Genomic DNA, 144179 nt, shown 5'->3' on the forward strand with positions numbered 1-144179 from the left:
GGAGGGTCTTCCAAAACTGTATCTGTGTCTTAATAGATGAGATGGCGCGCACTAGGTTGCCATCCAGTATATCCGCAGGGGACCTATATATGTAGACGCCTAGATACCGGAACGTAGTCGGATACCAAGTGAGTGTGGTTCCGTTAATGATTACATCAGACTCCGCCACGTCGTGCTGGAAAGAGTAAACGCCTGACTTAGCCCAATTTACTCTGAGTCCCGATACCGCTTCAAACCTACGGAACAATGTGGATATTGCTGGAGGTACAGCGCGCAGGTCTTTGATATATAGCAGCAGGTCATCTGCGTATAAGGACACTGCGTGAAGTCCATCACCTAGAGGGATACCCCAGTCCATACCACTCTCCCGGAGCAGAACTGCCAGTGGCTCCATAGCAAGGGAAAATAGCAGCGGGGACAGTGGGCATCCCTGTCTGGTGCCCCTCCAAACGCGTAGTGCGTCAGAGATAAGCTTACCCGTGCGGACTCGCACCATGGGGCGCTGGTACAGTAGTTGCACAAGTTGTAAATATCCATCCCCAAGCTCATACTTTTGTAGAACCGCTGCAAGAGAAGGCCACTCCAAGGAGTCAAAGGCCTTTTCCAAGTCTAGCACCAGACAGCCTGAGTGCGGCCAGCGCTCCGATGCGTATGTCTGGACCCTGAATAGTCTAAGTATGTTAAAAGAGGTCCTTTTTGGTTATGGTGAATTAGAGTCTTTACAAACGGGGCTAGTCTCTTAGCTAGGATAGGATAGAGGCGAAGATCTTATAGTCTGTGTTCAACAGAGCCAGAGGGCTGTAGGAACCCAGGAGGTCGGGATCTCTGCCCAGTTTCAGAAGGGAGACCAGCAACGCCTCATTTTGCGTAGGAGTGAGTGTCGAATCCTCTAATGCTCTTGTGTACACCCGCTGCAATTCCGGTATCAATATGCCTGAGTAAACTTTATAAAACTCAGCCGGTAGTCCATCCGGACACGGAGACTTGCCGTTTGAAAGGGAAAAGATGCTATCCTTGATTTCCTCCGGTGGCAGAGGAGCGTCTAGTTCCTCTTGCTGGCTCGGTGCCAGTTGCGGCAGTGCGAGGGCAGAGAGAAAGTTCCTAATGTCCGCTTTTGTACCTTGCAGGTAAGTCTTGTAAAATTCAGAGTAGTGTTCCACAAAAGCACTATGTATGTCATGTTGTGTATGCACGGTGACACCCTGCGCAGTCCTGATAGACGTCACTGTCGTGGCAACCGCATCTTGTCGGATCAGCCACGACAGCAGTTTGCCTGGTTTGTCCCCCATATGGTGAGTCCGTGCCGAGTGCGCCGCATAGTTCAAAAGACGGAGTCGTTCCATCAGTCTGGAGTGTTCCTTCCTATCCTGCGCCAGCATTGCCGTGCGGCCCCTCACCGCCTCACCCTCTCCATGGAGTAATTTATTTTCAAGTTGCGTGAGCTCACCCTCCAATTGCCTCCACATACCCGCCTGCGCGCCCAGGCATTCTCCCCTGACCACCACCTTAAATGCGTCCCATTCTACCAGCGGGGATATGGCCTTATCTGCATTGTTTTCAAAATATTGAGTAATATTGGTGGCCATCAGGTTACGGAAAGGCGCATCCAGCAGGACATCCGGCTGCAGCGGCCTAGTGGGGATCGGCGCCCGGGGGCATTTCCAGACCACCTCCAGCACATGCGGATTGTGATCTGAGTGTGTCATACCTAGATAGTAGGCTCCTGTGACGTGCGGAAGCTATTCTGAGAGCATGCAATGGTCTAACCATACATGCAACCCATGAGCACCCAAAAAATAAGAGTACACTTTATCATGGGGATTACGGTGCCACCAGACGTCCCGCAGGTGCCACTGTGCTGTCCAGCTAGTTAACGCCTTCATGGCCCTATAGGTGATTGTGCCCGGGAGGGGCAGAAAAGAGCGGTCCAGAGAGACATCCAGCACACTATTATAATCTCCCCCCAAGAACATAGGGATATCATGTCACGGTGCCAGGACTCGTGAGAGATTATCAAGAAATGCAGCCTGCTCAGTATTAGGGGCATAAAGTGATGCTATGACAACCTGACGGCCATCTAGTGTACCCTTAACCACAACATATCTACCCTCCGTGTCTATCAATGAATCTGTAATTTGAAATGGTACCCCTGGTCGCACCCACAGAAGCGCACCTCGGGCAAATTCCGAGTACCCTGTAGCGCATAATTGACCATGCCAGCGGCGATGTAGGTGTTGAATTTCTATCTTAGCTAAATTGGTCTCTTGGAGAAGAGCTATCTGTATGTGATGTCGCTTGAGGAAAGAATATATCTGATACCTGCGGGATGGTGAATGCAGGCCTCTCACATTCCATGTACCGATTCTAAATGTATCTGATACCTGAGGGATGGTGAATGGAGGCCTCTCCCATTCCATGTACCGATTCTAAGTGTAGCCATGACATGTGTGATCTGATAGGAAATGTGTTTGCGGCAGCCCAGCAACCATAAGCGGTGCAAATGATCTGGCAATGGACGAGTCACCCAGCTTTCTAAATCATGGTGTGATATGTTGTGTGATCCGGCATGTAATAGGTGACATCTCAATAAAAACTCTCAATAACAACAAAAGCATGAATAATACCAAATGGGCGGAAATGCAACTAGCAATCGTCCAAACTCTCAATAGAGACAACAGTTAAAACATTCGGGGGGTACGCTGCGCGTTATTGTGTGATAGCTGGCAATGTATATATTCCATTTCGCAGAGGCTCCCTGTCTTCAGGCAAAGTTCAATGGAATAGGAGGACCATTCGCAGCAGCGCATTGTCTCTCGCCAGTTTAGAGGTGTGTGGAGGAACATAAGTGGCAGAAGCAGAGTATATAAGTAAGCCCACCCGCCTGGCCTGGATCAAATAGACACAACCTGTCCCTCGTCAGAGCTGAGAGGTCCATCAGCAACCATCATTTATACTTGTTCAGCAGACAGCCACGCCCCCCCTTGCAGACCACAGTACCTCTGATTGCAGTGCAAGTAACAACGGAATCCCGCTATGCCTATACTATGGTATCAGCTGTCTGTGGTTTGACATCCGGTTGTCCATTTGAGTCTTGTGAAGGCTGGAGGCCGTATTCGTGGTCGTCATAGCTTGTCTGTTCGTGTTGGCTGGAGTTGGAAGCACCCTCGTCTATCAAGGAGCCGCTGATGTCCGCTACCGCCCGCTGCCCGCTGAGGATCAAATCCGAGTGCGGCCCCATAGCTGTCCTAAGCTCTTGATGTATCCCACGCCGATCAGGATAATGTACCCCCAAGGAGATACGTTCAATCTATCCTGTCCAATGTTCAAACAGTGCACAAATCTCACATCACTCTATACTAATTCCGTTGGCACTTTAGCAAAATACACCCTAATTTACACATTCCATCCCTAACTAATCTGACTTCTCCTTTGGTGCACTATTCCGCAGATTGCACCTGGTGACTCCAGGCAAAGAGGGTTTAATGAAAAGTGGCTCCTGGATAGCTCGTATCTGAAATGAAATGAAAAAAATATTTAATAAAGCGCACTGCGGCCAAGCGGCTTCCTGGCGCTGAGGACCTGATCAGAGCTCACAAAGAACACCCCGGGAGACTAGGAAGGGAATGCCTGAGAGAAAAGAAAGGTTTTGAGGGCCTTACGGAAGTGAGTGTAAATGGGAATAGAGCAAATGGAAAGTGGAAGACTGTTCCAGAGCTGAGGGGCCAGGACTGAAAACCGGGTACCCCCGTTCTGGATTTACGGAAGCGGGGGATGTGCAAAAGAGACAGGGAAGAAGAGCGAAGAGTGCGACTGGGGGCGTGAGAAGAGATAAGAGAAGTGATGAAAAGGGGAGCAGAGCGGGAATGAGCCCGAAAGGCTAAACAAGCCAGTTTAAAAAAAGATCTAAAACGAACAGGAAGCCAGTGAAGGGACTTGAGTGCAGGTGTGATATGAGAGGATTTAGGGAGGGAGAGGATGAGGCGGGCCGCTTGATTTTGAATGGCCTGAAGTCGGCGGGATTCAAAGGCGGGTATGCCCACATACAGGCCATTCCCATAGTCGAGGCGGGAGGTGACAAGGGCCATGACTATGGTTTTAAGTGCGTCGGTGGAAAAAAAACGCGAAATCTTCCGGATAAGACGGAGGGACAAGAAGCAGGAAGACACAACGGAACTAATCTGACTGTGCATAGATAAGTCATGGCTGACTTTGATGCCAAGGGTGCGTACAGAGGGGACGGGCAAAGGGGGGGGGGACCAAAAGAAAGGGGCCAATGTGCAGGAGACCAAGGGTTGGAGGGGCCACCAGTGAGGACAAGTTCCGTCTTGTCCGGGTTAAGCTTTAAGTGGTTGGCACTCATCCACTCAGAAATAAAAACTAAAGTGGAAAAAAACTTAGGGAGAGAATCAGGGGAAGAAGACAGGTCAAAGACAAGCTGGAGGTCATCTGCGTAGTTGTACACAGAGACCCCCAGCTCAAGAAGGGAAGTGATAAGGGGATGGATATAAAGATTGAAAAGAAGGGGGCAAAGGGAGGAACCTTGGGGGACACCACAAGTGACCGGGCGGGAAGGGGCAGAAAAGCCAGAAAGATGAACCGCCTGGGACCTCTCCAGAAGAAAGGACGCGAGCCAGGAAAAGGCCGCGCCCCGAATGCCAGCTGAGCTGACACGGTCGAGAAGGATGGAGTGGTCGACCGTGTCAAACGCAGCGGACAAATCGAGAAGGACCAGGGCTTGGGGGAGGTTAGAGTCGGCTTTCCCCTTGAGTTCATCCAAGACCGCGAGGACCACCGCCTCCGTGGAGTGGCCCGGGCGGAAGCCCGCCTGATGGGATGCCAAAAGGCCATTCTCCTCGACATAAGTGGAGAGGCAGGAGGTGACATGGGCTTCAAGGATCTTGCCAAGATAGGGAAGAAGAGAAATGGGTCGAAAGTTAGAAAGGAGAGAGGGATCCAGACCGTTTTTTTTTAAGATAGGAAGGACTATAGCAGATTTAAAAGAGGAGGGGACAGAACCAAGAGCCAGAGAGGAATTGAGAAGGGCAAGAGGAGGGGCAGGACAGTTGGTGAAAAGAGTTTTGAGAATACGAGCCGGCACACAGTCCGCGGGAGAGCCAGACTTGACTTTGACCAGGAGTTTAAAAAATAATTCAAGGGAAATGGGAGGGAAAAGGGCGAACGAAGAAAGGGGAGGAGGAAGGAAGCAAGTGGAACTAGGTTGAAGCACAATAGGGATATTGGCTTTAATCTTCGAAATCTTGTCGATGAAGAAATCATTAAGTGAGGAACAGAGGGACTGTGAAGGGACATGACTGGGGGTAGAGCGGTCAGAGGTGGCAAGATTGTGAACCAAGGAAAAAATTTCACGAGATTTATTAGCGGCGAGAGCCACTCTCTCGGTGAACTATGAGGTTTTAGCCACTAGGATCGCTTTTTTATATTCGGTGAGGAGTAGTTTGTATTTGACGTGCAAGGAGGAACAGTAGTTCCGTCTCCAGTGGCGTTCCGACCGCCTAAGATCGAGTTTAAGCGCTTTTAGCTCTGGAGAGAACCATTTGTGCGCGTCGTAGGGGCGAACCGCTTTGATCTTTCTTAGCGGGGCAACTAGGTCACATGAGGAAGAAAGCCAAGTACTGACGGCGTCGGCCTGGGATTCGAGAGGAAGATCATTAAGGTCCGGGGCAGAGGAGGCCAAAGTGAGCGAGAGGGAATTGAGGTCGGTCTGATTCCAATTACGGGCTAGAAGGTTTTTCGGAAGGGGGGGCTTGTCGACCGCGCCCAAGTAAATAGAAAAATAAATAATAAAGTGATCCGACCAGACACAAAGGGATATGGAAGGAGGTGAGATGACAGGACGTGTAGACCAGATTTGGTCCAGGATGTGACCCTGTGCGTGGGTAGGGACTGTAACATGAGGTGTAAGGTTCAAGCACTGAAGGGTGGCAGAAAAGTCTTTAGAGGGAAAATCTTCCCTAGGATCACCGGGCCAAAAGTTAAAGTCACCGAGCAAAAGGACGGAAGAGTTATTAACCACCAAAGCGGCCAAAAGGTCCTGAGGGGAAGCTACAAAAGAAGGCATAGATTGAGGGGGACGGTACACAAGGACAACAGTGAGGGGGGCATAAAGATTAAGTGAGCGGGCCACCAAGTAGTCCACGTTAGGTATGGGGGGGTGAGTAAGAAGTTGGAATTTGAGAGTCGACCGGATGATCATCGCCACACCACCCCCAGCTTTGCCGACCGGACGGTCAGCTCGGAGGGCATAGTAGGTATCGGGGAGAATGGCCAGAAGATCAGGAAGGGAATCGGTGGAGAACCAGGTTTCAGTCAAGAACAAAAAGTCAGGAGAGTCCGTGGTCAAAAGATTGAAGAGTGCCATCTGGTGTTTGACTGCAGAACGGGTGTTAAGTAAGTGAGCAGAGGCTAGAGTAGGAACAGGAGAGGGACGGGGGACAGGAGGGGGATCAGAAGAAAAAGGAATGGGGCAGTGAGTGACAGGTACCGGGTAAGAAGAAGGAGATGCAAGAATGCTGAATGAATCAAGGTGATGCAATAGAGAGAGAGGAGGAAGGAAAGTAACAGAAAAGGCAGTGAGTTGGGCTGACGTGTAAACCAAAAAAGGAGCAGGGTGTGTGGCCCCTGGTCCCGGCTCGTCGCGGTCGGGCGCAGACGGGCTTAACTTAGGCGCAACTTCGGCGCGCCTTCGGCGCGCCCGCTGCGCTCATCCGCTGCGCTGCCGGGAATGAGTAACCATGATGTAGGGACACATGGGGGAGGAGGATCAGTGGGGCGTGGCAGGGGGTGGAGGAGCCAAAGAACTGCAGCGCGGCGCCCAGACCCGCCCAAGATGGTGGACCCGCCCGCCCCACTCCGAGAGCCAGGCGAGGAGGGGGCGGTCAGCGGAGGCGGTCTGGGTCACGTGCAGGAGAGGGGGCAGCCAGGGAGGATCCAAGAGCGCTATGTCCAGAGCGCTGAAAGTGCAATGCAGGTATGGCAATTTTAAAAGTCATCGAGCAAAGAAAGTCTCTAAAATGAACGTTGCTCCCGGAGACGCCTCGGGAGATCTGAAGATCTGAAGATCTGGAGAAACTGCTGCATTCAGCACTTCATCATTATCCTCATCAATTTTGGTCCAGGTCAGCCTGGCGTCACTAAAGGGTGCCACAGACGGCAAAGAAACAGAAGAAGGAGGAGGAGGAGCCAAAGCCACAGCCATTGACGTAGCAACGGTGGATGCAGGGACAGAGACAGTGGACGCAACTGTAACGGGCGGCTGTGAAGGCATCGGAAAAGTGGGATATATTCTTTGTGGGGCATATGGAGGCCGGGATCGGGCATCCAACTATTCGTTCACAAAAGTATCATCTTCCTCCTGAGCTACATATGACTTGTCAATATGTAATCAAAACCTTCTATCTTCACATTCAATACTTTTCTCTTGTTTTTCCCTGTTATATGCTTTAGTCTTCTGAGTTCCAGACCTGGCTGTATGATCAGTAGCTGCCTCCCCGGCCCCCCCCACCCTCCCTCAGCGCCTTGAGACCCTCACGGGTGAGTAGCACTCTTTATAAATGTGTGATTGATTGATTGAGTAAACGTCTGCATTCTCTCTTTCCGGTCCTCCTTCTGTGCCCTCATTCATCTCTGCTTAGCTACCTTCTGCCACATTCTAAGGGAATCAAACATAGACTGCCTAATTCGTTTCTTGAATAACTGTTCTTGTAAATATGCAATCTTTTCATCAAAAGTGTCCGTCAACGGACACTGCAACTCAGCATTGTCCCTCGTATATTTGTGCCATAATGTACTAAACATAATAGGGCTAAGACCAAGCTTCACATACATATCAAAATTGGGAGTGCCTTCTGGAGGCACCGGCTGAGCTTCTTCTAATCGAGAATCTGCAGAACAACAGCGGCAGCACAAAGAAATCAATTTGCTGACAAAAGGCATTTTCAAACATCAACTATTTTATGCCGAACGAACAAATGCAAATACTTCCTATCCCAAGACGGTCCTTAGACCGCACCAAATACAAACCAAGATGGTACCATATCCATAAAGAACCAAAACAAACTCACCTGATATATGCAGGTCAAACAAATTGATTCTCCACTGCTGACTGCTGATATATGCAGATCAAACGGTCAGATCCAAGGGTTTCGCCATTCAGGACAGCAGTCGGGATGACCACTGGGCGAGGTACCATCCAGTCAGACAGAAGGGGCAGCTGCGAGTACCAGAAACTCTTTGTGCAGGGATCCATGATCCATCAGTCCGACCCGACAATAGCTTTGAACCCCCCCGATTGTCTGCGGAAGAGGATGGGTCACTCATCTGAAGGAGTTCCTTTTTGGGCGCCAACAAGGAAGTGGCCCGATTCGGGTCACCAATGACCACCTCTCAGCCTTCCACTAAAATGAAGAGTCGCTCAGACAGTAGAGAATACAAACCAATAATAGTTTATTGAGAATACACTCAGAGCGGAGCCCAATCTGCTTAGCCACTAAGGAGTGCTGCAGAGGGACTGACATCAGCAAGTACAACGATACATTATGTACATTTTAGAGTCAATGAGAACATGTCCACCATGGAATTTTACAGAGAGACACAGCTGGACAGTAAATTACAAAAGAGTAAGTTTTGGTTCTGAAGCCGGGCACACAGTATCTACCAGTCAAGGTCACTCCCCCTGTGCCCGCCACTAGACAAGTGGGAGGAGGCTTACATCTAGAGGAAAGGTATGCGCTAATGAGAACAGTGCATTCATTAGTGTGGCAGAACTCAGCTCCGAAGAAACATAACCTAGAGAAGGCCGTTTCTCGGAAATAGCAAATAATTAGTTTCGATCATGATACAAAATGGTGCCTGTACACAAAATGGCGCAGCGAATGCTAACTTACATAAAACAATGGAGGAGCATAATTTTTATTCCTACATCGGCATGCAGCTGGAAGTGTGCAGTCCTTTTGTTTCCATTGTGGTTTGTAAAAATAGATGAAGGACTACCAGTACACTGCTTGTGTGTGTTTCTTGCCCTGAACTGCACTTTCAGGGCAGCAATGGGTGTGGTGACACTGGAAGGTCAAATTTGCTATTCTAACTCTAGTCCTAGAATATTTGTGGAAAGAGCAACTTTCCCACAAATATTCCAGACAGACTATTTACAATTCTAACTACAGTTCTGAAATATTTTGTGAGGAACATGCTGTCACCTGCACACAATGTTACTCTTCAATACAAAGATTTATAACGTGTTCAATACCTCTACACACCTATGATGCATTAGGTAAACATGCGTTTGGTAAACACTTACACCCATTAGCTGGACACAGGTTGTAAAAAATTAGGTAGAAAAGTAATATGGGTCCTGTGGTCCCTGGAGCATCCTTAGGCTCGGGGCCGCGTGACCACCCTCCCTTTTCGTTTTGATTTTGGCCCTGGTGGATGAGATCCCAGGGGCCTCCGTAAGCTCGAGCGCCCCGACCCTTAAATAATACATTGAGTCCTGGGGGATGGGGTCCCTGGGGCCAAAAACGATTAGGGGAGGGGGGCTGTATGCCCCCTTCCCTGAATTAAATATACCCAGCCTTGGGGATAGGGTCCCCAGGGCCCTAATTGGGCTAAGGGAGAGGGCCCCACTGACACCTTCCCCCCATATTATGTAATTTAAAATGGCGGGGCACATTTTGTTTTTAGGTCTTGGCTAGACAGCCCATGCGCTGTCTCGAAGAAACTGTTCTGTGTATACTTTGTGGGCTTCAGCCCGCCCATAGACTTACCATTTGCTAGCTCCATCGTCATTCTTATATTCTTTCTCCCCATTTGTCCATGGCATGCATGCGTCATGCCTCTTCCTGTGTTTAGCCCTCCCCGAGAGCATGGACCAATTACTACTACCCATCCACTGCTCCCATTTTAGGAACTGTTTTAATAACTACTTTTTTCTTTGTTTTAAGATCACTTCACATGAGCGCTCGTGTTTTCACTTGCTCCGATCTCCATTTCTGTCAACAGGCCTGTAAATCTTGTTCTTATCTTGTCACATTTGCCGTGCATTCAAAGACCAAGGTCAAATGTCAGCTGCTGTTTCAGAGGGCGCATCTTTAATTTTCTTTCTCTGACTTCAAAATGTTGTTTGCCATCCCCCAACCCCCTCCTGCTTCGCTACTTGAGCCGTCCCCCCACAACCGCCCTTTCCAGTGCGTTTGGTGTAGTCCTACAATTATGTCTATTTCCTGTCCCAGTTTTCAGAAAATGTGGTCATTCTTTTTACTATTGCTTGCTTCATAAATGGGCAGTATTTGCATCTTGTGTTTTTCAGTTAACGAGCCTGATTTCCCATTTTAATTTTCTATTATTGTATTTAGGTTCCAATGTCTCCAACAACTGTACTCTGTTATCAAACCTAATAACAGAAAGCCCTTCCGTTACAAGAATGTTCCTCCAGAAATGACAGTAACTCGGCCCTGCTGAACATGGCCACCGCTGTATAGCTCGGCAGAGGATGTAAACAAAATATATCTGTATAGGCCTGGCCTACCTCTGGTATTAAGCAAGTGGCTCCAGGGGCAGTAAGGAACCAAACAAGCAGTTGGGGCTCTCCATTCACCGCCCCAACCTGTATTGAGTAAACAGACGCTCCAGCCGTCACTGCAGTGCTGCATAGGTAGGTGCTACTAATCCTTTCATCACACAATACTGCACAACATTCTAAGTCATTTTACATACAAGGGGACTCAGCCTGCACAGGCTCCTGGCATATTTGATGAGGAAGGGGACAAGGGGACCCTACTCACTAAGGAACCAGGATTGTTAAATTATATATTTGAAGCACACTCACAGTGCAGGTATGCGCTCCCCATAAGGCTGTGGTATTAACATGTTTACCACATGACCATACTTCTTTCTTAACTCTTCCATCTTATCCTTCTCATCAGCTGTTTACTTTAGCATGCTCAACACAACCCCAGTATGCACCAGTATAGATGCGGACATCCTTTCAGATGGTTTGGAATCAGACGGAGGGCAGCGGCAATACTTCAGATCAGTACGCAACCACCGATATCCTTTGTTTGCTATGACTTACTCTTCCTTATGGGAATTTTTCACAACGTTTAGCCATGCTGAACTGCAGCTCTGGTTCTTTAGCAGGTGTCAAAAACCTTTGAGAATGGCAAAAGCTCCTGCATTGTTGAGACCATTTGGCTTTACCAATGCTTATTTTTTTTATTTTTTGCCGCAATCCCACTGTGAGATTGCGGCAGAAAACTGCAATATTGTTTTTATTTTGGCCTCGGAGGGGTCCCTCTGTCTCCCATGGAAGTGGCACAAGAGGAAAAAAGTTCCTTGGGCCAGTCAACATGCTCTATATTTTTAATTGGGTTTGAGGGATTCTTACAAGCGTCTCTCAAACCCAACCGTCCAGATATACAAATATTTTGGAGCGTAGTATCTCCAAAACTATTGAACAGAATTACACCAAATCACAAAAAGCACATTCTGTGAATCAAGATCTAGCTTCCTGCCAAATGTGGTGTAATTCTGATTTGCCGTTTTTATGGTAGCGCTTTCTAGAGAAGTCTATGGAAAATGCATGGGAAAATTAGCTTTTTTGACACCCCCCTCTTTCTTGCCACCAGTTGACGGATCAACCCAAAATTTCCAGAAAGGAGCTGAGGTGAATTTGCCAACTCTCGTCGCTCAGTTCAACAGCCTTCGTTGTAGTGGAGAGTGTCCGATGGGGATAGCGTCCCAATAAATGCCACAAGTGGAATCCCTGTACCCGGGAAAGGGACATGCCAACACTTGGTGCATTTCACAGTGTGCAATTTTAATCTTTCAACAAATGCCCGCAAACAGCCCAACACGTTTTAGAGCTCACGGCTCCTTGGTCACGGGTCACAGAGCGTTTACTTACTGGTACACAATACACCATGTGGTTCCCTTATAGAAAATATAGAGAAAAGGACTCTCTAGTCTGTCTTACAAAAAAGTGATAAAATTTCGGCCATCTTTACATATCGTTCACTGGAGCAAACAAGCATTTACAATGCAATGGTCTCGGCATTGTTAAAGTTAGAGCTGTTGGCATTGCTCATGACATTCTTGTATGTTTTTGTTTTTAAAACATTTAAAGAAACAGCATTGTTATTTACAATGTCACTAGCTTAATCACCCTCCAATGCGAGACCTATTGCATTTTCACCCACACACAGAGCCACCCACACATACAGAGCCACCTACACACACAGAGCCACCTACACACACAGAGCCACTCACATAGAGCAACCTACACACAGTTACCGCCACCACTCACATAGAGCATTCTACACACAGAGTTACCCCCACACAGAGCCTCCCACGACATCAGTCCAGTCTTAAAATTTCGGAATTGAAACCTTTTCAATGTTACATTATTTACAAACAAAATCATTCTGGTTACTCATTCATCTTAAAACAGCTAACAACCACTGACATTCAATAATTCTGGCTGGTTTTCAGAGTATATCCATTGTTGTGTTATATATCGGTATATATTAACAGCAAGCTCAGAGGAATCAAATTCCAGTCTGTTGGCACACTATGGGAATCACAAATGTAGAATACAAGTTAAAGCCACACTTTAATTAAATAGGCCACATCCCAATTAGAACCCCACGCACTATTCATTCCACTTAAATGCCATGCCTCCAAGTTATCTTACTTTATCCACCCCTGAAAATAGCTGAGCACAGACAATTCTCTGCTGCAAATGCCTGAACTCGGCAAGATATTTTAAAACGCAGCCAGTCCGTGACCAATTAAGATAGAGCAGATTTAATGTCACATTTGTCCTTGTTTGTAATTAGTTGCAGTGTCTTAACAAAATATGTTGACTGTCAGTCTACACTTGTCATTATTCAGCCGCTCGGGACTCTCCCACGATGAACTCTATTCTATAGCATTATTGAATAAATACTCCCCTCTGCCAGCACTTTTTTTTTTTTTTAACTCGGATTACCCCCAATCATACCGAAACGTATAAATCGGCTTCCTCGCAAATCTAAATGCCAGTGTCTTCGGCGAAGTGGAACAAGTCTAGAGAGACTTAAATGTTGTTTTAAAAAAAATGCTTCCCACATTTACAAGCAAAGTTAAGGTGTGATGTGAATGTGCGCGTGAGGACACTCTGCACGTGCCCTTGCAGTGGCCTGCTTGATAATTCAGTGCGCACTTGAGGTGCGTCTTCTGTGAAACCAGCGGCGCGTGACATTTTGTAATTTAAAAAATTCCAAGGCATATGTCACTCTTTTAGACAGAAGATGGAATACGTGTTTCTAGAAGTTCCTTCTTTGGTGTAAAGCCAGACTCATGGCTCAAAGGCGAATGCCTGGTCGGATGTGCATGCTGGGACATGTCTATGAATGGTATAGCAGGTGCAGTGACACCGGGGCCCGCGGGACCCCGTTTATTGTTGTATTTTACTGACTTACCAGCAATCAGTGTGCCCAAAATTGCACCCAAAGGTGTCGCAGAGCTCACACCGCTGGCGTGATATTCTGCGAACCTCTGGGCAGTCAAAAAAGTAAATAGTTTAATTATATAAAACATATATAACATGGATGACGGTAAGGGTACTGTTTAAAAAAAAGGAGAAAAGAAACAGATGCACGTTAAACAGGGGTCGGTGAAATATAAAGTTTGTATATTATAGCTGCTTAAAAAAAAGTACTCTTTTCGCCTAAAATGATATAATTCATGCCCTTCGTCATTGGATAGGAAGACATTAAGATTCAATCATTCAATCAATCAAACAGGATTTATTAAGTGCTGTTATTCACTGGCGAGGGTATCCAGGCGCTGAGATGATTGGTCAGTAACTGAGATCAGGCTCTGGTAAATCCTAAAATCCTCGACGGTTTGTCTGAGGAGCAGCTGGATGGTCAGAGCAGATACCCTCAATACACAACAAGTTACTTTCACTCCCAATCTTTCTTCTGATGCAAACAAGGGGGAACAAACGTGCAAGAGAGTGCAAACGCCCCCGCGGACTGATCACTGAGGCGTGTACATACTGTAGGTATTGCTTGAAGCCACAGATCAAGTATATATGTATATTTAAATATATGTATGATTGCAGCTCCGAGTCTAGTGTTATTTTTTTATTTGTTTTTCTGTTCTGCATGTTCCTGTTTTTGACATTGAACAGTCTGTGTGTCTGCTCGCATGACGTGCTTGTGTTCAAGAGCGGCGCCCTGAGTGTGCACAGTGTGCTCACATTGAAACACAGTCGTTGTACAAAGGAAATTAAAAATTAGACATTACTAGAGGAAGAGAATAAAAACGTTCGGAACTAACTTTTTTTGTAACCTGTCAACAGCACAAAATATTTTGTATCGTGGTTTGTACCATTTTGTACCAAAAAGGGGAAAAAAACAATAAAAAGAGTCTACAAGGCGAAACGAGGAGGACGACAGAGGAAGAGGCTATACATGTGTTCAGTGTGTTTCCTAGTGCCGCCGCCATCTTGGTTTGAAATGAAGTTACAGCTTTGTTGATTTATTGTGTGTCAAAGCTGACTGGGTGCATTGGCGCCAAGCTCCAGTGTAATGAAATAAAGCCCCCCTTTTCTTAAATAGCACGCACGCCTCCTCCTCGTCTGTTTGTGCTTTCGACGGATGCAGCCAGCAGGCCAGGAAAAGAGATGGCGTCTCCTACCTATGACAGGATGACATGCACCCAGAGGAGGTGCGCGTGCCAGTGAAACCCGGAAGTAGGGGATCGCTTCATGGAGGCTGCCTACCAGGGCCAAAGAAGATTCCACTTGTAATAGGGTGTTGTACACCGCCGCCTTTCTCCGAGGCGAAGCAGAAATGCCTCGGAGAAAGGCAGCGGCGTTTCCGGATTCGGGGGCGTGTTTTTCTGTTCTCTCCTCTTGCCATTGGCTGGAGGAAATAATTAGAAATGTAGCAAAAAACACGCCCCCGAATCCGAAAAGGATGGGGCCTGTTCGGAGAGACAAACCTCTTCTCCAATGGCTGGCCAGCATTCAAGAGGCCAGCCAATGGAGAAGAGGGGCGGGTTCAAGTCATTAAATCTCGGAGCGAGACTGCGCAAGCGCAGCCCTCGAGCCGAGACCTAAAAAGTACTGGTTTGTAACTCTTGCTTACATTCAGAACCTGTACGTACAGCAAAATCAATGTACTTGTTTTGAAAAAACTATTTATACATTTGTTCCTTACTGTTTGCGTTGTTGCTGAGGAAACAAATAAAATACAAATGCAGATACATATACCATGTTGGAACCACGGTGCACAATGATAATATGGTTACACCATTTTTAGCGATAGTTGTCCTGCCCCTGTAGGCTACATTTCCATGCAATTGTGTAACTTTAGACTGAAAAAACTCTGTGTACATTCAGAAACATATTTGGACAATTAATAGATAATAATGACACTGGCTTTTATTCTTTTAAAGCCATGGAGCAATTTTGAATAGTACCATTGCTGAAATAGAACAAACAATCAAAAGAAGGAATACCCAGTCCCATTTCTAAAGTGTCTCTTTTACCAAATGGTATTTGAAAAGAAAATTAATCTGTGATCATGGTGGTGTCCCATAAATTATAATGCATACAAATATCCATCTTGCCCCAGTGGGCTGATGCGGTGTTCTTTTATTAGTGTAATTACCCTCAGTCCTACTAGCTTTCAATTAAACAGTCATGCCACAGTGGGCAAATCATCCCATGAAGAACTGAAAAAAACATTTTTATAGGCACATACACTTCCTACCCTGATTCCTGTGGTGAAATTACCATCCGGAATGCTGCTATAAATATATATGGCTGTCTTGCGTTTCATGTCCTGGTCCATGTCAGACTGGGTGGTTTAAGATATTACACCTAAGAAAGAGAAAACCAAAAACATTAAAACCAGATAAAACCAGTAGCTAAGCTACACCAGTTAAAAGAATCCTATTGAGAGGAATAGTTGCAAACAGTGACTTAAAACAGTGGCTTACACATCGCTACAGTATTCTAAACAACCAAGTTTATAGGGACTTGGGGTACAGGACAGGCCTTTTAACCTAAACAGACCGCTAATTCCCCATCTAGTTTAGGACCCCTTGGGTGGAGAGTACCATACCCAACGATAAGCTTCGCTTCTAACCTCCTGAGTTACTGGACTCTGTTCCCCTCTCTTTCTCGTAATGGTACCAGTGGCGGCTGGTGACATTTCAAAGCGGTGTGGCGTCAGAATTGGGGATTAATGTTTGCGTAGCAAGCGAGTCCGGATGATATAATTCTCTAAATCATCCTCCCAGTAATTCATCCATGTTTCCATCATTCACTACATACATCTGTTCGTACATACATACATCCTTCTAGAGACTTTCCCATTCACTCATCCATCCATGTATCAATTCAGTAGAAAATCATCAATTCATTTGTCCATCAGGTGACGTATTCTTCCATTCATGTATACATCTACTCAGCGTTCTGGACATACTCTCCTGTAACCCTTTGCCCACTCATCCATCCATCTATGTATCCTTTCACGACTGGTGAATCCCTAGAGATCATCCAATCATCCATCCATCTTGATGAAAGTGCATTGCCTGTATTTGAATCATGTTTTCAATCATTCTGTTAGCGTAATGTTTTGGAGGTGTGAGTGACTAACAGGAATTGTCTCCATCTACATCAAAGCTGGATGGATGTGCCTTCCTTAACGTGAAGTAATGCAGGTTAACAAGTGGCATATTAAATTGTTTTTTCTTTTTATACCCAGAATAGGTTAAACTTTGTTAGCAAGAAGAAAGATTGAATACAATTGAATGCAGGCAGTATACGCAGAGCCCAACGTTGCGCTGTGATTAATTCCAATTTGTAATTAATCCACAGTTTACAATGATCAGATGACATGTGTTTCCTAATCTGCTCAAAATAAGTTTGACCATCTATTTGCTCAGAAACAAGCTAACTCCAGCATGCTTGATATTTAACATATGTAAAGATGCCCAAGTGGATTATAAGACATAAGGGCCTGGTGGGGGCACATTTCAAGTTTTCTTTTCTTCAAATGCTTAGCACCTGAATCATACAGCCCATTAAAAACCTGCTCCCTGAAGGCAGAAAGCTGAGCTGAGCTGAAATTGTTTCGTAAATTCAAACCTAATCCAAACAGAGGCCCCCAAAATACGTTTAGACCATGTCCCTCAAAATCCTTCAGATGTTGCTGTCTAATTAGTATTTGTTTTCCCAGCCCAAAAAAGTATCTTGTCTACCATTTAGAAGAAATCGTCCAAACATTCAAAATCGAACATGCATAAGAGGTCATTTATAAACTTTACAATGACAATCAACAATTTACGATATTTTTGCAGGACATCATTTACGATATCTATGCAGGACATACACCAACTGCTATGTTAGTTTCATTATTGGACACTTATGCCGTCCGTGGTTTCTTTTTTTAACCTGCATTCTTTTTATTTATTGTACATATAGGCCCCTTTCCCTCCGTATCTCAGAATGACTATACTTGCCACCTGGGATAATTGCTACTAGCCAACCTTGGACCCAATCACGTCTGCTGCTTTGCCTTGGCATGGAGGAGCGGTTAGGTGAACTTTCAGACTGTGGCTTGGTCTGTCATCTCCGTTTCAACTCCGCACCTCCGGCTTCTTGTGTCTACTCCGTGTGGGTCTGACTCCTCCCACACATTGGATTGGCTTTTGTGTGTGCCTTTCAATAATGAAAGCATGCAAATGGCTAAAGGCAGGTGCATGTCCCACCTCTTTTGTAATGTTCACTCCCATGGCGTTTTGGTCTATGGAGCGAGCAGCACACAGGGTGGCAGCTGCATTTCTCGTCGGTCAGGTTACTATTTACAGACAATGCGCTGTGCTTTCGATTTTGCTTGTTTTGTTTGTTTCCTAAACAGCCCACATTCCATTTTTTGTTTTTTAGTTTGCTAAGTTGCAGTATTCTACTCCTTTTGTAAACCCACTTGTTTATGTTCCGTGATATCCTATCCGTCCACAATTCTGGCTCTGCTCTGAAAACTGTCAGAACACATTGCCCCCATCTTGAGATTTTGTAGCGTTACTGCTGCAGATCGGCGCATATAAATTCACCCTACTTCCACGGACAGAGTAAATCCACAGTCACGCGCACATACACTCATCATACGCTAGGGCCCATCACAATAAAATTCATACTATTACTCTATCCACACTGAATATAGGAGAGAAACCTAAACCAATCTGCATCTAAAACGAGGTCAATGCGACCATAAAGACATTGTCCTGAGTCATGATTTAAAACATAGGAAATACATTTGAAACTCAATAAATGACAGAGAAATAACCACCCGACACTGGAATTCAAACAAAAGTCATATTTTATCTAAATTAGTTCAAATGAAAGTCAATCAATAGCAAAATCATTATTCTCATAGTTACCTATTCTAGCTAAATGGGTCAGGACAGGTCTCTCAGTAAAGTCTCTTGAGCTGCCGTCCTCAGCGTAGGTTCAGGAAGAAGTGGCCTTAAAAATCCCGAATGATATGACACGGACCCTCTCTGGTCTAGTATATTTATAATAAAACTAGCGAAATAAAAGTTACAAACAAATTCTGAATGTCCGTTGAGCCGCTGAGCAGAGCAAGCAGGAAAGGATGTCACTTGGTAACATTTAGAAAACCTCCGCTCAGAAAAAATCAAAAATAATAAAAACACGGAAGAAGGAAACTCGAGTTTGCAAGCGATACATTTATGAATGCTCTTCCTTGGTACCATAGCAGAGCCACCGCAGGTTTATCTTTGTCCATTGTGGCTTTATTCTTCTCCAAGGACAATTGGAAGCATGCCCGGAGCTGCTGTCCTCACGGAAACTTTTAATTCAGACAGAGGCTGTGGTCAGGTGACTTTCAACCATGTTCAGCAAGGCCTTTCGTCAAAATTCAATCACTCGAGCGCAGGCTGTAAATGGCAGCCATCTTTGTTTAGGCCAAAACGGACCATCTTAATTAAAAAAAACACAAAACAAGGTTACCACATCATAATGATTATACAGTGTTAATCCCCACTAATACCCTTATGTGTATGTAATTACCTAGCCATCTGCAACACAAGAAAGCATTATAGCACATTATTTTAACAGCATAAACACGAAACAAATAGCACTTTAGCGACACTTATTTAATCAAATTGCACACCAACTTAGTTCACGTATTATTAAGCAACATATATGCATTCCCACGTGTAATTTCTCTCATTAGTAATGTTGGTTAATCTAGACTTTTAACAAACTAATAATTAGTGATTACAAATTAGTAATTTTAATCATAACATATAAACAAAACTGGAGCTTAAAACTCAATAAATTTTCAACAGAAAACTCTGCTCCAGCAATCCCCCCTTTGGTGATATTATCACCACAAAAACCAACCCAAAAAGAAAATGTTGTCCCAATTTTAGGAGAAATTGAAAATGTCTTTTATGACACAACATTAAACACCAGACTCCCTCACATCATCCCTCTTTGACTCCAAGTAAACACTCTCCCTCAATTCTTCTAATTCTATCTCTTGTGGGTCTCTCTTTGACCTCTTTTGTTTCTTTTCAGTATTTCCTCTAATTATTCTCTTTTTCCCTCCCCTATTTTTACAACACAAGCACCCCAATCTTAGTATCAATAAAGCAACAATCACGCATGTCAAAGGAAATAATATTTTACCAATAATGGTACTACCTATCTTAGCAATAAAACTCTTAACAGCAACTATCTTTTTAGCTATTTTAGTCCAGATACTTTCAGCTTCCAGTGGTACTAATTCCTCATGCAAATCAGTAATATTTTTGATATAGTCCTTTAGATCTTTGCTTTCATCAGGAATGTAAGTGCAACAATGTTGAACCTTCAGCATTCCACAAACTCCACCCTCCTTGGCCAATAGAAAATCAAGGGCAAGTCGATTTTGCATAGACATGGCACGTACGGCAATCATCTCCGTATTTACCAAAAGAAACCCTCCAGCGGTACTTGTCGATAAGCGATCCACCACTGTTGACAATTTCCGAATCCCATATGCATTTAAAGAATTTCCCACTGCTGGAATTAAAGCTCCAAAAATATCACCCACGATTTCTGACCAAGTTTCCCTCTTAAAACGTGTTAGTAAATTAATGTGTTCTACATCTTCTATCCTATCTATATGAAAAATCTTTGGAAAGACTAGGCCCACATAACACGTGCCATACCAATGGTCAGGCAACTTGTAATAAGCCTTGTTCCCACAAACATAATACACTCCTGGGAAAACTGGATCTTCTCCACCTTTAAAACCCCATCCTGTTGCAATGAAGTATGTATCATGACACTCACTAGTCCCAACAAAATAATTATCATATTGGGATTTCTTCCTGGTAATGCATAGTTTACCCTTCTGTGGTGCATCTAAAGCCAAAGTCGGACTAGCCCCATTCCTCAATTCCTTTCCCATCTCAATATCCCAAATTGTCTCACTCACTTTATATTTCCCTGCCTTCTCATGCATGCTCACTCTCCTTTCCTCTACCATGTCTAGGAAAGCCTTCTCTTCTTCTTTCAAACTGCAAGTTAAATTGTTTCTAAAAATGTAATCTAAGGTTAATTCTTCTTTCTCAGTAAAAATCTCACCAAAAATGTTAGCTTCTTTAGCTGGATTCAGCTTTCTGTTCATAGGCAATTGCCCAAAAATATTATCTTTGTTAGACATCTCATAATCTATCTTCCCTAACAAATAAAAAACACTACTTAACACACTACATGAAATCCCATACGTAGCTGGTAAATGGTGATAAGTAACACCTTCTGAAACGGATGCAGGTAACTGCATGCAGACGTAGCAATCCCTAACTTCCATTGTCTTTACGTATTCGTACAACAACTTTGAAAAAACATTGCTAGAAAAATCATTAATTGACCTATCTTTATGTATGTAAATGTTACTAATTCTAGTTGGAACCATTTTCTGCGAACTCTTCTCTATGTTAGTCTCATTTTCAGTATGTATTCCAAAAGTACCTATTGTAACTCTAAAAGTAACTAGTAAAGCTAATACACCCCATAATAGCATTAATAATCCAGTACAGCAGCAGCACATTCTACACCATCTTTTTAAGAAGGCACATCTACTTTGATTATTCTCTGTGTTAGCCATTTTACTACTTTGGCAGTGTCTTTTGACTTAGCCTCTTCTACTCCACTACTGAAACACTAGAACACTAGATTATTTCAAACAGCTAATTTCCGATTTTCTTCTTTTCACTTTTCTCCAAGTGACTCCTTTCGTTCACTCAATTTGGATTTTCATCACTTTTCACTTCTTCTTCAGCAACATCAAATTGTATCAGATCTTCAACAACATCCTGAGCATCCGACTCTTCTCCAATGTCAGTCAAGATAACTTTCAGGATTCCTACAGTTTTCTCCTCAACCACTTCTCGTACGGTCCCCTCTGGATTTCCTTGACTCTCTGCCTCTTCACCTTCAGACAGTGCCACATACGTCCATTCCGGTGACCTATACTTCTGGTTAGGTTTTCTGATTCTCTTAATCTCCTCCGGTTCCTTTGAGACCTTTTGTTTTTCACCTTTTGCTTGATTCTGACTCGACACCTCGTTCACCTGTTCAGCTTTCGATGAACTTGCTCGTGTCAGTCTGTACCTCAGTCTCTTTATTCTGTTAGGCCAAAGGTCTCCTCTTACAACCCTCTTTGGTCTCAATTCTTTATTATTTCTTTCTCCAATCCAAGTTCTCTTTCTCAGAACTCGACCCTTTGATTTCTCATTCTCACTCTCATCCGATTCTGTCTCATTTGCCCCTTGTTCTTCAACAATTTTCTTTCGTTCCACAGTCTTTTCCACCACCGATTGAGATTTCCCTATTTCTGTCCCTCCTCGGGTCTCCGACAAGCAATCTTCTTGCTGTCTACTTGTCCCTTTACCTAGCTTATCAGGAATGTTCCCTACACCTCCTCGGGGTCTTCCGCAATCTGTCCCTCTCTATCTTCTTCTGACCCTGCTTCTTCAGGCGTAATCTCAAGTGGATTTTCAACTTCCTCATCTGATTCAGGTGTAGTCTCTGTGGAATTGCTCTTTTCTCTTCTTTCTTCTCCACTGCTTGTTGGAACTTCAGGCACTCTTACAGAATCTGATCTCTCCTCTGAGACTCTCAATGTTTCCCTTGAAGCCTCTCTTGGAAAGAAAAAAGAATCTCCTGACTCTCTTTCTCCTTCGCCCCTTTCAGGATTCTTTTTTCTTCTCACTGGTTCAGTTTCTGCATCATCACTGGAATCTGACTCTTCAAAATACTCTTTACCAGTCCCATCCTTTGGATTTGGAACTCTCAGAGTATGACTCGCATGCACCCAGTTTTTCACACCAGCACACTTTACTGCAGTCGTCGTAGTCAGAATAACTTGTCTTGGCCTTCCCCACCTTGGAACCAAGCAATTTCTTCTTCTGTGTACTTTAATCCTCACCTAGTCCCCTGGACTCAGATCATGGGCTTGCTTCTTCTCAAGTGTAGTAGCGTCTTCTCCAACCTGGTCAAACACAGAATGAACTGCGTCAGCCAGGCCTTTACAGTAATCCAAAATCATGTCATCAGTTATTGTCATCAACTTGTTGACAGGCACAAATGCATGTCTCATCGCACGTCCCATTAATATTTCGTGCGGACCCAAACCTGTGGTTCTATCTGGAGTAGACCTAATAGTCATCAGCACTAGAGGCAAGACATCAGGCCATTTCATTCCAGTGGCTAAACACATCTTACCAATTCGGTTTTTTATTGTGCCATTCATCTGTTCAACGACTCCAGAAGCCTCTGGTCTGTATGCACAATGTAGCTTCTGCTGTATGCTCAATGCTTCACAAATTAAACCCATGAGCTCATTGTAGAAGTGTCCACCTCTGTCAGACTCAATTGTCACTGGGAACCCGTACCTAGGAATCAACTCTCTTAACAGTAACTTTGCAACTGTTATTCCATCATTTCTCCTAGTTGGATAGGCCTCCACCCATCTTGAGAACAAACAGACTACCACTAGAACATACCTCAATCTGTTCACTTGGGGCATTTCAATGAAATCTATTTGCATTCTGGTAAAAGGACCTCCTTCTCTGCCTATTGTTCCTAGACTCACCACTGTCTTTTTCCCAGTATTGAACTGCTGACAAATCAAACATCTCTGACAAATGCTCTCTGCAATTAACCTGAACTTTGCATTGTACCAGGTTTGTTTAAAAGACCTAATCATTGCATCCCTCCCCAGATGTCCCTGGCCATGATACATTCTTGCCATTGTCGACAACATGGAATTGGGCATGAATGGTCTACCATCTCTATAGATCCAAACATGATCTGTCTCTCTTGGGGCACAACCTGCCTTAATCCAATCTCTCATTTCCTCATCTCCTGCCTCATCCTGCAACTGTTTCACTTCATCCCACGTTTCTAGGACATTAGTAAACATCACAGAACAAAAAGACATCTCCCTTTCTCGTGCCATATTAATCGAATGATTGTTCTTTGCACAATACTGTGCTATGTCATTGGCAAAACGATTACCAAGAGTAACAAAATCATCTCCTTGTCCATGAGCAGCACACTTCACAACTGCTAGTTCTTTAGGCAGCTGTATCGCCTCAAGCAACTTTCCAATCACTTCAGCATTCTTTATTGGAGTCCCACTCGACGTCAAGAATCCTCTCTGTAGCCAAAGCTGGCCAAAATCATGAACGACTCCAAATCCGTACTGACTATCAGTCATCACAGTCACTCTCAGATTCTTCCCAATTTTGCAAGCTTTTGTCAATGCCACCAATTCAGCCCCTTGAGCAGATCTTACTCCTTTCAAAGGCGAAGCTTCCATAACTTCTGAAACCTTGCACACTGCATATGCTGCACTCAGCACACCATCATCAGTTCTCAAACATGATCCATCCACAAACAACACATGATCACTCTCAGGCAATGGCAAATCTCTTATGTCTGGTCTGGGTTTTGTGCAGTAGTCAAGCACATCCAAACAATCATGATCAACATCATCTCCCACATTCACATTTTCAGCATCTGGTAACAACGTTGCTGGATTCACATTCACACATCTTTCAAGAGTCACATTTGATGCTCCCAGAATGATTTTCTCATATTTAGTCAGCCGACTATGTGACATATATTGAGTCCTGCTGCTTGTCAAAAGAATTGCCACATCATGAGGTACGAATACCCTTACAGGATATCCCATTATTATACCCTCACTCTGTTCCAAGCTTCTGCATGTAGCAGCTACTGCTTTCAGACAACCTGGCAAACCCACAGCTACGGGGTCAAGTGTCGATGAGAAGTACGCAATCGGCCTTCTCAGTTGTTCATGCTTCTGAATTAACACTGAAAGTGCACAACCATTTCTCTCACTGCAGTACAACTCAAACTCTTTCTCATAGTCTGGCATTCCCAAAGCAGGGGCTTCACACATTCTGCTCTTCAACTCCTCAAATGCTGCAATTTGTTCTCCATCCAATTCCAATGGGTCTCTCACCTCACTTTTAGTCAACTTAATCAGTGGCTTTGCTATCAGGGAGAAATTACTTATCCACTGACGACAATAACCCACCATCCCCAGAAACATCCTCACTTCTCTCTGGGTCATTGGGGCTCTCATTCCTCTGATAATTTTGATCCTGTCATCGGTCACCTTTCTCAGACCCTTTTCAATATTGTGTCCAAGATAATGCACCTCTTTCTTGCAAAATTGCAATTTGGCTGGAGATACCTTTAACCCTCCATCTGCCAGATGATTCAGTAAAGCTATGGTTTCTATTTCACAAGCTTCACGTGTCTTCGATGCCACAAGTAGGTCATCGATATACTGCACTAGTACTGAGCTTTCAGGCATGATCAAACTCTCCAATGATTTCTTCAATAACTGATTGAATATCGATGGACTCTCTGTATATCCCTGTGGGATACGACACCATGCTAAAATACGCTGTCAAACCGAAATGCAAAAATCGGCTGGCTGTCATGATGCAATGCAATCGAAAAGAAAGTATGACACAAATCAATCACCGTGTACCACTCAGCATCATGAGGAATCTGATACAAAATCACTGAAGGATTTGGCACAATGGGACAACATGCCACCACAATTTTGTTAACTTTTCTCAAATCTTGTACAATCCTGAACTTCCCATTAGGTTTCTTTAGCCCCATTATCGGTGAATTACACGGGCTACTCAGTAATTCTCTCAAAACACCCTGTTGAATCATCTTGTCAATTATAGGAGTTATTCCCTCAATTATCTCCGGTGTCAATCTGTACTGAGGAATATTAGGATAAACAATCCCCTCTTTCACTGAAATCTTCACTGGATCTACATTATTCATCAATCCCACATCTTCTCCAGTAAAATCCCAAACTGCCGTTTTCACTGTGTGTCTCAACTCCTGAGGCAAATCATCTGGATTAAACACTGCATATGTACCAACAATCTCACTCTCTCTATTATCTAGAGTCATCCGGTACAAAACATCCTCATCTGGTGTCTCAAAAGCTATTCCATCCGGAGTACAAAAAATTGTACAGTTCATCTTGCACAATAAGTCCCTACCTAACAAATTCACTGGACTAGTGTCACAGACTACAAACCTGTGCATGTCTGAAAATTTTCCTATTCTTACCCTTACTGGTTCAGTAAGACGAGTCTTAATATGTGTATTGGCTACACCAACTACTTGGATTGCTTCGTCCGAGAGAGGAAGATTTCTAATATCTGCTGACCTGACAGTTGATCTCGTCGCTCCTGTGTCTACCAAAAAAGTAACACTCTCCCCATTTATTTTCCCATCTACAAATGGTCCTGCCTGGTCTATTTCTAGAGTTGCACCAAGTATGCACTCTTCCTCCTCTCTTCGGCACCGTCAATAGTCCCCTTCAGACTCACTCCCCTCATTCTTTAACCAGTACTGCTGTACCGGGTTTGAACGCCTCGGTTTGTTTACCTGCTCATCATTGTAGAATCCTGAATCCTGGTTATACTTTTGGGACCCTCTATTCTGCGGAAGGACGGTTTTGGCTCTTGACCCTGCTGTCTGACAACCTTCTGCTGTTTCTGCTGATGATGACACCCCTCGTTCTGCACCTGTTGATTTAAGGTTTTATTCTCATTACTCACTAATGGTGGATTGGTACACTCGGATCTCCAATGCCCCAATTGTCCACAGTTGTGACAAGGAAACTTTTTCTTCGCTTCCTCTAAATTTCCCTTTCCTTTTCCTGCATATCTGGGTCTATTTCCTTGATTATTTGCCTGTTCCACTAACTGTGCTTCTTGTCTCTCAGCAACCTTCACCTGTGCCCACATTGCCTTTTCTTTCAGCTTTCTCTGTTTTGCCTCAATCTCATCACTAAAGTACTTCGCATGTCTCAAGATTTCATCAATCTTTTTACTCTGCCAATCAACTGTATGCTCACGTATTCTTTCACTGATTTCAGGTCTCAAGCCATATACAAATCTGTATACAAAATGACTCAAATCCTTGTCACCCAGGTGTTCATCTCCACTGAACTGTTTAAAAGCCCGTATCAGCCTTTCGTAAAAAGCATGAACTGATTCTTTCGCTTCCTGATGTGTTCGATCTATCTTAACCCAGTCTGTCTCTTTCAGGGGTACTTTATTTTTCAGGAACACAATTACCTGGTCATATTTCTTCATCACCTCTGGATCTGGTGCTCCTGTTTTCGGATCTCTTGGATACTCCTTTGCAGGCCAATCTACAACTATTTTACACTCTGCCCACAACTCTGCTGGAACAATTATATCAAACAGACTATTCAGGTCAATCCACAGCACTTTTGACAATTTCACGAACCTGTCTACCTGCCTATACCACTCGACGGGCTTTTCTCTCAGTCGAGGGAAATCATTCGTAAATGACAAAATATCCTGTCTAGTCCATGGGACATGTACATATCCTCCTCCAGGAATCTCTCTCATAGGATAAGCATCCACTGTTTTTTCGTTTTCTCTTATAGGGAAAGCTGAATAAGTCCTATCCACTGAATCTTCCCTTTTCTTGTACCATCTATCCTTCCATTTTTCCACATCACCCCATTTTCGCAATAAGGCAATCATTTCCTTAATCTGTCCTGTTCTACCAGCACCATTTAGATTTTCAATGTCTTTATCCGTGAAATCGATCCTGTAAGACTTCTGCAAAGCTTTCACCTTATCCATGTCAACCCCTTGTTCACTCGCTATTGCTCTTAACCTGTCATGTGTACTTTTAGCCCTCCAGGTGATACTCTTGCACATAAATAACAACTCTCCATCATGATGATTTTTCAGTATATCTGTAGGAATTGTTCCTGCAATAAGCTCCTCCAATTCTATGCGCAACCTGGCTACATCAATTGCCTGTGAATCTTTATCCTTCTTTTGAAGAACTTTCAACCAATCATTCAAATCTTCAGCTGTTATTTCAGTAGACTTTTTCACTGCACCCACTTGTTCTGTCAACCTCTGTGGTTCCAAAATCATTCCTCCCAAACAACCAGTATTCAATCCCGAATTAGGCTGCACATCTAATCCTCCACTACATGTGTCAGGTCTTGACTGTCTCAAATTATTTCCTCCCGTTCTCATTCCCGATTCCTCCAAAGAGCAAGTACCAACCAAACCATTTCCAACATAAGGCACTGTCAAACTATTTTCACCCATTCTTTGCTTATCGAAAATAGGCATAACCGGACCTAGGGTTACAGGCACTGTAACAGCTTCCAGATTTTTCGTCAGCTCTCTAATTTTCTCAGTCAGCTCAGATGTGGTTCTGGCTAATTCTCTTGTTTTCTCGTCACTGACTCGATTCTCTCTCTCTCTCGCTCTCTCTCTCTTTCCCTTTCCGTGAAAGAGCTACCACTTTTCAAATCAGGTGTCACAACCTCAGTTTTCACAATTCGTAAAGTATCTCTTATTGGAGTAGCAACTGGCGTGCTCTCTTCTGGTTCTGGTCTATATGGAGGTGGTCTCTTGTAAATCATGTCATCCAAGACCTCATCTTCATAATCATTAGCCCCATACCTTCTCACTTCTGTATCAGGCACCTTTTTCGTACCCTTCCTCCCTTCCGTCTCTTCAACTGTCCTCATAGGATATAATCCCTCTGACATACTCGCGTCTCGCCATCTCCTCATTCGATCATGATGAGTTTCACGATCATATTTCCTCCCAAAAAGGTACCTATATTTGCCTCCACTCCTCTGCTTTTCTCGCTCATGCACCTCATCTTCCCATTCCACCAACGCCTCGAACTGTGTCGGCCTTGGTCTAGGCTCTAGACACATCATCTTTTCCCGTAAATTTCTCAACACGGCCAAATTAAATGAACCATGTTCCGGGAATGCTAAGACACCATCTTCCTTAGTATACTTAGCCCAGTTATCTAACCATATACAGGTATGATACCCATATTTCGCAACCATGAAGGATGCAGGAATTCTCGTCGGAGGTAGCAATTCACCTTCTCTAGTTATTATATCTCTATCCTTGTCGAACCATCTTTTAATTTTACCGAACAAGGATTTCTTTTTCTTTTCCTCAGGTTGGTAATACATTTTAACGTTTACCAATAATCTCTAGTCCCTTCCACAACTGTACGATCTTTTTGTCCAATAACAGCGCGACTCACACCAACGCACCAATCCTGGAGCGTCTACGTCACCCTGTACTCCTTCCAATCCCTGCGCGGCTCACACTAACGCACCAATCCCAGCGCGAGCACTGTTCTGATCCACTACCCAATCAGAGCGCGGTCTGTATGACGTCAGCAGTCGCTGCAGTCGCTTCTGCTCTTGTCTCCTGTCACTCGTCTACCCCTCCTTTACAAAGTCTTCTCAGTAGACTCTGTTTCAAATTCCACAAAATCTATTAGTTACAACATATAAACATCTCCATTGTCTGCTTCGCTAACCACAGAATAGTAAAGAAAATTCTTTCCCACAAGAATCCCGCTTCTCTCTAGAACAGCGCTTACCTCTGCTCTACCACGGAATAATTACTTTTGTTGACACAGTAGCACATCCCTCTACTCTGCCCTTCTAACATGCATCCATTAACTGTTTCCTCAAGGACTGCTCCAAAGAGTCTCACAATCAATTAAATGCTCATACATTCACGCATTTTCACACCAGAAAATGTAGCACACCCACACAGAATCCTGCCTTTCCTGAGAACAGCGAACAATCTGTCCCACTACAGAATTATAACATACGTTAACCAAGCAGCGCTTACCTCTGCCCAGTCCTTCAAACAAGCTCAGAGAATACCTACTACTTCTCCCGCGATAAGCTTTAACGGCGAACCTTACGGATCCCTGGGACTTAAGACCAGAGTTTCACAGATAACCTTCGCTACCATACGCACTCCTTTTATACCGGAAATATGTCTCTTAATAGTAACACACGACGATGTCACTGATTCCGAACCCAGACAATGTGACGCGCAACTTCAATTGTCACACGTTTTTCCTGCATACATACAGGTAATTCCAACAATCCCGTCTTTCCCGAGAGCAGCACTCACTTCCCTCTGCCCTACTACGGAACCGTTACCAGCTCCCAAGTTCCAGAAGCACTACATAAAACTCAACACGACGACTTTAACATATAGTATTAGTACATATACCAACATCAACCAATAAATCAATGATCAAGACAAACATCTAACCATCATACTACTACCAGGAAACTGCTGCAGATCGGCGCATATAAAGTAAATCCACAGTCACGCGCACATACACTCATCATACGCTAGGGCCCATCACACTAAAATTCATACTATTACTCTATCCACACTGAATATAGGAGAGAAACCTAAACCAATCTGCATCTAAAACGAGGTCAATGCGACCATAAAGACATTGTCCTGAGTCATGATTTAAAACATAGGAAATACATTTGAAACTCAATAAATGACAAAGAAATAACCACCCCACACTGGAATTCAAACGAAAGTCATATTTTATCTAAATTAGTTCAAATGAAAGTCAATCAATAGCAAAATCATTATTCTCATAGTTACCTATTCTAGCTAAATGGGTCAGGACAGGTCTCTCAGTAAAGTCTCTTGAGCTGCCGTCCTCAGCGTAGGTTCAGGAAGAAGTGGCCTTAAAAATCCCGAATGCAATGACACGGACCCTCTCTGGTCTAGTATATTTATAATAAAACTAGCGAAATAAAAGTTACAAACAAATTCTGAATGTCCGTTGAGCCGCTGAGCAGAGCAAGCAGGAAAGGATGTCACTTGGTAACATTTAGAAAACCTCCGCTCAGAAAAAATCACAAAAATAAAATCACGGAAGAAGGAAACTCGAGTTTGCAAGCGATACATTTATGAATGCTCTTCCTTGGTACCATAGCAGAGCCACCGCAGGTTTATCTTTGTCCATTTTGGCTTTATTCTTCTCCAAGGACAATTGGAAGCATGCCCGGAGCTGCTGTCCTCACGGAAACTTTTAATTCAGACAGAGGCTGTGGTCAGGTGACTTTCAACCATGTTCAGCAAGGCCTCTCGTCAAAATTCAATCACTCGAGCGCAGGCTGTAAATGGCAGCCATCTTTGTTTAGGCCAAAACGGACCATCTTAATTAAAAGAAACACAAAACAACGTTACCACATCATAATGATTATACAGTGTTAATCCCCTTATGTGTATGTAATTACCTAGCCATCTGCAACACAAGAAAGCATTATAGCACATTATTTTAACAGCATAAACACGAAACAAATAGCACTTTAGCGACACTTATTTAATCAAATTGCACACCAACTTAGTTCACGTATTATTAAGCAACATATATGCATTCCCACGTGTAATTTCTCTCATTAGTAATGTTGGTTAATCTAGACTTTTAACAAACTAATAATTAGTGATTACAAATTAGTAATTTTAATCATAACATATAAACAAAACTGGAGCTTAAAACTCAATAAATTTTCAACAGAAAACTCTGCTCCAGCATTACCTCATCACGCTACTGCTATAAACTGAGCCTTCACATCATGAATACGATTATGATCCATGAGGTTTTTTTCACACATCAGATATGACCCCTTTACTGGCAGTTCATTGATGTGAGTGCTACACCCGCTAACCACTTTAATAACATATTCTATGTAGGAATGTTGCATAAGCTGTAAGATTCTTTTTTTCTTGATTCTGGAGTTGGTGGTTAACTTGGCAGAGTTCTCAGATACATTAAATAACTACTGGTGCTGGAAATATTTCTGTGCTAGTTTACAAAAATAAAGTTTCTATATTTATGGCCGACTGGGGGTGTCTTGTGTGAAAGACGTGCTCCATTGGCTCTGTTTCTGGCGTGTGGCACGTAGATCGATGTACCTGACTTTCTAACTGCATTGTGGTACCTCATCCATATTTCACAAAGTTCGGCAGATTACATTCTTGTGACGAGTGAATGCAATAGGGGTGTAACCTGAGTTGCAGCAACCTGTGTACACGAGTAGGCGGTTTTTTGAGAAAATTGAATAAACTACTTGTTTGCCCTCCAAGTTGACCTCTTTTAATGCCTTTAATTGATTTCTTTGAGCTCATTAGCTGCACACGTTTTTTAATGCTACTCCCCGGCAGCAGCTCATTTAAGGTTTGAGTTGAATGGAACAGTATGCACTGTACAAGAGTGCATGTGTTTTCCAGATGTGTCCCTCATGTACTGCTGTTGCTCTCTCGCCCGTGTCCCTGTTTCCCCTCCCTCACTATTGTGTGCGCTTCTCGTACAAGCTCCCCATTCCTCTTCATCGCCCATGTTGCTTCCTGCCCACCCTTCATATTGCTTCCCCCACCTGTGCCCTCTGCGTTGCTTCTGCCCCCCGCCCTCCATGATGCTTCCCCCATTATGCTTCATTCCCCACCTGCAGCCTTCGCGTTGGTTCCCCCCACATGAGTCCTCTGTGTTACTACCTCCTAAAAAATGCTGTTGTGTTACATTTTTTAATTCAGCAATCCAACTCGGATTTGTAAATAAAAAGAAAAAACAGCAAAGCCATTGCGAGACCTTTTAGCCTTTGCCAATGCTTGTTTCATGAAGAGATCACTTCCTCAGCCATTCGTGTGTGCGCCGAAAACCTTTCGCAGCTCCTCCTAGAGTAGGGTGGGGTCATGGACGCTTGTTCCCACCCTACCCTGTGACGAGTTAGGAAATAGGTGGGCAGTAGCAGTAAATAGCCTCGCTGATTGACAAACAAACTCGGAAACCCAGGGCTTATGCTTAAAGCGTCTAGGCTGTTTTCAATCAGTGAGGCTGCAGTGCGTCATCAGAGGGCAGTGCCTTACAATGCTGTAGGCTGCCGGATGCCCGGGCTGAGATCAGTAAGCCCTGTAAATTCTGCTACAGCCAGCACATGCGCTCTAGCACGTGTGCTTATTGTAAGTGCCTGCTTTTGCCTGACCCTTGCTCAGAGGGAGGGTCACAGGTTTTCAAATTATAATGATTTAAGCTTTTGTAGCGCAACAAAAATTGATGCAGAAATCGAAGTGGGGGTGGAGCCCTGTTGCCCTAATCAAGAAACCGCCACTGAATGGTACTCTGTTTAACCCCTTGGATGCTCATGACGGAGCGGTTCCGTCATGAGCATCGGTTGGGCTGTGCTCATGACGGAACCGCTCCGTCATGAGGACAGCCCCTGGGGGAAGCGCTGGCGCTCCCCCCCTGGGGCATCGATCGTGCCCCCACAGACGGGGATGGCAGCGGAAGAGTTTCCGCTGCCACCCCCGAGCCCCCCCACGCTTCCTGGTGACGTCAGCACGCACAGCGCACAGCGCACGCCGGCGTCATCAGGAAGTGCTCGGACGCCAGGAAGCCATTTGCTTCCAGGCGTCCACAGAGGCAGGGTGAGTGTTGTTTGCTCCGGTGGGGCGGCGGGGGCCTGTTGGAGTGTATTGAGGCATCGGGGGAGAGGAAAGAGTATTTCCTCTCCCCTGATGTCTCAATACAGGGCATTCCTGCTCCACGATCGCGCACAGCGTCGCGATCGTGGAGCAGGGATGCCCCACTAGACACCAGGGATGTGTGTTTTTTTTATTTTGGAAGCGACCCCTTGGGTAAGGGTCGCTTCCTGGGGCCATAAATTATTTGAAGACTTTTCTGCCCCCTCTGGGGGCTGATCGGTGTTTTTTTTTCGCCGTTTCTGCTCCCAGGGGGGGGGGGGGCAGAAAAGCCCACTAGACACCTGGGATATAAGTATTATTGTAGGAAGCGACCCCTTGGGCAAGGGTCGCTTCCTTGGGCCCCTAAATTTTTATAAGACTTTTCTGCCCCCTCTGGGGGCAGATCGGTGTTATTTTTTCACCATTTCTGCTCCCGGGGGGGCAGAAAAGCCCACTAGACACCAGGGATATAAATATTATTGTAGGAAGCGACCCCTTGGGCAAGGGTCGCTTCCTTGGGCCCCTAAATTTTTTAAAGACTTTTCTGCCCCCTCTGGGGGCAGATCGGTGTAATGTTTTTGCTGTTTCTGCTCCCAGGGGGGGCAGAAAAGCCCACTTGACACCAGGGATCTAATTATTATTGTAGGAAGCGACCCCTTGGGCAAGGGTCACTTCCTTGGGCCCCTAATTTATTTGTAGACTTTTCTGCCCCCTCTGGGGGCAGATCGGTTTTATTTTTTCGCCGTTTCTGCTCCCAGGGGGGGCAGAAAAGCCCACTAGACACCAGGGAATTAGTTCAATTAAAAATAGAAGTGACCCCTCGCTTCCAGGGTGCAATTTGTTTTCTGCCCCACCTGGCACACAACCCGATTGACCATTTGGGTTGTGACATAGCATGTTATTATGTTTATTGTTATATTTTTTGTGAATTGCAATTGTAATGTTTTTTTTTTAAAACTTTTTTGTTGTAGGTGAAGGCTTTTCCTCTTTTCACGTTGCCGTTTTGTGACTGGTGGTTCTGCTGTTTGTGTAGTTTGGTAAGAGACTTTTTTTTGTACAATGTAAATGTGTTTGATTTCTCTGCCTGTTTTTTTTTTGCAAATGGTGTAATAATAGCAGTATGTTTGGTTTTTGAGTGTCAAAAACTTTTTGCATTGGTGCTCGATGTGTATTTTGTTGTCTTGTGAGTAATTTGTTTTTTTTTCTTCTTTCTAGTTTGATATCGTTGGTTTTTGCTGTGTCACTGCAGAGTTGGTTTCTGGTGAGTGCAGCTGTCTCTTGTAATTGGATTGTATAGTTTTTGAGTACATTGATCTTTGTGATAAAGGTACACATTTCTTTACTTACTTGGTTTGCACATTGTTGGTTGTTGTTGACTTGTTTGTGCAGTCTTCTATCTTAGTAAGTATAATGGCTAGCCGCAAGATTACTGCTCAGCAGGTTGTTGGTTTGCTGTTTTGAGTCTTCCTCTGACCATGGTTCAGAGACTGACTCTGCATCTGAGGGAGAGGAGGCAGGGGACGATTCTGGCAGTGAGTTGTCTCTCCGTATGGAGTCATCGGATGATGAAGATACTCTTAGTGCGGATGAAGTGCCTGTGTTAGAGGAGGAGACTGATGCAGCCTGGGACTGCAAGGCTTCCCGTTGGTGTAGTGCGGCAAGAGGCTTCTGGGCTGCAGCCTGCGGCTGCAAGGCTTCCCGTTGGTGTAGTGCGGCAAGAGGCATCTGGGCTGCAGGCTGGGGCTGCAAGGCTTCCCGTTGAAAGTGATGACCTCTGGGTTGCCCCTGGCATGGTGCAGCTGGCATTGCCAGAGTGTACTGGTGTTCCAGGGTCTAGAGTGAATACTGAAAACGTTTTGCCGGTAAATTTTTTTCAGTTGTTTATGGACGATGTGTTTTTGGCAGAGATTGTTGAGCAGACTAATTTGTATGCCGAACAGTTTTTGAGGGACAACAGTGCCAGTCTTAAGCCACACTCTAGAGCTACCCGGTGGACTCCCACAAATGTTGAAGAGATGAAGAAGTTCTTGGGTTTAACTTTTTTGATGGGCTTGCTAAGGAAGCCCTCAATGTCTTCATATTGGTCTAGCAGTCCCTTGATGGTAACGTCTATTTTTCCGGCAGTCATGAGTCGTGACAGGTATTTGCTTCTGCTTCGGATGATGCACTTTGTTGATAATGGTTTAGCGTTGCCACGAGATCACCCTGACTGTGACCGTCTTTTTAAGATTAGGCCTGTCCTTGATCACTTTGTTGATCGATTTTCTGAGATTTATGCCCCTGGTAGAGAAATTGCAGTGGATGAGTCTTTGGTGTTGTTCAAGGGCCGCTTGGTTTTTAGGCAATACATTCCTAGTAAGGGGGCACGCTATGGAATAAAGCTGTATATGCTGTGTGACAGTAGGACTGGATATGTCTCTAATTTCAGGGTGTACACCGGTAAGGAATCTAGGTTTAACCTCCCTGGTTGTCCGTCCACTTTTGGAGTGACTGAGAAAATTGTTTGGGAACTTGGTAGAGGATGTTTTAAAAAAGGCCACCATTTATATGTAGATAACTTCTACACTGGTGTGCGGTTGTTCAGGGAATTGGCCAAAGTGGACACTGTTGCTTGTGGCACAATCCGCTCTAACCGTAAAGGTTTCCCGAAAGAACTTGTTTGTCAAAAGCTTGTGCGGGGACAGTGCAGTGCGTTGCGTTGCCAGGAGCTTCTTGCTGTGAAGTTTACAGACAGGAGAGATGTCTACATGCTGACTACCATCCATGATGAAAGCACTGCACCTGTAACTGTTTGGGGTCAGGTCGCTGAAGCGCGCAAACCTGTGTGCATTTTAGACTATAATAGGCACATGGGTTGTGTTGACTGAGTAGATCAGAGGTTGGAACCTTACACTGCTCTTCGTAAGGCTTACATTTGGTACAAGAAGTTGGCTATCCATCTTTTCCACTTGGCAATGTTTAATGCTTTTGTTGTGTTCCAGGATTCTTGCCCTGAGTCAAAGATGACTTTTGCTAAGTTTCAGGAGTCTGTAATAGGCAGCCTTGTTGTGGTGGAACAGGCAAGTGTTCCTAGAGTTGGACTGGTGGAGGATGTTGCTAGATTGAAAGAACGCCACTTTCCAGATCACATTCCTCCCACACCCGCAAAAGATTTTCCCAGTAGGAGATGTAGAGTCTGTTGGCGAAGAGGTTCGCGGAAGGAGAGTCGTATGTACTGCCCCGACTGTCCCTCTCATCCTGCACTGTGTCTCCCTGCTTGTTTCAGAGCATACCACACGCGAAAAAAATTTTGGGAGCATTCATGAGTGGTAAAGTGAACTGCCTGGTCTGTATTCTTTGGAAAATTTGATTCTGTTTCAAGGTTGGTGTTAGTGCAATGTATTTAGTTGCTGATTTTCTGTTAGAAGATTTGTATCTATTTGCAATTTGTTTGTGTTTTTATTTTTTTCTAAAAAAATCCTAAATGTGATGGCGGTGTGTGTAGGCTTGCGCTTGGCTGTTGGTGTGTGTGGACTGGCACTTGGTTGGTGGTGTGCGTGGAATGGTGCTTGGCTGGCGGTGTGCGTGGACTGGCGGTGTGCATGGACTGGCGGTGTGCGTGGACTGGTGTGTGGCTGGTGGTGTGCGTGGACTGGAGCTTGGCTGGCGGTGTGCGTGGAATGGTGCTTGGCTGGCGGTGTGCGTGGACTGGTACTTGGCTGGCGGTGTGCGTGGACTGGTACTTGGCTGGCGGTGTGCGTGGACTGGTGGTGTGTGCGGACTGGTGCTTGGCTGGTGGTATCCGTGGACTGGAGCTTGGCTGGCGGTGTAGGTGGATTGGCGATTGGCTGCCGGTGGGCCTGGACTGGCGATTGGCTGGCGGTGTGCCTGGACTGGCGATTGGCTGGCGGTGTGCCTGGACTGGCGCTTGGCTAGCGGTGTGCGTGGACTGGCGTTTGGCTAGTGGTGTGTGTGGACTGGTGCTCGGCTGGCTGTGTGTGAGTAGTGACTTTCTGCTGGTCACTACACACACTGCTAGCTGAGTGCCACTCCACCCAATCCATCAGCCTGTGTAGTTGCTGTGTCTGGATTGTGGGCGTGTGAAAGTGATGGGCCCTTGAATGGCGCTGTGTGCTGGTGTGAGTTTTGTTATGTGATGGGCCCGCGGCTGGCGGTATGAATGGTTTTGTATGTCTCACACATATGAAAGGTGTATGAATGGCCTGTAAAGAGGTTGGTGCCTTGTCGTGGCTTTACAGCTCACGAGCTGTGAGTCAATGGTTCAGTTTCTCGCCTTTTCAATTATTGCCAGTGCATTTCATTTCTGTGAAATCACTTGCTAATACAATTGTATCTACTGAACCATCACTCACCCTCGTGCCAAATCCAACCAGTATGTGTGTGTGCTTACGGATTAGATGGCTGTGCAGTAATATTTGTCTTTCTTTAGCAGGGTGTACCTTGTCCCTTTTTGGTGAATTATGAAATGTGTTGCTTTTGTGCCTGGTGGTGCGAATGGTCTTGTTTGTATCACGTATGAAAGGTGTGTGAATGGCCTGTAAAGTGGTTGGTGCCTTGACGTGGCTTTACAGCTCACGAGCTGCGAGTCATTGGTTTGGTTTTTTGTGAATTTAATTATTGACAGTGCATTTCATTTTTGTGAAATCTCTTGTTAATAAAATTTAATACACTGAACCATGACTCGCCCTCGTGCCAAATCCAACCAGTATGTGTGTGTGTTTGAGGAATAGATGGTTGTGCAGGAATCTTTGTCTTTAGTTTCTCTGCCAAGGTACACTTTCCTTGCAAGAATAACCCACCAACTGTAGATATTGTCGAAAACCCATGGGAGTTCATGGTGATGTCTCTCTAGTGAATTGGAAAATATTTTTTATCCCCATTGTCCTGTAAACCTCAAACTGTCTGCCACATTTTCTTTGCAATATTATTCCAAAATTCTCACGCTGTAGTAACAATAGTTAATCTGGTTTTGCAAGGGGGGTTACTTTGGTTTTTGGCCCGGTGCTCGGCGGCCATCTAGGGAAACCTACCAAACCCACGCATTTCTGAAATTTAGACACCCGGCGGCTTCCAGGGAGGTATGGCTTACGTGGATCCCCCAACGTTTCCTTACCCAGAATCCCCTGCAAACCTCAATTTTAGCTGAAAAAATCACTTTTTTCACACATTTTGGGGTGGGAAAGTTGTGGCATCACCGGGCTCACACAAATTTACCACCACCCAGCGTTCCCCCAGGTCTCCCAGTAAGAATGGTGCCTCACTTGTGTGGGAGGCCCAAGTACCCGCGGCAGGCAAGGGTCCAAAACGTAGTGAGGCGACATCAAAATGGCCTATCGCAAAACCACCTGGTTTTGCAAGGGGGGTCACTTTGGTTTTTGACCCGGTGCTCGGCGGCCATCTAGGGAAACCTACCAAACCTATGCATTTCTGAAAACTAGACACCCGGCCGCTTCCAGGGAGGTATGGCTTGCAAGGATCCCCCAACGTTTCCTTACCCAGAATCCCCTGCAAACCTCAATTTTTGCTGGAAAAATCACTTTTTTCACACATTTTGGGGTGGGAAAGTTGTGGCATCACCGGGCTCACACAAATTTACCACCACCCAGCGTTCCCCCAGGTCTCCCGGTAAAAATGGGGCCGCACTTGTGGGGGAGGCCCAAGTACCCGCGGCAGGCAAGGGCCCAAAACGTAGTGAGGCGACATCAAAATGGCCTATCGCCAAACCACTGGGTATTGCAAGGGGGGTCAATTTGGTTTTTGACCCGGTGCTCGGCGGCCATCTAGGGAAACCTACCAAACCCATGCATTTCTGAAAACTAGACACCCGGCCGCTTCCAGGGAGGTATGGCTTGCGTGGATCCCCCAACGTTTCCTTACCCAGAATCCCCTGCAAACCTCAATTTTTGCTGAAAAAAATCACTTTTTTCACACATTTTGGGGTGGGAAAGTTGTGGCATCACCGGGCTCACACAAATTTACCACCACCCAGCGTTCCCCCAGGTCTCCCGGTAAAAATGGTGCCTCACTTGTGTGGGAGGCCCAAGTACCCGCGGCAGGCAAGGGCCCAAAACGTAGTGAGGCGACATCAAAATGGCCTATCGCAAAACCACCTGGTTTTGCAAGGGGGGTCACTTTGGTTTTTGACCCGGTGCTCGGCGGCCATCTAGGGAAACCTACCAAACCCACACATTTCTGAAAACTAGACACCCGGCCGCTTCCAGGGAGGTATGGCTTGCGTGGATCCCCCAACGTTTCCTTACCCAGAATTCCCTGCAAACCTCAATTTTTGCTGAAAAAAACACTTTTTTCACACATTTTGGGGTGGGAAAGTTGTGGCATCACCGGGCTCACACAAATTTACCACCACCCAGCGTTCCCCCAGGTCTCCCGGTAAAAATGGGGCCGCACTTGTGTGGGAGGCCCAAGTACCCGCGGCAAGCAAGGGCCCAAAACGTAGTGAGGCGACATCAAAATGGCCTATCGCCAAACCACTGGGTTTTGCAAGGGGGGTCAATTTGGTTTTTGACCCGGTGCTCGGCGGCCATCTAGGGAAACCTACCAAACCCATGCATTTCTGAAAACTAGACACCCGGCCGCTTCCAGGGAGGTATGGCTTGCGTGGATCCCCCAACGTTTCCTTACCCAGAATCCCCTGCAAACCTCAATTTTTGCTGAAAAAATCACTTTTTTCACACATTTTGGGGTAGGAAAGTTGTGGCATCACCGGGCTCACACAAATTTACCACCACCCAGCGTTCCCCCAGGTCTCCCGGTAAAAACGGTGCCTCACTTTTGTGGGAGGCCCAAGTACCCGCGGCAGGCAAGGGCCCAAAATGTAGTGAGGCGACATCAAAATGGCCTATCGCAAAACCACCTTGTTTTGCAAGGGGGTCACTTTGGTTTTTGGCCCGGTGCTCGGCGGCCATCTAGGGAAACCTACCAAACCCAGACATTTCTGAAAACTAGACACCCGGGGGCTTCCAGGAAGTTATGGCTTGCCTGGATCCCCCCACGTTTCCTTACACAGAATCCCCTGCAAACCTCAATTTTAGCTGAAAAAATCACTTTTTTCACACATTTTGGGGGGGGAAAGTTGTGGCATCACCGGGCTCACACAAATTTACCACCACCCAGCGTTCCCCCAGGTCTCCCGGTAAAAATGGGGCCTCACTTGTGTGGGAGGCCCAAGTACCCGCGGCAGGCAAGGGCCCAAAACGTAGTGAGGCGACATCAAAATGGCCTATCGCAAAACCACCTGGTTTTGCAAGGGGGGTCACTTTGGTTTTTGGCCCGGTGCTCGGCGGCCATCTAGGGAAACCTACCAAACCCACGCATTTCTGAAATTTAGACACCCGGCGGCTTCCAGGGAGGTATGGCTTGCGTGGATCCCCCAACGTTTCCTTACCCAGAATCCCCTGCAAACCTCAATTTTTGCTGGAAAAATCACTTTTTTCACACATTTTGGGGTAGGAAAGTTGTGGCATCACCGGGCTCACACAAATTTACCACCACCCAGCGTTCCCCCAGGTCTCCCGGTAAAAATGGGGCCTCACTTGTGTGGGAGGCCCAAGTACCCGCGGCAGGCAAGGGCCCAAAACGTAGTGAGGCGACATCAAAATGGCCTATCGCCAAACCACTGGGTTTTGCAAGGGGGGTCAATTTGGTTTTTGACCCGGTGCTCGGCGGCCATCTAGGGAAACCTACCAAACCCATGCATTTCTGAAAACTAGACACCCGGCCGCTTCTAGGGAGGTATGGCTTGCGTGGATCCCCCAACGTTTCCTTACCCAGAATCCCCTGCAAACCTAAATTTTTGCTGAAAAAATCACTTTTTTCACACATTTTGGGGTGGGAAAGTTGTGGCATCACCGGGCTCACACAAATTTACCACCACCCAGCGTTCCCCCAGGTCTCCCGGTAAGAATGGTGCCTCACTTGTGTGGGAGGCCCAAGTACCCGCGGCAGGCAAGGGTCCAAAACGTAGTGAGGCGACATCAAAATGGCCTATCGCAAAACCACCTGGTTTTGCAAGGGGGATCACTTTGGTTTTTGACCCGATGCTCGGCGGCCATCTAGGGAAACCTACCAAACCTACGCATTTCTGAAAACTAGACACCCGGCCGCTTCCAGGGAGGTATGGCTTGCAAGGATCCCCCAACGTTTCCTTACCCAGAATCCCCTGCAAACCTCAATTTTTGCTGGAAAAATCACTTTTTTCACACATTTTGGGGTGGGAAAGTTGTGGCATCACCGGGCTCACACAAATTTACCACCACCCAGCGTTCCCCCAGGTCTCCCGGTAAAAATGGGGCCGCACTTGTGTGGGAGGCCCAAGTACCCGCGGCAAGCAAGGGCCCAAAACGTAGTGAGGCGACATCAAAATGGCCTATCGCCAAACCACTGGGTTTTGCAAGGGGGGTCAATTTGGTTTTTGACCCGGTGCTCGGCGGCCATCTAGGGAAACCTACCAAACCCATGCATTTCTGAAAACTAGACACCCGGCCGCTTCCAGGGAGGTATGGCTTGCGTGGATCCCCCAACGTTTCCTTACCCAGAATCCCCTGCAAACCTCAATTTTTGCTGAAAAAAATCACTTTTTTCACACATTTTGGGGTGGGAAAGTTGTGGCATCACCGGGCTCACACAAATTTACCACCACCCAGCGTTCCCCCAGGTCTCCCGGTAAAAATGGTGCCTCACTTGTGTGGGAGGCCCAAGTACCCGCGGCAGGCAAGGGCCCAAAATGTAGTGAGGCGACATCAAAATGGCCTATCGCAAAACCACCTGGTTTTGCAAGGGGGGGTCACTTTGGTTTTTGACCCGGTGCTCGGCGGCCATCTAGGGAAACCTACCAAACCCATGCATTTCTGAAAACTAGACACCCGGCCGCTTCCAGGGAGGTATGGCTTGCGTGGATCCCCCAACGTTTCCTTACCCAGAATCCCCTGCAAACCTCAATTTTTGCTGAAAAAATCACTTTTTTCACACATTTTGGGGTGGGAAAGTTGTGGCATCACCGGGCTCACACAAATTTACCACCACCCACTGTTCCCCCAGGTCTCCCGGTAAAAATGGTGCCTCAATTTTGTGGGAGGCCCAAGTACCCGCGGCAGGCAAGGGCCCAAAACGTAGTGAGGCGACATCAAAATGGCCTATCGCAAAACCACCTGGTTTTGCAAGGGGGGTCACTTTGGTTTTTGGCCCGGTGCTCGGCGGCCATCTAGGGAAACCTACCAAACCTACGCATTTCTGAAAACTAGACACCCGGCCGCTTCCAGGGAGGTATGGCTTGCAAGGATCCCCCAACGTTTCCTTACCCAGAATCCCCTGCAAACCTCAATTTTTGCTGGAAAAATCACTTTTTTCAAACATTTTGGGGTGGGAAAGTTGTGGCATCACCGGGCTCACACAAATTTACCACCACCCAGCGTTCCCCCAGGTCTCCCGGTAAAAATGGTGCCTCACTTGTGTGGGAGGCCCAAGTACCCGCGGCAGGCAAGGGCCCAAAACGTAGTGAGGCGACATCAAAATGGCCTATCGCCAAACCACCGGGTTTTGCAAGGGGGGTCAATTTGGTTTTTGACCCGGTGCTCGGCGGCCATCTAGGGAAACCTACCAAACCCATGCATTTCTGAAAACTAGACACCCGGCCGCTTCCAGGGAGGTATGGCTTGCGTGGATCCCCCAACGTTTCCTTACCCAGAATCCCCTGCAAACCTCAATTTTTGCTGAAAAATCACTTTTTTCACACATTTTGGGGTGGGAAAGTTGTGGCATCACCGGGCTCACACAAATTTACCACCACCCAGCGTTCCCCCAGGTCTCCCGGTAAAAATGGTGCCTCACTTGTGTGGGAGGCCCAAGTACCCGCGGCAGGCAAGGGCCCAAAACATAGTGAGGCGACATCAAAATGGCCTATCGCAAAACCACCTGGTTTTGCAAGGGGGGTCACTTTGGTTTTTGACCCGGTGCTCGGCGGCCATCTAGGGAAACCTACCAAACCCACACATTCCTGAAAACTAGACACCTGGCCGCTTCCAGGGAGGTATGGCTTGCGTGGATCCCCCAACGTTTCCTTACCCAGAATCCCCTGCAAACCTCAATATTTGCTGAAAAAATCACTTTTTTCACACATTTTGGGGTGGGAAAGTTGTGGCATCACCGGGCTCACACAAATTTACCACCACCCAGCGTTCCCCCAGGTCTCCCAGTAAAAATGGTGCCTCACTTGTGTGGGAGGCCCAAGTACCCGCGGCAGGCAAGGGCCCAAAACGTAGTGAGGCGACATCAAAATGGCCTATCGCAAAACCACCTGGTTTTGCAAGGGAGGTCACTTTGGTTTTTGACCCGGTGCTCGGCGGCCATCTAGGGAAACCTACCAAACCTACGCATTTATGAAAACTAGACACCCGGCCGCTTCCAGGGAGGTATGGCTTGCAAGGATCCCCCAACGTTTCCTTACCCAGAATCCCCTGCAAACCTCAATTTTTGCTGGAAAAATCACTTTTTTCACACATTTTGGGGTGGGAAAGTTGTGGCATCACCGGGCTCACACAAATTTACCACCACCCAGCGTTCCCCCAGGTCTCCCGGTAAAAATGGTGCCTCACTTGTGTGGGAGGCCCAAGTACCCGCGGCAGGCAAGGGCCCAAAACGTAGTGAGGCGACATCAAAATGGCCTATCGCCAAACCACCGGGTTTTGCAAGGGGGGTCAATTTGGTTTTTGACCCGGTGCTCGGCGGCCATCTAGGGAAACCTACCAAACCCATGCATTTCTGAAAACTAGACACCCGGCCGCTTCCAGGGAGGTATGGCTTGCATGGATCCCCCAACGTTTCCTTACCCAGAATCCCCTGCAAACCGCAATTTTTGCGGAAAAAATCACTTTTTTCACACATTTTGGGGTGGGAAAGTTGTGGCATCACCGGGCTCACACAAATTTACCACCACCCAGCGTTCCCCCAGGTCTCCTCACAGTGAGGTACCATTTTTCTCGTAGGACTTTGGGGAACTCGGGGTGGGTGGAAATTTGTGGATCCACGCAGATTCCAGAACTTTCCATCACAGAAATGTGGGGAAAATGTGTTTTTTTTGTCAATGTTTTACATTTGCAAGGGATTCTGGGTAACAGACCATGGTGGGAGGCAGTCAAGTCACCCCATCCTGGATTCCCCTGGGTGTCTAGTTTTTAAAAATGTATAGGTTTGCTAGGTTTCCCTAGGTGCCGGCAGGGCTAGGGTTCAAAATCTACAGCTAGTCACTTTGCCAAAAAAAGGGTCATTTTTCACTGCAAAACCACATTGCGTTTTGCGCCGTTTCCTGTCGCGGGCACTAGGCCGACCCGCACAAGTGAGGTACCATTTTTCTTGTAGGACTTTGGGGAAGGCGGGGTGGGTGGAAATTTGTGGATCCATGCAGATTCCAGAACTTTCCATCACAGAAATGTGGGGAAAATGTGTTTTTTTTGTCAATTTTGTACGTTTGCAAGGGATTCTGGGTAACAGACCATGGTGGGAGGCAGTCAAGTCACCCCATCCTGGATTCCCCTGGGTGTCTAGTTTTCAAAAATGTATAGGTTTGCTAGGTTTCCCTAGGTGCCGGCAGGGCTAGGGTTCAAAATCTACAGCTAGACACTTTGCCAAAAAAAGGGTCATTTTTCACTGCAAAACCACGTTGCGTTTTGCGCCGTTTCCTGTCGCGGGCACTAGGCCGACCCGCACAAGTGAGGTACCATTTTTCTCGTAGGACTTTGGGGAACGCGGGGTGGGTGGAAATTTGTGGATCCACGCCGATTCCAGAACTTTCCATCACAGAAATGTGGGGAAAATGTGTTTTTTTTGTCAATTTTTTACGTTTGCAAGGGATTCTGGGTAACAGACCATGGTGGGAGGCAGTCAAGTCACCCCATCCTGGATTCCCCTGGGTGTCTAGTTTTCAAAAATGTATAGGTTTGCTAGGTTTCCCTAGGTGCCGGCAGGGCTAGGGTTAAAAATCTACAGCTAGTCACTTTGCCAAAAAAAGGGTCATTTTTCACTGCAAAACCACGTTGCGTTTTGCGCCGTTTCCTGTCGCGGGCACTAGGCCGACCCGCACAAGTGAGGTACCATTTTTCTTGCAGGACTTTGGGAAACGCGGGGTGGGTGGAAATTTGTGGATCCATGCAGATTCCAGAACTTTCCATCACAGAAATGTGGGGAAAATGTGTTTTTTTTGTCAATTTTTTACGTTTGCAAGGGATTCTGGGTAACAGACCATGGTGGGAGGCAGTCAAGTCACCCCATCCTGGATTCCCCTGGGTGTCTAGTTTTCAAAAATGTATAGGTTTGCTAGGTTTCCCTAGGTGCCGGCAGGGCTAGGGTTCAAAATCTACAGCTAGTCACTTTGCCAAAAAAAGGGTCATTTTTCACTGCAAAACCACGTTGCGTTTTGCGCCGTTTCCTGTCGCGGGCACTAGGCCGACCCGCACAAGTGAGGTACCATTTTTCTCGTAGGACTTTGGGGAACGCGGGGTGGGTGGAAATTTGTGGATCCACGCAGATTCCAGAACTTTCCATCACAGAAATGTGGGGAAAATGTGTTTTTTTTGTCAATTTTTTACGTTTGCAAGGGATTCTGGGTAACAGACCATGGTGGGAGGCAGTCAAGTCACCCCATCCTGGATTCCCCTGGGTGTCTAGTTTTAAAAAATGTATAGGTTTGCTAGGTTTCCCTAGGTGCCGGCAGGGCTAGGGTTCAAAATCTACAGCTAGTCACTTTGCCAAAAAAAGGGTCATTTTTCACTGCAAAACCACGTTCCGTTTTGCGCCGTTTCCTGTCGCGGGCACTAGGCCGACCCACACAAGTGAGGTACCATTTTTCTCGTAGGACTTTGGGGAACGCGGGGTGGGTGGAAATTTGTGGATCCACGCAGATTCCAGAACTTTCCATCACAGAAATGTGGGGAAAATGTGTTTTTTTTGTCAATTGTTTACGTTTGCAAGGGATTCTGGGTAACAGACCATGGTTGGAGGCAGTCAAATCACCCCATCCTGGATTCCCCTGGGTGTCTAGTTTTCAAAAATGTATAGGTTTGCTAGGTTTCCCTAGGTGCCGGCAGGGCTAGGGTTCAAAATCTACAGCTAGTCACTTTGCCAAAAAAAGGGTCATTTTTCACTGCAAAACCACGTTGCGTTTTGCGCCGTTTCCTGTCGCGGGCACTAGGCCGACCCGCACAAGTGAGGTACCATTTTTCGCGTAGGACTTTGGGGAACGCGGGGTGGGTGGAAATTTGTGGATCCACGCAGATTCCAGAACTTTCCATCACAGAAATGTGGGGAAAATGTGTTTTTTTTGTCAATTTTTTACGTTTGCAAGGGATTCTGGGTAACAGACCATGGTGGGAGGCAGTCAAGTCACCCCATCCTGGATTCCCCTGGGTGTCTAGTTTTAAAAAATGTATAGGTTTGCTAGGTTTCCCTAGGTGCCGGCAGGGCTAGGGTTCAAAATCTACAGCTAGTCACTTTGCCAAAAAAAGGGTCATTTTTCACTGCAAAACCACGTTGCGTTTTGCGCCGTTTCCTGTCGCGGGCACTAGGTCGACCCGCACAAGTGAGGTACCATTTTTCTCGTAGGACTTTGGGGAACGCGGGGTGGGTGGAAATTTGTGGATCCACGCAGATTCCAGAACTTTCCATCACAGAAATGTGGGGAACATGTGTTTTTTTTGTCAATTGTTTACGTTTGCAAGGGATTCTGGGTAACAGACCATGGTTGGAGGCAGTCAAATCACCCCATCCTGGATTCCCCTGGGTGTCTAGTTTTCAAAAATGTATAGGTTTGCTAGGTTTCCCTAAGTGCCGGCAGGGCTAGGGTTCAAAATCTACAGCTAGTCACTTTGCCAAAAAAAGGGTCATTTTTCACTGCAAAACCACGTTGCGTTTTGCGCCGTTTCCTGTCGCGGGCACTAGGCCGACCCGCACAAGTGAGGTACCATTTTTCTCGTAGGACTTTGGGGAACGCGGGGTGGGTGGAAATTTGTGGATCCACGCAGATTCCAGAACTTTCCATCACAGAAATGTGGGGAAAATGTGTTTTTTTTGTCAATTTTTTACGTTTGCAAGGGATTCTGGGTAACAGACCATGGTGGGAGGCAGTCAAGTCACCCCATCCTGGATTCCCCTGGGTGTCTAGTTTTAAAAAATGTATAGGTTTGCTAGGTTTCCCTAGGTGCCGGCAGGGCTAGGGTTCAAAATCTACAGCTAGTCACTTTGCCAAAAAAAGGGTCATTTTTCACTGCAAAACCACGTTGCGTTTTGCGCCGTTTCCTGTTGCGGGCACTAGGCCGACCCGCACAAGTGAGGTACCATTTTTCTCGTAGGACTTTGGGGAACGCAGGGTGGGTGGAAATTTGTGGATCCACGCAGATTCCAGAACTTTCCATCACAGAAATGTGGGGAAAATGGGTTTTTTTTGTCAATTTTTTACGTTTGCAAGGGATTCTGGGTAACAGACCATGGTGGGAGGCAGTCAAGTCACCCCATCCTGGATTCCCCTGGGTGTCTAGTTTTAAAAAATGTATAGGTTTGCTAGGTTTCCCTAGGTGCCGGCAGGGCTAGGGTTCAAAATCTACAGCTAGTCACTTTGCCAAAAAAAGGGTCATTTTTCACTGCAAAACCACGTTGCGTTTTGCGCCGTTTCCTGTCGCGGGCACTAGGCCGACCCGCACAAGTGAGGTACCATTTTTCTCGTAGGACTTTGGGGAACGCGGGGTGGGTGGAAATTTGTGGATCCACGCAGATTCCAGAACTTTCCATCACAGAAATGGTGGGAAAATGTGTTTTTTTTGTCAATTTTTTACGTTTGCAAGGGATTCTGGGTAACAGACCATGGTGGGAGGCAGTCAAGTCACCCCATCCCGGATTCCCCTGGGTGTCTAATTTTCAAAAATGTATAGGTTTGCTAGGTTTCCCTAGGTGCCGGCAGGGCTAGGGTTCAAAATCTACAGCTAGTCACTTTGCCAAAAAAATGGTCATTTTTCACTGCAAAACCACGTTGCGTTTTGCGCCGTTTCCTGTCGCGGGCACTAGGCCGACCCGCACAAGTGAGGTACCATTTTTCTCGTAGGACTTTGGGGAACGCGGGGTGGGTGGCAATTTGTGGATCCACGCAGATTCCAGAACTTTCCATCACAGAAATGTGGGGAAAATGTGTTTTTTTTGTCAATTCTTTACGTTTGCAAGGGATTCTGGGTAACAGACCATGGTGGGAGGCAGTCAAGTCACCCCATCCTGGATTCCCCTGCGTGTCTAGTTTTCAAAAATGTATAGGTTTGCTAGGTTTCCCTAGGTGCTGGCAGGCCTAGGGTTCAAAATCTACAGCTAGTCACTTTGCCAAAAAAAGGGTCATTTTTCACTGCAAAACCATGTTGCGTTTTGCGCCGTTTCCTGTCGCGGGCACTAGGCCGACCCGCACAAGTGAGGTACCATTTTTCTTGTAGGACTTTGGGGAACGCGGGGTGGGTGTAAATTTGTGGATCCACGCAGATTCCAGAACTTTCCATCACAGAAATGTGGGGAAAATGTGTTTTTTTTGTCAATTGTTTACGTTTGCAAGGGATTCTGGGTAACAGACCATGGTGGGAGGCAGTCAAGTCACCCCATCCTGGATTCCCCTGGGTGTCTAGTTTTCAAAAATGTATAGGTTTGCTAGGTTTCCCTAGGTGCCGGCAGGGCTAGGGTTCAAAATCTACAGCTAGTCACTTTGCCAAAAAAAGGGTCATTTTTCACTGCAAAACCACGTTGCGTTTTGCGCCGTTTCCTGTCGCGGGCACTAGGCCGACCCGCACAAGTGAGGTACCATTTTTCTCGTAGGACTTTGGGGAACGCGGGGTGGGTGGAAATTTGTGGATCCACGCAGATTCCAGAACTTTCCATCACAGAAATGTGGGGAAAATGTGTTTTTTTTGTCAATTTTTTACGTTTGCAAGGGATTCTGGGTAACAGACCATGGTGGGAGGCAGTCAAGTCACCCCATCCTGGATTCCCCTGGGTGTCTAGTTTTAAAAAATGTATAGGTTTGCTAGGTTTCCCTAGGTGCCGGCAGGGCTAGGGTTCAAAATCTACAGCTAGTCACTTTGCCAAAAAAAGGGTCATTTTTCACTGCAAAACCACGTTCCGTTTTGCGCCGTTTCCTGTCGCGGGCACTAGGCCGACCCACACAAGTGAGGTACCATTTTTCTCGTAGGACTTTGGGGAACGCGGGGTGGGTGGAAATTTGTGGATCCACGCAGATTCCAGAACTTTCCATCACAGAAATGTGGGGAAAATGTGTTTTTTTTGTCAATTGTTTACGTTTGCAAGGGATTCTGGGTAACAGACCATGGTTGGAGGCAGTCAAATCACCCCATCCTGGATTCCCCTGGGTGTCTAGTTTTCAAAAATGTATAGGTTTGCTAGGTTTCCCTAGGTGCCGGCAGGGCTAGGGTTCAAAATCTACAGCTAGTCACTTTGCCAAAAAAAGGGTCATTTTTCACTGCAAAACCACGTTGCGTTTTGCGCCGTTTCCTGTCGCGGGCACTAGGCCGACCCGCACAAGTGAGGTACCATTTTTCGCGTAGGACTTTGGGGAACGCGGGGTGGGTGGAAATTTGTGGATCCACGCAGATTCCAGAACTTTCCATCACAGAAATGTGGGGAAAATGTGTTTTTTTTGTCAATTTTTTACGTTTGCAAGTGATTCTGGGTAACAGACCATGGTGGGAGGCAGTCAAGTCACCCCATCCTGGATTCCCCTGGGTGTCTAGTTTTAAAAAATGTATAGGTTTGCTAGGTTTCCCTAGGTGCCGGCAGGGCTAGGGTTCAAAATCTACAGCTAGTCACTTTGCCAAAAAAAGGGTCATTTTTCACTGCAAAACCACGTTGCGTTTTGCGCCGTTTCCTGTCGCGGGCACTAGGTCGACCCGCACAAGTGAGGTACCATTTTTCTCGTAGGACTTTGGGGAACGCGGGGTGGGTGGAAATTTGTGGATCCACGCAGATTCCAGAACTTTCCATCACAGAAATGTGGGGAACATGTGTTTTTTTTGTCAATTGTTTACGTTTGCAAGGGATTCTGGGTAACAGACCATGGTTGGAGGCAGTCAAATCACCCCATCCTGGATTCCCCTGGGTGTCTAGTTTTCAAAAATGTATAGGTTTGCTAGGTTTCCCTAGGTGCCGGCAGGGCTAGGGTTCAAAATCTACAGCTAGTCACTTTGCCAAAAAAAGGGTCATTTTTCACTGCAAAACCACGTTGCGTTTTGCGCCGTTTCCTGTCGCGGGCACTAGGCCGACCCGCACAAGTGAGGTACCATTTTTCTTGTAGGACTTTGGGGAACGCGGGGTGGGTGGAAATTTGTGGATCCACGCAGATTCCAGAACTTTCCATCACAGAAATGTGGGGAAAATGTGTTTTTTTTGTCAATTTTTTACGTTTGCAAGGGATTCTGGGTAACAGACCATGGTGGGAGGCAGTCAAGTCACCCCATCCTGGATTCCCCTGGGTGTCTAGTGTTAAAAAATGTATAGGTTTGCTAGGTTTCCCTAGGTGCCGGCAGGGCTAGGGTTCAAAATCTACAGCTAGTCACTTTGCCAAAAAAAGGGTCATTTTTCACTGCAAAACCACGTTGCGTTTTGCGCCGTTTCCTGTTGCGGGCACTAGGCCGACCCGCACAAGTGAGGTACCATTTTTCTCGTAGGACTTTGGGGAACGCAGGGTGGGTGGAAATTTGTGGATCCACGCAGATTCCAGAACTTTCCATCACAGAAATGTGGGGAAAATGGGTTTTTTTTGTCAATTTTTTACGTTTGCAAGGGATTCTGGGTAACAGACCATGGTGGGAGGCAGTCAAGTCACCCCATCCTGGATTCCCCTGGGTGTCTAGTTTTAAAAAATGTATAGGTTTGCTAGGTTTCCCTAGGTGCCGGCAGGGCTAGGGTTCAAAATCTACAGCTAGTCACTTTGCCAAAAAAAGGGTCATTTTTCACTGCAAAACCACGTTGCGTTTTGCGCCGTTTCCTGTCGCGGGCACTAGGCCGACCCGCACAAGTGAGGTACCATTTTTCTCGTAGGACTTTGGGGAACGCGGGGTGGGTGGAAATTTGTGGATCCACGCAGATTCCAGAACTTTCCATCACAGAAATGGTGGGAAAATGTGTTTTTTTTGTCAATTTTTTACGTTTGCAAGGGATTCTGGGTAACAGACCATGGTGGGAGGCAGTCAAGTCACCCCATCCCGGATTCCCCTGGGTGTCTAGTTTTCAAAAATGTATAGGTTTGCTAGGTTTCCCTAGGTGCCGGCAGGGCTAGGGTTCAAAATCTACAGCTAGTCACTTTGCCAAAAAAATGGTCATTTTTCACTGCAAAACCACGTTGCGTTTTGCGCCGTTTCCTGTCGCGGGCACTAGGCCGACCCGCACAAGTGAGGTACCATTTTTCTCGTAGGACTTTGGGGAACGCGGGGTGGGTGGCAATTTGTGGATCCACGCAGATTCCAGAACTTTCCATCACAGAAATGTGGGGAAAATGTGTTTTTTTTGTCAATTTTTTACGTTTGCAAGGGATTCTGGGTAACAGACCATGGTGGGAGGCAGTCAAGTCACCCCATCCTGGATTCCCCTGCGTGTCTAGTTTTCAAAAATGTATAGGTTTGCTAGGTTTCCCTAGGTGCTGGCAGGCCTAGGGTTCAAAATCTACAGCTAGTCACTTTGCCAAAAAAAGGGTCATTTTTCACTGCAAAACCATGTTGCGTTTTGCGCCGTTTCCTGTCGCGGGCACTAGGCCGACCCGCACAAGTGAGGTACCATTTTTCTTGTAGGACTTTGGGGAACGCGGGGTGGGTGTAAATTTGTGGATCCACGCAGATTCCAGAACTTTCCATCACAGAAATGTGGGGAAAATGTGTTTTTTTTGTCAATTGTTTACGTTTGCAAGGGATTCTGGGTAACAGACCATGGTGGGAGGCAGTCAAGTCACCCCATCCTGGATTCCCCTGGGTGTCTAGTTTTCAAAAATGTATAGGTTTGCTAGGTTTCCCTAGGTGCCGGCAGGGCTAGGGTTCAAAATCTACAGCTAGTCACTTTGCCAAAAAAAGGGTCATTTTTCACTGCAAAACCACGTTGCGTTTTGCGCCGATTCCTGTCGCGGGCACTAGGCCGACCCGCACAAGTGAGGTACCATTTTTCTCGTAGGACTTTGGGGAACGCGGGGTGGGTGGAAATTTGTGGATCCACACAGATTCCTGAACTTTCCATCACAGAAATGTGGGGAAAATGTTTTTTTTTTGTCAGTTTTTTATGTTTGCAAGGGATTCTGGGTAACAGACCATGGTGGGAGGCAGTCAAGTCACCCCATCCTGGATTCCCCTGGGTGTCTAGTTTTCAAAAATGTATAGGTTTGCTAGGTTTCCCTAGGTGCCGGCAGGGCTAGGGTTCAAAATCTACAGCTAGTCACTTTGCCAAAAAAAGGGTCATTTTTCAATGCAAAACCACGTTGCGTTTTGCGCCGTTTCCTGTCGCGGGCACTAGGCCGACCCGCACAAGTGAGGTACCATTTTTCTCGTAGGACTTTGGGGAACGCGGGGTGGGTGGAAATTTGTGGATCCACACAGATTCCAGAACTTTCCATCACAGAAATGTGGGGAAAATGTGTTTTTTTTGTCAATTTTTTACGTTTGCAAGGGATTCTGGGTAACCCAAGTCACCCCATCCTGGATTCCCCTGGGTGTCTAGTTTTAAAAAATGTATAGGTTTGCTAGGTTTCCCTAGGTGCCGGCAGGGCTAGGGTTAAAAAACTTCGCAAATAAAGTGTAAATTTTCAGTGTGAAAATGTGGTGCTTTCACCTTAGGTTTTGAGCCACTTCCTGTCGTGGGAACTATGCCTACCCACACAAGTGAGGTACCATTTTTATCAGGAGACTTAGGGTAGTTCAGATTTGTAAAGCAACTGTTATTACCTATTGGTTTTTGATGCATTTCTCCCTTCCAAATGAAAGACATTGTGTAAAAAAAAAGTCATTTTGAAAAATGACCAATAATTGTCATGCAAATATGAGTATTCCCAATTTCGAAAATGTGCAAATATGCACTGTTTCTAAACTCTGTAATTTGTTCCCATTTCAGAAATACATAGGTGTCTTTCATACCGATTTTTCCATGTATACATTTTCCCACAATAATTGCTATATACCCGGAACAAAAAAAAAAAACATTACAAAATGCTGCTCAGTTTTCTACTCTGGGTTCGTTGGGCTCTTGGTGAACCTACAAGTCCTATGTGTCCCCACAACCAGGAAGGTCCACCGGATGTAACGGTACATTGCTTTCAAAGAGATGTCATAATTCGAAGAAGTTACAGGTGAAAACGTTGACTCAAAATGCTGCTTTTTTCAACAAATTTTTAATTTTTCCTATATTTACCTGTAAGTTTCTATAAAGAAACCTTGATGGATCTACACAAATGACCCCTTGCTGAATTCAGAATTTTGTCTACTTTTCAAAAATGTATAGCTTTTCAGGATCCATTATTGTTTTTGTACCCATTTCTACCATTAACTGGAAAGAGGTTGAAAGCACAAAAAATAGCAAAAATAGGGTATGTCCCAGAAAAATGCCAAAACTGTGTAAAAAATGTTGGTTTTCTAACAAAATTCTGTCATTCCCTAAAAGCTGGAGAAATGGTGATTTCAGCCCCACAAACCCTTTTTTGATACCATTTGCAGAGAAAAACCCAGAAGCTTTCATTTGCAGCCTGTTTTTCCCATTTTTCAAAAAATAAAAAAAATGTTGCTGTATTTTGACTAATTTCTGGGAACCCTCTAGGAGAATCCACAAACCCTGGGTACCTTTAGAATCCCCAAGATGTTGGAAGAAAAGGATGCAAATTTGGCATGGATACCTAATGTGGTCAAAAAGTTACAGGGGCCTAAGCGCGCACTACCCCAAATAGCCCAAAAAAGGCTTAGCACAGGAGGGGAAAAGGCCTAGCAGCGAAGGGGTTAAGACACAAAACTGTAGTTGACTGTTGTTTTTACCACAGTCTGCTTTGAAATGTCTGGCAATGGGATACTGCTTGTCCTCATTGACAATAGCCCTTGGATGTTCAAGTATACCTTTTTTTTGCCTTGTGTATTGTGCTCCCAATGTAATATTTATTACACAGGCAACACAGTGCATATACAATAGTCTGAGTCTGAGTTGCAAGTGAGGTATTTGGAGATTTTATATGGTCGATGATCACTGGACAACTGTACCTGCTTGAGATTGCGGCAGAATTTTGCATGCTTTACAGCTCCCACAGGTAAAATAAAAACCTTGCATGTTACTGTTATCCACTTTGGTTTTAATCAGGCTGTGACTCAGAATGTCCTGAAGAGATGTGCTCTTCCTAAAGGTGACATCTGGATGATCACTGCTGTGCCTGGCTAGATGTTCATCCGTCTTTAACACTGGTCAAAACGTATTTAAACTACGTTTTACTTCCCATGCCTGACTGCTATAAAAAGTGATAAACCTCAATGATTGTGGGTCCTGCACCCTGGTTTATTTTAGGTGTCTGTAGATCCTCCCTTCTGACTTGCTCTACCTTACTGCAGGCTTGTGATATTATCTTCTTGGAGTAGCCCCGTTCAAGAAATCTACTAGTCATTGTGGCCTTTTCCTTTTGAAAGGCTTGCTCAGAGCTGCAATTACCTCTCTGTCTGAGCAGTTCGCCAAAGGGAACGCTCTGAATTAAATTCATAGGGTGGCAACTGCTCGCATGGAGCAGGCTGTTCTCTTCTGTTTCCTTGCAGAAAAAAGGATGCTCTCTAATTTCTTTTTTTTAATAAAAAATTGTATTAGGTTTTAACGGCCACAAAGTGGCCAACAGTAGACGTGGCACAGATATAGTACATAGTATAGCAGGTTCATATTGGGACCCTAATACCAGAGCATATGCATACCAATAATGTTTGGTCTCCCAAATGTGGCAACTTGAGTATAGTAGTTCATAAGTTCAGCCACTTTCCTCACACTTGATCATGCTTTCGGGGGCAGCCCCTCGCCTCAAACACCACTCGTTCCTGTTGGGCACACCTATCCACTCCACGTCGCCACTGTGCAAGGGTAGAGGAGGAGGGACTCAACCATTTTGCAGCAACATCATGCTTTGCAACAAGGAGGGTCGTACCCAGAAAGGCCCTTGCAGCCATAGTGCTATCTAAAATCTTAAATTAAGTGAATTGTCATTGCGAATATTGACGAACTGTGTGCTTCCTCAGTGCCACCCCTCCAGAAGCAAAAGATGTTGTCTATATAGTGCACCCTGATGACGATCTGTTCATCAAACTGACAGATGTTACTGTCAACCTGATATTCCCACCAGCCAAGATATAAACCCACGTAGCTGGGAGTGAAGCAGATGCCCATTGCCTTCCCCTGAGTTTGCCTATAGATTTTTTTTGTCAAAGACAAAATAGTCGTTGGTTAGACACAGACACATCATATCTAATAGCATCTCAGTATGAAGAAGGTATGGTGAGGAGCATGCTTGGAGGAAGTGCCTGCAGGCTCTAATACCTGAGTCATGAGGGATACACGTGTAAAGGCTATTGATATCAAAACATCAAAGAAAAAAGCTGTCTTCCTAAGTGATGTTATTGATAAGTCTCAAAAAATCTCTGGTATCTTTTATATATGACAGAAGTGTTTCAGAAAATGGTTTGAGGAAAGAAGTCAACATAACTAGATATGTTCTGTAACAAACTTCACCTTGAGGAGACAGTACGTCTTCCTGGGGTATTTGTGGAATCTTTGTGTAATTTTGGTAGGTAAAATGCTAGAAATTTGGGAAGTTGCAACTAAGAAATTGAAACTCTTCCCACTCAATCAAATTTTGTAACCTCCATAGGAATTGCCTTTTTTGTGTTACTAATAACTTTGTCGCCGTTTGACATATCTCCACGAAACTTTCTAAAAAAGTTTTACTTTTTAGCTAGTTTGCACATGGAAAGTTTCTGGAGGGATCTATCAATCGGGGGTCAAGAAAAAGGGGTGTCCTAAAATGCATTTTTCCCATTCATTTTTTCATAGGAACTTTAGACACAGCTACAGCCCAAACTGTTGAACGGATTTACACCTCATTTTGCAGAAAACTAGATCTTGGTCCAAAAAGAGTGCTTTTTGTGATTTTGTGTAAATCTGTTCAGTAGTATTCTGGGCAAATAAGGGAAATAAAATCATATTTATCACTCCACGCCGTGGAGGATCCGAGTAGTCAGCAGCTCTCAAGGTGAGATCTGAATGGCTGCCACCTCATCAACCAGGAAGTGGTGGCAGCCATCTCAGAACTCCGGACATAGTCCTGAGTCCAAAGAAATACCCAAAAAAAGACATTGGAGCACAGTAGGGATACCTTGATCCAGGAGGTGGGGACCCAGAGGTTGTATGTGAATTCATGGAAAACATTTTTCTCGAACTACCTTATCATCGTTAAGATGTAATGGTAACTTTTTGTCGAATTTTGGAATTACCATTGGTTGGTTTTAACCAAACTTTTTGGAGGAAGCTCTCTTTACTGGAAAAAGGCTATTTTTAGTCCGTAGCAAACTATTTTCTACCCATGTGAGGCAACAGTTAAGAATGTTAATATTACGTCAGAATAACTGTTTTTCTAACTGGAAGGCAGTAGACGGAGCAGCACTACAAGACTTATGCTAGCTCCACCAGTCACACAAAAGGTTTAGTTAACCATTTGTTGACACAAATCTGCTCTACACTGCTTATCTCAATCTTCTGCTGGAGAAGATGTTTCCAAACAATCCAGAAAGCACAAGGAAATAAACAAAAACCTGCTCTTTAATCTCCACAACATTGAAACATACAGCAAACATGTTTTTCTTCAAGCCATAGAATTTAGTTTGAAACTGCACATTCACACTGTTCAAATTAACTCTCACCTGGTATTAAAACACAACATAATGTCTGAAACAAAAAAAGATTCTGTGTAATACAGCCATCTTTTCTTCTGTTCTTCATGTGAAAAGTTTAAATTCTCTCTTTATTTTCCTCAGGGAAACGTGCTCCTTCAGCACTGTGATACAAACAGACAAACACTGTCCCCATGGAGCTGTCTTCTGAAATGAGGGCCTGCATATGAACTTTAACCTTTGTACTGGTTTAACTATAAATTGTTCCGGAGTTCTGTTTCTAGTGACATTTTAACAACTGTTTCTTCATTGTTTAACATTCAATTAATTACATTGTGTTTCTAGTTAAACGCTCCTTTAAGTTTTCGATTTAAATGCATTTACATTTAAATATTTTCTCTAGTTTTCGATGTTTTAGTTTTTAGTTAATAGAGATTTCCATGACTTTGTTATCCCCAATACACTTTCTATGTTTTTGCTTTTCTATGAATTCACCTACTACCACCTCACCTGATGCCAAAAACTGCAGTAAATTAATGAACAAAACAGGGTGGGCCAAGGCCTGGGGTGAGGGGGTTAACACAAATATCTTATTTTAGGGAAGAAGACCCCTCCCTGAACCTCTGAGAGGCCACAGGGACCCCATCACCCAGGGCCATGCTAAGACAAGCATTTTCAATGAAATAGGTCTCGCATTTGTGAGATAGAGCTATTGGCATTGTAAATGTGAAAGCTTTTTACTTGTGTATTTTGGAGAGGAGTATGAGTATGTAATGTGTGGTAGAATTATGTGGTATGGTGTGCAGTGGTATTATGTGGATATTAGTTATATGGTATTTAGTATATTAGAATTATGTGGAGTGATATGAATGACAATAACAGACCAATTGGTGAAGAGGGCTGCTGAAATCCTTTATATGTAAGCATGTTTACACACAAGTTTAGCAAAATTAAAAAGCTGTATTTGAAAAGCCTTACTGTACAAAGTACAGATATTCATAGGGCAACAGAAAAAAACAGTGGGCGTTAGTAATTAAAGATGAAATCAGTTAGCTGTATAGCCCAAATGAGACATAGGATCAAACTTTCCTCTAGAATGATTTCTAGCAGAAATGTTTTTAGAAGAAAAATGGAGTAAAATTTGAACCTTTTTTTTAGTTTGAAAAATAGGGGTTACTTGGCTTTATGCGCACACATATTGGAGTGTATTGGAAATATGCTATGGGAATTGTGTGTTTTGGAGTGTAATTTTGTGGAATGGTATTTAGTGTTGTGGAATATTATGTCTTGGAGTTTTATTATGTGGTGTTCTGTAGAATTTGGTGGTATGATGTGGGATTATAGTGTGTATTCAATTTATGTGGTGTGGTATGTACTTGTGTTGTGGATTAGAATTATGTGGTTGTCAAATTATGTGGTGTGTAATGAAAGTGTGTTGATTTGATTTGTGTGGCGTGTAACTGTGGCATGGAGTGAAAATATGCTGTCAAAAGTATGTGGCACGGTGTGTAGTGTTTTTATGTTGAATATTGCTATGTGGTATAGGTTGTTTTTATGTGGTGTGTGATTATGTGGCAGTTAGAGTGTTATTATGTGAAGTTGAATTATGTTGTGCTGAGTGGTATTATGTGGAGTGTAAATATGCTGGGTGGTGTTGATTAAGTCTGGGCGGTGAACTACGCTCCGCTCGCGGAGTTTGTGGAGTTTTCCGCATTCTGCGTTATGCGAAGCTCTCGGAGTTCTGAAAAACTCCGCTTCGCGCACCGGAGGAGTTGTTCCTCGCTCTCGATCGTCAACGTCAAGTTGACGGGTGTGAGCGAGAAAAATCCAACTCCCAGCGAGATTTTTCCTTGTTCGTGATCATCAACATCAAGTTGCCGATCGCAAGAGTGGAAAATTAACCTCCCTGCGAGATTTCTCAACACAGGCGGTCAGATTTCTCATTGCGGGTGGTCACGTATGCTCACGACCGCTCGGCGTTGAGAAACTGTCCGTTCGCTTTGAGAAAGCTGCCGCTCGATTAAAAATCTACTCGAGACGCAGAAAAGGAAGCAGCGCCCGCTTGCGCTGTGCATGGTGCTGTTCGCGATGATTGCACAGTGCGGACAAGCATCTGGCACTGAAAATCATCGCGAACAGCATTTATCCAATTAACGCAGCCGCTCGCGGAGCTTCGCGTAGCGTGGCAGAGTTTTTTATTTTTTGCACTGTGCAGAGTTCCGCGTAGCGGAACTCAGCGAACTCTGCCCAGGCTTAGTGTTGATTAGTGCATTGGTGAATTGGGTGGTGTTGATTCGTCTGGTATTGTGTGTTAAACTAGTCATCCAGGTATGCCATATGGTATCCAGTCGAGTGAAGTAAAAGCAAATTTAAACTATCTCACCTGTTATATTTATGATGTGTAATTTTATCCCAAAATAGGGATAGTTTCAGTAAAAAACTTGGGACTACGAGTGTGATGCACAAGGGAACATACTTCTTATGAGCATGGGGAGCTATTGCAGTATTAAGTATTAGTCAGTCTGCAGGTACTTTAATTTTATGTTGATGCATTCATCAAAATTTATCAGGATAGGTCTTATGCTGATTAAGGAGAGTGTAAAGATGTTGCAAGCTAGTTAAAATATGACAGAATACCTTAATTTTTAGCATGCAATTATTTTTTTAAGTAGGATTTTGTTGCAATACTGTCACTGGCTACAGTATAGCTCCTTCATGTTAAGCATCACTTCATGCTTCACCATATGTTTCAAAAGATATAATCGCACTAATGCTATATTGTAGTGTACACAAAATAACTTATTTAACAATTAGCCTACATGCTCCGGTTTTACACTTCTACAAAGAAATAGATTCAATAAATAAAAACCCACGTTGACTTTCAGATGCCAGTAGAGCACTCTCCGAACCTTCAGACCGACTTAAAAAAGAAAATCATGTTGCTTTTCATATGGCAGTAAACCAATGTTTGATTTAGAAATACATGAGTTAGAAGAGTTGCCTTTAATATGTACACTAGCACAGGGCCGGCTTTATAGCGGTGCGACCGGTGCCACCGCACCGGGTGCTGACTTCCTGGGGGCGCCGTGTTTGACGGTTTATTATGCTTTTGAAGCACCTGCTGCAGCGTTTCTTCCCCCCCCTCCGCAATTACCAGGCTTCACATAAATGTCAAGATAACTGGTGTGATTAATTATCTTCCTGGAGAGAGATCAGTATTTTGTATAGTTGAGGTTTTGACTTAGGTGAAGTTAGTGCAGAGGGTTAATATGCCTGCTGCAAAGAACGTGTACCAAGTAGATTACAGAGTGCGTATGTATGATGTAAACAGATCAGCAGGTTACTGCTTTCAAAAGAGACATCCTTTTGTTAGTATAGCCTTATAGCCCGCCGTAGCGGGCTATACCGGCTGTTAATGGCCCGCTGCAGCGTTAAAGGCCCGAGCCGAAGGCGAGGGACTTTAACAACAGCAGCGGGACATTAACAGCGGTATAGCCCTGCTACGAAGGGCTATAAGGCTATTAGAACATTCTGCCACTAGAGGGCAGAATGTTCTACCAAAACAAAGCCCTTCAGGGAGCGCGAGGGGATTGAAATCCCCTCAGGCTCCCTGAAGTCTTTGTTCACAGCCAGAGCTGTGAACAAAGACAATCATTGGAATGTTGGAGCTCCGGGCTTATACCAGCCAGTATTAGCCCGGAGCGCTCCATTGTCTTCAATGGAGCTGCCAACGTTCCAATGTTCTAATTGCAATTTATAACTTAAAATCCTAATATAGAATAGTGAGCTATTAACTTTCATCCTAGAACTGCATACACACTGCAAAGTATACATTATTAGAGCATTGATTAATGTTGCAAAAAGGGTTTATTTGGCTAGAAATCGATTCTTATTATTAAAGAAAACTCCCGACTAGGCTGTTTCTTTTTCGACTCTGAGTTTGTGCTTCTACACACCAAGCACTCTTAAACTATACTGCCTACCAGTATGGATGACATGTGACTCCTACACTTTTAGTCCTTTGGCTTATGTAACATTTCCTATACACTGATTTACACACGTATGATTGATTGTCTCTGTGTAATGTGCGTGTGATGCAAAGTGCTCGGACACCCTACACTGGTATGAGTGGTGCTATATAACTAATTCAATGCATCTGAGAGAGTGTAGTTATGGAGACGTGGTCACTGTTAAAGGGTGCTAGTGAGAGAATCCGTGGTGGAGGTGGTCATTGGGGGGGCGCCAACAAACATTGGCGCACAGGGCGCCACCAGCACTAAAGTCGGCCCTGCACTAGCAGAATCTAAAAGCTGTTTGTAATGCATGCACACCTTGTTTTTACTATAGAAAAGGCTTTGCCAAGTAGTCTGGAGTGGTGTGAGAGGTTTGAATTGTTTCTAGACATGTTTTCAAAGGAGACTGTGACAGTATAATAAAAAGCAAAGTATCATTGTTGTTAATATCGTTATTGTTGTGAGCTTCATGTGGGTTTTTTGTCGGCACGTAAACATTGAGTGATTTGCCATGAACAACAGGATGGGAAGTATCCCACAGAGATTTTAACGTATTTCTCAACCTGGCAAAGCCTTTGTTGTTGCCAGTAAGGCACATCTGCTCTTCATTTTTTTACCTAATTTTTAAAGTTCGCACATTGAAAAATAAGCAAGAACACATGCTTACTTTTATGGAACACTTTGTGTTATTGAGGCTTGAAAGTGCACAGCTATCCGCCCACAACCAACGGCCGGCAGCGTAGATTAAGCTTAGAATAATTGACATGGGTGCGTACATGCCAACATTTCAACTTCGGTAAGAGGGAGAAATATGCGTGTGTGCAACAACCGCAAGCGCGAAACGGATCAGACATAACAGTAAATGGCAGTGGCAGCTGGTGACATTTTAAAGTGGTGAGGCGTAAAATTATTGGTGGAGCACACTGCGGCGAGCGAGCGAGCCCGAACGACCTAAGAGGGGTTCGTAGGGGTTTTCCCCCCGGAAAAGTTTTGAAAAATGAGTGGGCAAATGGTGAATTTCCAAGCAAATTTGTCTAGACCAACGCTCACCTCCTTTTTGACTGTGAAGAGTAAAGTGCATGTGGTTATATAGATGTCTCAGACACTGTTGTACATGGCATTTAGCGACTTGCAAATTGTGACTCGTAATTGAGCACAATTTGCGAGTCGCTAAATGCCATGGTTGTACATCTGGCCCCAAATCTGCTTATGGTGACCTGCAGTTTTAACAGCCATGGTAGACTACCAGCACAGTCCGATTTGTCAAAGCAGCACAACTCTATGGAACCTGAGGGAGAAACACAAAAATACCACATCTAATGCCTGGTATTCGTCAGAGCTAAGAGATGTGCGCATAGCACTCAACATCTAAAGAGGCAATCCCGAAAAGGCAGACCAAGCTCCGATACTAACATACATATTCAACATTGAACAAGAACCTATAAAGGCAAATGCTGGACGGCATTTTAGAGCCTAATTCACAATATAATTTAATCAGAGAAATCAACATACTCAATGGATGACCGAACCTGGGAGGTTTACTTATTAAACCTCTACAATGAGCGATCATTAACACACAATAGAGAAAGTTTGCCTGCCATCACCAAACCAGGCTCGGCATTGAACAGCTCTGATAGGAGCTGTACAAATATCACGCAGTCCTACCCCAAAACACCTAAATTATGCCTTGCATGAGGCAAAGTGACAGGTTATGGTCCAGAGACATTAAGACCCTGCAGGACAGGGTCCTCTCAAGTCCACAGACAGGACAGTGGACACTATACCTGTGTGGGGATGGGGAAAGACTGGTAGCATGGTTACAAAAGGAGATAAACACAGGACAGCTTGGGTGGAGACAAGCTCCCCCAAATGTAGAAAAACAAATGGGATGGAGAGGAATCTTTATAATAAAGGAGTAGGTGTACTACACTTCTGGCTCGGTTTCTTCTTCTCTCATCAAAATTAAGGACATGAAAGCAACAATTTGTTTGCAATAACATTTTATTAAGGTTTCAGAAATGAACATATTCAAGCAACAATGTGTTTTAAACTCTTAGAGCACTGAGCAGAGTGATATTCATCAGTGCATCATATCTTACGTAAAATACACTTCCTTAGGAACTATTTTGATAGAGTTCTAAGACCTACTAGCTAGGCCTGTGTATGTGGCTTTTTTGCTGCCTGTAAGAGAGGTTTTGGTGGCTGCCACTGATGATAGGCAGCTTTTTGCGACTTGGAAGACATTCAGTTTTGAGACTAGTATTCCAACTAAGGTGTTTCTCGTTCCTGTCAGTTCAGCGTAAACAGAGGTCGAAGCATGACCCCCTATGATGTCATTGCCTAGGTTGCGCATTGAATCTGAACAGATTTTTCTAACTGTACTAAATAGTCCTTCACAATAGGCATTGCTATGCGGCAATAGTAAAAGAAACTTTGCAAGTTTTGCAAGGCTTGGAACTAAAGCCAGTTTAGTAATACAATTTTTTAATTTGGATAGGCTCTCCCAAACCTCATCAATTCTTTCATATTTCGGCATATCATTGTCTGCCATGCACTGATATTGACGAAATTGTTGATGAAGACTTTCTAACTCTTCCGCTTCAATCACATCTGGAAATATAGAGACTAGAATTTCAATTTGTCCTGATGTAGCTTGTAGTCTGGTGTCAGGGTTCAAGAATGTAAGAGGCGTGAGGATGTCATCCTTTAATGCAGGCATTGACTTTATTATATATTTTACAGCATTTATGTAAAAATACTTTTCTTCATTCAGAAATTTATTGTACGCTGCTGAACCCAGCAGATCTTCTTTCCTGGCCTCCTGTTTGGTCATGAGGCCAATGTAAATTTCATTCAGTGGCAAATGATAGTCTGGGTTTTTCATTGTCAATTTGTAGCAAATCTGAAGCTGTAGCCAAACTTGAGGTTTTATAAAGTTGGCCATCAAATTTTGGAAAAGATGCATTGCTGAAAAGTGGAGAACATGTATCATTGGAGCCTCACTTTGAAGTAATGTATTGAAATAATCAAAAGTTGGCAGCACAGCCTGAACAAACGTGAAATAAAGTTTTGTCATTGGGTTTTTGAAATGCTTTACAAGTCGTAGCTCTCGATCACCAGATTTTCCCTTTTTCTTATTGCCTTCAGCATCCTCATCAAAATTTGACAGAAAGTAAGACTTTAGTAAGTCCCATTGCTTTAGCGTTCTCTCTGTAGACTTTCCGAAGCTTAGCCACCTAGTACTGACATGTTTTATCACTTTCCTGACCTCTGTCTCAGTAAAATTCATATACACTTTGAGTACCCCTTTGCACTTCATGCTTTTTTCAAAGTGGTAATAGATGTCTAGGAACATATCATCAACTTTGACAGACAGTTCTTTGGATGCTTTTTGTGCACTCAAATGACGTAAATGACAAGGAAAACCAACGTCATACACTTTTTGTTTCTCATCCTTCTGTTCACGCCTGATTTTACTGAGTAGACTGTAGTGCTTACCATTCATGCAATTAGTGTTATCAGAGGAATATGTTGCACAGTTGTTCCAACTGAGATTTTTTTCTCTGATAACATGGTTGCATGTGTGAAACAAGGTCTGGGCATCTCCTGCAAACATTTAAGGCATATCAAGCACTGATGTAACTATGTGCCCTGTATTTGGATCTTGATTGCGCACTAAAATAGGAAGATATTTATCATTTTCATCATTACTTCCGTCAGTTGCTAGCCAAACCAAGTTTTCTTCTCTAGAGCTGTTTTTTACCTCATCAATACTGTATGGGGCAATAGCTCCATTAACTATGTGACTGGCTTTTGTTCTTCCAGAGGAGAATTTTGCAGCTAGTTTTGAATCCAGAAACATTAATTTGAAAAGTGAACCGGCGTGATCAGAGACTGCTAGGGGTATGTTATGTTCTATTAGGAAGCCAAGAAACAAAACTTCAGCTTTTATCACCTTTTCATCAATATACTCTGCTGACCGGCCTCCAACCCAATCGGTCATTTTTCTAGTCTGTGACAGTTCACTATTTTTGTGTTTTGGTGTCTTGACATGCTTTAATACATCATTCCTGACACCATGGATAATGCTGAAATCTGACGCACAAATTTCACAAGATGCACTGCCTTGCCCATTTCTAGATTTCAAAATGAATGGAAATTCTTTTTGCCATGTCTCTTTGAATGTACAATCATGTTTCCTTTTTTTTCTCCCCTCAGAGGCGTGCGATCTGATCGCTTCAAACTCAAACACTATTCCTGTATTATCCAATCAAAAAAAAGGAGCTGTGGGCCAAGTTGAAGTGCAAGCTGTGTCCCGGGATAAGGCTGTTGCGTTTCCAAGAAGAGGCTGCTGCGTCCCAGCGGAGAGGAGAGGACGTCCTCAGGCAGTGAAGAGGCTCCGGTGGAGAGGAGAGGTCACCCTGAGGCAGTGAAGAGGCTCCGGGGCGAGAAGAGGCTGCGGGCAGAAGAGAAGAGGCTGCGGGCGGCGAGGACGTCGTCAGCACCATGGACACAGGATGCTTCCCAAAAGGCCCTTTCAAGTCAGCTGTGAAAGCGCTTACAGCTGACTTTTAATGTTACCTGGTCCTATATCAGGACTATATGGAATATAAGAGGAAAAGTTTGTATTTCACACTGACATCTATATACACTGAAATGGTGGGCAAAGTTCAAATCCTGTTCATGCTGCCATAAATAACTTGTATGCGCAACGCAATTGGGGTGAGGTTGTGGCATAACAACCAAAGCTGCCAACTTTAGAACTGGGGAGTCTGGTTCGAGTCTCGGCTCAACATCCTGTGATTCTGGGCACATCACTTAATCTCCCCATGCCTACAAAAAATGCATGTTTCCTTGTGTAATGTAACTGGTGCTCACTTAAAGCGCTCCAATTACCTTCGGATCGAGTTCATGCGATATAAATCTGCTCCTTGCGCTTGCATATCACAGACTGACTCCAGAAACTAAAAGGATTTCACACTAGTCTTTTGTGCCCGCAGACAAGCTTGGGTCTGGGTAGGGAGGCAAGAAATACGACACCTCGGGGGGAGGAGGGGTGCAGGGGATGATAACTTTAAGACATGTCTACCACTTCAAAGTGGCACCAGGTTTTAGCAGTAGTCGCCAACACCCAATTCTTCAGATCACTATGAGACCGGTCGACTGCCAGAAAGGCCTGCTGTGAGCTGCCCACTGCTGCACAACACCGAACCTCGCAACTTGAGGCGACCACTTCACATCTAGATGCCTATGGCACAACATACTTTGGTCAGCAGACGGAACTCAGTCCTATACCCTGCCCACGCTCTATTGTAGTCTGCCTGAACCTGTGACTTGGACCCAGTCTACCGTGACCAGATAACTGCGGTTGGTGTTTGAGTCTTAGTGCTTGATTTCCAAAAAGCCCTTAAAATTGCACATCTGGGTGCGACTAATTGGATTAGTGGTCTTGGTGTCAATTACATTTTTCTCTATTTTTTAAATTTGTGTGGAATTTGTGTTAGGTTTTCCCTTAACTTTGTGCGTTGCATAAATAATTTACACATTGCCTTTAAGTCTGACTGCTTTTGTGCCAAGCAGCCAGGGGGTAGAGCACAGGTTAATTTGGGATCTGTGCGTATTTCACACAGACAATAATTTTGACTGCTGCTTGAGTAGGGTTTCACCCCCTCAACCAGTAACCCAATTTCCTACATTGACAGTAATTATGCAGAGCCCTACAAGCCGGTATTCTACTTTAAGCCTTTGCCATAAACAGGCTATTAACAGCATAAACTTTTGGTAAGAATGAATATAGGAGTAGGGTCAACTAAATATCACACTTGTGCAGTGTTAGTTTTGTGTAGCTGCTCATGCTTTCTGTTGAGTATGGTGCAAATAGACCAGTTAACACTTGGCACAGCCAGGTAAATAGCTTCATATTTAGCCAGAGTTTACACTATTTCTTACTAACTACTGCAGCTGTATTACGTAGCCAACACCATGTCAGTGCTAGCACGTGGTGTGCAGTTGGTGTTCACGCCTTCATAATACTAGCAATCATGGTGAGATCGGTGCCATGAAGATCCACATGTGGCCATTTGGGTCAAATCTTTGATTTGAGTCATTCTGTTGCATACAAAGTGTTAGAAATGAGGGGGCTCTGGTTGACGCAGGTGTGAACCCACAACAAGCAGGGACCCTTTACTTCTTGTCAGGGCGAAGGATGACTCCCCAGAATAACCCCTGCTCACCCTCTAGGTGCGTGGCGCGAGCAGTCTAGGCTAAGTCTCAGGCGTACACGGTTAAGCAAATGCAATTACACATACAGTAAACCCCTTGCATGCACCACAAACGGACACCAATCAGGACGTATATAAAAATAAGCTTTTATGTAGTTTCAGCAGATTTCGATACAAGGCCCAGTAACGTTGAACGGATGGGGCCACAATTCTTAGGAATACGGTAAAGTTCTCTTTGTTTACGGAAAGTTCTTTAGGCAGGCACAAGGTGACTGTAGGCCTCAGCGCACTTCGTGCTGAGGCAGCGCCCAGGAAGCACACAGCAGATGACAGGGAAATAAGAACGTTGCGGACCCTGGATCCGATGCGAGCTCGCGGTCAAGTTCGTAAGTACAGTACCTTGTTTCTTGACGCAAAGGCGGGTGCGGGATTTCAGCGGCTCTTCGACAGAAGAGCGAGGCGGCGTCCGGGGCTCCCACACTTCACGATGGGTGTCTGATCTTCAGGCTCACGACAAGAGCGGGGTGTTGCAGGTGGCGGGTGAACAAAGCGGGGCAGCCGGGCATGCAGATTACGTCCGGGCCGTCCGAGGCTTGGAGATGCTCACAACGCCGATTCCGGCGGGAGGGTGAAGGTGCACAGCGAGCCTCCAGCGAGCGAGGTGACAGGGGCAGCCCAGCACAGCGTAGGGGGAGCGGCTCCGATCGAGCGAGGCTCTTCCCAAGGCGGGGGCGGCTAAGCAGTCCTGGTCACGGCTCAGGGAGGGACTGGGCACGAGGGTCACAGCTCCGGCGAGGGAAAGGACACCACAGTCCAGCAGCAGGCGAGTGAAGATCAGGTAGAGCCCAATGGTCCTGGGGCTCCGTTCAGGGGGCAAGCTCAGTTCCAAGCCCTTGGAGATCGTTTTGGAAAAGCACAAGTCTTGAAAGTAAAAATAAAGCAAAGTTTTCAGCAACAGTTTCTCTTCTCCCCTTTGGCAGCAAGGTCACCACTGCAGGCCAATCCCCCAGGACAGGGACAGTCTTCCTCCTACAGCTTTCCCGGTGCCTCCTCCTCAGGCAGAGATTCTTCTTGGTCAAAAGCGGATCTAGTTTCTCAGGAGCAGGGCTCCTCCATTTATACAGCAAATCTTTTGTTCTCCCAGGCCAAGGGGGCCCTTGCCTAGTCCAGTCCGGTTTCTGAGCACTTTGTTTACGCGATGCAGGCTTCTTCTTTCAGAGTGCAGGGCAGAGTCATCAGACGCTCCACAGGGGGCGGAGCCGGCATTGAGGTTGCAGAGCACTGTCATATTCAGAGCCTAGGAGCACTCCTCCCATCCATCTACCTGTCGATTGTCCTATTCATCACCAGGCTACCTAGCCCTGCCCATCTGGGTTCCCCTAGCCCTGTCACTCACACCAGCCAGACATCAGATACACATCACGCAGAGGCGGGCTGAAATGTTTAGGCAAGCAAAAGCCAGCTTTCTAAAAGCGGCATTTGCAAACCCGGAATATTAAAATAAACCTTGCGAAAAGATGTACCTTATTATTCCGAGTTCAGGCATACTAAACTCGATCTTCTACCATGTTCCCTGGGTCGGTTAGGATCATAGGGTGTAACAATCCAGGCCGCCCCTACTGGCCTATGAGAACAGGGTAGCCTTGCAGTAGTGAACAACAAGATGGCGGTCATTCACTACTAGGACATGCCACGCATCCAGGCTTGTCCTACCTTAGGCTTACAACGCACCCTGCCCGTGGGCCTACCAGAGGGGTGACTAACATGCAGCTAAGGGAAGGTTTTAGGGACCGGCAAGTGTGGGCACTTGCAAGTCAGCATGTCAGTACCAGACTGCACGCAGGTTCTGCGATGGCAGACCTTAGACATATTTTACCGGCCGCTTCTGTGGGTGGCACAACCAGTGCTGCAAGCCCACCAGCGGTGTTTGCATTTACATGCCCTGGCGCCCCTGGCGCACTTTACTGGGGTCTGACAGTAAATCAAACAATCCAATCATGGAATCCAACCAACATATACAATTTACATAGGGAGCACTCGCACCGCGACACTGGTTGGCAGTGGCACAGCGCGCTGAGCGGCCAACACCATAAAAACACATGAGGCACAGCGACAAAAAGAGGAAGGGAGACTCACGCCAAGGTGCCAGGTCTAACACGTGTCCCCTCCAGCTGAAAAGTGGGGAGAACTACCCTACCCCAGGGAGTTCCTCATCACTAAGGCGGAAAAATCTGGACAGACCGTCAGCATTGGCGTGATCTGTACCCGGGCAATGTTCCACCGTGAAATCCATACCCTGTAGGGAAATGGACCACCTCATCAGCTTTGGATTCTCACTCCTCATATGCATCAACCATCTGAGGGGCCTGTGGTCCGTCTGAACCCGGAAGTGAGACCCAAACAAGTAGGGTCTTAGCTTCTTCAGCGCCCAGACCACAGCAAATGCCTCCCGCTCAATAGCACTCTATCTCTGTTCCCGTGGAAGTAACCTCCTGCTAAGAAAGGCTACGGGTTGATCTAGGCCCTCCTCATTAATCTGTGAAAGAACAGCCCCCACACCATGCTCTGAAGCGTGTGTCTGAACGATAAACTCTTTGGAGAAGTTGGGAGCCAAGAGCACGGGCGCCGTGCACATAGCAGTTTTCAAGGCCTCAAAGGCTTTTTGACAGGTGTCAGTCCAAATCACTTTCCTGGGCTGCTTCTTCGAAGTCAGCGCTGTCAAGGGGGCAACCATGTTGCCATACCCCTTGACAAACCTCCTGTAGTACCCGGTGAGACCTAGGAAGGCTCTCACCTCCGTCTGGGTTTTGGGCGCCTCCCAATTCAGGATGGTTTCTATCTTGGGCTGAAGGGGTGCCACCTGGCCACTCCCAACTTGGTGTCCCAAGTACACCACGGAACCCCGCCCGATCTGGCACTTACTCGCCTTGATCGTGAGGCCTGCCTTGCGCAGCGCCATCAACACTTCCCAGAGGTGACGCAGGTGTTCCTCCCAAGTGGAGCTGAACACTGCGATGTCATCCAGGTAGGCTGCACTGAACGAATCCAGCCCAGCCAACACCTGGTTGACCAATCTCTGGAAGGTGGCAGGGGCATTCTTCATCCCAAATGGCATAACCCGGAACTGGTAGTGCCCATCTGGGGTGGAAAATGCTGACCTCTCTTTGGCCCCCTCGGTCAAGGCGATCTGCCAATACCCAGACATTAAATCAAACGTGCTGAGGTAGTTGGCAGCCCCTAGCCGATCGATGAGCTCATCAGCTCTGGGGATGGGGTGTGCGTCAGTCCTCGTGACTGAATTGAGCCCTCTGTAGTCCACACAGAACCGGAGTTCGGGTGTGGCTCCCGGCGCTGCAGCCTTTGGGACCAAGACCACGGGGCTGGCCCAAGGACTGCTAGAAGACTCAATTACCCCGAGTGCAAACATCTTGGAGACCTCCTCCTTGATGCATGTCCTCACCCTGTCAGTCACCCTGTAGGCCTTGTGCCGCACAGGTGGACTATCCCCAGTGTCCACATCATGGACGCACCAATCAGTGACACCAGGGACCAGGGAAAACAGGTCAGAAAATTGTCCCAGCAACTGGCGACAATCATTCTGTTGCTCAGGGGTCAGGGTGGAAGAGAGGATGACACCATCCACTGACCCATCTTGCTCCTTGGCTGACAGGAGGTCAGGAAGAGGTTCTGTCTCCTCTTCCATTCCAGCATCTGTTGCCAAGAGCATGCCCACTTGGGACCTCTCCAAGTGGGGCTTGAGGCGGTTGACATGTAGGACCCTTAAGGGGCTCCTAGGAGACTTCAGGTCCACCACGTAGGTAACAGGACTCTTGCGCTCCACCACCTCAAAGGGACCGGTCCACTTATCCTGGAGCGCACACGGCTCCACGGGAGCCAAGACCCATACTTTCTGTCCAGGCTGAAGCTCTACCAGAGTGGCATTCTGGTCGTACCACCGCTTCATCTCCTCCTGGCTGGCTTCCAGATTTGCCTCAGCAAGTTGCCTGAATCGCCTAGTCTGATTCCTGAAGGCCAGCATGTAACTATATACATTCTGGGGAGGTTTCCTGGGAGATTGCTCCCAGCCTTCCTTGACCAGACTTAGAGGTCCTCTGACTGGGTGACCATACAGAAGCTCAAAGGGACTGAACCCCAGAGACTTTTGTGGCACCTCACGGTAAGCGAAGAGAAGGCATGGTAAGAGGACGTCCCACTTACGCCTCATGGGTCCTTCTAGGCCCATTATCATGCCTTTGAGGGTTCGGTTGAATCTCTCAACCAACCCGTTTCCTTGGGGGTGGTAAGGTGTGGTGAACTTGTAGGTTACACCACACTCTTGCCAAAGAGATTTCATGTACTTGGACATGAAATTGGTACCTCGGTCAGACACCACCTCTAGAGGGAATCCCACTCGGGAGAAAATTCCCATCAGTGCACGTCCCACCACAGGGGCCGTCACTGTCCTCAGAGGAATGGCTTCCGGGTACTGGGTGGCATGGTCCACCAGGACCAGGATGAACCTATTGCCCATCGCTGTCCTGGGGTCCAGTGGCCCTACAATGTCAATCCCCACTCGCTGGAATGGGGTACCGACCACAGGAAATGGCTGGAGTGGAGCCTTCTGCTTCCTTCCACTCTTTCCACTTGCCTGGCAAGTCTGGCATGTCCTGCAGTGAGTATCTGAACTCCTGCGCATTTGAGGCCAATAAAAGTGGGTGACAAGCCTTTCAAAGGTCTTGTCCTGCCCCAAATGCCCTGCCAATGGCACATCGTGAGCCAGCCCCAGTAGGAAGGCTCTGAAGTCCTGGGGTACCACCAGCGCACGGGCTGACCCAGGCTCAGCAACCTTAGGCTCGGTATATAGGAGGTCGTTCTCCCAGTAAACGAAATGTGATCCTGACTGATCACCTGCGGCCTGGTCTGCAGCCTGCTGCCGCATACCCACGAGAGAAGGGCACTCCTTCTGTGCCTTGCAAAAGTCCTCCCTGGTGGGACCCCCTTCCTGCTGCCAATGGGTCAGCTCCGGCAGGTCTCCCAGTTCAGCTATCTTCTCCCCTGTAGGCTCCAGGGCATCCCCCTCAAGGTCTGCTTCCTCCTGGACCGTGGGAACTTCAGGGGCCGGCCTCCCGCGCCCCTTTCTCCTTCTCTCTGAGGCCGGTTCCTGGGCCTCCCTCTCAGGCTCCAGGACCTCTTGAGTACCTCTACTGGCTGCCATGGACCGTGTGGTGACACACGCCCCATCCGGCATACCCAACATCTCCAGGTGAGCACTCCGCTCCACCTTAGCCCAAGGTGAGCTCTCCAAATCGTTCCCTAACAAACAGTCTACAGGCATGGCGGGCCTCACAGCTACCTGAAGAGTACCAGAGACCCCCCCCACTCAAAGGGAACCTGAGCCACCTTGCAGTGTCTCTCTGTGTTGTCAGCGGCGACAACGGGGTAGAATGCATTGGGGACCACCTGCTCTTGAGACACCAGGTGACACCTGACAGCTGTCACACTGGCTCCTGTATCTCTAAGAGCTTCCACCCTATGGCCATTTATGGTCACCCACTGCCTGTACTTCTTAGTGTTCTCAGGCAGCTGGGTTGGAGGGACCACTTCACGGTCTCCTAGCGAGACCAGGGACATCTCTGCGGGACCCCACCCACCTTGGACATCCCTCTCCTCCCCCAAGGCTACACTCGTCACCTGCCGGGGTGGAGCACCAGTGGGTGCGGGTTTACCAAACAATGGACACTTCACATCAGAGGCAAAATGCCCCAAATTGTTACACCTGTAACATCTGACGGGCCCCTTCTGAACAGGAGGACCTGTCGGGGCCCCGGTCGGTTTCTGGGGTGGGGGAGGCTGAGAACCCTTCCCTTGGTTCCCTTGGGGACTATTTTGGGGCCCTTTTTGGAACTGCTTCTGTTTACCCCTGTCCCCCCCACTCTTCTGCTGGGGACCCTGCCCACCTTTGGCGGAATCTCCCACGGTACCCTTGTGGACCCTGGTACTTACCCAGCGGTCCGCCTCCTCAGCAAGCTTCCTAGGGTTAGTCAGCCTACTATCGATCAGGTGCTGGCGTAGCTCAGGAAAACAATTACTGGACAAGTGCTCCCATGCCATTAAATCAAGAAGCCCTTGATAATCATTTACCTTACTACCCTTTACCCAACCATCCAGCGCTCTGCAAAAGAAAGTCACATACTCCACATACGTACTATTGGGAATCTTAGTGCAACCCCTAAACCTCTGTCTATATAACTCAGGGGTCAACCCATACCTAGCCATCAATGCTTCCTTCATATGGGCATAAGAATTATGAACATCAGCAGGTAAATCTAACAGTGTGTCCCGCCCTTCACTCAGGAACCGTCCCCACAACCCCGCTCCCCAATCTTTCTCAGGGACCCGGTGGGAACACATGGCTACCTCGTAGGCTCTGAACCACTGCCCAATGTCGTCATTCTTGAAGAACTCCTTCACTACATCCTTGGGAATATAAACTCTTGGTTCCGCCGGTACTGGCGGTGTGCTGCCACCAGAGGGATTAAGCTCCAAACTTTTTGCTTTCAGCTCCAGCTCCCTCAGCTTCATGTCATGCTCTAATTGTAGTTTCTTTTCCTCCATGGCTAATCTTTGTTTTTCCATATCCATCTGCCCATGAAGTTTGGCCATCTCCACCTCGTGTGCCCGGGTTGCTGCCCTGTCTGCCAACTCTTCTGGCAACAGGCCTCTGCCAAACTCATGGACACTTTCTGGTGGAACCATTTCCACCTGATTCTCTGGTGCCTTTGACTCATACCAGGCCCTCAGCGCCTTCACGAGTTGGGCCTTGTTTTTCAATCCAGTTTGGGCAATCCTGAACTTGGAGAAAAAACCTTTCAATTCTTCATTGGTATGATTCTGAAGTGCGCCTTCTTCCCAATCTATGTCCTCAAATCCAGAGATTATAAAAGCTGCCCTTCCGGCGGGAAGTGAACCAGGCATGACTTTAACAACGGAGATTCTTGGCAAAACAAAAACAATTGCTAGTCTTGTGGCTGTGTTACTGGTCTGCTCTCACTACGTGGTGATCAGTGGTTCACTATACGCAAACCACAAATGCAAATCCGTAAATCCCACCGCTGCCACCAATGTTAGAAATGAGGGGGCTCTGGTTGACGCAGGTGTGAACCCACAACAAGCAGGGACCCTTTACTTCTTGTCAGGGCGAAGGATGACTCCCCAGAATAACCCCTGCTCACCCTCTAGGTGCGTGGCGCGAGCAGTCTAGGCTAAGTCTCAGGCGTACACGGTTAAGCAAATGCAATTACACATACAGTAAACCCCTTGCATGCACCACAAACGGACACCAATCAGGACGTATATAAAAATAAGCTTTTATGTAGTTTCAGCAGATTTCGATACAAGGCCCAGTAACGTTGAACGGATGGGGCCACAATTCTTAGGAATACGGTAAAGTTCTCTTTGTTTACGGAAAGTTCTTTAGGCAGGCACAAGGTGACTGTAGGCCTCAGCGCACTTCGTGCTGAGGCAGCGCCCAGGAAGCACACAGCAGATGACAGGGAAATAAGAACGTTGCGGACCCTGGATCCGATGCGAGCTCGCGGTCGAGTTCGTAAGTACAGTACCTTGTTTCTTGACGCAAAGGCGGGTGCGGGATTTCAGCGGCTCTTCGACAGAAGAGCGAGGCGGCGTCCGGGGCTCCCACACTTCACGATGGGTGTCTGATCTTCAGGCTCACGACAAGAGCGGGGTGTTGCAGGTGGCGGGTGAACAAAGCGGGGCAGCCGGGCACGCAGATTACGTCTGGGCCGTCCGAGGCTTGGAGATGCTCACAACGCCGATTCCGGCGGGAGGGTGAAGGTGCACAGCGAGCCTCCAGCGAGCGAGGTGACAGGGGCAGCCCAGCACAGCGTAGGGGGAGCGGCTCCGATCGAGCGAGGCTCTTCCCAAGGCGGGGGCGGCTAAGCAGTCCTGGTCACGGCTCAGGGAGGGACTGGGCACGAGGGTCACAGCTCCGGCGAGGGAAAGGACACCACAGTCCAGCAGCAGGCGAGTGAAGATCAGGTAGAGCCCAATGGTCCTGGGGCTCCGTTCAGGGGGCAAGCTCAGTTCCAAGCCCTTGGAGATCGTTTTGGAAAAGCACAAGTCTTGAAAGTAAAAATAAAGCAAAGTTTTCAGCAACAGTTTCTCTTCTCCCCTTTGGCAGCAAGGTCACCACTGCAGGCCCATCCCCCAGGACAGGGACAGTCTTCCTCCTACAGCTTTCCCGGTGCCTCCTCCTCAGGCAGAGATTCTTCTTGGTCAAAAGCGGATCTAGTTTCTCAGGAGCAGGGCTCCTCCATTTATACAGCAAATCTTTTGTTCTCCCAGGCCAGGGGGGCCCTTGCCTAGTCCAGTCCGGTTTCTGAGCACTTTGTTTACGCGATGCAGGCTTCTTCTTTCAGAGTGCAGGGCAGAGTCATCAGACGCTCCACAGGGGGCGGAGCCGGCATTGAGGTTGCAGAGCACTGTCCTATTCAGAGCCTAGGAGCACTCCTCCCATCCATCTACCTGTCGATTGTCCTATTCATCACCAGGCTACCTAGCCCTGCCCATCTGGGTTCCCCTAGCCCTGTCACTCACACCAGCCAGACATCAGATACACATCACGCAGAGGCGGGCTGAAATGTTTAGGCAAGCAAAAGCCAGCTTTCTAAAAGCGGCATTTGCAAACCCGGAATATTAAAATAAACCTTGCGAAAAGATGTACCTTATTATTCCGAGTTCAGGCATACTAAACTCGATCTTCTACCATGTTCCCTGGGTCGGTTAGGATCATAGGGTGTAACAATCCAGGCCGCCCCTACTGGCCTATGAGAACAGGGTAGCCTTGCAGTAGTGAACAACAAGATGGCGGTCATTCACTACTAGGACATGCCACGCATCCAGGCTTGTCCTACCTTAGGCTTACAACGCACCCTGCCCGTGGGCCTACCAGAGGGGTGACTAACATGCAGCTAAGGGAAGGTTTTAGGGACCGGCAAGTGTGGGCACTTGCAAGTCAGCATGTCAGTACCAGACTGCACGCAGGTTCTGCGATGGCAGACCTTAGACATATTTTACCGGCCGCTTCTGTGGGTGGCACAACCAGTGCTGCAAGCCCACCAGCGGTGTTTGCATTTACATGCCCTGGCGCCCCTGGCGCACTTTACTGGGGTCTGACAGTAAATCAAACAATCCAATCATGGAATCCAACCAACATATACAATTTACATAGGGAGCACTCGCACCGCGACACTGGTTGGCAGTGGCACAGCGCGCTGAGCGGCCAACACCATAAAAACACATGAGGCACAGCGACAAAAAGAGGAAGGGAGACTCACGCCAAGGTGCCAGGTCTAACACGTGTCCCCTCCAGCTGAAAAGTGGGGAGAACTACCCTACCCCAGGGAGTTCCTCATCACTAAGGCGGAAAAATCTGGACAGACCGTCAGCATTGGCGTGATCTGTACCCGGGCAATGTTCCACCGTGAAATCCATACCCTGTAGGGAAATGGACCACCTCATCAGCTTTGGATTCTCACTCCTCATATGCATCAACCATCTGAGGGGCCTGTGGTCCGTCTGAACCCGGAAGTGAGACCCAAACAAGTAGGGTCTTAGCTTCTTCAGCGCCCAGACCACAGCAAATGCCTCCCGCTCAATAGCACTCTACCTCTGTTCCCGTGGAAGTAACCTCCTGCTAAGAAAGGCTACGGGTTGATCTAGGCCCTCCTCATTAATCTGTGAAAGAACAGCCCCCACACCATGCTCTGAAGCGTGTGTCTGAACGATAAACTCTTTGGAGAAGTTGGGAGCCAAGAGCACGGGCGCCGTGCACATAGCAGTTTTCAAGGCCTCAAAGGCTTTTTGACAGGTGTCAGTCCAAATCACTTTCCTGGGCTGCTTCTTCGAAGTCAGCGCTGTCAAGGGGGCAACCATGTTGCCATACCCCTTGACAAACCTCCTGTAGTACCCGGTGAGACCTAGGAAGGCTCTCACCTCCGTCTGGGTTTTGGGCGCCTCCCAATTCAGGATGGTTTCTATCTTGGGCTGAAGGGGTGCCACCTGGCCACTCCCAACTTGGTGTCCCAAGTACACCACGGAACCCCGCCCGATCTGGCACTTACTCGCCTTGATCGTGAGGCCTGCCTTGCGCAGCGCCATCAACACTTCCCAGAGGTGACGCAGGTGTTCCTCCCAAGTGGAGCTGAACACTGCGATGTCATCCAGGTAGGCTGCACTGAACGAATCCAGCCCAGCCAACACCTGGTTGACCAATCTCTGGAAGGTGGCAGGGGCATTCTTCATCCCAAATGGCATAACCCGGAACTGGTAGTGCCCATCTGGGGTGGAAAATGCTGACCTCTCTTTGGCCCCCTCGGTCAAGGCGATCTGCCAATACCCAGACATTAAATCAAACGTGCTGAGGTAGTTGGCAGCCCCTAGCCGATCGATGAGCTCATCAGCTCTGGGGATGGGGTGTGCGTCAGTCCTCGTGACTGAATTGAGCCCTCTGTAGTCCACACAGAACCGGAGTTCGGGTGTGGCTCCCGGCGCTGCAGCCTTTGGGACCAAGACCACGGGGCTGGCCCAAGGACTGCTAGAAGACTCAATTACCCCGAGTGCAAACATCTTGGAGACCTCCTCCTTGATGCATGTCCTCACCCTGTCAGTCACCCTGTAGGCCTTGTGCCGCACAGGTGGACTATCCCCAGTGTCCACATCATGGACGCACCAATCAGTGACACCAGGGACCAGGGAAAACAGGTCAGAAAATTGTCCCAGCAACTGGCGACAATCATTCTGTTGCTCAGGGGTCAGGGTGGAAGAGAGGATGACACCATCCACTGACCCATCTTGCTCCTTGGCTGACAGGAGGTCAGGAAGAGGTTCTGTCTCCTCTTCCATTCCAGCATCTGTTGCCAAGAGCATGCCCACTTGGGACCTCTCCAAGTGGGGCTTGAGGCGGTTGACATGTAGGACCCTTAAGGGGTTCCTAGGAGACTTCAGGTCCACCACGTAGGTAACAGGACTCTTGCGCTCCACCACCTCAAAGGGACCGGTCCACTTATCCTGGAGCGCACACGGCTCCACGGGAGCCAAGACCCATACTTTCTGTCCAGGCTGAAGCTCTACCAGAGTGGCATTCTGGTCGTACCACCGCTTCATCTCCTCCTGGCTGGCTTCCAGATTTGCCTCAGCAAGTTGCCTGAATCGCCTAGTCTGATTCCTGAAGGCCAGCATGTAACTATATACATTCTGGGGAGGTTTCCTGGGAGATTGCTCCCAGCCTTCCTTGACCAGACTTAGAGGTCCTCTGACTGGGTGACCATACAGAAGCTCAAAGGGACTGAACCCCAGAGACTTTTGTGGCACCTCACGGTAAGCGAAGAGAAGGCATGGTAAGAGGACGTCCCACTTACGCCTCATGGGTCCTTCTAGGCCCATTATCATGCCTTTGAGGGTTCGGTTGAATCTCTCAACCAACCCGTTTCCTTGGGGGTGGTAAGGTGTGGTGAACTTGTAGGTTACACCACACTCTTGCCAAAGAGATTTCATGTACTTGGACATGAAATTGGTACCTCGGTCAGACACCACCTCTAGAGGGAATCCCACTCGGGAGAAAATTCCCATCAGTGCACGTCCCACCACAGGGGCCGTCACTGTCCTCAGAGGAATGGCTTCCGGGTACCGGGTGGCATGGTCCACCAGGACCAGGATGAACCTATTGCCCATCGCTGTCCTGGGGTCCAGTGGCCCTACAATGTCAATCCCCACTCGCTGGAATGGGGTACCGACCACAGGAAATGGCTGGAGTGGAGCCTTCTGCTTCCTTCCACTCTTTCCACTTGCCTGGCAAGTCTGGCATGTCCTGCAGTGAGTATCTGAACTCCTGCGCATTTGAGGCCAATAAAAGTGGGTGACAAGCCTTTCAAAGGTCTTGTCCTGCCCCAAATGCCCTGCCAATGGCACATCGTGAGCCAGCCCCAGTAGGAAGGCTCTGAAGTCCTGGGGTACCACCAGCGCACGGGCTGACCCAGGCTCAGCAACCTTAGGCTCGGTATATAGGAGGTCATTCTCCCAGTAAACGAAATGTGATCCTGACTGATCACCTGTGGCCTGGTCTGCAGCCTGCTGCCGCATACCCACGAGAGAAGGGCACTCCTTCTGTGCCTTGCAAAAGTCCTCCCTGGTGGGACCCCCTTCCTGCTGCCAATGGGTCAGCTCCGGCAGGTCTCCCAGTTCAGCTATCTTCTCCCCTGTAGGCTCCAGGGCATCCCCCTCAAGGTCTGCTTCCTCCTGGACCGTGGGAACTTCAGGGGCCGGCCTCCCGCGCCCCTTTCTCCTTCTCTCTGAGGCCGGTTCCTGGGCCTCCCTCTCAGGCTCCAGGACCTCTTGAGTACCTCTACTGGCTGCCATGGACCGTGTGGTGACACACGCCCCATCCGGCATACCCAACATCTCCAGGTGAGCACTCCGCTCCACCTTAGCCCAAGGTGAGCTCTCCAAATCGTTCCCTAACAAACAGTCTACAGGCATGGCGGGCCTCACAGCTACCTGAAGAGTACCAGAGACCCCCCCCACTCAAAGGGAACCTGAGCCACCTTGCAGTGTCTCTCTGTGTTGTCAGCGGCGACAACGGGGTAGAATGCATTGGGGACCACCTGCTCTTGAGACACCAGGTGACACCTGACAGCTGTCACACTGGCTCCTGTATCTCTAAGAGCTTCCACCCTATGGCCATTTATGGTCACCCACTGCCTGTACTTCTTAGTGTTCTCAGGCAGCTGGGTTGGAGGGACCACTTCACGGTCTCCTAGCGAGACCAGGGACATCTCTGCGGGACCCCACCCACCTTGGACATCCCTCTCCTCCCCCAAGGCTACACTCGTCACCTGCCGGGGTGGAGCACCAGTGGGTGCGGGTTTACCAAACAATGGACACTTCACATCAGAGGCAAAATGCCCCAAATTGTTACACCTGTAACATCTGACGGGCCCCTTCTGAACAGGAGGACCTGTCGGGGCCCCGGTCGGTTTCTGGGGTGGGGGAGGCTGAGAACCCTTCCCTTGGTTCCCTTGGGGACTATTTTGGGGCCCTTTTTGGAACTGCTTCTGTTTACCCCTGTCCCCCCCACTCTTCTGCTGGGGACCCTGCCCACCTTTGGCGGAATCTCCCACGGTACCCTTGTGGACCCTGGTACTGACCCAGCGGTCCGCCTCCTCAGCAAGCTTCCTAGGGTTAGTCAGCCTACTATCGATCAGGTGCTGGCGTAGCTCAGGAAAACAATTACTAGACAAGTGCTCCCATGCCATTAAATCAAGAAGCCCTTGATAATCATTTACCTTACTACCCTTTACCCAACCATCCAGCGCTCTGCAAAAGAAAGTCACATACTCCACATACGTACTATTGGGAATCTTAGTGCAACCCCTAAACCTCTGTCTATATAACTCAGGGGTCAACCCATACCTAGCCATCAATGCTTCCTTCATATGGGCATAAGAATTATGAACATCAGCAGGTAAATCTAACAGTGTGTCCCGCCCTTCACTCAGGAACCGTCCCCACAACCCCGCTCCCCAATCTTTCTCAGGGACCCGGTGGGAACACATGGCTACCTCGTAGGCTCTGAACCACTGCCCAATGTCGTCATTCTTGAAGAACTCCTTCACTACATCCTTGGGAATATAAACTCTTGGTTCCGCCGGTACTGGCGGTGTGCTGCCACCAGAGGGATTAAGCTCCAAACTTTTTGCTTTCAGCTCCAGCTCCCTCAGCTTCATGTCATGCTCTAATTGTAGTTTCTTTTCCTCCATGGCTAATCTTTGTTTTTCCATATCCATCTGCCCATGAAGTTTGGCCATCTCCACCTCGTGTGCCCGGGTTGCTGCCCTGTCTGCCAACTCTTCTGGCGACAGGCCTCTGCCAAACTCATGGACACTTTCTGGTGGAACCATTTCCACCTGATTCTCTGGTGCCTTTGACTCATACCAGGCCCTCAGCGCCTTCACGAGTTGGGCCTTGTTTTTCAATCCAGTTTGGGCAATCCTGAACTTGGAGAAAAAACCTTTCAATTCTTCATTGGTATGATTCTGAAGTGCGCCTTCTTCCCAATCTATGTCCTCAAATCCAGAGATTATAAAAGCTGCCCTTCCGGCGGGAAGTGAACCAGGCATGACTTTAACAACGGAGATTCTTGGCAAAACAAAAACAATTGCTAGTCTTGTGGCTGTGTTACTGGTCTGCTCTCACTACGTGGTGATCAGTGGTTCACTATACGCAAACCACAAATGCAAATCCGTAAATCCCACCGCTGCCACCAATGTTAGAAATGAGGGGGCTCTGGTTGACGCAGGTGTGAACCCACAACAAGCAGGGACCCTTTACTTCTTGTCAGGGCGAAGGATGACTCCCCAGAATAACCCCTGCTCACCCTCTAGGTGCGTGGCGCGAGCAGTCTAGGCTAAGTCTCAGGCGTACACGGTTAAGCAAATGCAATTACACATACAGTAAACCCCTTGCATGCACCACAAACGGACACCAATCAGGACGTATATAAAAATAAGCTTTTATGTAGTTTCAGCAGATTTCGATACAAGGCCCAGTAACGTTGAACGGATGGGGCCACAATTCTTAGGAATACGGTAAAGTTCTCTTTGTTTACGGAAAGTTCTTTAGGCAGGCACAAGGTGACTGTAGGCCTCAGCGCACTTCGTGCTGAGGCAGCGCCCAGGAAGCACACAGCAGATGACAGGGAAATAAGAACGTTGCGGACCCTGGATCCGATGCGAGCTCGCGGTCGAGTTCGTAAGTACAGTACCTTGTTTCTTGACGCAAAGGCGGGTGCGGGATTTCAGCGGCTCTTCGACAGAAGAGCGAGGCGGCGTCCGGGGCTCCCACACTTCACGATGGGTGTCTGATCTTCAGGCTCACGACAAGAGCGGGGTGTTGCAGGTGGCGGGTGAACAAAGCGGGGCAGCCGGGCACGCAGATTACGTCCGGGCCGTCCGAGGCTTGGAGATGCTCACAACGCCGATTCCGGCGGGAGGGTGAAGGTGCACAGCGAGCCTCCAGCGAGCGAGGTGACAGGGGCAGCCCAGCACAGCGTAGGGGGAGCGGCTCCGATTGAGCGAGGCTCTTCCCAAGGCGGGGGCGGCTAAGCAGTCCTGGTCACGGCTCAGGGAGGGACTGGGCACGAGGGTCACAGCTCCGGCGAGGGAAAGGACACCACAGTCCAGCAGCAGGCGAGTGAAGATCAGGTAGAGCCCAATGGTCCTGGGGCTCCGTTCAAGGGGCAAGCTCAGTTCCAAGCCCTTGGAGATCGTTTTGGAAAAGCACAAGTCTTGAAAGTAAAAATAAAGCAAAGTTTTCAGCAACAGTTTCTCTTCTCCCCTTTGGCAGCAAGGTCACCACTGCAGGCCCATCCCCCAGGACAGGGACAGTCTTCCTCCTACAGCTTTCCCGGTGCCTCCTCCTCAGGCAGAGATTCTTCTTGGTCAAAAGCGGATCTAGTTTCTCAGGAGCAGGGCTCCTCCATTTATACAGCAAATCTTTTGTTCTCCCAGGCCAGGGGGGCCCTTGCCTAGTCCAGTCCGGTTTCTGAGCACTTTGTTTACGCGATGCAGGCTTCTTCTTTCAGAGTGCAGGGCAGAGTCATCAGACGCTCCACAGGGGGCGGAGCCGGCATTGAGGTTGCAGAGCACTGTCCTATTCAGAGCCTAGGAGCACTCCTCCCATCCATCTACCTGTCGATTGTCCTATTCATCACCAGGCTACCTAGCCCTGCCCATCTGGGTTCCCCTAGCCCTGTCACTCACACCAGCCAGACATCAGATACACATCACGCAGAGGCGGGCTGAAATGTTTAGGCAAGCAAAAGCCAGCTTTCTAAAAGCGGCATTTGCAAACCCGGAATATTAAAATAAACCTTGCGAAAAGATGTACCTTATTATTCCGAGTTCAGGCATACTAAACTCGATCTTCTACCATGTTCCCTGGGTCGGTTAGGATCATAGGGTGTAACAATCCAGGCCGCCCCTACTGGCCTATGAGAACAGGGTAGCCTTGCAGTAGTGAACAACAAGATGGCGGTTATTCACTACTAGGACATGCCACGCATCCAGGCTTGTCCTACCTTAGGCTTACAACGCACCCTGCCCGTGGGCCTACCAGAGGGGTGACTAACATGCAGCTAAGGGAAGGTTTTAGGGACCGGCAAGTGTGGGCACTTGCAAGTCAGCATGTCAGTACCAGACTGCACGCAGGTTCTGCGATGGCAGACCTTAGACATATTTTACCGGCCGCTTCTGTGGGTGGCACAACCAGTGCTGCAAGCCCACCAGCGGTGTTTGCATTTACATGCCCTGGCGCCCCTGGCGCACTTTACTGGGGTCTGACAGTAAATCAAACAATCCAATCATGGAATCCAACCAACATATACAATTTACATAGGGAGCACTCGCACCGCGACACTGGTTGGCAGTGGCACAGCGCGCTGAGCGGCCAACACCATAAAAACACATGAGGCACAGCGACAAAAAGAGGAAGGGAGACTCACGCCAAGGTGCCAGGTCTAACACGTGTCCCCTCCAGCTGAAAAGTGGGGAGAACTACCCTACCCCAGGGAGTTCCTCATCACTAAGGCGGAAAAATCTGGACAGACCGTCAGCATTGGCGTGATCTGTACCCGGGCAATGTTCCACCGTGAAATCCATACCCTGTAGGGAAATGGACCACCTCATCAGCTTTGGATTCTCACTCCTCATATGCATCAACCATCTGAGGGGCCTGTGGTCCGTCTGAACCCGGAAGTGAGACCCAAACAAGTAGGGTCTTAGCTTCTTCAGCGCCCAGACCACAGCAAATGCCTCCCGCTCAATAGCACTCTACCTCTGTTCCCGTGGAAGTAACCTCCTGCTAAGAAAGGCTACGGGTTGATCTAGGCCCTCCTCATTAATCTGTGAAAGAACAGCCCCCACACCATGCTCTGAAGCGTGTGTCTGAACGATAAACTCTTTGGAGAAGTTGGGAGCCAAGAGCACGGGCGCCGTGCACATAGCAGTTTTCAAGGCCTCAAAGGCTTTTTGACAGGTGTCAGTCCAAATCACTTTCCTGGGCTGCTTCTTCGAAGTCAGCGCTGTCAAGGGGGCAACCATGTTGCCATACCCCTTGACAAACCTCCTGTAGTACCCGGTGAGACCTAGGAAGGCTCTCACCTCCGTCTGGGTTTTGGGTGCCTCCCAATTCAGGATGGTTTCTATCTTGGGCTGAAGGGGTGCCACCTGGCCACTCCCAACTTGGTGTCCCAAGTACACCACGGAACCCCGCCCGATCTGGCACTTACTCGCCTTGATCGTGAGGCCTGCCTTGCGCAGCGCCATCAACACTTCCCAGAGGTGACGCAGGTGTTCCTCCCAAGTGGAGCTGAACACTGCGATGTCATCCAGGTAGGCTGCACTGAACGAATCCAGCCCAGCCAACACCTGGTTGACCAATCTCTGGAAGGTGGCAGGGGCATTCTTCATCCCAAATGGCATAACCCGGAACTGGTAGTGCCCATCTGGGGTGGAAAATGCTGACCTCTCTTTGGCCCCCTCGGTCAAGGCGATCTGCCAATATCCAGACATTAAATCAAACGTGCTGAGGTAGTTGGCAGCCCCTAGCCGATCGATGAGCTCATCAGCTCTGGGGATGGGGTGTGCGTCAGTCCTCGTGACTGAATTGAGCCCTCTGTAGTCCACACAGAACCGGAGTTCGGGTGTGGCTCCCGGCGCTGCAGCCTTTGGGACCAAGACCACGGGGCTGGCCCAAGGACTGCTAGAAGACTCAATTACCCCGAGTGCAAACATCTTGGAGACCTCCTCCTTGATGCATGTCCTCACCCTGTCAGTCACCCTGTAGGCCTTGTGCCGCACAGGTGGACTATCCCCAGTGTCCACATCATGGACGCACCAATCAGTGACACCAGGGACCAGGGAAAACAGGTCAGAAAATTGTCCCAGCAACTGGCGACAATCATTCTGTTGCTCAGGGGTCAGGGTGGAAGAGAGGATGACACCATCCACTGACCCATCTTGCTCCTTGGCTGACAGGAGGTCAGGAAGAGGTTCTGTCTCCTCTTCCATTCCAGCATCTGTTGCCAAGAGCATGCCCACTTGGGACCTCTCCAAGTGGGGCTTGAGGCGGTTGACATGTAGGACCCTTAAGGGGTTCCTAGGAGACTTCAGGTCCACCACGTAGGTAACAGGACTCTTGCGCTCCACCACCTCAAAGGGACCGGTCCACTTATCCTGGAGCGCACACGGCTCCACGGGAGCCAAGACCCATACTTTCTGTCCAGGCTGAAGCTCTACCAGAGTGGCATTCTGGTCGTACCACCGCTTCATCTCCTCCTGGCTGGCTTCCAGATTTGCCTCAGCAAGTTGCCTGAATCGCCTAGTCTGATTCCTGAAGGCCAGCATGTAACTATATACATTCTGGGGAGGTTTCCTGGGAGATTGCTCCCAGCCTTCCTTGACCAGACTTAGAGGTCCTCTGACTGGGTGACCATACAGAAGCTCAAAGGGACTGAACCCCAGAGACTTTTGTGGCACCTCACGGTAAGCGAAGAGAAGGCATGGTAAGAGGACGTCCCACTTACGCCTCATGGGTCCTTCTAGGCCCATTATCATGCCTTTGAGGGTTCGGTTGAATCTCTCAACCAACCCGTTTCCTTGGGGGTGGTAAGGTGTGGTGAACTTGTAGGTTACACCACACTCTTGCCAAAGAGATTTCATGTACTTGGACATGAAATTGGTACCTCGGTCAGACACCACCTCTAGAGGGAATCCCACTCGGGAGAAAATTCCCATCAGTGCACGTCCCACCACGGGGGCCGTCACTGTCCTCAGAGGAATGGCTTCCGGGTACCGGGTGGCATGGTCCACCAGGACCAGGATGAACCTATTGCCCATCGCTGTCCTGGGATCCAGTGGCCCTACAATGTCAATCCCCACTCGCTGGAATGGGGTACCGACCACAGGAAATGGCTGGAGTGGAGCCTTCTGCTTCCTTCCACTCTTTCCACTTGCCTGGCAAGTCTGGCATGTCCTGCAGTGAGTATCTGAACTCCTGCGCATTTGAGGCCAATAAAAGTGGGTGACAAGCCTTTCAAAGGTCTTGTCCTGCCCCAAATGCCCTGCCAATGGCACATCGTGAGCCAGCCCCAGTAGGAAGGCTCTGAAGTCCTGGGGTACCACCAGCGCACGGGCTGACCCAGGCTCAGCAACCTTAGGCTCGGTATATAGGAGGTCGTTCTCCCAGTAAACGAAATGTGATCCTGACTGATCACCTGCGGCCTGGTCTGCAGCCTGCTGCCGCATACCCACGAGAGAAGGGCACTCCTTCTGTGCCTTGCAAAAGTCCTCCCTGGTGGGACCCCCTTCCTGCTGCCAATGGGTCAGCTCCGGCAGGTCTCCCAGTTCAGCTATCTTCTCCCCTGTAGGCTCCAGGGCATCCCCCTCAAGGTCTGCTTCCTCCTGGACCGTGGGAACTTCAGGGGCCGGCCTCCCGCGCCCCTTTCTCCTTCTCTCTGAGGCCGGTTCCTGGGCCTCCCTCTCAGGCTCCAGGACCTCTTGAGTACCTCTACTGGCTGCCATGGACCGTGTGGTGACACACGCCCCATCCGGCATACCCAACATCTCCAGGTGAGCACTCCGCTCCACCTTAGCCCAAGGTGAGCTCTCCAAATCGTTCCCTAACAAACAGTCTACAGGCATGGCGGGCCTCACAGCTACCTGAAGAGTACCAGAGACCCCCCCCACTCAAAGGGAACCTGAGCCACCTTGCAGTGCCTCTCTGTGTTGTCAGCGGCGACAACGGGGTAGAATGCATTGGGGACCACCTGCTCTTGAGACACCAGGTGACACCTGACAGCTGTCACACTGGCTCCTGTATCTCTAAGAGCTTCCACCCTATGGCCATTTATGGTCACCCACTGCCTGTACTTCTTAGTGTTCTCAGGCAGCTGGGTTGGAGGGACCACTTCACGGTCTCCTAGCGAGACCAGGGACATCTCTGCGGGACCCCACCCACCTTGGACATCCCTCTCCTCCCCCAAGGCTACACTCGTCACCTGCCGGGGTGGAGCACCAGTGGGTGCGGGTTTACCAAACAATGGACACTTCACATCAGAGGCAAAATGCCCCAAATTGTTACACCTGTAACATCTGACGGGCCCCTTCTGAACAGGAGGACCTGTCGGGGCCCCGGTCGGTTTCTGGGGTGGGGGAGGCTGAGAACCCTTCCCTTGGTTCCCTTGGGGACTATTTTGGGGCCCTTTTTGGAACTGCTTCTGTTTACCCCTGTCCCCCCCACTCTTCTGCTGGGGACCCTGCCCACCTTTGGCGGAATCTCCCACGGTACCCTTGTGGACCCTGGTACTGACCCAGCGGTCCGCCTCCTCAGCAAGCTTCCTAGGGTTAGTCAGCCTACTATCGATCAGGTGCTGGCGTAGCTCAGGAAAACAATTACTGGACAAGTGCTCCCATGCCATTAAATCAAGAAGCCCTTGATAATCATTTACCTTACTACCCTTTACCCAACCATCCAGCGCTCTGCAAAAGAAAGTCACATACTCCACATACGTACTATTGGGAATCTTAGTGCAACCCCTAAACCTCTGTCTATATAACTCAGAGGTCAACCCATACCTAGCCATCAATGCTTCCTTCATATGGGCATAAGAATTATGAACATCAGCAGGTAAATCTAACAGTGTGTCCCGCCCTTCACTCAGGAACCGTCCCCACAACCCCGCTCCCCAATCTTTCTCAGGGACCCGGTGGGAACACATGGCTACCTCGTAGGCTCTGAACCACTGCCCAATGTCGTCATTCTTGAAGAACTCCTTCACTACATCCTTGGGAATATAAACTCTTGGTTCCGCCGGTACTGGCGGTGTGCTGCCACCAGAGGGATTAAGCTCCAAACTTTTTGCTTTCAGCTCCAGCTCCCTCAGCTTCATGTCATGCTCTAATTGTAGTTTCTTTTCCTCCATGGCTAATCTTTGTTTTTCCATATCCATCTGCCCATGAAGTTTGGCCATCTCCACCTCGTGTGCCCGGGTTGCTGCCCTGTCTGCCAACTCTTCTGGCGACAGGCCTCTGCCAAACTCATGGACACTTTCTGGTGGAACCATTTCCACCTGATTCTCTGGTGCCTTTGACTCATACCAGGCCCTCAGCGCCTTCACGAGTTGGGCCTTGTTTTTCAATCCAGTTTGGGCAATCCTGAACTTGGAGAAAAAACCTTTCAATTCTTCATTGGTATGATTCTGAAGTGCGCCTTCTTCCCAATCTATGTCCTCAAATCCAGAGATTATAAAAGCTGCCCTTCCGGCGGGAAGTGAACCAGGCATGACTTTAACAACGGAGATTCTTGGCAAAACAAAAACAATTGCTAGTCTTGTGGCTGTGTTACTGGTCTGCTCTCACTACGTGGTGATCAGTGGTTCACTATACGCAAACCACAAATGCAAATCCGTAAATCCCACCGCTGCCACCAATGTTAGAAATGAGGGGGCTCTGGTTGACGCAGGTGTGAACCCACAACAAGCAGGGACCCTTTACTTCTTGTCAGGGCGAAGGATGACTCCCCAGAATAACCCCTGCTCACCCTCTAGGTGCGTGGCGCGAGCAGTCTAGGCTAAGTCTCAGGCGTACACGGTTAAGCAAATGCAATTACACATACAGTAAACCCCTTGCATGCACCACAAACGGACACCAATCAGGACGTATATAAAAATAAGCTTTTATGTAGTTTCAGCAGATTTCGATACAAGGCCCAGTAACGTTGAACGGATGGGGCCACAATTCTTAGGAATACGGTAAAGTTCTCTTTGTTTACGGAAAGTTCTTTAGGCGGGCACAAGGTGACTGTAGGCCTCAGCGCACTTCGTGCTGAGGCAGCGCCCAGGAAGCACACAGCAGATGACAGGGAAATAAGAACGTTGCGGACCCTGGATCCGATGCGAGCTCGCGGTCGAGTTCGTAAGTACAGTACCTTGTTTCTTGACGCAAAGGTGGGTGCGGGATTTTAGCGGCTCTTCGACAGAAGAGCGAGGCGGCGTCCGGGGCTCCCACACTTCACGATGGGTGTCTGATCTTCAGGCTCACGAAAAGAGCGGGGTGTTGCAGGTGGCGGGTGAACAAAGCGGGGCAGCCGGGCACGCAGATTACATCCGGGCCGTCCGAGGCTTGGAGATGCTCACAACGCCGATTCCGGCGGGAGGGTGAAGGTGCACAGCGAGCCTCCAGCGAGCGAGGTGACAGGGGCAGCCCAGCACAGCGTAGGGGGAGCGGCTCCGATCGAGCGAGGCTCTTCCCAAGGTGGGGGCGGCTAAGCAGTCCTGGTCACGGCTCAGGGAGGGACTGGGCACGAGGGTCACAGCTCCGGCGAGGGAAAGGACACCACAGTCCAGCAGCAGGCGAGTGAAGATCAGGTAGAGCCCAATGGTCCTGGGGCTCCATTCAGGGGGAAAGCTCAGTTCCAAGCCCTTGGAGATCGTTTTGGAAAAGCACAAGTCTTGAAAGTAAAAATAAAGCAAAGTTTTCAGCAACAGTTTCTCTTCTCCCCTTTGGCAGCAAGGTCACCACTGCAGGCCAATCCCCCAGGACAGGGACAGTCTTCCTCCTACAGCTTTCCCGGTGCCTCCTCCTCAGGCAGAGATTCTTCTTGGTCAAAAGCGGATCTAGTTTCTCAGGAGCAGGGCTCCTCCATTTATACAGCAAATCTTTTGTTCTCCCAGGCCAGGGGGGCCCTTGCCTAGTCCAGTCCGGTTTCTGAGCACTTTGTTTACGCGATGCAGGCTTCTTCTTTCAGAGTGCAGGGCAGAGTCATCAGACGCTCCACAGGGGGCGGAGCCGGCATTGAGGTTGCAGAGCACTGTCCTATTCAGAGCCTAGGAGCACTCCTCCCACCCATCTACCTGTCGATTGTCCTATTCATCACCAGGCTACCTAGCCCTGCCCATCTGGGTTCCCCCAGCCCTGTCACTCACACCAGCCAGACATCAGATACACATCACGCAGAGGCGGGCTGAAATGTTTAGGCAAGCAAAAGCCAGCTTTCTAAAAGCGGCATTTGCAAACCCGGAATATTAAAATAAACCTTGCGAAAAGATGTACCTTATTATTCCGAGTTCAGGCATACTAAACTCGATCTTCTACCATGTTCCCTGGGTCGGTTAGGATCATAGGGTGTAACAATCCAGGCCGCCCCTACTGGCCTATGAGAACAGGGTAGCCTTGCAGTAGTGAACAACAAGATGGCGGTCATTCACTACTAGGACATGCCACGCATCCAGGCTTGTCCTACCTTAGGCTTACAACGCACCCTGCCCGTGGGCCTACCAGAGGGGTGACTAACATGCAGCTAAGGGAAGGTTTTAGGGACCGGCAAGTGTGGGCACTTGCCAGTCAGCATGTCAGTACCAGACTGCACGCAGGTTCTGCGATGGCAGACCTTAGACATATTTTACCGGCCGCTTCTGTGGGTGGCACAACCAGTGCTGCAAGCCCACCAGCGGTGTTTGCATTTACATGCCCTGGCGCCCCTGGCGCACTTTACTGGGGTCTGACAGTAAATCAAACAATCCAATCATGGAATCCAACCAACATATACAATTTACATAGGGAGCACTCGCACCGCGACACTGGTTGGCAGTGGCACAGCACGCTGAGCGGCCAACACCATAAAAACACATGAGGCACAGCGACAAAAAGAGGAAGGGAGACTCACGCCAAGGTGCCAGGTCTAACACAATCATTTCAGGAGGGAACATTGTCAGAGGAAGGCTCTTAATGCTCACCGCGGAGTTGAGGATAAAATCCAACTTGCTTGAGACCACCACCAGCATCATAATCTTAACTCTCCTCAGCTCTTCCAATGATCAAATAGCTGCAAAACACTATCGGGGACAGCATTTCCTCCAATTAACTCCCTTCCAATATCTTTTAAATGATTTCTTACAAGCCTCCCAGAGAACTGGCACGTTCTAAGAGGCCGTAGCCAGGAGTGTGAGCCTGCCAGAAGGTGAGGCAGAAGGGTGTTGAAATACAAAGGAGCAATTGACAGAAAGCATTCACTGATGTAGAGTTTAAAAGTAAGTGTAAATAGAGCATGTGCAAAAAACACACATGGATAGGAAAATGGGAGGCAGATCTCAAAGAAGGTGAAATTGAAAGATTTGAATAAGCTGGGCAGGCATGAAGGAATTTGAACATAGGTTACAGTCCACCGCCACACAGAGCGGGACAATCCTGCATAGATTCAATGCGGGAATGCATCTGAAGTTTTCGGAATATTTGGCCACATTTTTGAACACTTGTACTAAAGTAGATAACTGTGGGTAAATTTAATGTTTGATTTGTAGTCTTAAGTATTAAAATAAAGCCTCCTTGAGTAAAAGAAATGCTGCGTATACAACTACAAATTCAGTGTGCAATTTACTATATAATTAAGAAGTGAAATAGTCTCCACTGGGCTCAAGAGGATGAACGATACACAAGACAGCCTAGCATTAGGGAAGTTAATACTGGGCAGGGGCAAAGCCCACTATTACATATTGGTAAATACAGATAACTGCACTGTCAAACCAGACCTAAAACGATGCACTTCAGTTTTGGAAGGATTGTAAGCTTAAACTAATGCCCAAAGCAAGTACTTCAAGACAAGCTAGTAGAATAAAGTGACTATTGTGGTTAACTGTTCACAACTACTGCTGGCCATGGCAAGCATAAAGGCTATTAGTACGCATCACAAATAATGTGTTACAAGTCTTACCCCAATTTTCAAAATACTTAATTTCCTTCTTCAGAAAGGGAGCCTATTTACATTTAAAAAATATTTAAAGGCAGGGTAATATGCAATGCCATTTCGCTGACAACAGGGAGGAGCTGACATTGGCCACATAATATTAACATTAAGAATCTACATTTTAAGATAATAGCAGAAAGTTTCTGAATACTTTAAACAAATAATAAACAAGCAGGGGAAAAATTGTTTCTACACAGCACAAACTCTGCAAATAATAGAGAGAAATGAAAGCACTTTAAACTTACCTGTGGTTTAAATCTTCCGACAGCAGCAGGAGAACACCAGTGCATCAGCAGAAGAATTCTTCACAGCGAGGAAGCAAAATGCAGATCTCAGACCAGGATAACCTCGACAGGACAGCAACCAAAGAAAGTAAAAGGCAGCAAACGGCAGGTGTGAAGAAATGCCACACTCCCTAAAAAGTAACAAGCATTTGCAATGCAATGGTCTCGGCATTGTTAAAGTTAGAGCTATTGGCATTGCTCATGACATTATTTTTGTTTATGTTTTTGTTTTTAAAACATTTAAAGAAACGGCATTGTTATATACAATGTCAACAGCTTAATCACTCTCAAATGCGAGACCTATTGCATTTGCACCCACACAGAGCCACACACAAAGCCACCCACACACACAGCCACCCACAGAGCCACTCACAAAGAGCAACCCACACACAAATAGAGCCACCCACAGAGCCACCTACATCAAGACCCGAACTGAAGCTCCTGAAAAGTATTTTCTCAAAGAAGCTCGCTTTTACCTAATGAACACCTTCTCACTTGCCCTTCTCCTTATTAAACTTATTTCGGACCGAACCTACCCACTGAACCTCACTGGGTGAACCTCCACTTTCTGACCCTCTGCTCTTTCAACCTCTCGTCACTGAACCGTATCATCATAAATGACTTGCACAGTACATAGAATCTGCTCGCTGAATTTTCATCACTGGACGGACTGACTTTATTGAATCTCTTACTCACTGAAGTGCCCTCGCTGAAACTCTCCCTCACTGAACCTCACTCTTAATAAACCTCCCTCATTGAACCTCTCCCTCGTTGAACCTTGCTCTCACTAAACCTCCTTCACTGAACCTCTCCCTTGTTGAACCCCTTTCACAGAACCTTGCTCACAGAATCAGATTCACTGAACATACCCTCACTGAGTCACCCTAACTGAACCCCTGCCTCACGGACCCGCACTCATGCAACCTTTCTCAGTAAACCTCCGTCACTGAAAACCCTTCATAAAGCTCCTCTTTAATCTCTACCTCATTTAATATCTCTCTTGTTGAACCTTTCCCTTGATGACTCTCTCACTCACTGAAACTCTTCCTTTCAAGCTTTGCTGCATGCTTGCCAAATGCCTGTTATCCAGCCCAGTGCTATTAGAAGTCACTGCTTTTTGGGGGACATAATTCAGATCCGAAAATCAAGATTTGAAAAATGATCCATCAACACTGGATGCGTGGTTTTTGAGGTACTTGGATTCCTCCGGCCCACGTATTCTCACTAAACCACTCCATACCCGTTCCTTACCAGGCCGAGTCCTTGCTGAGCGGGACCCTTCTCCGCACTACACACGTCTTTGCTCGGAGAGGTTAGAACATATCCATCCCCCACCCCTCCCTCGCCGAGGCTGCCCCTCTCTGCCTCCCTTTCTCATACTCGGCACTGTACACGGCCCCTCAGAGCGGAACTCTCACCCACACGCTTAGACGTCATGTGACATTTAAACTGAAGTCCTTGTCCATGCACCGCACCCCATCTACAGATAGATATATGTTTATTGTACGATTAATTGAAATCATTACAGACTTCATATAGTGAAATCAAATGTGCTTACAAAAGTTAAAACAAGCATTTACAATGCAACAGGACTCGCATTTACACGAGTCCTATTACATTGCAAATGATAATCATCACGGACAACGGGAGGGAGGAGGGGAGAAGGGGCGGACAACGGGAAGGGGAAGAAGGCACGGACAACGGGAGGGAGGGCGGGGGGCAGGAGTCATGGACAATGGGAGTGAGGAGGGGAGAAGGCGCGGACAACGGGAAGTGGAAGAAGGCACGGACAACCCACAGAAGGCACGGACAACCCAACCTTTCCACCCATTGAAGAACACTTTAGTATTTCCCGGTTTATGTTGCTTAATTTACGACATTGGAAAGGACAGAAAATTAAAGAAGGCTTTCCTAGGATTCGAACTCGTGAACTGCCAATTAGCGCTCTTTTCAAGGAACGAGCATTCAACTGGATGAGCTAGATCGCCAGAATGACGTAATGATTTCCCAAACGGGAGCAGAGTGAAGCACTTTAGAGCCGACAAAGAAAATGAACACTACCCCGTTAAATATGCCAACACGCAACTATACGTAATGTTAAGCCAATGCGCTCGAAACATACCGCCCCAGATAGAAGGCGAACAAGTAAAAGTCACTCTTTGCAAAATAAATCTATTAAACGGGGAGTTTTCTGCTGAAATGGAGATCCTGAGCAGCCACACTTAAATAACAAAGCCCTGTCTTGTCGAGTTTGCTAAACGAAGCGCTGCACAGAATGTGAAACATATTTTAAAACAATGGTACTGGTGAGATCAACAAGTGACCATACAACTGACCTCACGCCGCACTTCGTTGAACCAAACGTATACACATAAGAAGTGCACGAACATTCCTAGTGGCCACGCCATGTTCTGTAATGTTTTTTTGGGAACAAATATACTATTTTTCAATAGACGCCACAACGGTTTTACCAGTGCTCCTTTCTGTGCCCACTAGCCCTCTAGTAATAACTTCCTTGGCCGCTGCTGCCTGCCCTCGTCGCAGAGGGCACCGGCCTGGAGGTGTGTACATCAAAACCCCCAGTGAGTCACGGGCACGCGCTGTGTTTACTCTCTCGGCTCATGTCATGTGCAGTCGCTAAGAACTACTTTTAATCTCCTCTGATTTCCTGAAGCCGGGTGATTGAGTCACCGCGCTTCACAGGCCCCTGTGCCCGCGCCAGCCCCGGGAGCGATCTTTGAAAAGATGAAAAAGGCCCAATTGCTTCCTTTATCACATCTGAGAATGTGTTTCTTTCCGGGCAGGGGATGGGGGAGCGGAGGCCCTTGTATAAATTAGCTGTCCCGGCTGAGCTCAGCATTAGTCAGTGCCCGGAAGCGGGCCTGGAACAGAGCCCCCTTACTTCTCACAGCTCCCGTTTCTGGATCTGCGTGTGTCAGGGCACTGCTAGAGTCTGAAGCGCCGCGCTTCAAAGCGCCCTGAAACCTGTGTACCTGCCCACGAAGAAGAGAGCGTCCTTTGAGAGGACATTCCAGACAGATTTCATGCAGACGCCGGTTGTGCAATCCACGTCTCCATGGCTCATCCGTGCCTCTTCCGACCCCCCTCCTGCCCGGAATGAAAACACGTGCTTTCTAAGTCTAGGGTGTTGTCGTGAAGCAGCCGTCCCCGGCCTCCACGGACCGCGATGCACCCCAAAGAAGCGCTTACGGGCTGCGAGGAGCAGCGGCAGATCGGCACAAACCCCTGCAGGGTAAACAAGACACATCACACAACGCGCCAGTCGGCTCTCTGATTGGTTGACAAGGTCCACCAATCACATTGCTTATTTGGTAGTTGCCAACCAATCAGAGAGCCGACTGGCGCGTGTAGGCAGCGTGAAGACATGCTGTCTTGTGGGCGTGTAAGGGGCGGGCTGCCAAAAAGCGAAAAACAACCAAAAAGCAATAAAAAAAACGCCCCCGAATCCGAAAAGGACGGGGCCTGTTCGGAGTGACAAACCTCTTCTCCAATGGCTGGCCAGCATTCAATAGGCCAGCCAATGGAGAAGAGGGCAGAAGAGGGGCGGGTTCAAGCCCCTCTTCTCCAAGTCATTAAATCTCGCGAGCGAGACTGTGCAAGCGCAGCCTTCGCTAGCCGAGACCTAAAAGAATTCAGAAGCTTTATGCTCCTGATTTCACGGCACTTCCTGCCATCTGTAATGATGTCCTCTTCATTGGTGTAATGTCAGTGATGACGTTGCTAAGTGCTGATTGGCTGTTGTGCAGGAGTTAGCCAATCAAATTTGAAATGGGGAAGAAATGCAGGAAGTAAACGTACTTTCGACGTGGGACATTTGAAAAATACAAAGGTGAGATTTTCAGGCATCAGGTTTCTGGATGTAATGAATTGGAAGAAAGGACTAGCCTTCAAATCAGTAGTCTCCTGCCTAAATCGGGAGGGTTAGCATGTCTGCGGGTGTTTGCCTACAACCCGGAGGCTGACAGTGTTTGTCAGGCAATTTTACGAACAGAAAAGTCAACAAACGTCCCTTCCCTCCTTCACCCAACCCTACCCTTCTCACCTCCATGCGTGTTTTCTAAGTGCACCAGGGAATAGTCCCGGATCGGGACAGGGACCGCCCAAAGAAAAAGTGTAGGGGGGTTAGTGGCTAGGTAGCGTCTTGGCTCTCATGAGGGATCAGGCGTAGGAGCCGCAAACAAGTCAGACATGTGAGCTCCTTAAACTCGGAAGAAAGGATTTGAAAAAAAAAAGTTGCCCAGAGGGTTGAATAGGTGTCGGCCTTAGTGTCGGCAGTGAGGAATAAACGCTCCATGCCCAGCATGTACCATAACTTGTGCAGCCATGAAACGTGATCCGGAATTTTCTCTGTACCCCACAGTGCCAAAATGTCCTGCTGTGCTGTCCCCAGTGCCAGGTCCATTTGTCTACCATGCTGGAAATGCAATGGTTAGGTCAAGGAATTTGATAAGCCTAAAATAGTGTATGTGGGGAACATAGGTATGGAGGTATTAAAAAACATTATCTATATCGTCCAGGACCTGTGTCCAGAAGCGGGAAAGTTTAGAGCAGTGCCATAGAATGTGAAAGAGCAATCCAGTCTGCCCACACCCATGCCAGCGTTCTCTGGACCTTCCCAGTTTCCAACTGTGTAAACATTCCGGGGTGAGGTACCTGTAGATGGCAATCTTTTAGGCCATCTCGGTACTAGCCATGTTGTGGGCTGTGTGGTGTACCCTGTAAAATATGTCATCTCATTCCTTGCAGCCTTTGCGCCATTAGCTCAATATAAAGCGAAGGGGGGGGGGCAACCTGGACGGGTACCTCGAGGGATGGGAAACGTGTAGGATGACACTCAGTTGGCTCGCACAAAGGCGCGGCGATGGGAAACGTGTAGGATGACACTCAGTTGGCTCGCACAAAGGCTCGGCGAGCACTGTATATACTACTGATCCAACAGAGGAAGTAGACCGAAGCCAAATGCTTTGAGTCGCGATAGAGATAGGGCCAATTGACGCAATCAAATGCTTTCTCTCCATCTTTAGAGAAAAAAAGCATATCCGTCCCTGACCTTGCTGTTTTATCTATAAGGTGTAAAAGGCGTTTGATGTTGTAACCACATTGCCTTGTCGGTATGAAATCGACCTGGTCTGTAACCACACTGTGCCAATAGCCTTGGAAAGAGCTGGGCATCTATGTTGAGATTGGAGATGGGCCTAACGAGCTGCATTGCACAGGGTCCTTGCCTGGCTTAGGGATGAGATGGCCGCCTCCAGCATAAAATCAGTAATAGATCCTGTGTCAACAAATGAGTTGTCCAGCCTCGTTGTTAGACCTGGCATCTTTTGGCTTGTTTTCCCTGTCTTTTTGCTTTCTGACCTCCTGGTTTTTGCTTGTTTAGTGTCTCTGCGCACTTTCTCACTGCTGATCAGTGTTAAAGTGCAAGTGCTCTTACTGTAAATTGTGTTTATGGATTTGTGTTTTGATGATTAGACTATCTGATTTACCTTGAAGACCCTAATACAGTGCACTGTGTGTGCCCAGGGCCTGTAAATCAAATTCTAGTGGGTCTGCAGCACTACTTGTGCCACCCACACAAGCAGACCTTCAAAAGGTTCTCAGACCTGCCTGTGCACCCAGTTGCCAGGCCCCAAACCTTACCTTTCTTACATATAAGGCACCCCTCAGGTAGGCCCATGCTACCGCCATGGGTAGGGTGCAGTGCATGTGAAAGGTAGGATATGTACTGGTGTGTGTGACATGTACTGATAGCGAAATACAATGCAATTTGTTTGTTACTATTGAAAGACTATCTGTCTCATAGGATAGAATGAGAGAAACGTTCTACCATCTTACAAGTATAACTTTCCATTGGGACAAGATAGGAAAATGGAGTTTAGTATGCCTGAATTCAGAATTTAAAAATACATCTTTTAGTAAGGATGGTTTTTAAATTGTGAGTTTGAAAATGCCACTTTTAGAAAGTAGATCTCTTCTTGCTTAACCATCCTGTGTGCCTCTGCTGGGTTGTGGATTTACTGTCTGGTTTTGGAGTGACAGAGACTGGGGATGTGCATTCACTGTTGATAGCCACTGGGGGGTTGAGGTGCTTTCCTGGATGAGCCAGGTCTGAGCTGAATAGACCTGGGCTACATTTAGAGTAGTGGGAGGAGATTTCCTTACTCCTGAATAGGTCTGGTCTGCCTTACACAATACTGTCTCCACCTCCTTCCAGGAAGCTGGACCAGAGAGGACAGAACTGGTTTTGCCTAAGCACTGAGACTCTCTACCACAAGAAAACAAAGGGGAATGTGGTATAAGTATTGGAGCCCAGACCCCAGGACTTTAGAACTCTTTTGAATCACAGAACCTGACAAGAAGAAGAGTTGTAGAAGCTGTGAGGAGAAACATTCTGCAACTTCTTTGTTTGAGTTTCTCCAGGAGCTAGAGGTAGAGCTTTTCCCCTGTTCAAGAAGTCTCAGGAACAGCAAAGACTTCAAGCTCATATGCTACCAGCACTGGGAACTGTGTGTTTTGTGCTGCAACAGAAGAAAAATCTACATGACGCCGTCAACGATGCCGCTGCCAGCTCCTTGTCCTGAAGGTACCTCAGAGTGCACCCCCACATTTCGCACTGCAACCGTGGTCTCACCGCCGCCGCCACCGAGCCACTGCTTGCACCACGACCAGTGGGCACTGCACTTTGCACCGCCTTGCTTCATGCTGCCACTCTGGTAACCCCGACGCCCCCACTCCATGCCGACATCCACGCCACTGCTTGCACTGTGGTTCGAGGTCACCACTCGTAAGTTACACAATGGATTGCCTTCATCCCGCACCACAGCCTTGGCCTACCAACGCGGGCGCCGTTGACTCCAGTTCATCAGAAACAACGACACGGCTGCTTGCACCGTGACCTGCCAGCACCACGACAAGCACCCATTAATTCGCACCACAGCCCTGTTCTTACCGACACCGCTGGACCCTGTAACGAGATGCTGCCTGCACCACGACTTGAGGGCACTAGTGCACTTCGACCAGCAGCCCCGACGCTTCCGGCGCTCCCGACTTCAACTGCGAGGAGTTTGATCTGCAACGCGTGTGACTTCAAGGGCCCGACGACTCCTCATCGACCTCCGGAACCGACGCCTGCCAATGCCAGCTCTTTGAAGCTCAACAAGAGGCCGCCGATGCCCTGCATTTCCAAAGGTACTGTTTTGCAGGTCTCCCCGACAGCGTAGCTAGCCCGTGACGCCGTGGTCAGCCAGAACTGGAGCTGTCAACGTCAAGGAACTGTGTTTTAAGTCAATTTTTGCTTATTGATATTTCTAAGAACTGTATAGTGGATTTTTATAGTTTTTGGTCTTGCTTGCACAAATAAAATGTTGGATATTTTCCTAAAACTGGTGTGGTGTCCCTTTGTAGTGTATTCACTGTATTACTGTTAGTTATGTGAAAAGGCTGCACACACTGCCTCTGAGATAAGCCTGACTGCTCGTGCCAAGCTACCAAGGGGGTAAGCAGGGGTTATTTTAGAAGTGTATCACGCTTATCCTGGCTATGAAGAAGGGTCCCTACTAGGATAGGGTAACAACCTGGCAACTTGAGACACCCATTCCTAACACTTGTCAAAAGGGGTGCCAACTTGTGACAAAAGGTTTTATAAAATAGGGCAGTAAAAGAGTCTGGGCCTAGAGGTTACAAAGTTTTTAAGCCGGAAATAGCTGAAAATCCCTTTGTCCAAGCATATAGGCAGGTCGAGTCAGTTTGCCTTAGTATGTGGTAGCGGAGTCAAGGCCACATTCTGTAAGTAGTGGGAGGGGTCCCCGTGTGACTTTCAGAGGGAGAATATGGAGAACCATAAAAGGCCTGAAAGGCCGAGACTATCTCAATGGTAGTGTGCACCTGCCCAAAGGAAGCAGTGCGTATCATCTTCACTGAGTTGGAATGGGTTTGACTATGGAGGCGATGAGCCAACATGTGGCCACAAGTAGAATTTGTGCCGAAAGCATAATGGTGCGTACTCCGCCCTGTCGAGATCCAAGCATTGGAGAAGGAGCCTTGTTTTTTCGAGCTCCCGCCAGACCCTAGGGGACCCTGTGAGCCTGTGTGTTGCCAACAGTTCTGTTACAGTCTTCTCTAGTTGCTGACGCTTATCCCTATGCTTCCGATTCTCGTCTGCGGAGCTATAAATTCCCCCCTCGCCACCAGCTTAAAAATTTCCCATATCAATGGCAAAGAGACCTCCACGTTTTCATTCCTGAGGAGATAGTCTGTCAAGGTTTTCCGTAGGGCTGCCACAGTGGTAGCGGACCTTAAGAGGGAGTCTCTTAAGCACCAGTGATGTGTTGTGGGCCGAGAGCCATCTAGACAGAGGTCACTGATAGCGGGGCGTGGTCAGACAGGGACCGGGGAGCATTGGCTGCTCCTGTAATCTGGGCTAACAAAGCTGCAGACGCCAAGAAATAATCAATAGGACGTATGTCTTGTGGACTGCTGAGAAAAATGTATAATCTCTGGAAGAGGGGTTATGGCAGCGCCAGCCATCAGTGAGACCGCAGCCTTCCATCCATCATAGGTCAGCAGAGGAGAAAGGCCCCGCTTGATCAGAAGGCTGAGCTGAGTGATCTGAATTCGGTCCATCACCTGGTTTCGATTGGCCCCTTCTAGCATAGCTGCATCTAGGTTGGCAAGGGCTGTCATCAACGAATTGACAACAAAAGGTCCTGGCATTCATTTGGTGCATAGACGTTCACCAAAGTAATGTAAAAGGAGTCTATCTTTAGTCTGATCACTAACAGACGACACTTAAGTTCTGCAACAGTGGGTAGAACCTCCCCTCGAAACCCGTTGGAAAAAAGGACAGCTACGCCTTTCTTCTTGTACGGTGCCGAGGACCTGATTTGGCTGGGGAACTAGCGGGATAGCATTCTAGCAGTGTCTCTTGCTACTGAGTTTCTTGTAACAGGAATATGTTGAGGCCTGATTGATCCAAAAGCGAGATTACTGCAACCGGCTTCACTGAATTATTCAGGCCCCAAACATTAAAACTGAGGATCTGGAGGTTGTGGAATTGAGAAAAAGCGGGGAGAGCTATAGAGCGGACTAAATCCTTAAGTGTCCCGTGTAGAGTCGGGTACCAAGATTCAAGATTGTTATTTGATTTTGTCCTCTGCCAAGAACAACAAGTATTTTTTTAAATACATTTGTTATAAAACATTATTGAGATAATCATTTCAAAACAATTTTAAAAAGCTCTTTAAAAATGTAGATAGGTTATGACATACAAATTCATCAAGCGGCGATTTAAAAAGCGAGATAAGGCCTTGAACTGAAATTATATTATATCTAGTTCGCATAGGATTTAAATGCCGATGTCTGGCCTCGACTAGTGCTGGATTTAGGCATTCAAAGAGGACATGCCGTAACTCTTGCACACCTCCATCACATAAATCACAGATACTAGTGGTGTTTTCAGTACTGTTCCATTTGGAAGTGAATGCTTTTAAGGTAAAATCTCATTTCGTAATAAAATGATACAACGCCGGACTCCATGCCCTAAGGTAAAACTAATATAACGTTGCTGGTGTTTGTATTCTATTGATTCTGCATACTGTTCGTAAAGTTTTAGTTGAGAGCAATGCTTAATGTTCAGGCCATAACTTATTCTCGGGGTTAGATATTTTAGAAAAAGCCTCAAGTGAGCGGGAGTCGAAGATTTCAAATGTGCTATTGTGCAATTTTTTATAAGTTAAAAGCTTAAATTAAATTCTGTCTAAAAGTGTGGTGGGATGATTTGTTCCTAAATGTCTCTGTTTTAATACAAATCTTAAGGTTCCTTGATCAGCGTGTATGAGATTAAAAGTCCATCTTATGATGTTAGTGATAGCTCTGGCATACAAGCTAACTAGAGAAAGCTCGAGACACAGAGTCTGAGCAGGAACTGCCTGGTGGACTTTAATGAGTTTACGAAGGATATTCCCTTCTTTGATTTTTATTTGATGCCAGTGTTTTATTGGAATGTATTCCAATGCATACGATACTATAGGTGAAATTTTTGAACTAAAAACCTCTAAACGGGAGTAAAAGTGTCTGTATCCGGAAGAGGAATATAAGCGTTGCAGTGTGCCAACGTGTGTGTCTGCTTTGCGACCTATGTGCTGAAAATGGGAGGAATTTTGTAATGTTTGTGTAAATATTTACTCCAGGTATGTATATTCATTAGCCACCTCTAAGGTTTTTCCACCTAGTGACTAGTTAAATTTGTTGAATAGCTTTATTTCTCTAAAAGGAAAGATTTTGGTTTTAGATATATTTGGGACTAAAAAGAATTCTTCTGAATATCTGTTAAGAGCCTGTAAGTTTCTTTGTATGTCGAATGGTGTGAGATCTAGTATAACCACATCGTTGGCGTACATCATGATGTGTATTTGACAAGATGATAGCTTTTGGGGGGAAATGTATTATTTGTGTAAAACAATCAGGGAGATCACTCATGTAGAGAGAGAAAAAAAGGGGAGCTAAAAGACAACCTTGCTTCAGACCATTCGGTGTAGCTATTGTTCGAGTAAGTCCCTTCTCTCTCCCCCATTTGTATTTTACACCATGTTGCTGTGTGAAATGATATAATTATGTTAAGAAATGTATCGGGCATTGCTTATTTTCTTAGTTTTTCCAGTGCTGGTCTGTCTAATCTATCAAACGCTGTTGTTAAGTCAACAAATACACAATAGACGACCTGAACTTTAGACACCACATATTTGTCTATAATTATCTGTAGCACCGCTATGTTATCAGTTACGGAGTGTTTTGGTCATAACCCAGCTTGAGTCATAGGGATCACTTAGCGTGAGGAAGCCCAATCCTTCAAATGTTCCAAGATACTTGCCGCAAAGATCTTCCTGATGGCGTCCAACAAGGCGATTTGCCAATAATTGATGGGAAGTGACCTAGAGCCCTTTTTATAAAATTGGGATTATGATGCTCCCTTGCTATGATTTAAGGATTTCCCCTGTAGCGTAACAATGGGAATATAGGGAGTCTAAAAACTTACCCCAGTCTTCTGGGTGGCTTTGCAGTACTTTTATCGGGATCTGATCAGGTCCCATTGCTGCAGATGATCTGGCGTTCTTTATGTGGTATTCTATTTGCCGAACTGTAGGGGCAAGGATATCTTGGGTGTTTTTTTTGCTTATTGCTAGATTCGAGTTTTCTTGCCTCATAATTGGCTTATATAGATTACGGATGTATTTTTCCCATTCTGTTGATGGAACAGGTGAGGCTTGCAGAGATTTCTTTGTCCCTGGTTCTTTGGTGATTAAACTCCAGTATCCCCTACTGTTTTTTTGTTTGGCTGCCGTATGGATGTCAATCCGGTTGAGCTTTTCATTTTGTTTCTTTTTCCATCCTGCAGAATTGTTTTAGGTTTTTGATTTCTTTGTGTCTGATCACTGAAATTCTTTAAATTGCATCCGGATTAATTTACTTGATGTGGTTATTCCTTGATCTAGGCTCTTTCTTTTCCGATTTCCCATGGGCTTTTTCTGACATTTTGGAATATCCTGCAAGGTTGCCACTACTGTGTTAAGGACTTCTTCGAAATGAATTATTGGGTCTGAATAATTGTTACTCTGTAGTATTTGGGCATTAATAATTGCAGAATTTCCCAAATAAATCTTGGCTACAGACCTTGTAGTCTGGGATCGACGAACTAGAGTTACTTTCCTTTTAAAGGCTGCGTGGATATCTCCTTCTGTGCTTCCATTTAGAATTACTCCATTTAGCGCTGTTAGAGAGGAGAGTAATATCTTCCAGCATTTGCCTGCTTTTATCTCTGGTGGAAATACTGGTAATGGAATTGACAAAGCTTCCTCTTGTTCACCGTACTCCGATTGTTTCAGGAGTGCACTTGAGATTTTCCTCTTAAAGTCTCCTTTTTAATTAACAGAGTGGTATCCTTTTGCTTCTACTACTGCTTTTATTCCTTCAAAGGTTTTGCGCTCACTTACTCCCCATCCTTTCTCCTTTGACGTCAAGGTAAGGGGGGGCATGGGCAGAATCCTTGTGGAAAGTTGGGTTTCAGAACACTGGTCTTTGATGGGGCTAGCACTTTCAGGTAGGACCCCTGTTCCCTTTTTGCTCCCCCGATCGTGATATGTTTGATATACTTGATGGCCCGTGAGTGGAGTCAACTTGAGGGTGATGAAACCGCGAAGCGACATTGAGGGGCCACACCTACCTATTCATTGACCTCCAGGGACCCTCCTGACTCAGTCCGCTCTGATCCACTGTTCGCTGCTGCTGTATCTGTGGTCCACTGACAGCCACCAGCCACACCCTCTTGGCTGACCCTAGTGGTAACCGGAAACTGTGTTGCTGAGGATCATGCATCTACGGGAGAGAACAGAGTAAGGCACGTGAGAAAGAGGGAGTGGCCACCCACTTCTGGATTGTTTTGCAGCAGTGCCTCCACTCTGCTTGCTCTGTTCCACTGCTATACTTGCCCGCACTATCAGGACGAGTGGGGCGCTTCAGGTTGGGCCGCAGGCTGCACTCGAACCTAGTCGGGCCGCCTCTGCGGACCTCCTGTTGCTCTCACTCAGCGGCCGCCGTCTAATGGCCATCGCACTCGTCCTCACTCTTGACCTCTGGAGCCCCAAAAGGAGAATTCCTGCTGATGCCCGCTGATGCCTGTGCCCGTCGATGCCTGTGCATATGCCTGTGCCAGACAGGCTACGGGGTTGTGGGCTGGAAAGAAAACTGCCAAAGACTATGGGCAGAGCTAGGAGCCGGGGGTCGGTGGGGGAATCAAGGCGCTCAAGGAGCTCTCTGCTCCGCTCTGCTCCTCACTTTCTGCACACCTGCTTGCCCGCTCTTCTTCGTACCGTGGCCTCAGCTACACTCGGTGACTCCAGCATTGGTCTCTCTGCTTGTTCTGCTCCGCCGCTCCGCCGATCGGGTCAGTATCTGTCCGTCGGGGAGCACATAGCTGTTGGGAGGCTAGGACATGGGTGCATAGGGCAGCAGCCCAGTTGGCGTGCGGAGGAGCAGGAGGAAAAGGAACTGAATCCCCAGAACAATAAAAGCCCTGAAACCAATAGAAGGAAAAGAGAAAAACACTGTAACAAAGACAACAGTTTGCCACAGTGGATTACATCTCGGGAAACTTGAGCCTCTGGGCAGGTTGTACGAAGAGCTCCAGTCCTCTGAAGAAGCAAGAGTCCTGTAAAGGAAGGTCCTGGTGGATGGTAGAGTACCATGGTGAAGGGCACTACGTACCCCCGCTGTAGTGTAACCTCCCTGCCTGAATGCACTGTATCTTGCTTACATAGGATCCTGCGCTTTGTTATTCTTCTTTGTGTTCTAAGCCCGCACAAAGTGTCTTCCGTACAGATTGTCTCTCCTTCTCCATAGCGGCGGGGTCAGGTTTATGTCTGGTAGTAGAGCCTTAAGTCACGTCCATATCTTGGTCCTGTGCAAGCCATCTTCTTTTGCGAGCGTCTGAGCTGATCCTTCGGGCTGATGTTGCAGGCCTCCTTGAGAGACCGTAGTTGATGTTAATTACCCTCGTGTGAGAAGTTGGCCTGGTATATGCTGTCCACTAGTTATAGTGGGCACCTTGTACCAGTCCAAACAACCCTTATTGATGAATAGGTTTAAGACAACCTTTATTGACTGCTGTCCTAGTGGTAGCTATGGAGAGCAGCCTTCAGGCTAAGTCTTGAAGGAGTGTAAAGCAGCTTGGTTTACTAGAGTATAACCTCCTGAATAACTAAATGAAAGGAGAACCACACAAGGGGCCCGATTCACAGAACTAACTTAAGACAAAATCCTAAACTTACTACCATATTGGTATTCACAGAATAAACTTAGTACTACTGGTATTCACAGAATGCACTTACTACTTTTGGCATTCACAGAATGAACTTACTACTTTTGGTAGTCACAGAATGGATTTACGACTACTAACTTTACGTCCGCAATCGGAGCGGGAGTTCTGCTCCCGGGCCGGAATCCCCGCTCCTGGGCCGGAATCCCTGCTTAGGGGCCGGAATCTCCGATTCCAGACCGTAATACACGCACTATGACCATTGATCATTTTCCTCAAAGGTAAACACCTGTCCAAGTGCCTACCATCCCCCGCCATGCATCAGCTGACACACTACAGCCAATCCCAGCCCTGCAGCATGTATGAATGCAGAGCAGACACACACAAACCCTTTCAACATGTTGCTGAATGTGTTTGTTGCTCTGCCCCTTGCCATGCGGCAAAACTACTTGAGGATGAGGAGGAGCGCAGAGAGGATCTTCAGACAGAGGATCAACCTATTTGGAATGTTCAACCAAGATGTAAGGGCCAAGTACCGTTTCCCTCCACAAGTCATCTTGGATATGGTATGTGAGTGGGAGCAGGAACTTGACTCTGTGACCTGCTGCTCACATGCAGTACCAGCATATCTCAAGATCCTTTCTGCTCTCCATTTCTTTGCCACTGGGTCTTTCCAAAGGGTCTCCAGTGACCATGTGGGCCTTTCCCAGGCAAGCCAGTCACGGTGCCTGCATCAGGTACTGAGATGCATCACTGCTAGAGCCCACAACTACATACAAATGCCCCATACACTGGCCAGGAGACAAAGGGCAGCATCTCATTGCACAATTCCCATGTGTGCTGGATGCAATTGATTGTACCCATGTGGCCCTTCAGGCACCCCGCCGCATTGCACACATCTTCTGCAACAGGCACCGATGGTATTCCATCAATGTGCAAGCTGTCTGTGATGCCAGTGGGAGGTTCATTGATGTGCATGCAGTGTTCCCAGGCAGTACCCATGACAGCTTCGTATTCCTCATGTCACCTCTTGCCCGGCGGATGGCTGCGGGAGAATTTGGCAACATGTGGCTAATGGGTAAGTACCAAGCACTAAAAATGAGGGATATGTGTTATTGAAATGTCTGAATGCCACCCAACATTAACCATTGTACAATAAGAATCATAAAGCTACATACATGGCCCAACAGACACTGCATGTACTAAAGTATAGATCATGTCCTGTGCAAATCAGAGAGGGAAATGTAACCAACTGCTCCTTCTTCCCTCCTCAGGCGACGCTGGGTATGCACTCACCCCACATCTCCTCACCCCTTACAGGCGTGCAAACACTCTACCTCACTGTAGGTACAATAGGGAACACATACGGTCTTGAGCCATCATAGAGCCACTTTTGGTCTGTTGAAGTCGCGATTCAGATGTCTCGACCGCACAGGGGGTGTGCTGCTGTACTTCCCAGAAGTCGTGTGCAAGATCATATTAGCCTGTTGTGTTTTGCACAACATTGCTTCAAAGCATGGCTTACACATACCTCTGGTACCTCGGCTAGCTCTGAATCTGGGAAACCGGGCCATTGCACATAACCGAGGTCAGGGTATGCAAGTCCGTGAGCAGCTCATTGCCACGTTTTTCACATGAGCAACCTGTCGTGTCATAGACAAAATGTGGTTTGCTGTCTGTTGTCAATGATGAAACTTGGATATACACGACTGTGTCTTTAAATTCCATCCTGAGACTACTTTGCAAGCCACACTAACTGCATGTAAATCACAGATGTTGACAGTAGTCAAAAGGTTGAGCGTGCCTCAGGTCATGTGCCCATGTCAGCGATCAGTGTAGTGGATGTCCCTAAAAAATCTATTCACGCAGATGAAAAACGATACATGTTCTGAGAGACGTACCTGGACCGTATGAGGATGGGTCACTTAATCACAAAAGGCCATAACCACTGCAATCTCAGGCCTGAGCCCTCAACAGATTTGACTCCCCCGCAAATGATGGGCCCACAACGTGAGTGATGATGTCATGGGTGGGTCAGGCACCATGTGTCTGTGATATATCCACACTGCTCCACTCAATATAGACTACCTGTACCATAATGCAAAGTAGGAGAAAACAAAACTGGGGTTTGATGTTGTGTCAGCCCCCTCCCCCTGTCCGCGCAGAAATGTCATTAAATGGTCTGTTCCCCCTTTTGTTACATGTTTATGATTCTCACCTGCACTGTCCTTTCAGCTTTTTCCACAACAGAACAGCAGGATGGCAGTGGATTTGATTAGTGATTGTGGATGGATAAGGATGAACACAAAATGGCTGCCAACTATTTCCTGTGATGTATTTCCTGTCTCCCACTTCCTGTATAACATTTCCTGTATGAAATAATGTGTTCCGGGTCATTTTCAGAGGTTGAATACGTAATTTTCGATTTCGGACCGTAATGCGCGGATGCGGACCCGCCGCTCTGGAACCGGAAACTACGTTTTTGGGCCGTAATCTCCAAAAATGACCCAGAACACATATTCCATACAGGAAATGATTTACAGGAAGTGAGAGACAGGAAATACATCACAGGAAGTTGTTGACAGCCCTTTTGTGTTTATTCTGAGTCATCCTCTATCACAGATCAGATCCTCTGATATCCTGCTGCTCTCATTTTACTTATTTTCCCCAAAATGGATGAGGGTTATGAAGAGAAAGCACCCCCTTTTACTGAAAAGGAATTAGACATCTTCGCTGAGGGGGTGCTATCCAAATATCCTCAGCTATATGGGGACCCAGAACACCAGCTGAGCAATGCAGCCCGGGCCAGGCTATGGGCCAACATCGGGGAGCGCTGCAGTGCAGCGGGAGTACACACCAGGAGTGCTAGGGGATGCCGCAAGCGCTGGGAGGACCTAAAACGCTGGTCCTGGCACAAGGCTGAGGAGCTGATGGGCCAGTCTTCCCAGCACCATGTGCATCATCCTTGCCTCTCCCCACTGTACATGAGGGTCCTACGAGCATCTTGGCCGACCCTCCATGCTCAGCTGGAGGAGCATGAGCAGCAGAGACCTGATAAGTGTGTCTGTTAGATTTGGGGGTCTCTAGTTGGCAGAGGTAGGTATCTTTGTCCAAATAGGGGCCCTTGCGTCTAGTCTGGGTAAGGGGGTACACTCCTAAAATAACCCCTGCTCACCCCCTTGGTATCTTGGCACGAGCACGACAGGCTTATCTCAGAGGCAGTGTGTAAAGCATTTGTGAACACATACAGTAACCAAGTGACAACACTACAGATGGACACCACACAAGTTTTATATTAAAAATAAGTATTCTTTATATAGACTTATCACAAGACCAAAAACAACAAAAACCCACAATACTGTACTTACAATGGTAGAATTAGCTTACTTCTCTTTAGATGTTAAAATGCAACACTTTGAGTTCAATGTACCTTAAGATGCGTAACGTAATACAACGAAAGTGTTGCAGGGAAGGTGATGCGTCGGTTCCTTACACTCAAGAACGGTGATGCTTCGGGTCCCTACTGCTGCGTAGGGGATGCGTCGGTTCTTCTCTGCGAGGGGAGGTGATGCGTCGGTTTCTTACCTGGCTTCTGTGGCGATGCGGAACGCAATGCTGTGATGTGATGAAGATCCGGTGCAATGAAACAAAGATGTCGTCTTTTTCTTGATGCAACACGATGCGGACCGCGACAGGCCCTGCGACACGCTTCTCGGTGATGCGGCGGCGTCTGCTGCGACGTCGATCCTTCTTCCCGGTGATGCGAGTTGCTTCAACAACGATGCGAGCTGCGACAGGCCCTGCAACATGCTTCCTGGTGATGCGGCGGCGTCTGATGCGATGTCGATCCCCTTCACCGGCGATGCGAGTTGCTTCGACAACGATGCAAGCCGCGACAGGCCCTGCGACACGCTTCCCGGTGATGCGGCGGCATCTGCTGTGACGCCGATCCTCTTCTCTGGTGAGGCGCTTTCTCGTTGTGAAGCGACAGTGGCAGTTCGGCGACACGCTTCTTGCTCGTGAGTCGCGCTTCCAGCTCCTTGCGACACGCAGTCCCTCAGAAAGCCTTGCAAAACAGCAGACACTTCCAAATAACTCTTGGGGAGCTGGTTGGTGAAGTCTGTTGTCCCTGAGACTTCAGCAGGAGGCAAACTCTTTTCTCAAGCCCTTGGAGATCCTTCACAAGTTGAATAAAGTACACAAAGTTCCTTCTCCTCTCTTTGGCAGTCAGGCAACCACTGCAGGCCAATCCCTCAAGATTAAGAATAGCCTCTCCTCAGTCTCTCTGGTCCCTCAGCAAAGGTTTTTTCTTGTTTTCCAAAGTGATCTAAAGTTCTAGGGTCTGGGTCCCCCTTTTTATACACAGTTTCTCTTTGTTCTCTGAAGGCAGGGAGGCCTTTGCCTAGTCCAAACCAGTTCTGGTCAGTCCTGGAGCACTCTGTTTACATGACTCCTTCTTTCCTTTCGCAGTGCAGGGCAGAGACATCAGACGCACCACAGGAGGTGGAGCCAGCATTGTGGAGGGAAGGCACAGCCCTATTCAGGTCCCAGGTGCAACTCCTCCCACCCATCTAGATTCAGATCTCTCTATTCAGCTCTGCGATGACTCACCCTGTCTCCTGGAATCCCCCAACCCCTGCCACTCAAGCTCCAAGACAAGGAATACACAACCTAGCAGAGGCAGGTTTGGATGGTTAGACAAGAAAATACCTACTTTCTAAAAGTGGTATTTTCAAACTCAGAATGTTAATACCAACTTCACTAAAAGATGTATTTTATCATTCTGAGTTCAGGCATACTAAACTCGAATTTCTACCATGTTCCCTGAGTCAGTTAGGATTATAAAATGTAATAATCAAACTGCCCATTCCGGCCTATGGGGTACAGGTAGCCTTGCAATAGGGAAAAACGAAAATGGCTGTAATTCACTATTAGAACATGCCACACATACCAGGGCATGTCCTACCTTATACTTACACAATGCACCCTGCCCTTGGGCCTACCATAGGGGTGTCTGATATGAAGAAAAGGGAAGGTTTAGGGACTGGCAAGTGGGTGCACTTGCCCAGTCAGCATGGCAGTACCAGACTGCACACAGGCTCTGCAATGGCAGGCCTTAGACACACTTTAACAGGCTGCTTCTGTGGGTGGCACAACCAGTGCTGCAAGCCCACTACCAGCATTTGGATTACCAGCCCTGGGCACTCCTGGCACACTGTACTAGGGTCTGACAGGTAAACCAAACCAGCCAATCATGGAATCACTAATCCATACATCATTTTTACAACAGGGAGCACTTGCACTGTGGCACTGGATAGCAGTGGCACAGTGCCCAAAGCATCTAACACCAGCAAACACACATGAGGCAACAGCAAAAAATGGAAGGGAGACCCACCCCAAGGTGCCAGGTCTAACAGTGTCCCATGTCCCCATTCACCTATTCCGTGTCCATGCAGCAGTCATCAAGAATAAAAAGGCACACTGTGGCATAGGGACTGTACAGGGCAGAGTGCATTTTGGGAGTTGTTGTTTCTTCATGACAACTGGGTAAATGATTCACACTTGTGCATTTTTTTTAGTTTGCTCTCCCAGCACCACTACCAGTGAACCAAGGGTATCATAACTGATGTGTGCATTGGATTGGATGAGCAATGATACAGACACTGTCCAGTGTGTGCATGGCAGGCCAAAGGCTATTGGATGCTGTGACTTGCATTGCATTTGTTGAGTTTGGGTTTTAATTGAGACAGATCATCATGTGCCATGGAGGCAAGACAGACTTTGAGATCCCTGCCTCACTTTTAGGTGTTTCTAAATTAGCAACGTGTGTCCATTGACACACGTCTTACCCTCAGTGGCTTGTATGATATTTCACATGTACAGGTAGCTGTCACAACGACCCACCACTGGTCACTGGTGTACTGCACTACCTCATCAGTCACCAAAGCTAATATGTGGCACTGGATTGTCAGATTTTGTGAGGGGACATCAAAAGGCTAGACTCACAATGTAGCAAAACAAATAGCCCAGACCCTATGTGGATGTGTGACCCACATTCGTCTTGTCCTATACAGAGCTACACAGCAGATGACATTTGTCCAGACCTAAAAGAGCTGCGACTACATATCACTGGCCAATTTCAATTAAATCTGGACTCTCTCTGTTCTCCTTTGGTGGACTGATTTTGGACCCTGCACATGTAGCAGTGACAGGACACACAGATCACAAGAATGCCAAAGTTGAGGGTTGGCCAATACAGTTATGTAAGCCACAAATATTCATGTGAGATGTCCATGTCAGACTCATTTCAGGAGATTACAGTGAACATACACGTAATGTAAGCTCATAAACACTGACAACTGTGTAGTGTTATCAGAGGAAAACAAAGTCTGACCTTGGCTCATCTATGTATGTGTCTCGTCCAGAATAAAACAACCACTACATCATGATTTTGCTTACATTTCAGCAGGCACAGCTGGCCAAATGGCCGAACAGCAGGACCAGGTCCAGAGTGGGAGGCCATCAGTGAGCCGGCGGCTACGAACTCTTTCGACCAGTGAGGAAGAAGAGGATGAGGAGGGACCCTCAACATCTGGAGGCAAGGGGATTGCGCCCACCCGGACTGACAAGGAACACAAATCTGGTGCTACAGCCCGGGTGGAGGCTGTGGACATTGAAATGGGGGGGGAGAACCCAACACCTCTGGCCATGGGGTGGTGGGGAGCTACTCTTCCCCAGACTATTCGCCTGTGGTTTCGGTCGAGGTGTCCCCAGGGCAGGCCAATACACAACCTGGGGCTGCCATAAGCCCCTCCCTACCTCCAGAGGCCCCCATTCCATTGGGGACTCCAGCTGCATCTCCTGCAACCAGTCCCCCTTATTGTAGCTGCCTGCTCGACCACAACATCGGCTCTGGACCTGAGGCACCACATCCCTCCTCTTCCACCCAGGCCCCTCCCTGTGTTGTCCCAGAGGACTTGAGGTGGATGTGTGAGGGTCAGCCAGGTGCACATGCTGCACGTGTGTCTGGAGATACACATGATGAGAGCGGAGATTGTCGGAGCTCTGGCCACCCTCACCACCAGCGTCAATTCCCTGGCTACAGCCACATCGTCTGTTGTTTCCCAACTCCCTTCTCATACTACCGTCAATGTCTCCCCCTGTCCCACAATGTTTCCCCCCGTATCCCTCGTGTGTCCCGAACCCATGTGGTGCCGGTTCCTGTACCGGCCAGCCGTGTGCCTGCATCAGACTCGGAGGATCTGGACATTGTGGTAGTAGAGGATGACCAGAAGGACACCTGATTTTTTGATTGATACATCTTTGTGGACAAAAATAATTTATTTTCCCCTTGTAAAAAGACTGGTTTCCCTGATGCTCCTTGACGTGTTATATTTTTGTTGCCCCACCCCAATCCAAGGTACCCTCTCCATCTGCATTAAGATCATCATTTGTTTTCCTTTCTCCCTTCCAAACGGACGGTTGTTCTTATAATCATACATAAATATTTTTGAGGAATCCTACTTACTTTAACTTGTCTGACTTCATTGTGAATGTCTGGTACAGAAAATGGACACGTATCTGGTGAGTCATCTGCTATGCACATTATGGCTTGTTGCAATGATGGGTTACACTTGTAACTGTGTCACAAACACACATGCCTCCTCACATCTCCAGGCCACCTACATCGTTATACAGGACATGATACACAACAGATTCTTACTTGGGAAGATCTTTACTTTTTCTGTACACATATTCACAGTGGTCAATTTGTTTTTGGGATGTTGTCAATGGTGATCGTGCTTGCGACATCGCAATTTCAGAGGTGATGATCGCTGTGAGGGATCAGGTCTGGCTTGTTGCCTGTGTGTATTTGGGTGTTGTCCATGTGCCTGTACAGGGTTTGCTGGTGGTTGTGCAGGTGGTGGGAGTGCCTGTACAGGGTTTGCTGGTGGTTGTGCAGGTGTTGGGAGTGCCTGTACACGGGTTGCTGGTGGTTGTTCAGGTGGTGGGAGTGCCTTTACAGGGGTTGCTGGTGGTTGTGCAGGTGGTGGGAGTGCCTGTACAGGGGTTGCTCGTGGTTGTGCAGGTGGTGGGAGTGCCTGTACAGGGGTTGCTGGTGGTTGTGCAGGTGGTGGGAGTGTATGTTCAGGGGTTGCTGGTGGTTGTGCAGGTGGTGGGGGTGCCTTTACAGGGGTTGCTGGTGGTTGTGCAGGTGGTGGGAGTGCCTGTTCAGGGCGCTGGTGTGGATGTGTACCTTTGCTGTGGTCCTGGGCATTTGGTGGTACAGGTGTGTGGATGTGCTGTCCTGCAGGCAGATATGATGGCTCCCCTCCCTGCGTTGCCTGTGAAGGGAGACTTTGGATCACTTTCAGCATGCCCTCCATCATCTTCATGGCCAAGGCATGGTGTCTTGCACTCTCTTCCCTTTGGATAGATATCATGTCTCTCATATTCCTGGACATGTCCTGCCAAGTTCTATCCATCCTATCCAAAACATGGCTCAGTCTGTCCACCACCTGGGGCAATTGGACCATGTCCTACAGGGACTCAGACGTCTGACAGGGTAGCCCCTATGGCACGAATGTCCTGCCTCACGTCTGTCTGCTGTTGGAAGAAATCTTGCTCCCACTGGCCACCATAGCCAGGTGCAGGCCCTCTCTGCAGGTGTCTGCCATTCTAAAACCTGCCGAACTACGAATTACGATTTACTCACCTGTTATCAGGAGAGAACCCAGGGCTGCATCTTTTAGACCGCAATGACTCTGAAAAGTAATTCTAAGCATACCTACCAGTAACTTGTATTTCCTTCCATAGGAATCCATTGTGTGGTTTTCACCAGAAAAATTTCTAAGTGTCCAATTTTGAAACGTACAAATATTCCTCTAAAATCAGCCGAACTACGAATTCCCATTTCCTCAAATGTTATCAGGAGAGAGCCCAGTGCTGCATCTTTCAGCCCCGCACTGACCCTGTAAAGTAATTCTAAGCGTACTTACCAGTAACTTGTATTTCCTTCCATAGGAATCCATTGTGTGGTTTTCACCAGAAAAGTTTATGTGTCCATTTTTGAAACGTACAAATATTCCTCTAAAATGAGCCGAACTACGAATTCCGATTTACTCACCTGTAATCAGGAGAGAACCCAGTGCTGCATCTTTCAGCCCAGCACTGACCCTGAAAAGTAATTCTAAGCGTACTTACCAGTAACTTGTATTTTCTTCCATAGGAATCCATTGTGTGGTTTTCACCAGATAAGTGTCCAATTTAGAAACGTACAAATATTCCTCTAAAATAAGCCGAACTACGAATTCCGATTTACTCACCTGTTATCAGGAGAGAACCCAGTGCTGCATCTTTTAGACCAGCACTGACTCTGAAAAGTAATTCTAAGCGTACTTACCAGTAACTTGTATTTCCTTCCATAGGAATCCATTGTGTGGTTTTCACCAGAAAAGTTTCTAAGTGTTCAATTTTGAAACGTACAAATATTCCTCTAAAATCAGACAAACTACGAATTCCGATTTACTCACCTGTTATCAGGAGAGAACCCAGTGCTGCACCTTTTAGAACAGCACTGACTCTGAAAAGTAATTCTAAGCGTACTTACCAGTAACTTGTATATCCTTCCATAGGAATCCATTGTGTGGTTTTCACCAGAAAAGTTTCTAAGTGTCCAATTTTGAAACGTACAAATATTCCTCTAAAATCAGACAAACTACGAATTCCGATTTACTCACCTGTTATCAGGAGAGAACCCAGTGCTGCACCTCTTAGAACAGCACTGACTCTGAAAAGTAATTCTAAGCATACCTACCAGTAACTTGTATTTCCTTCCATAGGAATCTATTGTGTGGTTTTCAGCAGAAAAGTTTCTAAGTGTCCATTTTTGAAACGTACAAATATTCCTCTAAAATCAGCCGAACTACGAATTCCGATTTACTCACCTGTTATCAGGAGAGAACACAGTGCTGCATTTTTTAGACCAGCACTGACTCTGAAAAGTAATTCTAAGCGTACTTACCAGTAACTTGCATTTCCTTCCATAGGAATCCATTGTGTGGTTTTCACCTGATAAGTTTCTAAGTATCCATTTTTAAAACGTACAAATATTCCTCTAAAATGAGCCGAACTACGAATTCCGATTTCCTCACCTGTTATCGGGAGAGAACCTAGTGCTGCATCTTTCAGCCCAGCACTGACCCTGAAAAGTAATTCTAAGTGTACTTACCAATAACTAGTATATCCTTCCATAGGAATCCATTGTGTGGTTTTCACCAGGTAAGTGTCCAATTTTGAAATGTACAAATATTCCTCTAAAATCAGCCGAACTACGAATTCCGATTTACTCACCTGTTATCAGGAGAGAACCCAGTGCTGCAACTTTTAGACCAGCACTGACTCTGACAAGTAATTCTAAGCAGACTTACCAGTAACTTGTATTTCCTTCCATAGGAATCCTGTGTGTGGTTTTCACCAGAAAAGTTTCTAAGTGTCCATTATAGAAACCTACAAATATTCCTCTAAAATCAGGTGAACTACGAATTCCGATTTACTCACCTGTTAACAGGAGAGAACCCAGTGCTGCATCTTTTAGACAAGCACTGACTCTGAAAAGTAATTCTAAGCGTACTTACCAGTAACTTGTATTTCATTCCATAGGAATCCATTGTGTGGTTTTCACCTGAAAAGTTTCTAAGTGTCCATTTTTGAAACGTACGAATATTCCTCTAAAATCAGCCGAACTACGAATTCTGATTTACTCACCTGTTATCAGGAGAGAACCCAGTGCTGCATCTTTCAGCCCAGCACTGACCCTGAAAAGTAATTCTAAGCGTACTTACGAGTAACTTGTATTTCCTTCCATAGGAATCCATTGTGTGGTTTTCACCAGAAAAGTTTATGTGTCCATTTTTGAAACGTACAAATATTCCTCTAAAATGAGCCGAACTACGAATTCCGATTTACTCACCTGTAATCAGGAGAGAACCCAGTGCTGCATCTTTCAGCCCAGCACTGACCCTGAAAAGTAATTATAAGCGTACTTACCAGTAACTTGTATTTTCTTCCATAGGAATCCATTGTGTGGTTTTCACCAGATAAGTGTCCAATTTAGAAACGTACAAATATTCCTCTAAAATCAGCCGAACTACGAATTCCGATTTACTCACCTGTTATCAGGAGAGAACCCAGTGCTGCATCTTTTAGACCAGCACTGACTCTGAAAAGTAATTCTAAGCGTACTTACCAGTAACTTGTATTTCCTTCCATAGGAATCCATTGTGTGGTTTTCACCAGAAAAGTTTCTAAGTGTTCAATTTTGAAACGTACAAATATTCCTCTAAAATCAGACAAACTACGAATTCCGATTTACTCACCTGTTATCAGGAGAGAACCCAGTGCTGCACCTTTTAGAACAGCACTGACTCTGAAAAGTAATTCTAAGCGTACTTACCAGTAACTTGTATATCCTTCCATAGGAATCCATTGTGTGGTTTTCACCAGAAAAGTTTCTAAGTGTCCAATTTTGAAACGTACAAATATTCCTCTAAAATCAGACAAACTACGAATTCCGATTTACTCACCTGTTATCAGGAGAGAACCCAGTGCTGCACCTCTTAGAACAGCACTGACTCTGAAAAGTAATTCTAAGCATACCTACCAGTAACTTGTATTTCCTTCCATAGGAATCTATTGTGTGGTTTTCAGCAGAAAAGTTTCTAAGTGTCCATTTTTGAAACGTACAAATATTCCTCTAAAATCAGCCGAACTACGAATTCCGATTTACTCACCTGTTATCAGGAGAGAACACAGTGCTGCATTTTTTAGACCAGCACTGACTCTGAAAAGTAATTCTAAGCGTACTTACCAGTAACTTGCATTTCCTTCCATAGGAATCCATTGTGTGGTTTTCACCTGATAAGTTTCTAAGTATCCATTTTTAAAACGTACAAATATTCCTCTAAAATGAGCCGAACTACGAATTCCGATTTCCTCACCTGTTATCGGGAGAGAACCTAGTGCTGCATCTTTCAGCCCAGCACTGACCCTGAAAAGTAATTCTAAGTGTACTTACCAATAACTAGTATATCCTTCCATAGGAATCCATTGTGTGGTTTTCACCAGGTAAGTGTCCAATTTTGAAATGTACAAATATTCCTCTAAAATCAGCCGAACTACGAATTCCGATTTACTCACCTGTTATCAGGAGAGAACCCAGTGCTGCAACTTTTAGACCAGCACTGACTCTGACAAGTAATTCTAAGCAGACTTACCAGTAACTTGTATTTCCTTCCATAGGAATCCTGTGTGTGGTTTTCACCAGAAAAGTTTCTAAGTGTCCATTATAGAAACCTACAAATATTCCTCTAAAATCAGGTGAACTACGAATTCCGATTTACTCACCTGTTAACAGGAGAGAACCCAGTGCTGCATCTTTTAGACAAGCACTGACTCTGAAAAGTAATTCTAAGCGTACTTACCAGTAACTTGTATTTCATTCCATAGGAATCCATTGTGTGGTTTTCACCTGAAAAGTTTCTAAGTGTCCATTTTTGAAACGTACGAATATTCCTCTAAAATCAGCCGAACTACGAATTCTGATTTACTCACCTGTTATCAGGAGAGAACCCAGTGCTGCATCTTTCAGCCCAGCACTGACCCTGAAAAGTAATTCTAAGCGTACTTACCAGTAACTTGTATTTCCTTCCATAGGAATCCATTGTGTGGTTTTCACCAGAAAAGTTTATGTGTCCATTTTTGAAACGTACAAATATTCCTCTAAAATGAGCCGAACTACGAATTCCGATTTACTCACCTGTAATCAGGAGAGAACCCAGTGCTGCATCTTTCAGCCCAGCACTGACCCTGAAAAGTAATTATAAGCGTACTTACCAGTAACTTGTATTTTCTTCCATAGGAATCCATTGTGTGGTTTGCACCAGATAAGTGTCCAATTTAGAAACGTACAAATATTCCTCTAAAATCAGCCGAACTACGAATTCCGATTTACTCACCTGTTATCAGGAGAGAACCCAGTGCTGCATCTTTTAGACCAGCACTGACTCTGAAAAGTAATTCTAAGCGTACTTACCAGTAACTTGTATTTCCTTCCATAGGAATCCATTGTGTGGTTTTCACCAGAAAAGTTTCTAAGTGTCCAATTTTGAAACGTACAAATATTCCTCTAAAATCAGCCGAACTACGAATTCCGATTTACTCACCTGTTATCAGGAGAGAACCCAGTGCTGAACCTATTAGAATAGCACTGACTCTGAAAAGTAATTCTAAGCATACCTACCAGTAACTTGTATGTCCTTCCATAGGAATCTATTGTGTGGTTTTCACCAGAAAAGTTTCTAAGTGTCCAATTTTGAAACGTACAAATATTCCTCTAAAATCAGACAAACTACGAATTCCGATTTACTCACCTGTTATCAGGAGAGAACCCAGTGCTGCATTTTTTAGACCAGCACTGACTCTGAAAAGTAATTCTAAGCGTACTTACCAGTAACTTGAATTTCCTTCCATTGGAATCTATTGTGTGGTTTTCACCAGAAAAGTTTCTAAGTGTCCAATTTTGAAACGTACAAATATTCCTCTAAAATCAGACAAACTACGAATTCCGATTTACTCACCTGTTATCAGGAGAGAACCCAGTGCTGTACCTTTTAGAACAGCACTGACTCTGAAAAGTAATTCTAAGTGTACTTACCACTAACTTGTATTTCCTTCCATAGGAATCCATTGTGTGGTTTTCAGCAGAAAAGTTTCTAAGTGTCCATTTTTGAAACGTACAAATATTCCTCTAAAATCAGCCGAACTACGAATTCCGATTTACTCACCTGTTATCAGGAGAGAACCCAGTGCTGCATCTTTTAGACCAGCACTGACTCTGAAAAGTAATTCTAAGTGTACTTACCAGTAACTAGTATATCCTTCCATAGGAATCCATTGTGTGGTTTTCACCAGGTAAGTGTCCAATTTTGAAATGTACAAATATTCCTCTAAAATCAGCCGAACTACGAATTCCGATTTACTCACCTGTTATCAGGAGAGAACCCAGTGCTGCAACTTTTAGACCAGCACTGACTCTGACAAGTAATTCTAAGCGTACTTACCAGTAATTTGTATTTCCTTCCATAAGAATCCATTGTGTGCTTTTCACCAGAAAAGTTTCTAAGTGTCCAATTTTGAAACGTACAAATATTCCTCTAAAATCAGCCGAACTACAAATTCCGATTTACTCACCTGTTATCAGGAGAGAACACAGGGCTTCATCTTTTAGCCCAGCACTGACCCTGAAAAGTAATTCTAAGCAGACTTACCAGTAATTTGTATTTCCTTCCATAATAATCCATTGTGTGCTTTTCACCAGAAAAGTTTTTAAGTGTCCAATTTTGAAATGTACAAATATTCCTCTAAAATCAGCCGAACTACAAATTCCGATTTACTCACCTGTTATCAGGAGAGAACACAGGGCTGCATCTTTTAGCCCAGCACTGACCCTGAAAAGTAATTCTAAGCAGACTTACCAGTAACTTGTATTTCCTTCCATAGGAATCCTGTGTGTGGTTTTCACCAGAAAAGTTTCTAAGTGTCCATTATATAAACCTACAAATATTCCTCTAAAATCAGGTAAACTACGAATTCCGATTTACTCACCTGTTATCAGGAGAGAACACAGAGCTACATCTTTTAGACAAGCACTGACTCTGAAAAGTAATTCTAAGCGTACTTACCAGTAACTTGTATTTCATTCCATAGGAATCCATTGTGTGGTTTTAACCTGAAAAGTTTCTAAGTGTCCATTTTTGAAACGTACGAATATTCCTCTAAAATCAGCCGAACTACGAATTCCGATTTACTCACCTGTTATCAGGAGAGAACCCAGTGCTGCATCTTTCAGCCCAGCACTGACCCTGAAAAGTAATTCTAAGCGTACTTACCAGTAACTTGTATTTCCTTCCATAGGAATCCATTGTGTGGTTTTCACCGGAAAAGTTTCTAAGTGTCCAATTTTGAAACGTACAAATATTCCTCTAAAATGAGCCGAACTATGAATTCCGATTTACTCACCTGTAATCAGGAGAGAACCCAGTGCTGCATCTTTCAGCCCAGCACTGACCCTGAAAATTAATTCTAAGCGTACTTACCAGTAACTTGTATTTTCTTCCATAGGAATCCATTGTGTGGTTTTCACCAGAAAAGTTTCTAAGTGTCCAATTTTGAAACGTACAAATATTCCTCTAAAATCAGACGAACTACGAGTTCTGATTTACTCACCTGTTATCAGGAGAGAACCCAGTGCTGCACCTATTAGAACAGCACTGACTCTGAAAAGTAATTCTAAGCATACCTACCAGTAACTTGTATTATCTTCCATAGGAATCTATTGTGTGGTTTTCACCAGAAAAGTTTCTAAGTGTCCAATTTTGAAACGTACAAATATTTCTCTAAAATCAGCCGAACTACAAATTCTGATTTACTCACCTGTTATCAGGAGAGAACCCAGTGCTGTACCTTTTAGAACAGCACTGACTCTGAAAAGTAATTCTAAGCGTACTTACCACTAACTTGTAATTCCTTCCATAGGAATCCATTGTGTGGTTTTCAGCAGAAAAGTTTCTAAGTGTCCATTGTTGAAACGTACAAATATTCCTCTAAAATCAGCCGAACTACGAATTCCGATTTACTCACATGTTATCAGGAGAGAACCCAGTGCTGCATTTTTTAGACCAGCACTGACTCTGAAAAGTAATTCTAAGCGTACTTACCAGTAACTTGTATTTCCTTCCATAGGAATCCATTGTGTGGTTTTCACCTGATAAGTTTCTAAGTATCCATTTTTGAAACGTACAAATATTCCTCTAAAATGACCCGAAATACGAATTCCAATTTACTCACCTGTTATCGGGAGAGAACCCAGTGCTGCATCTTTCAGCCCAGCACTGACCCTGAAAAGTAATTCTACGTGTACTTACCAGTAACTAGTATATCCTTCCATAGGAATCCATTGTGTGGTTTTCACCAGGTAAGTGTCCAATTTTGAAATCTACAAATATTCCTCTAAAATCAGCCGAACTACGAATTCCGATTTACTCACCTGTTATGAGGAGAGAACCCAGTGCTGCATCTTTTAGACCAGCACTGACTCTGACAAGTAATTCTAAGCGTACTTACCAGTAATTTGTATTTCCTTCCATAAGAATCCATTGTGTGCTTTTCACCAGAAAAGTTTCTAAGTGTCCAATTTTGAAACGTACAAATATTCCTCTAAAATCAGCCAAACTACAAATTCTGATTTACTCACCTGTTATCAGGAGAGAACACAGGGCTGCATCTTTTAGCCCAGCACTGACCCTGAAAAGTAATTCTAAGCAGACTTACCAGTAACTTGTATTTCCTTCCATAGGAATCCTGTGTGTGGTTTTCACCAGAAAAGTTTCTAAGTGTCCATTATAGAAACCTACAAATATTCCTCTAAAATCAGGTGAACTACGAATTCCGATTTACTCACCTGTTAACAGGAGAGAACCCAGTGCTGCATCTTTTAGACAAGCACTGACTCTGAAAAGTAATTCTAAGCGTACTTACCAGTAACTTGAATTTCATTCCATAGGAATCCATTGTGTGGTTTTCACCTGAAAAGTTTCTAAGTGTCCATTTTTGAAACGTACGAATATTCCTCTAAAATCAGCCGAACTACGAATTCTGATTTACTCACCTGTTATCAGGAGAGAACCCAGTGCTGCATCTTTCAGCCCAGCACTGACCCTGAAAAGTAAGTCTAAGCGTACTTACCAGTAACTTGTATTTCCTTCCATAGGAATCCATTGTGTGGTTTTCACCGGAAAAGTTTCTAAGAGTCCAATTTTGAAACGTACAAATATTCCTCTAAAACGAGCCGAACTACGAATTCCGATTTACTCACCTGTAATCAGGAGAGAACCCAGTGCTGCATCTTTCAGCCCAGCACTGACCCTGAAAAGTAATTCTAAGCGTACTTACCAGTAACTTGTATTTTCTTCCATAGGAATCCATTGTGTGGTTTTCACCAGATAAGTGTCCAATTTAGAAACGTTCAAATATTCCTCTAAAATCAGCCAAACTACGAATTCCAATTTACTCACCTGTTATCAGGAGATAACCCAGTGCTGCATCTTTTAGACCAGCACTGACTCTGAAAAGTAATTCTAAGCGTACTTACCAGTAACTTGTATATCCATCCATAGGAATCCATTGTGTGGTTTTCACCAGAAAAGTTTCTAAGTGTCCAATTTTGAAACGTACAAATATTCCTCTAAAATCAGACGAACTACGAATTCCGATTTACTCACCTGTTATCAGGAGAGAACCCAGTGCTGCACCTATTAGAACAGCACTGACTCTGAAAAGTAATTCTAAGCATACCTACCAGTAACTTGTATTTCCTTCCATAGGAATCTATTGTGTGGTTTTCACCAGAAAAGTTTCTAAGTGTCCAATTTTGAAACGTACAAATATTTCTCTAAAATCAGCCGAACTACAAATTCTGATTTACTCACCTGTTATCAGGAGAGAACCCAGTGCTGTACCTTTTAGAACAGCACTGAATCTGAAAAGTAATTCTAAGCCTACTTACCACTAACTTGTATTTCCTTCCATAGGAATCCATTGTGTGGTTTTCAGCAGAAAAGTTTCTAAGTGTCCATTGTTGAAACGTACAAATATTCCTCTAAAATCAGCCGAACTACGAATTCCGATTTACTCACATGTTATCAGGAGAGAACCCAGTGCTGCATTTTTTAGACCAGCACTGACTCTGAAAAGTAATTCTAAGCGTACTTACCAGTAACTTGTATTTCCTTCCATAGGAATCCATTGTGTGGTTTTCACATGATAAGTTTCTAAGTATCCATTTTTGAAACGTACAAATATTCCTCTAAAATGAGCCGAACTACGAATTCCGATTTACTCACCTGTTATCGGGAGAGAACCCAGTGCTGCATCTTTCAGCCCAGCACAGACCCTGAAAAGTAATTCTAAGTGTACTTACCAGTAACTAGTATATCCTTCCATAGGAATCCATTGTGTGGTTTTCACCAGGTAAGTGTTCAATTTTGAAATGTACAAATATTCCTCTAAAATCACCCAAACTACGAATTCCGATTTAATCACCTGTTATCAGGAGAGAACCCAGTGCTGCATCTTTTAGACCAGCACTGACTCTGACAAGTAATTCTAAGCGTACTTACCAGTAATTTGTATTTCCTTCCATAAGGATCCATTGTGTGCTTTTCACCAGAAAAGTTTCTAAGTGTCCAATTTTGAAACGTACAAATATCCTCTAATATCAGCCGAACTACGAATTCCGATTTACTCACCTGTTATCAGGAGAGAACCCAGTGCTGCATTTTTTAGACCAGCACTGACTCTGAAAAGTAATTCTAAGCGTACTTACCAGTAACTTGTATTTCCTTCCATAGGAATCTATTGTGTGGTTTTCACCTAAGTTTCTGAGTATCCATTTTTGAAACGTACAAATATTACTCTAAAATGAGCCGAACTACGAATTCCGATTTACTCACCTGTTATCGGGAGAGAACCCAGTGCTGCATCTTTCAGCCCAGCACTAACCCTGAAAAGTAATTCTAAGTGTACTTACCAGTAACTTGTATTTCCTTCCATAGGAATCCTGTGTGTGGTTTTCACCAGAAAAGTTTCTAAGTGTCCATTATAGAAACCTACAAATATTCCTCTAAAATCAGGTGAACTACGAATTCCGATTTACTCACCTGTTAACAGGAGAGAACTCAGTGCTGCATCTTTTAGACAAGCACTGACTCTGAAAAGTAATTCTAAGCGTACTTACCAGTAACTTGTATTTCATTCCATAGGAATCCATTGTATGGTTTTCACCTGAAAAGTTTCTAAGTGTCCATTTTTGAAACGTACGAATATTCCTCTAAAATCAGCCGAACTACGAATTCTGATTTACTCACCTGTTATAAGGAGAGAACCCAGTGCTGCATCTTTCAGCCCAGCACTGGCCCTGAAAAGTAATTCTAAGCGTACTTACCAGTAACTTGTATTTCCTTCCATAGGAATCCATTGTGTGGTTTTCACCGGAAAAGTTTCTAAGTGTCCAATTTTGAAACGTACAAATATTCCTCTAAAATCAGCCGAACTACGAATTCCGATTTCCTCACTTGTTATCAGGAGAGAACCCAGTGCTGCATCTTTTAGACAAGCACTGACTTTGAAAAGTAATTCTAAGCGTACTTACCAGTAACTTGTATTTCATTCCATAGGAATCCATTGTGTGGTTTTCACCAGAAAAGTTTCTAAGTGTCCAGTTTTGAAACAGACAAATATTCCTCTAAAATCAGACGAACTACGAATTCCGATTTACTCACCTGTTATCAGGAGAGAACCCAGTGCTGCATCTTTTAGACCAGCACTGATTCTGAAAATTTTAGGAGATTTTAATTTACATATTGACAATCCTTCCTGTACTCAAGCTTCCTCTTTGTTAGAAACTTTACAAGGACTCACCCTGTCCCAATTTGTGACAGACCCGACTCATATAGCTGGCCATACACTTGACCTCATTTTTTCCAATCATCCTACCCTCTCCACCCTCCCCCCCACTCCTTTGATTTGGACCGATCACTTTCTCATTCCTTTTTCGTTCTTGGCCCCCACCCCTCCTCCCCCTATCCCCCTTAATCGAGTTAAAGGACGTAAATGGGCCAAAGTTACTTGTGACTCTGTGGAAGCTCATCTCCATTTTCGTTTTAACCATCTAAAAGACCTCAATTCTGAAACTGCGAGATTTAATTCGTCTCTCTCCGATGCGCTTGACTCTGTTTCCCCTCTTGCTCCTCTTACTTCCTTCAGATCTCGCCCTTCTGCCCCTTGGTTTTCCCCTCTGCTGCGTGAGGAAAAGAGCAAGTGTAAGCAGCTGGAACGCAAATGGAGAGTAAATTATGATCCCTTAGCCAAATCGGCTTACAAATCTGCCCTAAATCATTTCCACAAACTTAAACGCTCTTCTATGAGAGCTTACTTTTCCAATCTTATTCAACAGGCGCAGAATTCCTCTAAAACCCTTTTCTCCATTGTAAAAGATTTCGTAAACCCCCCTGCTTCAAAACCCCTCTGTACTCCCACTCAAGATCTCTGCAATGGATTGTCTGATTTCTTTCAAGAGAAGATAGTCAAACTTTCTTCCTCCTTTGCAGCAACGACTCCTGACCACTCTGAAGATCGCTCTTGTCCCCTCTCCTGTTCTTTCAATTCTTTTTGCGAGCTAACTCCAGACCCTGCGTTAGGCTTGCTACACAACGTCAAGTCTGGTTCCCCCCTAGACCCAGTCCCGGCCAAAGTTATGAGCACCCTCGCCCCCATTCTAGTGAACCCGTTTCTTTCCATCTGGAATGCCTCTTTGTCGCGTGGCCAATTTCCTTTAGTTTGGAAACAGGCCAGGATTGTCCCCATACTGAAAAAACCCGGTGCCGATCCTTTTCTTTTTAGCAACTATCGACCCATTTCGCTTCTGCCTAAACCTGACAAAATTCTGGAGAAGGTGGTACAGAAACAGTTGGCACTGTACCTTGAGTCAAACCAGCTACTACACGACTCCCAGTCCGGCTTTAGAACCGGCTATAGCACTGAGACAGCGTTGCTTGAAGTCTCAGAAATCATCAGGGAATCAGTGGATGGGGGCGAGGAGGCCATGTTGGTCCTCCTCGACCTATCCGCTGCTTTTGATACTGTTTCCCATAAATTACTTACCACCCGCTTACAACAGCTAGGGGTGGGTGGGACAGTGCTGGCCTGGATCACTTCTTTTTTGTCCACTCGTTCTCAAAGGGTTTTGATGCACCCTTTTGAATCCGAGGACAAACCCCTCTTGTGCGGAGTGCCCCAGGGCTCTGCTTTGAGCCCTCTACTCTTCAATGCTTATGTGGCTCCTCTGGCCAAGGTAGTCGAGTCCTGGGGTGTCAGGGTGGTCTCCTATGCTGACGATACTCAGCTTATTTTCTCCTTTCGAGACCATTCTGACCCCTCTTTTCCAACTTTAGAAACTGCCTCGGCGACATTTGCACCTGGATGTCAGCTAATCATCTTGCCCTTAACACCGACAAAACGGAGGTTCTTTTCTTCAGCAAGAAATCCCCCCCCCTGCTATCCTTTGGTGGCCTACCATCTTGAATCCTCCTCCCACCCCTGTTCAGGCAGCTCGTAACCTTGGCTTCACTTTTGACAACTCTTTGTCTGGAAGTGTACAAGTCAACAAAGTGGTAGGGGCTTGTTTCTCCAAACTACGTATGATCAGGAAAATCTTCCCCTTCCTCCCCCAATCTTCACGCAAAACTGTGGTCCAGGCTCTTATCACCACCCATTTGGACTATGCGAACAGTCTTTATGCAGGTGCCCCTCTATACCTTATCAACTGCCTGCAAATAGTTCAAAACGTGGCAGCCCGGCTCATTGGTAATATCCCTGCCCGTACTTCAGTCAGAGCCTACCGAGAAGACCTTCACTGGCTTCCCATTTCACGCCGCATCGATTTCAAAATCCTGACCCTGACATTTCGGGCTATTCATGGAATTGGCCCGCTTTATTTGAGAAAGCGTCTTAAAATCTCTGTTTCAGTTAGGCATCTAAGATCCAACTACCTTCGTCTTCTGATGGTACCAAGATTCATGCTTTCTCGGAGTGGCGGCAGATCTTTCACCGTCACTGCCGCAAAGCTCTGGAACAGCCTTCCCCTTGATCTCAGGTTTTGCGAATCGGAGCAAGCTTTTCGACGCAAACTTAAGACCTGGTTGTTCTCTAAGCGTTAGGGCCTGGCATGGTCAGATTCTCGCATTTTCCTTGTCCCTCTGTGGGATATGACTCTGGTTACTCTTTTTGGGGATAATTTTGTAATCTTAGCGCCGGGACACCTCCGCCGGAGGTAGCTGTGCGCTTTACAAGCTTCATAAATAAATAAATTAATTCTAAGCGTACTTACCAGTAACTTGTATTTACTTCCATAGGAATCCATAGTGTGGTTTTCACCAGAAAAGTTTCTAAGTGTCCAGTTTTGAAACATACAAATATTCCTCTCAAATCAGCCGAACTATGAATTCCGATTTACTCACATGTTATCAGGAGAGAACCCAGTGCTGCATTTTTTAGACAGCACTGACTCTGAAAAGTAATTCTAAGCATACTTACGAGTAACTTTTATTTCCTTCCATAGGAATCCATTGTGTGGTTTTCACCAGAAAAGTTTCTAAGTATCCAGTTTTGAAACGTACAAATATTCTTTTAAAATGAGCCGAACTACGAATTCCGATTTACTCACCTGTTATCAGGAGAGAACACAGTGCTGCATCTTTCAGCCCAGCACTGACCCTGAAAAGTAATTCTAAGCGTACTTACCAGTAACTTGTATTTCCTTTTATAGGAATCCATTGTGCGGTTTTCACCAGATAAGTGTCCAAATATGAAATGTACAAATATTCCTCTAAAATCAGCCGAACTACGAATTCCGATTTACTCACCTGTTATCAGGAGAGAACCCAGTGCTGCTTCTTTTAGAACAGCAGTGACTGAAAAGTAATTCTAAGAGTACTTACCAGTAACTTGTATTTCCTTCCATGGGAATCCATTGTGTGGTTTTCACCAGAAAAGTTTCTAAGTGTCCAATTTTGAAACGTACAAATATTCCTCTAAAATCAGCCGAACAACGAATAACGATTTACTCACCTGTTATCAGGAGAGAACCGAGGGCTGCATCTTTTAGCCCAGCATTGATCCTGAAAAGTACTTCTAAGCGTACTTACCAGTAACTTGTTTCTAAGGGTCCGTTTCTGAAACTTACAAATATTCCTCTAAAATCATCCGAACTACGAATTCCGAATTACTCACCTGTTATCAGGAGAGAACCCAGTGCTGCACCTTTTAGAACAGCACTGACTCTGAAAAGTAATTCTAAGCGTACTTACCAATCACTTGTATATCCTTCCATAGGAATCCATTGTGTGTTTTTCACCAGGTAAGTGTCCAATTTTGAAATATACAAATATTCCTCTAAAATCAGCCGAACTACGAATTCCGATTTATTCACATGTTATCAGGAGAGAACCCAGTGCTGCATTTTTTAGACAGCACTGACTCTGAAAAGTAATTCTAAGCGTACTTACCAGTAACTTGTATTTCCTTCCATAGGAATCCATTGTGTGGTTTTCACCAGAAAAGTTTCTAAGTATCCAGTTTTGAAACGTACAAATATTCCTTTAAAATGAGCCGAACTACGAATTCCGATTTACTCACCTGTTATCAGGAGAGAACACAGTGCTGCATCTTTCAGCCCAGCACTGACCCTGAAAAGTAATTCTAAGTGTACTTACCAGTAACTTGTATTTCCTTTTATAGGAATCTATTGTGTGGTTTTCACCAGAAAAGTTTCTAAGTGTCCAATTTTGAAACGTACAAATATTCCTCTAAAATCAGCTGAACTACAAATTCCGATTTACTCACCTGTTATCAGGAGAGAACCCAGTGCTGTACCTTTTGGAACAGCACTGACTCTGAAAAGTAATTCTAAGCGTACTTACCACTAACTTGTATTTCCTTCCATAGGATTCCATTGTGTGGTTTTCAGCAGAAAAGTTTCTAAGTGTCCATTTTTGAAACGTACAAATATTCCTCTAAAATCAGCCGAACTACGAATTCCGATTTACTCACCTGTTATCAGGAGAGAACCCAGTGCTGCATCTTTTAGCCCAGCACTGACCCTGAAAAGTACTTCTAAGCGTACTTACCAGTAACTTGTTTCTAAGGGTCCATTTCTGAAACTTACAAATATTCCTCTAAAATCATCCGAACTACGAATTCCGAATTACTCACCTGTTATCAGGAGAGAACCCAGTGCTGCACCTTTTAGAACAGCACTGACTCTGAAAAGTAATTCTAAGCATACTTACCAATCACTTGTATATCCTTCCATAGGAATCCATTGTGTGTTTTTCACCAGATAAGTGTCCAATTTTGAAATATACAAATATTCCTCTAAAATCAGCTGAACTACGAATTCCGATTTACTCACCTGTTATCAGGAGAGAAACCAGTGCTGCATCTTTTAGACCAGCACTGACTCTGAAAAGTAATTCTAAGCATAATTACCAGTAACTTATATTTCCTTCCACAGGAATCCTGTGTGTGGATTTCACCAGAAAAGTTTCTAAGTATCCAGTTTTGAAACGTACAAATATTCCTTTAAAATGAGCCGAACTACGAATTCCGATTTACTCACCTGTTATCAGGAGAGAACACAGTGCTGCATCTTTCAGCCCAGCACTGACCCTGAAAAGTAATTCTAAGTGTTCTTACCAGTAACTTGTATTTCCTTTTATAGGAATCTATTGTGTGGTTTTCACCAGAAAAGTTTCTAAGTGTCCAATTTTGAAACGTACAAATATTCCTCTAAAATCAGCTGAACTACAAATTCCGATTTACTCACCTGTTATCAGGAGAGAACCCAGTGCTGTACCTTTTAGAACAGCACTGACTCTGAAAAGTAATTCTAAGCGTACTTACCACTAACTTGTATTTCCTTCCATAGGATTCCATTGTGTGGTTTTCAGCAGAAAAGTTTCTAAGTGTCCATTTTTGAAACGTACAAATATTCCTCTAAAATCAGCCGAACTACGAATTCCGATTTACTCACCTGTTATCAGGAGAGAACCCAGTGCTGCATCTTTTAGCCCAGCACTGACCCTGAAAAGTACTTCTAAGCGTACTTACCAGTAACTTGTTTCCAAGGGTCCATTTCTGAAACGTACAAATATTCCTCTAAAATCAGCCGAACTACGAATTCCGATTTACTCACCTGTTATCAGGAGAGAACCCAGTGCTGCACCTTTTAGAACAGCACTGACTCTGAAAAGTAATTCTAAGCATACTTACCAATCACTTGTATATCCTTCCATAGGAATCCATTGTGTGTTTTTCACCAGATAAGTGTCCAATTTTGAAATATACAAATATTCCTCTAAAATCAGCTGAACTACGAATTCCGATTTACTCACCTGTTATCAGGAGAGAAACCAGTGCTGCATCTTTTAGACCAGCACTGACTCTGAAAAGTAATTCTAAGCATAATTACCAGTAACTTGTATTTCCTTCCATAAGATTCCATTTTGTGGTATTCACCATAAAAGTTTCTAAGGGTCCAATTTTGAAACGTACAAATACTCCACTAAAATCAGCCGAACTACGCATTCCGATTTACTCACATGTTATCAGGAGAGAACCCAGTGCTGCATTTTTTAGACAGCACTGACTCTGAAAAGTAATTCTAAGCGTACTTACCAGTAACTTGTATTTCCTTCCATAGGAATCTATTGTGTGTTTTTCACCTGATAAGTTTCTGAGTATCCATTTTTGAAACGTACAAATATTACTCTAAAATGAGCCGAACTACGAATTCCGATTTACTCACCTGTTATCGGGAGAGAACCCAGTGCTGCATCTTTCAGCCCAGCACTGACCCTGATAAGAAATTCTAAGTGTACTTACCAGTAACTTATATTTCCTTCCATAGGAATCCTGTGTGTGGTTTTCACCAGAAAAGTTTCTAAGTGTCCATTATAGAAACCTACAAATATTCCTCTAAAATCAAGTGAACTACGAATTCCGATTTACTCACCTGTTAACAGGAGAGAACCCAGTGCTGCATCTTTTAGACAAGCACTGACTCTGAAAAGTAATTCTAAGCGTACTTACCAGTAACTTGTATTTCATTCCATAGGAATCCATTGTGTGGTTTTCACCTGAAAAGTTTCTAAGTGTCCATTTTTGAAACGTACGAATATTCCTCTAAAATCAGCCGAACTACGAATTCTGATTTACTCACCTGTTATCAGGAGAGAACCCAGTGCTGCATCTTTCAGCCCAGCACTGACCCTGAAAAGTAATTCTAAGCATACTTACCAGTAACTTGCATTTCCTTCCATAGGAATCCATTGTGTGGTTTGCACCGGAAAAGTTTCTAAGTGTCCAATTTTGAAACATACAAATATTCCTCTAAAATCAGCCCAACTACGAATTCCGATTTCCTCACCTGTTATCAGGAGAGAACCCAGTGCTGCACCTCTTAGAACCGCACTGACTCTGAAAAGTAATTCTAAGCGTACTTACCACTAACTTGTATTTCCTTCCATAGGAATCCATAGTGTGGTTTTCACCAGAAAAGTTTCTAAGTGTCCAGTTTTGAAACAGACAAATATTCCTTTAAAATCAGACGAACTACGAATTCCGATTTACTCACCTGTTATCAGGAGAGAACCCAGTGCTGCATCTTTTAGACCAGCACTGATTCTGCAAATTAATTCTAAGCGTACTTACCAGTAACTTGTATTTACTTCCATAGGAATCCATAGTGTGGTTTTCACCAGAAAAGTTTCTAAGTGTCCAGTTTTGAAACGTACAAATATTCCTTTAAAATGAGCCGAACTACGAATTCGGATTTACTCACCTGTTATCAGGAGAGAACACAGTGCTGCATCTTTCAGCCCAGCACTGACCCTGAAAAGTAATTCTAAGCGTACTTACCAGTAACTTGTATTTCCTTTAATAGGAATCCATTGTGCGGTTTTCACCAGATAAGTGTCCAAATTTGAAATGTACAAATATTCCTCTAAAATCAGCCGAACTACGAATTCCGATTTACTCACATGTTATCAGGAGAGAACCAAGTGCTGCATTTTTTAGACAGCACTGACTCTGAAAAGTAATTCTAAGCGTACTTACCAGTAACTTGTATTTCCTTCCATAGGAATCCATTGTGTGGTTTTCACCAGAAAAGTTTCTAAGTGTCCAATTTTGAAACGTACAAATATTCCTCTAAAATCAGCCGAACAACGAATAACGATTTACTCACCTGTTATCAGGAGAGAACCGAGGGCTGCATCTTTTAGCCCAGCATTGATCCTGAAAAGTACTTCTAAGCGTACTTACCAGTAACTTGTTTCTAAGGGTCCGTTTCTGAAACTTACAAATATTCCTCTAAAATCATCCGAACTACGAATTCCGAATTACTCACCTGTTATCAGGAGAGAACCCAGTGCTGCACCTTTTAGAACAGCACTGACTCTGAAAAGTAATTCTAAGCGTACTTACCAATCACTTGTATATCCTTCCATAGGAATCCATTGTGTGTTTTTCACCAGATAAGTGTCCAATTTTGAAATATACAAATATTCCTCTAAAATCAGCCGAACTACGAATTCCGATTTATTCACATGTTATCAGGAGAGAACCCAGTGCTGCATTTTTTAGACAGCACTGACTCTGAAAAGTAATTCTAAGCGTACTTACCAGTAACTTGTATTTCCTTCCATAGGAATCCATTGTGTGGTTTTCACCAGAAAAGTTTCTAAGTATCCAGTTTTGAAACGTACAAATATTCCTTTAAAATGAGCCGAACTACGAATTCCGATTTACTCACCTGTTATCAGGAGAGAACACAGTGCTGCATCTTTCAGCCCAGCACTGACCCTGAAAAGTAATTCTAAGTGTACTTACCAGTAACTTGTATTTCCTTTTATAGGAATCTATTGTGTGGTTTTCACCAGAAAAGTTTCTAAGTGTCCAATTTTGAAACGTACAAATATTCCTCTAAAATCAGCTGAACTACAAATTCCGATTTACTCACCTGTTATCAGGAGAGAACCCAGTGCTGTACCTTTTAGAACAGCACTGACTCTGAAAAGTAATTCTAAGCGTACTTACCACTAACTTGTATTTCCTTCCATAGGATTCCATTGTGTGGTTTTCAGCAGAAAAGTTTCTAAGTGTCCATTTTTGAAACGTACAAATATTCCTCTAAAATCAGCCGAACTACGAATTCCGATTTACTCACCTGTTATCAGGAGAGAACCCAGTGCTGCATCTTTTAGCCCAGCACTGACCCTGAAAAGTACTTCTAAGCGTACTTACCAGTAACTTGTTTCTAAGGGTCCATTTCTGAAACTTACAAATATTCCTCTAAAATCATCCGAACTACGAATTCCGAATTACTCACCTGTTATCAGGAGAGAACCCAGTGCTGCACCTTTTAGAACAGCACTGACTCTGAAAAGTAATTCTAAGCATACTTACCAATCACTTGTATATCCTTCCATAGGAATCCATTGTGTGTTTTTCACCAGATAAGTGTCCAATTTTGAAATATACAAATATTCCTCTAAAATCAGCTGAACTACGAATTCCGATTTACTCACCTGTTATCAGGAGAGAAACCAGTGCTGCATCTTTTAGACCAGCACTGACTCTGAAAAGTAATTCTAAGCATAATTACCAGTAACTTATATTTCCTTCCATAGGAATCCTGTGTGTGGATTTCACCAGAAAAGTTTCTAAATATCCAGTTTTGAAACGTACAAATATTCCTTTAAAATGAGCCGAACTACGAATTCCGATTTACTCACCTGTTATCAGGAGAGAACACAGTGCTGCATCTTTCAGCCCAGCACTGACCCTGAAAAGTAATTCTAAGTGTTCTTACCAGTAACTTGTATTTCCTTTTATAGGAATCTATTGTGTGGTTTTCACCAGAAAAGTTTCTAAGTGTCCAATTTTGAAACGTACAAATATTCCTCTAAAATCAGCTGAACTACAAATTCCGATTTACTCACCTGTTATCAGGAGAGAACCCAGTGCTGTACCTTTTAGAACAGCACTGACTCTGAAAAGTAATTCTAAGCGTACTTACCACTAACTTGTATTTCCTTCCATAGGATTCCATTGTGTGGTTTTCAGCAGAAAAGTTTCTAAGTGTCCATTTTTGAAACGTACAAATATTCCTCTAAAATCAGCCGAACTACGAATTCCGATTTACTCACCTGTTATCAGGAGAGAACCCAGTGCTGCATCTTTTAGCCCAGCACTGACCCTGAAAAGTACTTCTAAGCGTACTTACCAGTAACTTGTTTCCAAGGGTCCATTTCTGAAACGTACAAATATTCCTCTAAAATCAGCCGAACTACGAATTCCGATTTACTCACCTGTTATCAGGAGAGAACCCAGTGCTGCACCTTTTAGAACAGCACTGACTCTGAAAAGTAATTCTAAGCATACTTACCAATCACTTGTATATCCTTCCATAGGAATCCATTTTGTGTTTTTCACCAGATAAGTGTCCAATTTTGAAATATACAAATATTCCTCTAAAATCAGCTGAACTACGAATTCCGATTTACTCACCTGTTATCAGGAGAGAAACCAGTGCTGCATCTTTTAGACCAGCACTGACTCTGAAAAGTAATTCTAAGCATAATTACCAGTAACTTGTATTTCCTTCCATAAGATTCCATTTTGTGGTATTCACCAGAAAAGTTTCTAAGGGTCCAATTTTGAAACGTACAAATACTCCACTAAAATCAGCCGAACTACGCATTCCGATTTACTCACATGTTATCAGGAGAGAACCCAGTGCTGCATTTTTTAGACAGCACTGACTCTGAAAAGTAATTCTAAGCGTACTTACCAGTAACTTGTATTTCCTTCCATAGGAATCTATTGTGTGGTTTTCACCTGATAAGTTTCTGAGTATCCATTTTTGAAACGTACAAATATTACTCTAAAATGAGCCGAACTACGAATTCCGATTTACTCACCTGTTATCGGGAGAGAACCCAGTGCTGCATCTTTCAGCCCAGCACTGACCCTGATAAGAAATTCTAAGTGTACTTACCAGTAACTTATATTTCCTTCTATAGGAATCCTGTGTGTGGTTTTCACCAGAAAAGTTTCTAAGTGTCCATTATAGAAACCTACAAATATTCCTCTAAAATCAAGTGAACTACGAATTCCGATTTACTCACCTGTTAACAGGAGAGAACCCAGTGCTGCATCTTTTAGACAAGCACTGACTCTGAAAAGTAATTCTAAGCGTACTTACCAGTAACTTGTATTTCATTCCATAGGAATCCATTGTGTGGTTTTCACCTGAAAAGTTTCTAAGTGTCCATTTTTGAAACGTACGAATATTCCTCTAAAATCAGCCGAACTACGAATTCGGATTTACTCACCTGTTATCAGGAGAGAACCCAGTGCTGCATCTTTCAGCTCAGCACTGACCCTGAAAAGTAATTCTAAGCATACTTACCAGTAACTTGCATTTCCTTCCATAGGAATCCATTGTGTGGTTTGCACCGGAAAAGTTTCTAAGTGTCCAATTTTGAAACATACAAATATTCCTCTAAAATCAGCCCAACTACGAATTCCGATTTCCTCACCTGTTATCAGGAGAGAACCCAGTGCTGCACCTCTTAGAACCGCACTGACTCTGAAAAGTAATTCTAAGCGTACTTACCACTAACTTGTATTTCCTTCCATAGGAATCCATAGTGTGGTTTTCACCAGAAAAGTTTCTAAGTGTCCAGTTTTGAAACAGACAAATATTCCTTTAAAATCAGACGAACTACGAATTCCGATTTACTCACCTGTTATCAGGAGAGAACCCAGTGCTGCATCTTTTAGACCAGCACTGATTCTGCAAATTAATTCTAAGCGTACTTACCAGTAACTTGTATTTACTTCCATAGGAATCCATAGTGTGGTTTTCACCAGAAAAGTTTCTAAGTGTCCAGTTTTGAAACGTACAAATATTCCTTTAAAATGAGCCGAACTACGAATTCGGATTTACTCACCTGTTATCAGGAGAGAACACAGTGCTGCATCTTTCAGCCCAGAACTGACCCTGAAAAGTAATTCTAAGCGTACTTACCAGTAACTTGTATTTCCTTTAATAGGAATCCATTGTGCGGTTTTCACCAGATAAGTGTCCAAATTTGAAATGTACAAATATTCCTCTAAAATCAGCCGAACTACGAATTCCGATTTACTCACATGTTATCAGGAGAGAACCAAGTGCTGCATTTTTTAGACAGCACTGACTCTGAAAAGTAATTCTAAGCGTACTTACCAGTAACTTGTATTTCCTTCCATAGGAATCCATTGTGTGGTTTTCACCAGAAAAGTTTCTAAGTATCCAGTTTTGAAACATACAAATATTCCTTTAAAATGAGCCGAACTACGAATTCCAAATTACTCACCTGTTATCAGGAGAGAACAGAGTGCTGCATCTTTCAGCCCAGCACTGACCCTGAAAAGTAATTCTAAGTGTACTTACCAGTAACTTGTATTTCCTTTTGTGTGGTTTTCACCAGAAAAGTTTCTAAGTGTCCAATTTTGAAATGTACAAATATTCCTCTAAAATCAGCTGAACTACAAATTCCGATTTACTCACCTGTTATCAGGAGAGAACGCAGTGCTGTATCTTTTAGAACAGCACTGACTCTGAAAAGTAATTCTAATCGTACTTACCACTAACTTGTATTTCCTTCCATAGGATTCCATTGTGTGGTTTTCAGCAGAAAAGTTTCTAAGTGTCCATTTTTGAAACGTACAAATATTCCTCTAAAATCAGCCGAACTACGAATTCCGATTTACTCACCTGTTATCAGGAGAGAACCCAGTGCTGCATTTTTTAGACCAGCACTGACTCTGAAAAGTAATTCTAAGCGTACTTACCAGTAACTTGTGTTTCCTTCCATAGGAATCCATTGTTTGGTTTTCACCTGATAAGTTTCTAAGTATCCATTTTTGAAACGTACAAATATTCCTCTAAAATGAGCCGAACTACGAATTCCGATTTACTCACCTGTTATCGGGAGAGAACCCAGTGCTGCATATTTCAGCCCAGCACTGACCCTGAAAAGTAATTCTAAGTGTACTTACCAGTAACTTGTATATCCTTCCATTGGAATCCATTGTGTGGTTTTCACCAGGTAAGTGTCCAATTTTGAAATGTACAAATATTCCTCTAAAATCAGCCGAACTACAAATTCCGATATACTCACCTGTTATCAGGAGAGAACCCAGTGCTGCATCTTTTAGACCAGCACTGACTCTGACAAGTAATTCTAAGCGTACTTACCAGTAATTTGTATTTCCTTCCATAAGAATCCATTGTGTGCTTTTCACCAGAAAAGTTTCTAAGTGTCCAATTTTGAAACGTACAAATATTCCTCTAAAATCAGCCGAACTACAAATTTCGATTTACTCACCTGTTATCAGGAGAGAACACAGGGCTGCATCTTTTAGCCCAGCACTGACCCTGAAAAGTAATTCTAAGCAGACTTACCTGTAACTTGTATTTCCTTCCATAGGAATCCATTGTGTGGTTTTCACCTGAAAAGTTTTTAAGTGTCCATTTTTGAAACGTACAAATATTCCTCTAAAATCAGCCGAACAACGAATAACGATTTACTCACCTGTTATCAGGAGAGAACCGAGTGCTGCATCTTTTAGCCCAGCACTGACCCTGAAAAGTATTTCTAAGCGTACTTACCAGTAACTTGTTTCTAAGGGTCCATTTCTGAAAATTACAAATATTCCTCTAAAATCATCCGAACTACGAATTCCGAATTACTTACCTGTTATCAGGAGAGAACCCAGTGCTGCACCTTTTAGAACAGCACTGACTCTGAAAAGTAATTCTAAGCATACTTACCAATCACTTGTATATCCTTCCATAGGAATCCATTGTGTGTTTTTCACCAGATAAGTGTCCAATTTTGAAATATACAAATATTCCTCTAAAATCAGCCGAACTACGAATTCCGATTTACTCACCTGTTATCAGGAGAGAAACCAGTGCTGCATCTTTTAGACTAGCACTGACTCTGAAAAGTAATTCTAAGCATACTTACCAGTAACTTGTATTTCCTTCCATAAGATTCCATTTTGTGGTATTCACCAGAAAAGTTTCTAAGGGTCCAATTTTGAAATGTACAAATACTACTCTAAAATCAGCCGAACTACGAATTCCGATTTACTCACATGTTATCAGGAGAGAACCCAGTGCTGCATTTTTTAGACAGCACTGACTCTGAAAAGTAATTCTAAGCGTACTTACCAGTAACTTGTATTTCCTTCCATAGGAATCTATTGTGTGGTTTTCACCTGATAAGTTTCTGAGTATCCATTTTTGAAACGTACAAATATTACTCTAAAATGAGCCAAACTACGAATTCCGATTTACTCACCTGTTATCGGGAGAGAACCAAGTGCTGCATCTTTCAGCCCAGCACTGACCCTGAAAAGAAATTCTAAGTGTACTTACCAGTAAGTTGTATTTCCTTCCATAGGAATCCTGTGTGTGGTTTTCACCAGAAAAGTTTCTAAGTGTCCATTATAGAAACCTACAAATATTCCTCTACAATCAAGTGAACTACGAATTCCGATTTACTCACCTGTTAACAGGACAGAACCCAGTGCTGCATCTTTTAGACAAGCACTGACTCTGAAAAGTAATTCTAAGCGTACTTACCAGTAACTTGTATTTCCTTCCATAGGAATCCATTGTGTGGTTTTCACCGGAAAAGTTTCTAAGTGTCCAATTTTGAAACGTACAAATATTCCTCTAAAATCAGCCGAACTACGAATTCCGATTTCCTCACCTGTTATCAGGAGAGAACCCAGTGCTGCACCTCTTAGAACCGCACTGATTTTGAAAAGTAATTCTAAGCGTACTTACCACTAACTTGTATTTCCTTCCATAGGAATCCATAGTGTGGTTTTCACCAGAAAAGTTTCTAAGTGTCCAGTTTTGAAACAGACAAATATTCCTCTAAAATCAGACGAACTACGAATTCCGATTTACTCACCTGTTATCAGGAGAGAACCCAGTGCTGCATCTTTTAGACCAGCACTGATTCTGAAAATTAATTCTAAGCGTACTTACCAGTAACTTGTATTTACTTCCATAGGAATCCATAGTGTGGTTTTCACCAGAAAAGTTTCTTAGTGTCCAGTTTTGAAACGTACAAATATTCCTTTAAAATGAGCCGAACTACGAATTCGGATTTACTCACCTGTTATCAGGAGAGAACACAGTGCTGCATCTTTCAGCCCAGCACTGACCCTGAAAAGTAATTCTAAGCGTGCTTACCAGTAACTTGTATTTCCTTTTATAGGAATCCATTGTGCGGTTTTCACCAGATAAGTGTCCAAATTTGAAATGTACAAATATTCCTCTAAAATCAGCCGAACTACGAATTCCGATTTACTCACCTGTTATCAGGAGAGAACCCAGTGCTGCTTCTTTTAGAACAGCAGTGACTCTGAAAAGTAATTCTAAGCGTACTTACCAGTAAGTTGCATTTCCTTCCATAGGAATCCATTGTTTGGTTTTCACCAGGAAAGTTTCTAAGTGTCCAATTTTGAAATGTACAAATATTCCTCTAAAATCAGCTGAACAACGAATAACGATTTACTCACCTGTTATCAGGAGAGAACCAAGGGCTGCATCTTTTAGCCCAGCACTGACCCTGAAAAGTACTTCTAAGCGTACTTACCAGTAACTTGTTTCTAAGGGTCCATTTCTGAAACTTACAAATATTCCTCCAAAATCATCTGAACTACGAATTCAGAATTACTCACCTGTTATCAGGAGAGAACCCAGTGCTGCACCTTTTAGAACAGCACTGACTCTGAAAAGAAATTCTAAGCGTACTTACCAATCACTTGTATATCCTTCCATAGGAATCCATTGTGTGTTTTTTACCAGATAAGTGTCCAATTTTGAAATATACAAATATTCCTCTAAAATCAGCCGAACTACGAATTCCGATTTACTCACATGTTATCAGGAGAGAACACAGTGCTGCATTTTTTAGACAGCACTGACTCTGAAAAGTAATTCTAAGCGTACTTACCAGTAACTTGTATTTCCTTCCATAGGAATCCATTGTGTGGTTTTCACCAGAAACGTTTCTAAGTATCCAGTTTTGAAACGTACAAATATTCCTTTAAAATGAGCCGAACTACGAATTCCGATTTACTCACCTGTTATCAGGAGAGAACACAGTGCTGCATCTTTCAGCCCAGCACTGACCCTGAAAAGTAATTCTAAGCGTACTTACCAGTAACTTGTATTTCCTTTTATAGGAATCCATTGTGCGGTTTTCACCAGATAAGTGTCCAAATATGAAATGTACAAATATTCCTCTAAAATCAGCCGAACTACGAATTCTGATTTACTCACCTGTTATCAGGAGAGAACCCAGTGCTGCTTCTTTTAGAACAGCAGTGACTGAAAAGTAATTCTAAGCGTACTTACCAGTAACTTGTATTTCCTTCCATAGGAATCCATTGTGTGGTTTTCACCAGAAAAGTTTCTAAGTGTCCAATTTTGAAACGTACAAATATTCCTCTAAAATCAGCCGAACAACGAATAACGATTTACTCACCTGTTATCAGGAGAGAACCGAGGGCTGCATCTTTTAGCCCAGCACTGACCCTGAAAAGTACTTCTAAGTGTACTTACCAGTAACTTGTTTCTAAGGGTCCGTTTCTGAAACTTACAAATATTCCTCTAAAATCATCCGAACTACGAATTCCGAATTACTCACCTGTTATCAGGAGAGAACCCAGTGCTGCACCTTTTAGAACAGCACTGACTCCGAAAAGTAATTCTAAGCGTACTTACCAATCACTTGTATATCCTTCCATAGGAATCCATTGTGTGTTTTTCACCAGATAAGTGTCCAATTTTGAAATATACAAATATTCCTCTAAAATCAGCCGAACTACGAATTCCGATTGACTCACCTGTTATCAGGAGAGAAACCAGTGCTGCATCTTTTAGACCAGCACTGACCCTGATAAGAAATTCTAAGTGTACTTACCAGTAACTTGTATTTCCTTCCATAGGAATCCTGTGTGTGGTTTTCACCAGAAAAGTTTCTAAGTATCCAGTTTTGAAACGTACAAATATTCCTTTAAAATGAGCCGAACTACGAATTCCGATTTACTCACCTGTTATCAGGAGAGAACACAGTGCTGCATCTTTCAGCCCAGCACTGACCCTGAAAAGTAATTCTAAGTGTTCTTACCAGTAACTTGTATTTCCTTTTATAGGAATCTATTGTGTGGTTTTCACCAGAAAAGTTTCTAAGTGTCCAATTTTGAAACGTACAAATATTCCTCTAAAATCAGCTGAACTACAAATTCTGATTTACTCACCTGTTATCAGGAGAGAACCCAGTGCTGTACCTTTTAGAACAGCACTGACTCTGAAAAGTAATTCTAAGCATACTTACCACTAACTTGTATTTCCTTCCATAGGATTCCATTGTGTGGTTTTCAGCAGAAAAGTTTCTAAGTGTCCATTTTTGAAACGTACAAATATTCCTCTAAAATCAGCCGAACTACGAATTCCGATTTACTCACCTGTTATCAGGAGAGAACCCAGTGCTGCATCTTTTAGCCCAGCACTGACCCTGAAAAGTACTTCTAAGCGTACTTACCAGTAACTTGTTTCTAAGGGTCCATTTCTGAAACTTACAAATATTCCTCTAAAATCATCCGAACTACGAATTCCGAATTACTCACCTGTTATCGGGAGAGAACCCAGTGCTGCATCTTTCAGCCCAGCACTGACCCTGATAAGAAATTCTAAGTGTACTTACCAGTAACTTGTATTTCCTTCCATAGGAATCCTGTGTGTGGTTTTCACCAGAAAAGTTTCTAAGTGTCCATTATAGAAACCTACAAATATTCCTCTAAAATCAAGTGAACTACGAATTCCGATTTACTCACCTGTTAACAGGAGAGAACCCAGTGCTGCATCTTTTAGACAAGCACTGACTCTGAAAAGTAATTCTAAGCGTACTTACCAGTAACTTGTATTTCATTCCATAGGAATCCATTGTGTGGTTTTCACCTGAAAAGTTTCTAAGTGTCCATTTTTGAAACGTACGAATATTCCTCTAAAATCAGCCGAACTACGAATTCTGATTTACTCACCTGTTATCAGGAGAGAACCCAGTGCTGCATCTTTCAGCCCAGCACTGACCCTGAAAAGTAATTCTAAGCATACTTACCAGTAACTTGCATTTCCTTCCATAGGAATCCATTGTGTGGTTTGCACCGGAAAAGTTTCTAAGTGTCCAATTTTGAAACATACAAATATTCCTCTAAAATCAGCCGAACTACGAATTCCGATTTCCTCACCTGTTATCAGGAGAGAACCCAGTGCTGCACCTCTTAGAACCGCACTGACTCTGAAAAGTAATTCTAAGCATACTTACCACTAACTTGTATTTCCTTCCATAGGAATCCATAGTGTGGTTTTCACCAGAAAAGTTTCTAAGTGTCCAGTTTTGAAACAGACAAATATTCCTTTAAAATCAGACGAACTACGAATTCCGATTTACTCACCTGTTATCAGGAGAGAACCCAGTGCTGCATCTTTTAGACCAGCACTGATTTTTCAAATTAATTCTAAGCGTACTTACCAGTAACTTGTATTTACTTCCATAGGAATCCATAGTGTGGTTTTCACCAGAAAAGTTTCTAAGTGTCCAGTTTTGAAACGTACAAATATTCCTTTAAAATGAGCCGAACTACGAATTCGGATTTACTCACCTGTTATCAGGAGAGAACACAGTGCTGCATCTTTCAGCCCAGCACTGACCCTGAAAAGTAATTCTAAGCGTACTTACCAGTAACTTGTATTTCCTTTAATAGGAATCCATTGTGCGGTTTTCACCAGATAAGTGTCCAAATTTGAAATGTACAAATATTCCTCTAAAATCAGCCGAACTACGAATTCCGATTTACTCACCTGTTATCAGGAGAGAACCCAGTGCTGCTTCTTTTAGAACAGCAGTGACTCTGAAAAGTAATTCTAAGCGTACTTACCAGTAACTTGTATTTCCTTCCATAGGAATCCATTGTTTGGTTTTCACCAGAAAAGTTTCTAAGTGTCTAATTTTGAAACGTACAAATATTCCTCTAAAATCAGCTGAACAACGAATAACGATTTACTCACCTGTTATCAGGAGAGAACCGAGGGCTGCATCTTTTAGCCCAGCACTGACCCTGAAAAGTACTTCTAAGCGTACTTACCAGTAACTTGTTTCTAAGGGTCCATTTCTGAAACTTACAAATATTCCTCCAAAATCATCCGAACTACGAATTCAGAATTACTCACCTGTTATGAG

Source organism: Triturus cristatus, chromosome 1_1, assembly GCF_964204655.1.
Source record: "Triturus cristatus chromosome 1_1, aTriCri1.1, whole genome shotgun sequence".
In the NCBI taxonomy this organism is placed as follows: Eukaryota; Metazoa; Chordata; class Amphibia; order Caudata; family Salamandridae; genus Triturus; species Triturus cristatus.